The following is a 144,179-nucleotide window of genomic DNA, read 5'->3' as shown; positions in this document are numbered from 1 at the left end:
TTGGTCCTCAACACCACTTTGTCCTTGAAGAAGGAAAGGAATGGGGATTCTACAGTTAGAGCCTGAAGCTCACTAACCCTTCTGGCAGATGTTATTGCCACCGGGAAAACAGTTTTAAATACTAGGAACCATAAAGAACAAGAGTGTATGGGTTCAAACGGGGCCCCCATAAGAAAAGTTAAAACTAAGTTAAGGTCCCACTGAGGCATAACGAATGGCGTGGGCGGATACTTATTAGTGAGTCCCTTTAGAAACTTTAAAACAATTGGTGACCTAAAGAAGGATGGTTGATCAGGAAGGCACAGAAAAGCAGATAGCGCAGACAGATAACCCTTAACAGTGGCAACTGAAAAACCTTTCTGTGATAAATAGAGTGCAAATGACAAAATGTCAGATAAACCAGCTTTTAAAGGATCTAAACTATTCTCTCCACACCAGCTTGTAAACTTAGCCCAACGATTTGCATAGATTGACTTGGTGGAGTGTCGTCTGGCTGATAGAATAACTTCCACCACATCTGGATGGAGAGAAAAGGAACTCAGATTGCCCCGTTCAATCTTCAGGCATGAAGATGCAGGCTCTGGAGGTGGGGGTGTAGAATCTGCCCCTGCGACTGCGAGAGGAGGTCCACCCTGTAAGGGAGACGGAGCGGAGGGCACGGAGAGAGTTGGAGTAGGTCCGAATACCACACCCTTCTCGGCCAATCCGGAGCTATTAAGATGACTTGAGCTCGGTCTTGGAGGATTTTCCTGAGAACTCGAGGAATCAAGGGTATGGGGGGAAATGCGTAAAACAACTGACCCTTCCAGGACATCTGAAACGCGTCCCACAGAGCTCCTTGCACCGGATACTGGAGGCTGCAAAACAGCGGGCACTGCGCATTCTCTTGAGTTGCAAACAGATCTATTTGTGGATAACCCCACATCTGGAAGATATACAGAACCAGATCTGGATGAAGATGCCACTCGTGGTCGACCGAGCTGCCTCGACTGAGAATGTCTGCACGCACATTCATGACTCCAGCCAAATGATGTGCAATCAAGCAGATCTTGGTGTCCTGAAGCCAGGACCAGAGTCGAAGAGCTTCTCTGCAGAGAAGATACGACCCCACTCCTCCCTGTTTGTTTATATACCACATCGCGGTCGTGTTGTCCGTTAGAACCTGGACTGACTGACCGCGAATGGAAGGGAGGAAGGCCTTGAGTGCCAGTCGTACTGCCCGCAATTCTAACAGATTGATGTGTAATTTCTGTTCTACTGGAGATCAAAGGCGTTTGATCTCCAGGTCCCCCAGATGAGCTCCCCACCCTAGAGTGGAAGCATCCGTTACCACTGAGGCCACTGGTGGGGGTAGCGAGAACGGCCTTCCTTGAGACAGGTTGTCGACCGCTGCCCACCATTGAAGATCCACTGCAGTGTCTCTGGAGACCTTTATCGAGTTCTTGAGATCCCCTTTGTGCTGAAACCACTGCCTGCGGACGCACCACTGGAGAGCCCTCATGTGCCAGCGTGCATAAGTGACCAACAGTATGCAAGAAGCAAATAGACCGAGCAGACGAAGGACTTTGAGGATTGGAACCACCGCTCCATTTCGAAACATCGGAACCAAAGCCTGTATGTCCTTAACCCGCTGTGGCGGAGGAAAGGCCCGATTCAATGTTGTGTCCAATACTGCCCCTATGAACAGGAGGCGTTGAGAGGGCTCCAGGTGAGATTTGGGTACATTGACTGAAAACCCCAGGTCGTACAACAATTGAGTCGTCGACTGGAGGTGGCACCGCATGAGCCCTGGAGTATTGGCTTTGATCAACCAATCGTCCAGATAGGGAAACACAGCGATCCCCTTTCTTCTGAGCTCTGCCGCTACCACCGCCATCACCTTCGTGAAGACTCGAGGTGCTGAAGTAAGACCAAACGGGAGAACCGCAAACTGATAATGTTGTGATCCCACCACAAAACGGAGATACTTCCTGTGCGATTTGAGGATCGGAATATGAAAGTACGCGTCCTGCAAATCGACCGACACCATCCAGTCTCCTTCGTTCAACGCCAAAAGAACCTGTGAGAGGGTCAGCATTTTGAACTTTTCCTGTTTGAGGAACCAATTCAAAATCCTCAAGTCTAAAATCGGTCTCAGCCGACCATCCTTTTTGGGAATCAGAAAGTATCTTGAATAGCACCCCTGACCCCTCTCTTGCTCGGGAACCAACTCTATTGCACCTTTTTGTAATAGGGATAATACCTCCTGCTGTAACAGGAGAAGATGGTCTTCCGAAAAGAAGGATGGGCGGGGAGGGAGGGTGGGAGGAAATTCCCGAAAAGGAAGAGCGTACCCCTTCTTCACAATGTCGATGACCCAGGAGTCTGATGTTATGACCTCCCACATTGGAAGAAAAAGGGTAAGTCTCCCCCCTACTGGAGACGAATGGACAGGGAATGGTGGAGGACTATGGCTGCTTTCCTTGCTGCACCCCTCCCGAGGAAGAGGCAGAGTGCTGCAAGGTGGCTCCTCTCGTACGGACTCTGCCCCTGCCGCTGAAGGATCTGTAAGGCAGGGTAGAAGCAGTTTGCTGTGGTCCTTGCAGTCTTCCTCGAAAGGAACCACGACCAAATCCTTTAAATCTCCGAAAGCCTCTAAAGGCGGATGAGGCCGACGACTGGAGTCCCAAGGATCTACCTGCCGCTCTGCTCTCTTTAAAGCGTTCTAAGGCAGAGTCAGCCTTAGAACCGAAGAGCTTTTCCCCATCAAACGGGAGATCAAGGAGCGTAGCCTGCACGTCCGTCGAGAAGCCAGATGATCTAAGCCAAGACTGCCTTCTAGAGACTATGGTCGTGCCCATTGCCCTAGCCATCGAGTCCGAAGTGTCCAAACCAGACTGGATCACTTGCGTCGCAGCCGCTTGAGCATCCGAAAAGAGTTGCAGCATCTCCTGTGACACATTAGGATGGCCCTTTGCCTCTTCCATAAGGGCATGTATGTAACGTCCCAGTATACATGTGGCGTTAGAAGATTTCAGGGCCAAACTGCACGATGAAAATGTCTTTTTAGCAGTATGGTCCATCTTTTTTGACTCTCTATCAGTAGGAACCCCAGGAAACGAGCAAGGAGAGGATCTGGAGGAACATGAAGCTTGGACCACAAGGCTCTCCGGAGTTGGTTGCCTGGAGAGAAACACCGGATCCCCAGGCGCCGTCCTGTAACGCCGAGCCACCGCTCTGTTGACTGCAGCGGTTGATACAGGCTTCATCCAAATATCCTTTATAGGGTCCAGCAGAGCCTCATTAAATGGAAGAAGAGGCTCAGCAGAAGCAGATGTTGGATGGAGGACCTCAGTCAATAAATTTCTCCTAACCTCCGCGGTGGGAAGAGTAATATCCAAAAAGTCAGCAGCTTTACGAATGACCTTATGGAACATAGCTGCCTCCTCTGTGATCTCTCCAGGAGAAGCTAAATCCCACTCCGGGGTAGTGTCAAGGCCACTAGCTGAGTCTAGACCCTGGAAATCACCTGAGGGCTCAACAACTTCTCCTTCCTCCAGGTGTTGCCTCGCATACTCCTCTTCTTCCAAGAGACGGAGGGCCAGGCGCCTTGATCTAAGTCTGGACTCCAAGCCTGGAGTCGACAAGGTGTCAGCCGACGCCGAAGACCTCCGTCGGCGCCGAGGCTCGGATTCGTCCGAAGCCGGTGGCTCCGGCTTCACAGCTATCTTGGACGTCAATGGGATCCGAGGCGAATCCACCGGCGCCGTAACAGGTGCAGCCATCCTGGCCGACGTCGTAGGCATCGGCGCCGCTTCAGACGCAGTAGACAAAAACGGGGTGAACGGCGCCGACTTGAAGGACGCCGGAACACCCAAATCGTAGGCCAAAGGACCAGACGGACCTGCGTGACTTCCACCCGGCGCCATGGAAGCAAAGATGTTAAACATAGCGTTGAAAAACGCTGCAGGATCCGATCCCGGAGTCGGGAAAGCCGGGTACTGTTGTTGCTGCACCGGCGCCGGCAAAGCTGCCGAAGAGGGTCCGGGTATCTCCTGGCCAGGAGAACCTTCAGGCTCGACCTCAAAGACCGACCCAGGTGATGTCGGGGTCGTCGGAGGAGGAGGGGTGACGGTCGGGCTTATCTCCCACGTCGGACGACGCCGAGTCGACGGAGAAGCCGATCTAGACCTGGACCGTCCCTTGCTCGATCGGCGCCGAGATCCATGACGGCGCCGAGAGCCACTATGATGGTGGCGAGACCTCGAGGATCTCGACGAAGACTCCCTCCTATGACGCCTCTCTTTCTTCTTCTTGGACCGAGCCAAGAATAACTTTGCCTCTCTTTCTTTGAGCGCCTTAGGGTTCATGCGCTGGCACGAACCACACGCCTCGACCTCATGATCTGAACTAAGGCACCAGAGGCAGTTATCGTGGGGGTCGGTAACCGACATCCGACCCCCGCATTGGTTACAAGGTTTAAAGCCGGATTTTCTAGGCTGCCACATCGTAACCGTCAGTTGGTAACAGTAGCTCCCTGTGAGCCTCGAAGAAACAACCGTTATTCGGGCACGGAAAAAAGGGAACTGACGTCTGCACGTCGACGAGGGCTTCTTATTGCCTGGATGACGTCATGTGGCGTCGCGTGGAGTCGGACGATTGTGACGTCATCGTCGACGTGCAGAGCTAGAAGAAATTTCCGTTGAAGGCTGGCGTGAGGGGAGAATTCTTTAGGTGAGGAATCCACAGGTAGGTGTATCCATCAGAAATATCTCAGAGGATATACTCCCTTAGGAGGTAAGTAACATACACAAAATATACACAACAAACCAAATCAGGTGAGTAAAACAGACAGAAAGTAGTGCAAACACTGTAGAATACAATAGGATGCAAGAGGCCTAGCGGCAACACAAACCATTTACTAAGAAAGTGGAATGCGCACCACAAATGGGCTCCTAGGCTAGTGTAGTGTGTAGAGGGTCGCTAGGAGTATAAGAAAACACTAAGGGTGTCCGAGATACCCCACCCCAAGTGTAGGAAGGTAACCTCTTTCTAGCCTTGTTACCCCCACTTTTGGCCTGTTTGTGAGTATATGTCAGGGTGTTTTTACTGTCTCACTGGGATCCTGCTAGCCAGGGCCCAGTGCTCATAGTGAAAACCGTATGTTGTCAGTGTGTTTGATATGTGTCACTGGGATCCTGCTAGCCAGGACCCCAGTGCTCATAAGTTTGTGGGCTATTTGTGATCCCTGCTAACCAGAGCCTCAGTGTTTACACTCTCTCTGCTTTTAAAATTGTCACTGCAGGCTAGTGACTAATTTTACCAATTCTCATTGGCACACTGGTACACCCATATAATTCCCTTGTATATGGTACCTAGGTACCCAGGGTATAGGGGTTCCAGGAGATCCCTATGGGCTGCAGCATTTCTGTTGCGACCCATAGGGAGCTCAGACAATTCTTACACAGGCCTGCCACTGCAGCCTGAGTGAAATAACGTCCATGTTATTTCACAGCCATTTCTCACTGCACATAAGTAACTTATAAGTCACCTATATGTCTAACCCTCACTTGGTGAAGGTTAGGTGCAAAGTTACTTAGGCCCTCATTCCAACCGCGGCGGTCAATGACCGCCGGGTTGGTGGACCGCGGGAGCACCGCCGACAAGCCGGCGGTGCTCCAATGGGCATTCCGACCGCGGCGGTAAAGCCGCGGTCGGACCGGCAGCACTGGCGGGCTCCCGCCAGTGTACCGCCGCCCATTGGAATCCTCCAAGGCGGCGCAGCTAGCTGCGCCGCCGAGGGGATTCCGACCCCCCCTACCGCCATCCAGGTCCCGGCGGTTCTCCCGCCGGGAACCGGATGGCGGTAGGGGGGGTCGAGGGGCCCCCGTAAGAGGGCCCCTAAATGTATTTCACTGTCTGCTGCGCAGACAGTGAAATACGCGACGGGTGCAACTGCACCCGTCGCACAGCTTCCACTCCGCCGGCTCGATTCCGAGCCGGCTTCATCGTGGAAGCCTCTTTCCCACTGGGCTGGCGGGCGGCCTGAAGGCGGCCGCCCACCAGCCCAGCGGGAAAGTCAGAATCACCGCCGCGGTCTTTCGACCGCGGAACGGTATTCTGGCGGCCCCCGACAGGCCGGCGGCGACCGCCGCCGGCCAATGTCGGAATGAGGGCCTTAGTGTGTGGGCACCCTAACACTAGCCAAGGTGCCCCCACATTGTTCAGGGCAAATTCCCGGACTTTGAGAGTGCGGGGACACTGTTACACACGTGCGCTACATATAGGTCACTACCTATTTGTAGCGTCACAATGGTAACTCTGAACATGGCCGTGTAACATGTCTAAGATCATGGAATTGTCACCCCAATACTATTATTGGGGGGACAATTCTATGATCCCCCGGGTCTCTAGCACAGAACCCGGGTACTGCCAAATTGCCTTACCAGGGTTTCCACTGCAGCTGCTGCTGCTGCCAACCCCTCAGACAGGTTTCTGCCCCCCTGGGTTCTGGGCAGCCCAGTCCCAGGAAGGCAGAACCAAGGATTTCTTCTGAGAGAGGGTGTTACACCCTCTCCCTTTGGAAATAGGTGTGAAGGGCTGGGGTGGAGTAGCCTCCCCCAGCCTCTGGAAATGGGTTGATGGGCACAGATGGTGCCCATCTCTACATAAGCCAGTCTACACCGGTTCAGGGATCCCCCAGTCCTGCTCTGGTGCGAAACTGGACAAAGGAAAGGGGAGTGACCAGAGCTCCTCCAGTGTGTCCCAGACCTCTGTCATCTTGGATTCAGAGGTGTTGGTGCACAATGGACTGCTCTGAGTGACCAGTGCCAGCAGGTGACGTCAGAGACCTCTCCTGATAGGTGCTTACCTCTCTTGGTAGCCATACCTCCTTTCTTGGTAGCCAAACCTCCTTTTCTGGCTATTTAGGGTCTCTCCTCTGGGCTATTCCTCAGATAACAAATGCAAAAGCTCACCAGAGTTCCTCTGCACTTCCCTCTTTGACTTCTGCCAAGGATCGACTGCTGACTGCTCCAGGACGCCTGCAAAACCCCAACTAAGTAGCCAGACGACTACCAGCAACATTGTGGCGCCTGCACTGGAAGCCAAGAAGAAATCTCCTGTGGGTCGACGGAATCTTCCCCCGGCTAACGCAGGCACCAAAAGACTGCATCACCGGTCCTCTGGGTTCCCTCTCATTCTGACGAGCGTGTTCCCTGAAACACAGGAGCTGGGTCCAAGTGTCTCCCACAGTCCAGTGACCCTTCTGTCCAACTGTGGTGGAGGTAAGTCCTTGCCTCCCCACGCCAGACAGCAAACCTGTGTACTGCGTGATTTGCAGCTGCTCCGGCTTCTGTGCACTTTTCCAAGGATTCCTTTGGGCACAGCCTAGACTGGGTCCCCAGCACTCCGTCCTGCAGTGCTCAACCTGCTGAGTTGGACTCCGACATCGTGGGACCCTCCTTTTGTGACTCTGAGTTCACAGATCTTCTAAGTGCCTGCTCTGGTACTTCTGCGGGTGCTGCCTGCTTCTGTGGGGGCTCTCTGAGTTGCTGAGCGCCCCCTCTGTCTCCTCCTCCAAGGCGCGACATCCTGGTCCTTCCTGGTCCCCAGCAGCACCCAAAAACCTCTACCGCGACCCTTAAAGCTAGCAAGGCTTGTTTGCGGTATTTCTGCGTGGAAACACTTCTGCAACATTCAGCACGCCGTGGGACATCTTCCATCCAAAGGAGAAGTTCCTAACCATTTTCATTGTTGCATAATTTTCGGCTTCTTCCACCCGGAGGCAGCCCTTTTGCACCTTAATCCGGGGTTCCCTGGGCTCCTGCCCCCCCTGGACACTATTGCGACTCTTGGACTTGGTCCCCTTCCTTTTCAGGTCCTCAGGTCCAGGAATCCGTCTTCAGTGTTTTGCTGGTGCTTGTGGTTCTTGCAGAATCCCCCTATCACAACTATTGTGTCTTTCTGGGGTAGTAGGGTAACTTTATTCCTACTTTCTAGGGTCTTGGGGTGGGGTATTTTGGACACCCTTACTGTTTTCGCACAGTCCCAACGACCCTCTACAATCTCCCATAGGTCTGGGGTCCATTTGTGATTCACATTCCACTTTTGGAGTATATGGTTTGTGTTGCCCCTAGACCTATGTTTGCCTATTGCATCCTATTGTGATTCTACGTTGTTTGCACTACTTTTCTTACTGTCTGTAAGGAAATGCCTCCTTGGCATGGTTACCCCCTGACTTTTTGCCTTTGCTGATGCTAAGTTATGATTTGAAAGTGTGCTGGGACCCTGCTAACCAGGCCCCAGCACCAGTGATCTTTCCCTAAACTGTACCCTTGTCTCCACCATTGGCACAACCCTGGCACTCAGGTAAGTCCCTTGTAACTGGTACCCCTGGTACCGAGGGCCCTGATGCCAGGGAAGGTCTCTAAGGGCTGCAGCATGTCTTATGCCACCCTAGGGACCCCTCACTCAGCACATACATACTGCTTTCCAGCTTGTGTGTGCTGGTGGGGACAAAATGACTAAGTCGACATGGCACTCCCCTCAGAGTGCCATGCCAACCTCACACTGCCTGTGGCATAGGTAAGTCACCCCTCTAGCAGGCCTTACAGCCCTAAGGCAGGGTGCACTATACCATAGGTGAGGGCATAGCTGCATGACCACTATGCCCCTACATTGTCTAAGAAAAACCTTAGATATTGTAAGAGCAGGTTAGCCATAAGAGTATATGGTGTGGGAGTCTGTCAAACATGAACTCCACAGCACCATAATGGCTACACTGAAAACTGGGATGTTTGTTATCAAACTTCTCAGCACAATAAATGCACACTGATGCCAGTGTTGTCAACTTCAGGGCAGTACGCACTCTACGGGCGACTAGAATGCAAAAACCGAACAATTTCAAGCTAACATAATTTATGCATTGTGCTGATATGATGTTGCTTAACCTTTTGCACTGTAGAGTTTAATCTTGAAGACTTATGTTCAGCATGCATATTAATACTGTTCACATGTGATGTACTGCTGCAGGCTTTCAGACTGTGTCAGGGTGTGGTCCCCTTCCAGGGCCTTCTAGAAGCCTTCCCTGCAGCATGCCTGGGTGTGGTTTGTGGGCTGGGCCAAGACTCTATATAAGGAAGCCAGCCCAGCTCCACATGCTCACTATTCAGAGGTCCCGGTGCAGAGCAGCAGCAACTTCCTGAGCTCCTGTTCTGGTGGCCTACTTTGATCCTCCAGGCCTTGCCCTTTTCACTTAGTGGGTGATCCTTGATCAGGGCGGTAAAACGGAGGCCGGGCTGGGCCGCCGATCCCGTTATCGAAGACTTTCAAGTTCTTGTGCCTAATTTTTCATGATAAACAATTTTACTCTTGTGCGTGTGAACGTGCACTTGGTCGTTTCATGGCATTTACAAGCTGATACTCGAATCGGCAAAACGCACGATTCTTTGCTTGTATGTTAACTCTTGATATTCATTGTGCGCTACCATTCATTGGCAGTTACAAGGCAGCATTCGAATCAGCAAGACGCGTGATTCGTTTTCTCGTGCTGTAACCCTTGATATTCATTATGCGCTACCATTCCTTGGCAGTTACATGGTGGCATTCGAATCGGCAAGACGCGTGATTCTTTTCTCGTGCTTTAACCCTTGATGTTCATTGTGGGCTACCATTTCTTGGCAGTTACATGGTGGCATTCGAATCGGCAAGACGCACAATTAATTTTCTGTGTGTAATTTGCGTTATTCATTGTACGCTACCATTCCCCGACATTCATATGGTGACATTCGAATCGGCAAGCCACGCGATTCCCTTTCTCTGTTTAAAATCATGGTGTTCATTATGCGCTACCATTTAAAGGCATTTACTTACGAGTTGGCAAGACGCATGATTTTTTTCTCGAGTCTAATTTGTGTTATTCATGGTGCACAATCATTCTATGGTATTTACAACCTATGTAAAAATCTGCAATGTGGGCAATGCACGTTCCTGCAATTTGAGAGAACAAAGAAGCTAGAGTTCTAGATGTAATGTTATGTGTACATAATATGTTTCTCAAACAAGATTCATATGATGGTTTAGAAAGCATTCAGATTATTTCCTGATCCTCATGTAAAAGATAATACTTGAATTTGAAAGCTGCATTTAACCTTTCTTGATTCCCTCACAGGTATCCGGTCATCTTGAAGCCTAGTCATTTTAAGTCTATGCTTGGATTGTCCATGTTTTCAGAATGACAATGCTTAGAGTCATAGCCTAGTATTGATATTGTGTGTTTTAACCTTTTTGCTTCCTACAGGTCTCCTTCCCAGCTGCTCCCTTCCTATTCCCCTTTTCCCCACTTGGACTCTCTTAGACTCTGTGGCAATTCTAATCAGAGTATTGGAGCTGTCTTGTGGTGGAAGTGTTGGGAACGTGCACAGGCCCCGAGGATCAGGTGACTCTGACAGAATAGTGAGCCCACGCATAATTATCCTCCTGGTTTGTGTATGTTCTCAGCATGGCCACACTGGACGAGCTAGTCAAGGCTATCACTCAGCTCCAAGCAGAGGTGGAATCATCAAAAGATTTGGCAACTAGCCTAGCTGACAGAGTTCCGACTTCTTGGTGCCACAATCCTCCAGCTTTCAGGTATTTGACCACAGGCTTATCAAAGCCTACCACTACTGCTCTTTCTTACGTGTCCATTTCCTTACCAAGGCACACTACCGATAGGTCCACTCCTAAAAGTTCCAATTAACCTTCTGGAGCCCAGCTAACTGATCACGGGGCTCCCTCGTTACCTACCTTTGTCACGTACCATTCTGGCCGGATGGCCCAGCCTTGATGAAGTCACTTGTGTGACGAAACACGTGTTGGCTGTATCTCGTTGATGACACAATGGTCTCTAGCATCTAAAAATAAAGACAACATCTGCAAAACAAGACCTGGGACTCCAGTCTACTTTTCACTTCAACAATATACTATCAGGGATACTTATCCCTGTCACACTATTGGACTATATATTCTGTGTGCTGTGGCCATCTTGTTTAAATGAGTCAGTTACAGGATAAGGTAGAGAAGAAGGAACAAAGTCCCACAGGTGTGTCTTGGCCAGGTACTTCTTCTCAGACTTCTGGAGGTAATCCGACAAACATTTCCCTCAATGTTTGTAGGAAGTTGGATCTGTATGCACTATTTCAAAGTAAGAAATAGCATGCACAGAGTCCAAGGTTTCCCCTTAGAGGTAAGATAGTGGCAAAAATAAATAATTCTAATGCTCTATTTTGTGGTAGTGTGGTCGAGCAGTAGGCTTATCAGAGGGTAGTGTTAAGTATTTGTTGTACACACACAGGCAATAAATGGGGAACACACACTCAAAGAAAATTCCAGGCCAATAGGTTTTAATATATGTAGGAATTTGGCTCTGTATGTACTATTTCAATGTAAGGAATAGTATGCACAGAGTCTAAGGGTTCCCCTTAGACGTAAGATAGTGTCAAAAAGAGATAATCCTAATGCTCTATTTTGTGGTAGTGTGGTCGAGAAGTAGGCTTATCAGAGGAGTAGTGCTAAGCATTTGTTGTACACACACAGGCAATAAATGAGGAACACACACTCAGAGACAATTCCAGGCCAATAGGTTTTTGTACAGAAAAATATATTTTCTTAGTTTATTTTAAGAACCACAGGTTCAAGATTTACAAGTAATACTTCAAATGAAAGGTATTTCAGGTAGGTACTTTAGGAACTTTGATTTAGCAAAATAGCATATACAGTTTTCACATAAATGACATATAGCTATTTTAAAACTAGACACAGTGCAATTTTCAACAGTTCCTGGGGGAGGTAAGTGTTTGTTAGTTTTTGCAGGTAAGTAAACCACCTACGGGGTTCAAGTTTGGGTCCAAGGTAGCCCACCATTGGGGGTTCAGAGCAACCCCAAAATTACCACACCAGCAGCTCAGGGCCGGTCAGGTGCAGAGGTCAAAGTGGTGCCCAAAATGCATAGGCTTCAAAGGACAAGGGGGTGCCCCGGTTCCAGTCTTCCAGCAGCTAAGTACCCGCGTCTTTGGAGGGCAGACCAGGGGGGTTTAGTAGGGCACCGGGGGGGACACAAGTCCACACAGAAAGTACACCCTCAGCGGCACAGGGGCATCTGGGTGCAGTGTGCAAACAAGCGTCAGGTTTTCAATAGAAATCAATGGGAGACCAAGGGGTCTCTTCAGCGATGCAGGCAGGCAAGGGGGGGGGGACTCCTTGGGGTAGCCACTACCTGGGCAAGGGAGAGGGCCACCTGGGGGGCGCTCCTGCACTGGAGGTCGGATCCTTCAGGTCCTGGGGGCTGCGGGTGCAGAGTCTTTACCAGGCGTTGGGTCTTTGAAGCAGGCAGTCGCGGTCAGGGGGGAGCCTCAGGATTCCCTCTGCAGGCGTCGCTGCAGGGGCTCAGGGGGGTCAACTCTGCCAACTCACGGTCCCGTAGTCGCCAGGGAGTCCTGCCTGTGGTGTTTGTTCTCCGCAAGTCGAGCCGGGGGCATCGGGTGCAGAGTGCAAAGTCTCACGCTTCCGGCCGGAAACGTGTGTTGTTTCAAAGTTGCTTCTTTGTTGCAAAGGTGCAGCCTTTGGGGAACAGAGCTGCTGTTCTCGGGAGTTCTTGGTCCTTCTAGATGCAGGGTAGTCCTCTGAGGCTTCAGAGGTTGCTGGACCCTGGGAACGCGTCGCTGGAGCAGTGTCTTTAGCAGTCGGGATACCGGCCGGTAGAGGTGGGGCCAAAGCAGTTGGTGTCTCCGTCTTCTCTGCAGGTTTTTCAGTTCAGCAGTCCTCTTCTTCTTAGGTTGCAGGAATCTAGTTTCCTAGGTTCTGGGGAGCCCCTAAATAGTGAATTTAGGGGTGTGTTTAGGTCTGGGGGATAGTAGCCAATGGCTACTAGCCCTGAGGGTGGCTACACCCTCTTTGTGCCTCCTCCCTGAGGGGAGGGGGGCACATTCCTATCCCTATTGGGGGAATCCTCCATCTGCAAGATGGAGGATTTCTAAAAATCAGAGTCACCTCAGCTCAGGACAACTTGGGGGCTGTCCTGATTGGCCAGTGACTCCTCCTTGTTTTTCTCATTATCTCCTACGGCCTTGCCGCCAAACAAAAGTGGGGCCGTAGCCGGAGGGGGCGGGCAACTCCACTAGCTGGAGTGCCGTGGGGTGCTGTAATAAAGGGGGTGAGCCTTTGAGGCTCACCGCCAGGTGTTATAGTTCCTGCAGGGGGAGGTGAGAAGCACCTCCACCCAGTACAGGCTTTGTTACTAGCCACAGAGTGACAAAGGCACTCTCCCCATGTGGCCAGCAACATGTCTGGTGTGTGGCAGGCTGCTAAAACCAGTCAGCCTACACGGGTAGTCGGTTAAGGTTTCAGGGGGCACCTCTAAGGTGCCCTCTGGAGTGTATGTTACAATAGAATGTACACTGGCATCAGTGTGCATTTATTGTGCTGAGAAGTTTGATACCAAACTTCACAGTTTTCAGTGTAGCCATTATACTATATACTCTTATGGCTACCCTGCACTTACAATGTCTAAGGTTTTGCTTAGACACTATAGGGGCATAGTGATCATGCACTTATGCCCTCACCTATGGTATAGTGCACCCTGCCTTAGGGTTGTAAGGCCTGCTAGAGGGGTGACTTATCTATACCTGTAGGCAGTGAGAGGTTGGCATGGCACCCTGAGGGGAGTGCCATGTCAACTTAGTCTTTTTATCCCCACTAGCACACACAAGCTGGCAAGCAGTGTGTCTGTGCTGAGTGGGGTGTCCCCAGGGTGGCATAAGATATGCTGCAGCCCTTAGAGACCTTCCATGGCATCAGGGCCCTTGGTACCAGGGGTACCAGTTACAAGGGACTTACCTGGATGCCAGGGTGTGCCAATTGTGGAAACAAAGGTACAGGTTAGGGAAAGAACACTGGTGTTGGGGCCTGGTTAGCAGGCCTCAGCACACTTTCAAATCAAAACTTAGCATCAGCAAAGGCAAAAAGTCAGGGTGTAACCATGCCAAGGAGGCATTTCCTTACACAACCCCCCCCCCCAAAAACGAAAGAGGATGAGACTAACCTTTCCCAAGAGAGTCTTCATTCCCTAAGTGGAAGAACCTGGAAAGGCCATCTGCATTGGCATGGGCAGTCCCAGGTCCGTGTTCCACTATAAAGTCCATTCCCTGTAGGGAGATGGACCACCTCAACAATTTTGGATTGTCACCTTTCATTTGCATCAGCCATCTGAGAGGTCTGTGCTCAGTCTGAACTACAAAGTGAGTACCAAAGAGGTATAGTCTCAGCTTCTTCAGGGACCAAACCACAGCAAAGGCCTCCCTCTCAATGGCACTCCAACGCTGTTCCCTGGGAGTAACCTCCTGCTAATGAAAGCAACAGGCAGGTCTAGGCCATCATCATTTGTTTGGGACAAAGCTGCCCCTGTCCCATGTTCAGAGGCATCTGTCTGCACAATGAACTGCTTGGAGGAATCTGGAGCTTTTAGAACTTGTGCTGTGCACATAGCTTGTTTCAGGGTGTCAAAGCCTGTTGGCATTCTACAGTCCAGTTTACCTTCTTGGGCATTTTCTTGGAGGTAAGTTCTGTGAGGGCTGTCACTATGGATCCAGATCCTTTCACAAACCTCCTGTAATACCCAGTCAAGCCAAGGAATGCCCTGACTTGAATCTGGGTTTTTGGAGCTGCCCAGTCCAGAATAGTCTGGATCTTGGGCTGGAATGGCTGAACTTGGCCTCCACCTACAAGGTGACCCAAGTAAACCACAGTTCTCTGCCCTATATGGCATTTGGATGCCTTGATAGAGAGGCCTGCTGCTTGCAGAGCCTTCAAAACCTTCTTCAGGTGGACCGGGTGATCCTGCCAGCTGGAGCTAAAGACAGCAATATCGTCAAGATAAGCTGCACTAAAGGACTCCAAGCCAGCAAGGACTTGATTCACCAACCTTTGGAAGGTGGCAGGGGCATTATTTAAACCAAAGGGCATAACAGTAAACTGATAATGCCCATCAGGTGTGGAGAATGCTGTCTTTTCCTTTGCTCCTGGTGCCATTTTGATTTGCCAGTACCCTGCTGTCAAGTCAAAGGTACTTAAGTATTTGGCAGCACCTAGTTTGTCTATCAGTTCATCTGCCCTTGGAAAGGGATGGGCATCTGTCTTGGTGACAGAATTAAGTCCTCTGTAGTCCACACAAAACCTCATCTCTTTCTTTCCATCTTTGGTGTGAGGTTTGGGGACTAAGACCACTGGGCTAGCCCAGGGGCTGTCAGAGTGCTCAATGACTCCCAATTCCAGCATCTTGTGGACTTCCACTTTGATGCTTTCCTTAACTTGGTCAGACTTTCTGAATATTTTCTTTTTGACAGGCATGCTGTCTCCTGTGTCCACATCATGGGTACACAGGTGTGTCTGACCAGGGGCTAGGGAAAAGAGCTCAGCAAACTGTTGCAGGACCTTCCTACAGTCAGATTGCTGTTGGCCAGAGAGGGTGTCTAAATAGATCACTCCATCAACTGAACCATCTTTAGGGTCTGTGGAGAGGAGATCAGGGAGAGGTTCACTCTCAGCTTCCTGGTCCTCATCTGTTACCATCAACAGATTCACATCTGCCCTTTCATGGAAGAGCTTGAGGCGGTTCACATGGATCACCCTTTTGGGGGTCCTGCTAGTGCCTAGGTCTACCAGGTAGGTGACCTGACTCTTCTTTTCTAGCACTGGGTAAGGGCCACTCCATCTGTCCTGAAGTGCCCTGGGAGCCACAGGCTCCAGAACCCAGACTTTCTGCCTTGGTTGAAATTCAAACATAGCAGCCTTTTGGTCATACCAAAACTTCTTGAGCTGTTGGCTGGCCTCAAGGTTTTTACTTGCCTTTTACATTTACTCTGCCATCCTTGAACGTAGGCCTAGTACATAGTCCACTATATCTTGCTTAGGCTCATGAAGAGGTCTCTCCCAGCCGTCTTTCACAAGAGCTAGTGGTCCCCTTACAGGATGGCCAAACAGAAGTTCAAAGGGGGAAAACTCTACTCCCTTCTGAGGCACCTCTCTGTAGGCGAAAAGCAGACATGGCAAGAGGACATCCCATCTCCTTTTGAGTTTTTCAGGGAGCCCTATGATCATGCCTTTCAATGTCTTGTTAAATCTTTCAACAAGACCATTGGTTTGTGGATGGTATGGTGTGGTGAATTTGTAAGTCACCCTACACTCATTCCACATGTGCTTCAGGTATGCTGACATAAAGTTGGTACCTCTGTCAGACACCACCTCCTTAGGAAAACCCACTCTGGTAAAAATACCAATGAGTGCCTTGGCTACTGCAGGGGCAGTAGTCGACCTACGGGGAATTGCTTCAGGGTATCTAGTAGCATGATCCACTACTACTAGTATGTATTGGTTCCCTGAGGCTGTGGGAGGTTCAAGTGGACCCACTATGTCCACACCCACTCTTTCAAAGGGGACCCCCACCACTGGAAGTGGAATGAGAGGGGCCTTTGGGTGCCCACCTGTCTTACCACTTTCTTGACAGGTGGCGCAGGAGACATAAAACTCCTTGACTTTCGGGGACATGTTGGGTCAATAGAAGTGGTTGACTAGTCTCTCCCACGTCTTGGTCTGTCCCAAATGCCCAGCAAGAGGAATATCATGAGCTAAGGTTAGAATGAACTCCCTAAACTCCTGAGGCACTACCACTCTCCTAGTGGCACCAGGTTTGGGATTTCTTGCCTCAGTGTAAAGGAGTACATCTTCCCAATAGACTCTATGTGTTCCTGTTACTTTTCCATTGGACTCTTCAGCAGCTTGCTGCCTAAGGCCTTCAAGAGAGGGACTAGTTTCTTGCCCCTTACACAACTGCTCCCTTGAGGGTACCCCTGGGCCTAGGAGCTCAACCTGATAAGGTTCTAACTCCAGAGGCTCAGTTCCCTCAGAGGGCAGAACTTCTTCCTGAGAAGAGAGGTTCTCTTTTTCTTGTTGTGTTGAAGCTGGTTCCCCAGTCTTCTTTCCTTTTCTCTTGGAGGGTTGGGCCCTTTTTCCAGGCTCCAACACCACTTTTTCACCCTGAGCCTTGCACTGTGCCCTTGTCTTGACACACACCAGTTCAGGGATACCCAGCATGGCTGCATGGGTTTTTAGTTCTACCTCAGCCCATGCTGAGGACTCCAGGTCATTTCCAAGCAGTCTACAGGGATATTTGAGGAGACCACCACCTGTTTCAGGCCATTGACCCCTCCCCACTCTAAAGTTACCATAGCCATGGGATGCACTTTAGTCTGATTGTCAGCGTTGGTGACTGGATAAATTTGTCCAGCCAGGTATTGACCAGGGGGAACCATTTTCTCTGTCACCATGGTGACACTGGCACCTGTATCCCTCAGGCCTTCTACACTTTGCCCATTAATTAAGAGTTGCTGCCTGTACTTTTGCATATTAGGGGGCCAGGCAGCCAGTGTGGCTAAATCCACCCCACCCTCAGAGACTAGTGTAGCTTCAGTGTGAACCCTGATTTGCTCTGGGCACACTGTTGATCCCACTTGGAGACTGCCCATTCCAGTGTTAGCTGGAGTAGAGTTAGAAGTGGAACCTTTCTTGAGACAGGCCTTGTCTCCAGTTTGGTATCCTACGACACCAGGCCTTTTTGGGATCAAAGTTTTTACCCTTGTACCCAAAATTGGATTGTGAAGAGGCTCTGGGCCCACCCTCCTGAGCAGGTTTTTGGGGCCCTTTAGAAGACTCTTTACTATTTTTCCCTTTGGATGTCTCAACACTCTTCCCCGGGGGAGGCTTTGTGACCCCTTTTTTTTGGTCACCCCCTGTGGAAGTCTTAGTCACCCTAGTCTTGACCCAATGGTCCGCCTTCTTTCCCAATTCTTGGGGAGAAATTGGTCCTAGGTGTACCAGATGCTGATGCAGTTTATCATTAAAACAATTACTTAAAAGGTGTTCTTTCATAAATAAATTGTACAGCCCATCATAATCATTTACACCACTGCCTTGAATCCAACCATCCAGTGTTTTCACTGAGTAGTCAACAAAATCAACCCAGGTCTGGCTCGAGTATTTTTGAGCCCCCCTGAACCTAATTCTATACTCCTCAGTGGAGAATCCAAAGCCCTCAATCAGGGTAGCCTTCATGAGGTCATAGGATTCTGCATCTTTTCCAGAACGTGTGAGGAGTCTATCCCTACACTTTCCAGTGAACATTTCCCAAAGGAGAGCACCCCAGTGAGATCTGTTTACTTTTCTGGTTGCACAAGCCCTCTCAAAAGCTGTGAACCATTTGGTGATGTCATCACCATCTTCATATTTAGTTACAATCCATTTAGGGATTTTCAACATGTCGGGAGAATCTCTGACCCTATTTATGTTGCTGCCACCATGGATGGGACCAAAACCCATCTCTTGTCTTTCCCTTTCTATGGCTAGGAGCTGTCTCTCTAAAGCCAATCTTTTGACCATCCTGGCTAACAGTAGGTCATCTTCACTGAGGCTGTCCTCAGTGATTCTAGAGGTGCTGGACTCTCCTGTGAGAGGCAGCATCTCTGACTATCACATTTGGAATCAGGGTTTGAGGAGCCCTAATTTCCCTAACTAGGACTGGAGGTGGGACTTCCTCCACATTACTAGTTTCCTCCTCTGGGAGGTCATCCTCAGAGGGGTTGTTTTTGGCAAACTCTGCCAAAAGCTCCTGGAGCTGTAATTTGGTAGGGTTTGAACCAGTTTTAATATTTTTTAATTTGCAGAGAGACCTTAACTCTCTCATCCTAAGATGGAGGTAAGGGGTGATGTCGAGTTCCAACACATTCTCTTCTGCATTAGACATTATGGCCCTCATTCTGACCCTGGCGGTCAAAGACCGCCAGGGCGGAGGACCGCGGGAGCACCGCCGACAGGCCGGCGGTGCTCCAATGGGGATTCCGACCGCGGCGGTAAAGCCGCGGTCGGACCGGCACCACTGGCGGGCTCCCGCCAGTGTACCGCCGCCCCATTGAATCCTCCACGGCGGCGCAGCTTGCTGCACCGCCGCGGGGATTCCGACCCCCCCTACCGCCATCCAGATCCCGGCGGTCCGACCGCCGGGATCCGGATGGCGGTAGGGGGGGTCGCGGGGCCCCTGGGGGCCCCTGCAGTGCCCATGCCACTGGCATGGGCATTGCAGGGGCCCCCGTAAGAGGGCCCCTACATGTATTTCACTGTCTGCTGCGCAGACAGTGAAATACGCGACGGGTGCAACTGCACCCGTCGCACAGCTTCCACTCCGCCGGCTCGATTCCGAGCCGGCTTCATCGTGGAAGCCTCTTTCCCGCTGAGCTGGCGGGCGGTCTGAAGGCGACCGCCCGCCAGCCCAGCGGGAAAGTCAGAATTACCGCCGCGGTCTTTCGACCGCGGAACGGTAACCTGACGGCGGGACTTTGGCGGGCGGCCTCCGCCGCCCGCCAAGGTCAGAATGAGGGCCTATGTTTCTAAAAGTTGAAATACTTTATAAGAATCTAAAACTATCTTAGAACTTAATTCAAACTTTTACAAAAACTTTTAAACTCTAAAAGAAATGCTAACAGGGACTAACACAAGACCCTAGCAGGACTTTTAAAAATTTAGAAAAATAAGTCAAATTTCTAAAATCAGTTTCTAATGACAATTTTTGGAATTTAGTCGTGTGATCAGGTATTGGCTGAGTAGTCCAGCAAATGCCAAGTCTTGTACCCCGCCGCTGATCCACCAATGTAGGAAGTTGGCTCTGTATGCACTATTTCAAAGTAAGGAATAGTATGCACAGAGTCCAAGGGTTCCCCTTAGAGGTAAGTTAGTGACAAAAAGAGATAATTATAATGCTCTATTTTGTGGTAGTGTGGTCGAGCAGTAAGCTTATCAGAGGAGTAGTGTTCAGCATTTGTTGTACACACATAGGCAATAAATGAGGAACACACACTCAGAGACAATTCCAGGCCAATAGGTTTTTCTATAGAAAAATATATTTTCTTAGTTTATTTTAAGAACCACAGGTTCAAGATTTACAAGTAATACTTCAAATGAAAGGTATTTCAGGTAGGAACTTTGAATTAGCAAAACAGCATATACAGTTTTCACATAAATGACATTTGGCTTTTTTTAAACTAGACAGTGAATTTTTCAACAGTTCCTGGGGGAGGTAAGTGTTTGTTAGTTTTTGCAGGTAAGTAAACCACCTACGGGGTTCAAGTTTGGGTCCAAGGTAGCCCACCGTTGGGGGTTCAGAGCAACCCCAAAGTTACCACACCAGCAGCTCAGGGCGGGTCAGGTGCAGAGGTCAAAGTGGTGCGCAAAAACACATAGGCTTCAATGGAGAAGGGGGTGCCCCGGTTCCAGTCTGCCAGCAGGTAGGTACCTGCGTCTTCGGAGGGCAGACCAGGTGGGTTTTGTAAGGCACCGGGGTGGCCGGGTGCAGAGTGCATACAGGCGTCGGGTTTGCAATAGAGTTCAATGGGAGACCCAGGGGTCTCTTCAGCGAAGCAGGCAGGCAAGGGGGGGGCTCCTCGGGGTAGCCATCACCTGGGAAAGGGAGAGGGCCACCTGGGGGTCGCTTCTGCACTGGAGGTCGGATCCTTCAGGTCCTGGGGGCTGCGGGTGCAGTGTCTTTACCAGGCGTCGGGTTCTTAGAAGCAGGCAGTCGCGGTCGGGGGGAGCCTCTGAATTCCCTCTGTAGGCTTCGCTGGGGGGGGGGGTCAAGGGGGTCAACTCTGGCTACTCACAGGGTCGCAGTCGCCGGGGAGTCCTCCCTGTAGTGTTGGTTCTCCGCAGGTCGAGCCGGGGGCGTAGGGCGCAGAGTGGAAAGTCTCACACTTCCAGCGGGAAACGTGCAGTCCTTTGAAAGTTGTTTCTTTGTTGCAAAGTTGTTTCTTCTTTGGAGCAGAGACGCTGTCCTCTGGAGTTCTTTGTCCTTTTAGATGCAGGGTAGTCCTCTGAGGCTTCAGAGGTCGCTGGACCCTGAGGAATGCGTCGCTGTTGCAGTTTTTCTCGAAGTGGGGAGACAGGCCGGTAGGACTTGGGCCAAAGCAGTTGGTGTTTCCATCTTCTATGCAGGGCTTTCAGGTCAGCAGTCCTTCTTCGTCTTCAGGTTGCAGGAATCTATCTTGCTAGGTTCTGGCAGCCCCTAAATACTCAATTTAGGGGTGTGTTTAGGTCTGGGGAGTTAGTAGCCAATGGCTATTAGCCCTGAGGGTGGCTACACCCTCTTTGTGCCTCCTCCCTGAGGGGTGGGGGGCACATCCCTAATCCTATTGGGGGAATCCTCCATCTGCAAGATGGAGGATTTCTAAAAGTCAGAGTCACCTCAGCTCAGGACAACTTGGGGGCTGTCCTGATTGGCCAGTGACTCCTCCTTGTTTTTCTCATTATCTCCCAAAAGTGGGGCCGTGGCCGGAGGGGGCGAGCATCTCCACTAGCTGGAGTGCCCTGGGGTGCTGTAACAAAGGGGGTGAGCCTTTGAGGCTCACCACCAGGTGTTACAGTTCCTGCAGGGGGAGGTGAGAAGCACCTCCACCCAGTACAGGCTTTGTTACTAGCCACAAAGTGACAAAGGCACTCTCCCCACGTGGCCAGCAACATGTCTGCTATGTGGCAGGCTGGTAAAACTAGTCAGCCCACACTGGGAGTCGGGTATGTTTTCAGGGGGCATCTCTAAGATGCCCTCTGGGGTGTATTTCACAATACAATTTACACTGGCATCAGTGTGCATTTATTGTGCTGAGAAGTTTGATACCAAACTTCCCAGTTTTCAGTGTAGCCATTATGGTGCTGTGGAGTTCGTGTATGACCGACTCCCAGACCATATACTCTTATGGCTACCCTGCACTTACAATGTCTTAGGTTTTGCTTAGACACTGTAGGGGCATAGTGCTCATGCACCTATGCCCTCAACTATGGTATAGTGCACCCTGCCTTAGGGCTGTAAGGCCTTCTAGAGGGGTGACTTATCTATGCCATAGGCAGTGTGGGGTTGGCATGGCACCCTAAGCGGAGTGCCATGTCGACTTAGTCATTTTCTCCCCACCAGCACACAAGCTGGCAAACAGTGTGTCTGTGCTGAGTGAGGGGTCCCCAGGGTGGCATAAGACATGCTGCAGCCCTTAGAGACCTTCCCTGGCATCAGGGCCCTTGGTACCAGGGGTACCAGTTACAAGGGACAAACCTGGATGCCAGGGTGTGCCAATTGTGGAAACAAAGGTACAGTTTTAGGGAAAGAACACTGGTGCTGGGGCCTGGTTAGCAGGCCTCAGCACCCTTTCAAATCATAATTGGCATCAGCAAAGGCAAAAAGTCAGGGGGTAACCATGCCAAGGAGGCATTTCCTTACACTCCCCCAGAACGTTTCTCAGGCAACCCCTTGAAAGCACAATCTTTCCTGGTTCAAGTGGAATTATACTTCACCTGCAGACCACATACTTTCCCCGATGCCCAGTCAAAAGTACCTTTCTTGTTATCATATGTCTGGAGATGCAGCTACCTGGGCTATTCCTCTTGTGCGAAAGGATAAGTTACTTACCTGTAAATCCTAGTTCTCTTCCAGGGGTATCCTCATCAAAGTCATAAACATTGAATAGTCCCGCCCTTGTGCGGGGACCCCGGAGCATATATAAAATACACATATATACAGAATGAAATATGCACGAAAAATATATATAGCATTTTTAGTAGACAAATTTTCATACTAAACTCATATATACATGTGTAAAACAGCAATGCAGACTATAATCATAAACAGGCTAAAATGCTTTATTTCTATGGAGTTTTTTTTTTTTTTTAATTGTTCTCAAAATTACAATAAGAGAAAAAATATCTACTAAAACCACACCACTGAGGCCAGGGAAATCAGCAGTAGCAATCATCAGAGAAAAAGATAAAAAAAACTACATTGAAAAACACTAGAGCATTCTTAGCCAATAGGCTGCATGTAGGTTAACACAGGAGAACCATAAAAACTTTGGCACCGTGCCTTTAAGACCCTGAGCACCTCCAGTATCCCACCATGCCTCAGGGGTGAAGGAGAGGTGACAGTTGGTTCACAGTTAGGTCAGTACTTTTTTACGGTGACAAGCTGTGTAGCCGATTCGAAAGATAGTGTGTCCTGCACTTCTAGGAGACGTGCGTCCGGGGAGGAGGGTGGGTTGTTTATGACTTTGATGAGGATACCCCTGGAAGAGAACTAGGATTTACAGGTAAGTAACTTATCCTTCTCTTCCAGGGGATCCTCATCAATAGTCATAAACATTTAATAGATTAGCAAGCCCATCCCTTGACTCTGCGGACTGTCCAATAGAAGTGCAGGAATAGATATGTATCATGCAAACAAATTTCTCAGAGAGCCTTGCCCAACTTGGGCGTCTGCTCTTGCATCTGAGTCCAAATAGTAAGGTCTAGTAAATGTATGTACAGACTTCCTTGTAGCAACCTTACAAATTTCAGATATTGGAACATTATTAAGGAGGGCAGCAGTAGCCGCTTTTCCTCTTGTGGAATGCGCTTTAGGTCTAGCAAGTAGTTGTTTGTTAGCCAACTGGTATGCATTAACAATACAAGAAACTATCCATCTTGATATGGTTCGTTTAGATGCTGCCTCTCCTGTTCTCAAATGACTATAATTTATAAACAAATGGTTGGAATGTCTAATCAACATTGTTTTATCCAACTAAAATGTTAGCACTCTTTTCAGATCTAGGAAGTGCAACGCTTTCTCCGCCGGAGTCTCCGGATTGGGGAAGAAATTTGGTAGAGAAATAGTCTGATTGATGTGGAATTCTGACACCACCTTCAGTAGGAATGATGGGTGAGTTCGCAGAACTACTCTATTGTCGTGAAAGACTGTGTACGGTTCTTTGGAGGACAAAGCCTGAATTTCACTGATCCTCCTTGCGGAAGTAATGGCTACCAAAAAAGCTGTCTTCCAAATAAGGTGTTGCAAAGAGGCTTTGTGTATAGGTTCGAAAGGAGGGCCCATAAGTTTTGACAGTACTATGTACAGTTCCCATGGAGGGGAGGGTTTCCGAATGGGCGGAAAAACTTTTTTCAAACCTTCCAAGAAATCCTTGACTACTGGTTTCGTAAAGAAGGATTCCTGAGAAGGTGACTTACGATAGGCTGTAGTGGCAGATAAATGTACCTTAATACAGGATACCTGCAGACCGGACTTTGCCAGATGGAGTAAGACAGTATGACCTCCTCCTGAGCCCGTATGGGATTCTGACCTTGCTGACAGCACCATATGTAGAACCTCTTCCACTTAAACACGTAAGAACGCCGCGTGGAAGGTCGTCTGGACTCCTTCAAGATGTTCATGCACTCCTGCGAGAGCCCTAGGTGCCCATGCTGTAGGAATTCAGGAGCCATGCTGTCAAGCTCAGAGAGGGTAGGTTGGGGTGCAGTACCCTGCCCTCCATCCTGCTCAGAAGATCCGTCTGCACGGCAGCCTCCTGTGAGGTTGTTCCGATAGGTTGAGGAGATCTGTGTACCAGAACTGACAGGGCCATTGTGGAGCTATGAGAATCATTCTGGTGCTGGATCTGTAAAGTTTGCTGATCACTGCCGGTATGAGGGGGATCGGTGGAAAAGCGTAGAGAAATATCCCTGACCAGTCGATCAACAGGGCATTCCCTCGAGATCTCGGATGGTAGAACCTGGAAGCGAAGTCTGGGCATTTCTTGTTTACCTCGTCTGCGAAGAGATCCAATTGAGGCCGACCCCATTGAGCGAAGATTTCTTCGACGACTTTGCCGTGTAGGACCCAATCGTGGGCGTCCTCTAGGTGTCTGCTCAGGAAATCTGCTTCCACATTTTGTTGACCTGGTAGGTGAACCGCTGTAAGCAACATTCCTCTGGCCAGGAGCCAATGCCAGATTGTTTGGGACTCCCGAGATAGGGGTAGGGATCTCGTTCCCCCTTGTCTGTTCAAATAATACATTGTGGTTGTATTGTCCGTTTGTATTAGGAGAGATTTCCCCTGAATCGTTGGAGCAAAAGACTTGAGAGCCAGATGGACCGCTCTGAGCTCCAGCAGATTGATGTTGTACTTCTTTCGTTGTCAGACCACAGGCCCTGAGCTTGAAGGGGACCTAGATGAGCCCCCCATCCCTGAAGAGACGCATCCGTTACCAGAGTGTCGGATGGAATTACCTGGTGAAACGGAGCCCCTACTGACAGGTGAGGGCTGTGCATCCACCATTGCAATGACTGACGTGCTGCTATCGGCAGCCGCACTCTGTCCTCCCAGTGACCTGTCCTTTGGCTCCAGTTGTTTTCCAATGCCTCTTGGAGGGGCCTCATATGTAGCCTGGTATTCAGGACAATGAAAATGCATGATGCCATGGAGCCCAGCAGAGATGTCACCTGACGGGCCGTAGGTGCGTTGGATTTTAACAGGTCTTGACACTTTTTCTTTATTGATAATAGTTGTTCCTCCGAAGGATACACTCTTTGGAGCTCTGTGTTTAGTATTGCTCCCAGGTAGTGGAGGTTCTGCGTTGGAATCAAGGTGGACTTTTGGTAGTTGACTTGAAGACCTAGAGGCTCGAAAACCTTGAGCACAATGTCCCGATGGGTTCTCGCCTGCTCCGGAGAGGAGGCTTTCAGTAGCCAGTCGTCTAGGTATGGGTAAATGAAGATTTGTTGTTTTCGTAGATGTGCAGCTACCACTGCCACGCATTTCGAGAAAACACGGGGGCAGATTTCAGGCCGAATGGTAGCACTTTGAACTGATAGTGCTGGGAGGCTATCTGGAAGCGCAGGAATTTCCGATGCTTGGGAACTATCGGGATGTGAAAGTATGCATCCTGCAGGTCGATGGAGCACATCCAGTCTCCCTGATGTAGCTGAGGGAAAATCTGGTTAAGAGCCAGCATCCTGAACTTTTGCTTTCTTATGTACTTGTTCAGAAGCCGTAAGTCCAGAAATGGTCTGAAAACGCCCTCTCGGCCTTTTTTCGCCACCAGAAAATAACGGGAGTAAACCCCCTTCCCTCTGTGCGCGAGTGAAACTTTTTCTATTGCCTTCTTTCGTAAAAGGGCGAGAGCCTCTTTGCGCAATAGGCTGACGTGACACGGATTGCATTTGGCTGGTGGCAAGTGCGGTGGAGGTTGCCGGAAAAGAAGAGAGTAGCCATTCTCGACAATGTTGAGCACCCATTTGTCTTTTGTGCTGGAACGCCACTTGTGAATAAAGTCTGTGATACTTCCCCCCACTGGAGTGGTGCACAGTGTTAAGAGAAGCGAGTCCTCATTTGCTTGGCCGGCGCTTTGACCCTCGTTCCCTTGTGGCCTTACGAGACTGAAAAAGCGGGCGTCCCTGCCTTTGCTGTGGCCTCTGGGACCAGTGAGGGGTTTGAACCCTCTGCTGGAAAGGGCGCCTGTCATAAAACCTATACCTCCCCCTGAAGACCTTCTTCCTCTCCAAGCCTATTGCCCTCATGGTGTCCACTTCAGTTTTCATGCGCGCCAGTTCTTCGTCCGTATGGCTAGCAAACAGCGAGTTCCCGTTGAATGGAAGATTTAGGATGCGCTGTTGTGCTTCCTGTTTTAATCCAGTCAGTCTCAACCAGGAAGACCTTCTTGAACAGATCCCATGTGCGTACCCATGTGCAGCTAAGTCTGCCCCATCTGCCGCTGCGCTGATGACCTGGTTGGAGACCAGACATCCCTATTGAAGGATCTCTTGGAAGTCCTGCCTGTCGTCTCTAGATAATTGTTCTGTGAACCTGGTGACAGAGTCACAAAGTGAACGGTCATATCTGCCTAGGAGTGCAGATGCGCTGGAGACCTTCATCATAGATGCCGCCGTGCCGCACATTTTTATCCCCAGAGAGTCTAGATGTCTGCTCTCTTTGTCCGGTGGAACCGTGGAGGATGATGCCACTGAGTGAGTTTTTCGGGCTGCGGCCAATATGACTGAGTCCGGCGGCTCAGAGAAATAAAGGATCTTGTTCAGGCGCTTTATATTTTTTCAAAATCCTAGCAGGAGCAGATTTGAGGGTGGCTGGCGCTAAAAAGGTGTCCATGTCACGGTTTCGGGCGGGTCTGATCAGGACTCTGGTTGGGACACCCCTTGAGGTCACTGAATATCCTAAAGATGTAGTGTACTGAGGCAGAAGAGCAGCTAAAGGCATACACGGAAAGGACAGCTATGGACAGGCACAGGAAACAGGAAAGTAAAAGCAGAGCAAACCTTGTGTGAACAAACAGGAAACGGATTACCAGTGGACAAACACGCTGGGGTTGTACACAGAGTAAGGTGCAGAACCTCCCACAGTGACAGGGAATCTCAATGCCTCTGTGCAGTTTGCTCTTACAGATAGTCACCCTGCCAGCCCCATAGAAAGGAGGCAGCAGAAGTGATTCTGTCTCTGGACCCTAGAGCACAGACAAGGAAAGTACTTACATACACAAGACACGCTCTTGAGGGTCCAGCTGGAAACACAGTGGCGATTCCTGAGAAAACAGCAATAGCACACTGTCACTGTTAGGCACGAAATACAACGTATAACACTGGACAAGGATGGGGGCTGGAATTGCCTCCTGGAAACCAGGAGCCAACCCCAGTACACAGGAGGACATGTATACACTGGTGAAGACTGACAGAACACTTACCAGACACAAAGAACCAAGAAGAAACAGAAACAGAAGGGAACGAACAAAGAGGCAGAGGCAAGAACTAGGAACAGGCTCAGGCTGAAGCACAGGCGGGACTAGGACTTGAAAACAGGGCGCAAACTTCTGGCTGGGGCAAATAGAGACAGGACTGGGAAACTGAGAACAGGCTCTGGCTGGAACAGGCAAGGACAGGACTGGAATACAGGGAGTAAGAAATGAGCAGTAAACAGGACTGGGAAACAGAGAGAAGGTTCAGGCTGAAACAAGGCAGGGGCAGGGCAGAGAAACAGGGAGCAGGCTTTGGAAAAAACAAACAGATACAAGGCTAAGATATAGGGAGCAGACTCTGGCTGGAACAATCAGGAGCAGGGCAGAGAAACAGGAAACAGGATCAAGCTGGAACAGAACAGGAACAGGAACAAAACTGGAACACCATCCGACAAAGGGTCTGTAACACAAAGGAATCGAAGTCCGATACACGACAGGGAGCTTGAGGAAATGGCTGCTTATAAGCAGTTCCAAGCTGGGCTGCACAGGAGAGGTTTCAGGTGTGTGTAGTTTCGGACACTTGCAAGTCCTGGAGGAGAGGATCCAGTGAAAAGGAGCAACTGGACTTCTCCCATTGAAGACAATGGGAAACAGAATCCGGGTTTTCCTGACTACCAAGCTGTGCATTATGGGATTTGCAGTCCCAAGAAGCAAATGTAGTACTATACAAGTGTACCATAGAGAAAAAAGAAACAAACAGGGGTCAGCAAGGGACTCTAGATAGGTGTTCAAGGTGATTCCCAGGCTTCTGTCAGTCCCCTTACAGCTCCCCCTGGAAATGGGACGACCGAGTCGTAACAGTCCATGGTTGGCTGCAACAGACCAGGCACTAGCGGCAGTAGCTTTTTCGAAACCGCTCTATGCTGTAGAGTCTCAAAAATGACTGATGAGGAGGTTGATGGTTCTGGAACCTCTATGTTTAGCTTCTGTGCTCCCCTGACAAGCACCTCCTTAAAAGTAGTGATGTCGTCCACCGGTGAAACCCTAGCTGGTGGAGAATCTGTTAAGGTGGGGGAGTATCGTCTGACGGATGACCCTGACGATGACCAAGAGGGTGACCTTCTGTGTCTTGATCGTGACCTAGATCGTCGCTGGGAACGTGAACTGCTGCGAGACGCTGTAGCAGAGCGCCCAGGCCTCGTGGTCGGTTGGCGAGAAGCAGAACGAGCCCGTCCTGCCCGCGCTATCGGTGATGGTGTTCTCAGGAGAGAAGCAGTAGGAGAGTACATCCGTGAATACTGCGAATCCGGGGAGGCCGTTGGTCTGTTAAGGCTCTCCAACCATCTTGGTGACAAATTGATGGGTGAAACATGCCCGACGATGCCGCTCTCGACCGAGATGAACCACTTCTTATGGAGACCACTGGAGATGGAGTGGTGTTATCTGCTGGCGGAAGCCGATGTTCTGCTCCCTGCAAGACAGGTAAAACCTGTGTTGACATCGACAGCCATAATGACGTCGAAGGGAGCGCCGCCGGTTGTTCCTGTCTCGACGATGATTGTCTCGACGTTGAGTGTCTTGACGTCGAACGGCGATCTCTGGACCGCGACCTGCTCACCGTCGTGTGCCTCGACGTGGAGTGGTGGGCGGCCGACGGCGGATGTCCTCGCTCTCGCGGCTGGGGCGATTTCAACGTCGTCTCTCTTGACGTCGAGGGGTGCGAGGCCTTCGGCGGCAAATGGGCGCGCCGGTGATGGCTCGACGTCGATCGGTGGGTTGCCGTCGACTGAGATATGCCCCTGCGGTGGCCATGTTCTCTCGACGCCGTATCCTTGGACGTCGGCCGGGTCGCCGTCGACGGCGATCTATGGCGGTGAGATGGTGGCAGCGACGACGTCGACGGGGAACAAACAGGTATTTTCCTACCTGCTGACGTCGATCTAGCCTGTCTCTCCTGAGAGTGGCTTGTTGGCTGCCTGGGAAGCGAAGAGGATGATGTTTTCTGCCTCTCATGAAGCCCATGAAGCCTGATCTTTTCTCTGTCCTTCAGAGTCCTCTTTGACATGTTCTTGCAGTGTTTGCAAGTGTCAGGGCAGTGACTCTGAGGCAAGCACACAATACAGAGAGTGTGTGGATCTGACTGGGCCTTCTTCTTCCCACAGGAATGGCATTTCACAAAAAGTGAAGGCATTTTTCTGTCAGGAAAAAACTTCCAAACTCAGACAATGATGTTAGATGTCGAGTAAAGTAGGAAAAAACGCTGTTCTAAAGTATTTTTCTGAGAAAAACTCAGAAAAACTGAGAGCTCAATGCTCCAGGATGCTCTCAGAAGAAGCCGGAAAAAAGAACTGACCTAACCGTGAACCAACTGTCACCTCTCCTTCACCCCTGAGGCATGGTGGGATACTGGAGATGCTCAGGGTCTTAAAGGCACGGTGCCAAAGTTTTTATGGTTCTCCTGTGTTAACCTGCATGCAGCCTATTGGCTAAGAATGCTCTAGTGTTTTTCAATGTAGTTTCTTTATCTTTTTCTCTGATGATTGCTACTGCTGATTTCCCTGGGCTCAGTGGTGTGGTTTTAGTAGATATTTTTTCTCTTATTGTAATTTTGAGAACAATTTAAATAAAAATAAAAAAAATCCATAGAAATAAAGCATTTTAGCCTGTTTATGATTATAGTCTGCATTGCTGTTTTACACATGTATATATGAGTTTAGTATGAAAATTTGTCTACTAAAAATGATATATATATTTTTCGTGCATATTTCATACTGTATATATGTGTATTTTATATATGCTCCGGGGTCCCCGCACAAGGGCGGGAATATTCAATGTTTATGACTAATGATGAGGATCCCCTGGAAGAGAAAGATAGTTCCCAGCTGTACAACTGGAGAAATTTTGTTTGTGAGTTTGAGCGAGTTTTTAATCGTAGAACTGTAACACTGTCAGCAGATAGTGAATTATTAGACTTACAACAAGGGAATCAGGACTTTGGTGGTCATTTCAACCCTGGCGGTCGGTGTTAAAGCAGCGGTAAGACCGCCAACAGGCCGGCAGTAAAAAATTTGGAATCACGACCGTGGTGGAAACCGCCAACAAAGATAGCCACTTTAACACTCCGACCGCCACGGCGGTACAAACAAACAGCGTGGCGGTCACCGCCAACAGACAGGCGGGAGACAATATACTGCCCACACTATTATGACAGGCCAATACGCCACCTTTTCCGGGGGCGGATTCACTGCGGATAAAAACACGGCGGAAACAGGAATCCGAAGGAAAAAAGCTCACCTCTACACGTCATGGAACCAGAGCTTCACATTTTCCCAGCCTTCTTCTTCTTGCTCCTATACCAGGAGCACGAACGCCGGCGGTGAAGACCACAGTGAGTACTGCACCTACGACACAGGGGAGGGGGGAGGGAAAAAACAGGGACACACACACGCAACACCCCACCCACTACAACACACACACTAATGCGTATCAATACATCACAGTTACACCCCCCAAACCCCCTGGAAGAATGCAAAAACAATAGAAAATTAGTGTAACCATTGTAATATATTAAAAGCAAGTAGGCAGAAATAGATATATACACCAAGTACATAATATATACCAAGCATAGTAGTCCAGGTAGTGTTTTAAGAAAGTCTGTGGAACACTGGGACCACACGGTATGGGCGATGCCCACACAAGATTCGCGAGGCCCACACGAGATCCCCGACCATGACGGAGAGAACACTGCAGGGGCATCAGACAGCAACTAAACAGACACCTCAGGGGGAGGGAAAAGGGGGCACCTCAGCCGCTTGAGTGCACAACAACAAATCCACGAGGGGGCCACATGCCCACTGTTCAATCCTGGGGAGTGCAAAGCCACAGTCTCTCAAGTCTCTACACTGGGTGGGCTGCCCACTGTTTAATCCTGGGGAGTGCAAAGCCATAGTCTCTCAAGTCTCTATAGTGGGTGGGCTACCTACTGTTTAATCCTAGGGAGTGCAAAGCCACAGTCTCTCAAGTCTCTACAGTGGGTGGTTTGCCCATTGTTCAATCCTGGGGAGTGCAAAGCCACAGTCTCTCAAGTCTCTACAGTGGGCGGGTTGCCCACTGTTCAATCCTGGGGAGTGCAAAGCCACAGTCTCTGAAGTCTCTACAGTGGGTGGGCTGCCCACTGTTCAATCCTGGGGAGTGCAAAGCCACAGTCTCTCAAGTGGATGCCTTCTCCACTGGTTCTGGAGGGGGCATGGTGCCCAGAGTGCTTCATCCTGCTAAGGACAGAGGGAGTGGATGGATCTCCCCCCTGGTTCTGGAGGGGGCATGGTGCCCAGAGTGTGTCATCCTGCTAAGGACAGAGGGAGTGGATGTATCTCTCCACTGGTTCTGGAGGGGGCATGGTGCCCAGAGTCTATCATTCACCCCGTGACGGACTCAGTTGCATCAGTGCCCTTGCCGCTCATGGGCCAGCTGTGCTTGAGACAGCGGTGCCCTGTTCAGCAGTGCTTGAGACGGCGCTGCCCTGTGCAGTGGTGCTTGAGACGGAGGTGCCCTGTGCAGCGGTGCTTGAGACGGCGGTGCCCTGTTCAGCGGTGCTTGAGATGGCAGTGCCCTGTGCAGCGGTGCTTGAGACGGCGGTGCCCTGTTCAGCGGTGCTTGAGATGGCGGTCTCCATTGCAGGGTCTCAGCTGCTGGCGGTCATTCATGGCCCAACAGGGCTTTTTCTGGAGGTCCTTCATGGCCCAACGGGGCTTTTGCTTGTGGTCCTTCATGGCCCAACGGGGCTTTTGCTGGCGGTCCTTCATGGCCCAACTGGCCTTTTGCTGGCGGTCCTTCATGGCCCAACAGGGCTTTTGCTGGCGGTGGCCTCCTGGGCAGCAGGGCTGGTGCTGGTGGTGGCCTCCTGGGCAGCAGGGCTGGTGCTGGCGGTGGCCTCCTGGGCAGCAGGGCTGGTGCTGGCGGTGGCCTCCTGGGCAGCTGGGCTGGTGCTGGCAGTGGCCTCCTGGGCAGCTGGGCTGGTGCTGGCCTCCTGGACAGCAGGGCTTGTGCTGGCGGTGGCCTCCTGGGCAGCGGGGATGATGACGGTCTTCTCCGCCGTGCTGCTCTTCCCAGACTTGCCAGGTTTCTTGTGGCTCTTCCCCATCTTGAAAGGTGTCACAGCTGACTCCACACTCCCACCAGGACCCCTGGAAGCGACTTTGGTGGCTGGAGTCTTCCCCCTCTCCCGCCGGGCACTGGCCAACTTCTGATGCTTCACCGGTGGGGGACTGTCTGTGCTGTGGCTCCGTGCCACACTGGCTGCCCTGGTGGACGGTGCACTCCAGATTCCGGTGACTACAGGCACCACTGGTCCCGGAGATGTTGTGGCTGAGATGCTAGTTCTGAACCTATGAAATGGACGGGGTGGGGGAGGTGTGGGAAAGAGGTCAAGGGTGGACAGGAAAAGTTTTTGGGACACACTGGGACGGGTAGCTGGAGGGGGTTTGGGAGTGGAGGAAGAGGTGGTGGTTGTAGGAGGTGTACGTTTTGTGACTTTGGGTGAAGGTGCATGCGCTGGAGGCTGTCGTGAGGTGGATGGCTGTTGGGTGGGTGTGTGCCTGCGTTTGTGTATCTTGGGAGGGAGCGTCACAGACACACTGGGAGAGGACAAAGGGGACGTGTGAATGGTAGTGGGGGTGGTGACTGCACGTGAGCGGGGTGTGGTGATGGGTGTGCTGGAGAGGGAAGTAGTGGCTGTAGAGGTAGTGCATGCAGGTGTGAGTGTAGACGTCACTGGGAGGGAGGAGGGAGACGAGCAGGAGGGGGATACAGTGGAGGCAGTGGATGTTGGTGTGTCTGCATGTGTGTGATGCTTGCGTGAATGCCTGTGGGATGTGTGGTGCTTATGTTTGCCTGAACTACCCTTGGGTGTTGACGTGTGTGCATGTTGACCTGTAGGTGTGCTTGGGATGGGCTGAGGTAGAGGGGATTGGGTCTAGGTGGAAGAAGTTGGAGAGGCTAGAGACGGGGACAATAGCTGCCATCAGTGCTGAGGCCAGAGTCTGAAAAGCTTGGTGAAGGGCCGCCTGACCAGAATGAATGCCCTCCAGGAATGCATTAGTTTGTTGCAACTGCCTCTCTACACCCTGGATGGCATTCAAAATGGTATACTGCCCAACAGTGAGGGACCTGAGGAGGTCAATGGCCTCCTCACTGAGGGCCTGAGGTGCCTGGGGAGAAGGTGATGCCCACCCTCCTGGGTGAGCGGGCCCGGGGCAAAACCTGAGGGGCTGCTGGGAGGGCGGTGCTGGTAGGGGGGGTGGCGGTGGTACCTGTAGATGCGGGGGCACAGATGTTGCCGCCACCACAAGGGAGCTCCCATCAGAGGACGAGTCCGTGTCGCTGGTCCCAGCTCCTGTCCCCGCCGTGGAGCTCCCCTCGCCCTCCGTCCCACTGGTGAATTCAGACTCAGTAGTGTCGCTGTGATAGGCTACTTTAGGTACAGAGGATGCCACTACAATGATATGGTAAGTGGGTTTTATTTACGTTAGTTTTAGACCGTTGGATGTGAGGACATTCAAATAATAATGTTACATGGGATAAGTTCACAAAAGTGCGGGTTGTTGTCGTCTTCTCTGTCCTGTTGTCCGCTGTCTCTTCCTTCTTTTCTGTGGCTTTTGGTATGATGGTTGACCGTGTGTCTTGTTCACGAGTATACCGGAAAGGGAAAAGAAATGGTAGGACAGATAAGTCAACTGGGTTTCTCTGGGGTTGTTTGGTGTTAGTTACATGCAAGGGGAACAATATACCGGGTTATGGAGAAGTTAAGGTTGGGAGTGTACAGTGGTGCAGGGTTTGGGTCACAAGTTCAATCTCTTTCAGTGGTATTCTCATTTCTCTGGGTCATAGATCCGTGCTGATACCGTGCGCCCCGTGCCCTTCCCTTCGCTCCCCTCCCTGGCCTTCTCCCTGTCCCCTGTTTCCCCTCCTTGTTTCCCTTCTTTAGACTGAAATCTCGGTAGTCCTATCAAGGACCATACCTTGTAAAGCCACGACCCTCCAGGGTCGTGGCTGGGCTCCTCAGCGGTGGTTCGGGTGTCCTGTGTGTCCGCTCCAACTCTCTTCTCGCTCCAGTGTTCTGCTCGTCTTTTGGGTCGCGTGCTCCTCCTTCCGTGATCGGCGTCTCTCCCTTCTGTTTCTCCGCATCTTCTTGATCCTGGCATTCCGCGCCCCCTGGACAGTCCGTCGTTCCTTTTTTAGGTCGGACCCGGAAGTCCGGGTCCGATGCATCTTACAGCGTTCCCATGTCGCCACGGGACCGCGTTCGTCTTTTCGGGAGCAGGGGCAATGGCTGCCAGCTCCGGGCAGTGAGAGACACGGTCGAAGAAGAGACCCGTCTACAGTCGCCCTCCAGGGCCATGTGGGATGCAGCTCCCTCCTGCTCCGGTGCCACTGCTCCTCCGCCTGATGATGCTAATGCACACAAGAACAGGGAGACCACAAAAAGTGGGGGGGAGACAGAAGAGAGACATGTTGAGTGCATGCGTTACCGCTACCATTGGCGGACACGACAGACACAGAAGCCCCCTGCACTACGCCGCGCTCTTGGGCTCCACTGTTCAATTCCTGGGAAATGGCCTACAAGGCTATGGACGACATCTGCACACATAGATGACACAGGGGTATGACTAGGTGTACTTGGCACTCTACAGAAGTGGGCTGGGGTGCAACATGGCCTGCCTTACGGAGGGGCCTTGCCTACAGAACTCACCCTGGCCTAGGGAAACCCACAGCCAACCTTCCCCACCCAGACAACTCCACTGCACGCAAAGTCAGCAGAAGGATAAGTTACTTACCTGTAAATCCTAGTTCTCTTCCAGCGGTATCCTCATCAAAGTCATAAACATTGAATATTCCCACCCTCGTGCGGGGACCCCGGAGCATACATAAAATACACACATATAAAAGTATGAAATATGCACAGAAAATATATCCATTGCATTTTTAGTAGACAAATTTTCATACTAAACTCATATATACGTGTGTAAAACAGCAATGCAGACTATGGGGGTCATTCTGACTCCCGCCGGGCGCGGTCACCGCGCGCCCGGCGGGAGCCGCCAAAATACCGTACCGCGGTCGGAAGACCGCGGCGGGTATTTTGAGTTTTCCCCTGGGCTGGCGGGCGGCCTTCAAAAGGCCGCCCGCCAGCCCAGGGGAAAACGACCTTCCCACCATGAAGCCGGCTCGTAATCGAGCCGGCGGAGTGGGAAGGTGCGACGGGTGCTACTGCACCCGTCGCGTATTTCACTGTCTGCTATGCAGACAGTGAAATACAAGCGGGGCCCTCTTACGGGGGCCCCTGCAGTGCCCATGCCATGCCAGGGGCCCCGCGACACCCCCTACCGCCAGGAACAGGATGGCGGTAGGGGGTGTCAGAATCCCCAAGGCGGCGCAGCATGCTGCGCCGCCTTGGAGGATTCTGACGGGCAGCGGAAAACCGGCGGGAGACCGCCGGTTTTCCTGCACTGACCGCGGCCAAAGCGCCGCGGTCAGAATGCCCTGCGGGGCACCGCCGGTCTGTCGGCGGTGCTCCCGCCGACCCTGGCCCCGGCGGTCTGAGACCGCCGGGGTCAGAATGACCCCCTATATTCATAAACAGGCTAAAATGCTTTATTTCTATGGAGTTTTCTTTTTTTTTTTAACAGACCTTTTCAAAATTACAATAAGAGAAAAAACTTTCCAAAGCCCCATAGCTGGGCCCAGGGAAAGAAGCAGTAGCAACATCAGTGAAAAAAGAGAAAAACTACATTGAAAAACAATGGAGCATTATTAGCCAATAGGCTGCATGCAGGTTAACACAGGAGAACTATAAAAAATTCTGCCACCGTGCCTTTAAGACTCTGAGCACCTCCAGTATCCCACCATGCCTCAGGGGTGAAGGAGAGGTGACAGTTGGTTCACAGTTAGGTCAGTACTTTTTTACGGTGACAACTTGTAGAGCAGATTCGAAAGATAGTGTGTCCTGCACTTCTAGGAGACTTGCGTCCGGGGAGGAGGGTGGGTTGTTTATGACTTTGATGAGGATACCCCTGGAAGAGAACTAGGATTTATAGGTAAGTAACTTATCCTTCTCTTCCAGGGGATCCTCATCAATAGTCATAAACATTTAATAGATTAGTAAGCCCATCCCTTACCTCTGCGGACTGTCTAATAGAAGTGCAGGAAGAGATATGCATTATGCAAACAAATTTCTCAGAGATGCTTGCCCAACTTGGGCGTCTGCTCTGGCATCTGAGTCCAAACAGTAATGCCTAGTAAATGAATGTACAGACTTCCATGTAGCAGCCTTACAAATTTCAGAGATTGGAACATTATTAAGGACGGCAGCCGTAGCCGCCTTTCCTCTTGTCGAATGAGCCTTAGGCCTAGCAACTAGGTGTTTGTTAGCCAATTGATATGCAGTAACAATACATGAAACTATCCATCTAGATATGGTTTGTTTTGAGGCTGCCTCACCTCTTCTCAAATGACCGTAATTTACAAATAAATGGTGAGATTGTCTACTTAGTTTGGTTTTATCCAAGTAACATTTTAGCACTCTTTTCAAATCCAGGGAGTGCAAAGCTTTCTCCGCCGGAGTATCCGGATTGGGGAAAAGCATTGGTAGTGAAATAGTCTGATTGATGTGAAAATCTGACACCACCTTCGGTAAGAATGATGGATGAGTTTGTAGAACCACTCTATTCTTGTGGAAGACTGTGTATGGTTCTTTGGAGGACAAAGCCTGAATTTCACTGACCCTCCTCGCGGAAGTAATGACTACCAGAAAAGCCGTCTTCCACGTAAGGTGTTGCAAAGAGGCTTTGTGTATAGGTTCGAAAGGAGGGCCCATGAGTTTCGATAGTACTATGTTTAGCTCCCATGGAGGGGAGGGTTTTCGAATGGGTGGAAAAACTTTTTTCAATCCTTTTAAGAAATCCTTGACTACTGGCCTTGTAAAAAAGGATTCCTGAGAAGATGACTTACGATAGGCTGTAATGGCAGATAAATGTACCTTAAACGATGACACCTGCAGACCCGATTTTGCCAAATGGAGTAGGTAAGACAGTATGACCTCCTCCTGAGCCAGTACAGGATTCTGACCTTGCTGACAACACCATATGTAGAACCTCTTCCACTTAAGAATGCCGCGTGGAAGGTCGCCTGGACTCCTTTAAGATGTTCATGCACTCCTGCGAGAGCCCTAGGTGCCCATACTGCAGAAATTCAGGAGCCATGCCGTCAAGCTCAGAGAGGGAAGGTTGGGGTGAAGTATCCTGCCTCCCAGCCTGCAAAGGAGATCCGGTCTGCATGGCAGCCTCCTGTGAGGCTGTTCTGATGGGTTGAGGAGATCTGTGTACCAGAACTGACGAGGCCATTGCAGAGCTATGAGAATCATTCTGGTGCTGGATCTGTAGGGTTTGTTGATCACCGCAGGTATGAGGGGAATCAGTGGAAAAGCGTAGAGAAATATCCCTGACCAGTCGATCAACAGGGCATGCCCTCGAGATCCCGGACGGTAGAACCTGGACGCGAAGTCTGGGCATTTCCTGTTTTCCTCGTCTGCGAAGAGATCCAATTGAGGCCGACCCCATTGAGCAAAGATGTCTTCGACGACCTCGTTGTGCAGAACCCAATCGTGGGCGTCCTCAAGATTTCTGCTCAGGAAGTCCGCCTCCACATTTTGTTGCCTTGGTAGGTGAACTGCTGTAAGAGACATTCCCCTCGCTAAGAGCCAATGCCAGATGGCCTGAGACTCCCGAGATAGGGGCAGGGATCTCGTTCCTCCTTGACTGTTCAGATAATACATTGTCGTCGTATTGTCCGTTTGCACTAGAAGAGATTTCCCCTGAATCGATGGAGCAAAAGACTTGAGAGCCAGATGGACTGCTCTGAGCTCCAGCAGGTTGATGTTGTACCCTCTTTCGTTGTCGGACCACAGGCCCTGAGCTTGAAGGGAACCTAGATGAGCCCCCCATCCGTGAAGAGACGCGTCTGTTACCAGAGTGGTGGATGGGATTACCTGGTGAAACGGAGCTCCCACTGACAGGTGAGGTCTGTGCATCCACCACTGCAACGATTGTCACACTCTTATCGGAAGCCATACTCTGTCCTCCCAGCGGCCTGTGCTCTGGTTCCAGTTGTTTTCTAGCGCCTCTTGGAGAGGCCTCATATGTAGCCTGGCATTCGGGACAGTGAAAATGCACGAGGCCATGGAGCCCAGTAGAAACGTCACCTGACGGGCCGTAGGTTCATCGGACTTTAGCAGGTCTTGACACTTTCTCTTTATCGATAATAGTCGTTCCTCCGAAGGATACACTCTTTCGAGCTCTGTATCCAGTATTGCTCCCAGGTAATGTAGATTTTGCGACGGAGTCAAGGTGGACTTCTGGTAGTTGACTTGTAGACCTAGAGACCTTAAAACACTGAGCACAATGTCCTGATGGCTTCTCGCCTGCTCCGGAGAGGAGGCTTTCAGAAGCCAGTCGTCTAGGTATGGGTAAATGAAGATTTTTTGTTTCCTTAGATGTGCTGCTACCGTTGCTACGCATTTTGAGAAAACGCGAGGGGCAGATTTCAGGCCGAATGGCAGCACCTTGAACTGATAGTGCTGGGAGGCTATCCGGAAGCGTAGGAATTTCCGATGCTTGGGAATGATCGAGATATGAAAATATGCGCCTTGCAGGTCGATGGAGCACATCCAGTCTCCTCGATGTAGCTGAGGGAAAATCTGGTGGAGAGCCAGCATCCTGAACTTTTGCATTTTTATGTACTTGTTCAGTAGTCGTAAGTCCAGAATCGGTCTGAAAACTCCCTCTCGACCTTTTTTTGCTACCAGAAAATAACGGGAGTATACTCCCCTTCCCTCTGTGCACGACTGGAACTTTTTCTATTGCTTTTTTCCGCAAAAGCGCATGAGCCTCTTTGCGTAATAGGCTCATGTGAGATGGATTGCATTTGGTTGGTGGCAAGTGAGGAGGAGGTTGTCGGAAAAGAAGAGAGTACCCATTCTCGACAATGTTGAGCACCCAATTGTCTTTTGTTATACCACGCCACTCGTGAATGAACGCTGTGATACTTCCCCCCACCGGAGTGGTGCACGGTGCTAAGGGAAGCAAGTCCTCATTGTTTGTGGACTGCTGTGGTCTGCTTGACCCTCGGTCCCTCATGGCATTACGAGATTGGAAAAGTGTGCGTCCTTGTCTCTGCTGTGGCCTCTGGGACCAATAAGGGGTTTGAACCCTCTGCTGAAAAGGGCGACTGTCCTAATGCCTATACCTTCGCCTGAAGTCATTTTTCCTCTCCAGGCCTACTGCTCTCATGGTATCCACCTCCATCTTCATGCGCGCCATCTCCTCGTCTGTATGGGTACCAAAAAGCGAGTTCCCGTTGAACAGAAGATTTAGGATACGCTGCTGTGCTTCCTGCTTCAATCCTGTCAGTCTCAACTAGGAAGACCTTCTTGCACAAACCCCATGTGCGTAACCATGTGCAGCTAAGTCTGCCCCATCTGCTGCTGCGCTGATGACCTGATTGGAGACCAGACATCCCTCTTGAAGGATCTCCTGGAAATCCTGCCTGTTCTCCCTAGGCAATTTGTCTGCGAATCTGCTCAGTGAGTCCTAGAGTGAACGGTCATATCTGCCTAGGAGTGCGGAAGCGCTGGAGACCTTCATCATGGAATCTGCCATGCCACACATTTTCCTCCCCAGAGAGTCTAGGTGTCTACTCTCCTTGTTAGGTGGAACCGTGGAGAATGATGCCACAGAGTGCGTTTTTTTGGGCTGCGGCCAATATGACTGAGTCCGGCGGCGGATCCGTCCTGAGAAACAATGGATCTTGTTCAGGTGCTTTATATTTCTTCAAGATCCTAGCAGGAGCTGATCTGAGGGTGGCTGGTGCTAAAAAGGTGTCCATGGGTGGTTGTAACAGACCAGGCACTAGCGGCAGCAGCTTTTTTGAAACCGCCCTATGTTGCAGGGTTTCAAAGATGACGGATGAGGAGGTTGAAGGTTCCGGAACCTCTATATTTAGTTTTTGTGCTCCCCTGAGAAGCACCTCGTCAAAGGTTGTGATGTCGTCCACCTGGGAAACTCTAGGTGGTGGAGAATCCGTTAAGGTCGGGGAGTATTGTCTGACAGAGGACCGCGACGATGACCAAGAGGGAGACCTTCTGCGATGGCGTGACCATGACCTAGATCGTCTCTGGGAGCGTGACCTGCTCCGAGATGCTGTAGCAGAACGCCGAGGCCTCGTGGTCGACTGGTGAGAGGCAGAACGAGCCCGTCATGGCCGCGCTGTTGGCCATGGTGTTCTCGGGAGAGAGGCAGAAGGAGAGTAAATCCTTGTAAGAAGATGGCTCCCTGTTGCAAATACCCCCCACTTTTTGCCTGATACTGATGCTGACTTGACTGAGAAGTGTGCTGGGACCCTGCTAACCAGGCTGCAGCACCAGTGTTCTTTCACCTAAAATGTACCATTGTCTCCACAATTGGCACAACCCTGGCACCCAGGTAAGTTCCTTTTAAGTGGTACCCCTGGTACCAAGGGCCCTGATGCCAGGGGAGGTCTCTAAGGGCTGCAGCATGTCTTATGCCACCCTAGGGACCCCTCACTCAGCACAGACACACTGCTTGCCAGATTGTGTGTGCTGGTAAGGAGAAAATGACTAAGTCGACATGGCACTCCCCTCAGGGTGCCATGCCAACTCACACTGCTGGGGGCATAGGTAAGTCACCCCTCTAGCAGGCCTTCCAGCCCTAAGGCAGGGTACACTATACCACAAGTGAGGGCATAGGTGCATGAACACTATGCCCCCACAGTGTCTAAGCAAAACCTTAGACATTGTAAGTGCAGGGTAGCCATAAGAGTATATGGTCTGGGAGTCTGTCAAAAACGAACTCCACAGCTCCATAATGGCTACACTGAATACTGGGAAGTTTGGTATCAAACTTCTCAGAATAATAAACCCACACTGATGCCAGTGTTGGATTTATTAAAAAACGCACACAGAGGGCATCTTAGAGGTGCCCCCTGTATTTTACCCAATTGTTCAGTGCAGGACTGACTGGTCTGTGCCAGCCTTCTGCTGAGAGACGAGTTTCTGACCCCATGTGGTGAGGGCCTTTGTGCTCTCTGAGGACAGAAACAAAAGCCTGCTCTGGGTGGAGGTGCTTCACACCTCCCCCCTGCAGGAACTGTAACACCTAGCAGTGAGCCTCAAAGGCTCAGGCTTCATGTTACAATGCCCCAGAGCACTCCAGCTAGTGGAGATGCCCGCCCCCTGGACATGTACTATTTCAAAGTGAGAAATAGCATGCACAGAGTCCAAGGGTTCCCCTTAGAGGTAAGATAGTGGCAAAAAGAGATCATTCTAATGCTCTATTTTGTGGTAGTGTGGTCGAGCAGTAGGCTTATCAGAGGAGTAGTGTTAAGCATTTGTTGTACACACACAAGCAATAAATGAGGAACACACACTCAGAGACAATTCCAGGCCAATAGGTTTTTGTATAGAAAAATATATTTTCTTAGTTTATTTTAAGAACCAATGGTCCAAGATTTACAAGTAATACTTCAAATGAAAGGTATTTCAGGTAGGTACTTTAGGAACTTTGAATTAGCAAAATAGCATATACAGTTTTCACATAAATGACATATAGCTATTTTAAAACTAGACAGTGCAATTTTCAACACTTCCTGGGGGAGGTAAGTATTTGTTAGTTTTGCAGGTAAGTAAACCACACCTACAGAGTTCAAGTTTGGGTCCAAGGTAGCCCACCGTTGGGGGTTCAGAGCAACCCCAAAGTTACCACACCTGCAGATCAGGGCCTGTCAGGTGCAGAGGTCAAAGTGGTGCCCAAAACGCATAGGCTTCAATGGAGAAGGGGGTGCCCCGGTTCCAGTCTGCCAGCAGGTAAGTACCCGCGTCTTCGGAGGGAGACCAGGGGGGTTTTGTAGGGCACCGGGGGGACACAAGTCAGCACAAAAAGTACAAAAGTACACCCTCAGCAGCACAGGCGGCCGGGTGCAGTGTGCAAACAAGCGTCGGATTTCCAATAGAAATCAATGGGAGACCAAGGGGTCTCTTCAGCGATGGAGGCAGGCAAGGGGGGGGGCTCCTCGGGGTAGCCACCACCTGGGCAAGGGAGAGGGTCACCTGGGGGTCGCTCCTGCACTGGAGGTCGGATCCTTTAGGTCCTGGGGGCTGCGGGTGCAGAGTCTTTACCAGGCGTTGGGTCTTTGAAGCAGGCAGTCGCGGTCAGGGGGAGCCTCGGGATTCCCTCTGCAGGCGTCGCTGTGGGGGCTCAGGGGGGTCAACTCTGACTAATCGCGGTCTCTTAGTCGCTGGGGAGTCCTCCCTGTGGTGTTTGTTCTCCACAAGTTGAGCCGGGGCGTCGGGTGCAGAGTGCAAAGTCTCACGCTTCCGGCAGGAAACGTGTGTTTTTTCAAAGTTGCTTCTTTGTTGCAAATTTGCAGTCTTTGGGGAACAGAGCCTCTGTCTTCGAGAGTTCTTGGTCCTTCTAGATGCAGGGTAGTCCTCTGAGGCTTCAGAGGTTGCTGGAACCTGGGAACGCGTCGCTGGAGCAGTGTCTTTAGAAGAGGGGAGACAGGCCGGTAGAGCTGGGGCCTAAGCAGTTGGTTTCTCCGTCTTCTCTGCAGGTTTTACAGTTCAGCAGTCCTCTTCTTCTTAGGTTGCAGAAATCTGAGTTCCTACGTTCTGGGGAGCCCCTAAATACTTGATTTAGGGGTGTGTTTAGGTCTGGGGGGCTAGTAGCCAATGGCTACTAGCCCTGAGGGTGGCTACACACTCTTTGTGCCTCCTCCCTGAGGGGAGGGGAGCACATTCCTATCCCTATTGGGGGAATCCTCCATCTGCAAGATGGAGGATTTCTAAAAGTCAGAGTCACCTCAGCTCAGGAAACCTTAGGGGCTGTCCTGATTGCCAGAGAATCCTCCTTGTTTTTCTCATTATCTCCTCCGGCCTTGCCGCAAAAAGTGGGGCCGTGGCCGGAGGGGGCAGGCAACTCCACTAGCTGGAGTGCCCTCGGGTGCTGTAACAAAGGGGTTGAGCCTTTGAGGCTCACCGCCAGGTGTTACAGTTCATGCAGGGGGAGGTAATAAGCATCTCCACCCAGTACAGGCTTTGTTACTAGCCACAGAGTGACAAAGGCACTCTCCCCATGTGGCCAGCAACATGTCTGGTGTGTGGCTGGCTGCTAAAACTAGTCAGCCTACACAGATAGTCTGTTAAGGTTTCAGGGAACACCTCAAAGGTGCCCTCTGGGATGTATGTTACAATAAAATGTACACTGGCATCAGTGTGCGTTTATTGTGCTGAGAAGTTTGATACCAAACTTCACAGTTTTCAGTGTAGCCATTATGGTGATGTGGAGTTCGTGCATGATAGACTCCCAGACCATATACTCTTATGGCTACCCTGCACTTACAATGTCTAAGGTTTTGCTTAGACACTGTAGGGGCATAGTGCTCATGCACTTATGCCCTCACCTATGGTATAGTGCACCCTGCCTTAGGGCTGTAAGGCCTGCTAGAGGAGTGACTTATCTATACTTCATAGGCAGTGTGAGGTTGGCATGGCACCCTGAGGGGAGTGCCATGTCGACTTAGTTGTTTTATCCCCACTAGCACACACAAGCTGGCAAGCAATGTGTCTGTGCTGAGTGAGGGGTCCCCAGGGTGGCATAAGACATGCTGCAGCCCTTAGAGACGTTACCTGGCATCAGGGCCCTTGGTACCAGGGGTACCAGTTACAAGGGACTTACCTGGATGCCAGGATGAGCCAATTGTGGAAACAAAGGTACAGGTTTAGGGAAAGAACACTGGTGCTGTGGCCTGATTAGCAGGCCTCAGCACACTTTCAAATCAAAACTTAGCATCAGCAAAGGCAAAAATTCAGGGGGTAACCATGCCAAGGAGGCATTTCCTTACACAACCCCCCCCCCCAAACGAAAGAGGATGCGACTAACCTTTCCCAAGAGAGTCTTCATTTTCTAAGTGGAAGAACCTGGAAAGGCCATCTGCATTGGCATGAGCAGTCCCAGGTCTGTGTTCCACTATAAAGTCCATTCCCTGTAGGGAGATGGACCACCTTAACAGTTTTGGATTTTCACCTTTCATTTGCATCAGCCATCTGAGAGGTCTGTGGTCAGTCTGAACTACAAAGTGAGTACCAAAGAGGTATGGTCTCAGCTTCTTCAGGGAACAAACCACAGCAAAGGCCTCCCTCTCAATGGCACTCCAACGCTGCTCCCTTGGGAGTAACCTCCTGCTAATGAAAGCAACAGGCTGGTCAAGGCCATCATCATTTGTTTGGGACAAAACTGCCCCTATCCCATGTTCAGAGACATCAGTCTGCACAATGAACTGCTTGGAGTAATCTGGAGCTTTGAGAACTGGTGCTGTGCGCATTGCTTGTTTCAGGGTGTCAAAGGTCTGTTGGCATTCTACAGTCCAGTTTACCTTCTTGGGCATTTTCTTGGAGGTAAGTTCTGTGAGGGCTGTCACTAGGGATCCATGTCCCTTCACAAACCTCCCGTAGTACCCAGTCAAGCCAAGGAATGCCCTGACTTGAGTCTGGGTTTTTGGAGATGCCAAGTCCAGAATAGTCTGGATCTTAGGCTGGAGTGGCTGAACTTGGCCTCCATCTACAAGGTGACCCAAGTAAACCACAGTTCCCTGCCCTATCTGGCATTTGGATGCCTTGATAGAGAGGCCTGCTGCTTGCAGAGCCTTCAAAACCTTCTTCAGGTGGACCAGGTGATCCTGCCAGCTGGAGCTAAAGACAGCAATATCATCAAGATAAGCTGCACTAAAGGACTCCAAGCCAGCAAGGACTTGATTCACCAACCTCTGGAAGGTGGCAGGGGCATTCTTTAAACCAAAGGGCATAACAGTAAACTGATAATGCCCATCAGATGTGGAGAATGCTGTCTTTTCTTTTGCTCCTGGTGCCATTTTGATTTGCCAGTACCCTGCTGTCAAGTCAAAGGTACTTCAGTATTTGGCAGCACCTAGTTTGTCTATCAGTTTATCTGCCCTTGGAATGGGATGGGCATCTGTCTTGGTGACAGAATTAAGTCCTCTGTAGTCCACACAAAACCTCATCTCTCTCTTTCCATCTTTGGTGTGAGGTTTGGGGACTAAGACCACTGGGCTAGCCGAGGGGCTGTCAGAGTGCTCAATGACTCCCAATTCCAGCATCTTGTGGACTTCCACCTTGATGCTTTCCTTAACTTGGTCAGACTGTCTAAAAATGTTGTTTTTGACAGGCATACTGTCTCCTGTGTCCACATCATGGGTACACAGGTCTGTCTGACCAGGGGTTAGGGAAAAGAGCTCAGCAAACTGTTGCAGGACCTTCCTACAGTCAGATTGCTGTTGTCCAGAGAGGGTGTCTGAATAGATCACTCCATCTACTGAACCATCTTTAGGGTCTGTGGAGAGGAGATCAGGGAGAGGATCACTCTCAGCTTCCTGGTCCTCATCTGTTACCATCAACAGATTCACATCTGCCCTGTCATGGAAGAGCTTGAGGCGGTTCACATGGATCTCCCTTTTGAGGGTCCTGCTAGTGCCTAGGTCTACCAGGGAGGTGACCTGACTCTTCTTTTCTAACACTGGGTAAGGGCCACTCCATCTGTCCTGGAGTGCCCTAGGAGCCACAGGCTCCAGAACCCAGACTTTCTGCCCTGGCTGAAATTCAACCATAGCAGCCTTTTGGTCATACCAAAACTTCTGGAGCTGTTGGCTGGCCTCAAGGTTTTTGCCTGCCTTTTCCATATACTCTGCCATCCTTGAACATAGGCCTAGTACATAGTCCACTATATCTTGCTTAGGCTCATGAAGAGGTATCTCCCAGGCTTCTTTCACAAGAGCTAGTGGTCCCCTTACAGGATGGCCAAACAGAAGTTCAAAGGGGGAAAACCCTACTCCCTTCTGAGACACCTCTCTGTAGGCGAAAAGCAGACATGGCAAGAGGACATCCCATCTCCTTTTGAGTTTTTCAGGGAGCCACATGATCATGCCTTTCAATGTCTTGTTAAATCTTTCAACAAGACCATTGGTCTGTGGATGGTATGGTGTGGGAGTTTGTAACTCTCCCCCCACTCATTCAACATGTGCTTCAGGTATGCTGACATAAAGTTGGTACCTCTGTCAGACACCACCTCCTTTGGAAAACCCACTCTGGTAAAAATACCAATGAGTGCTTTGGCTACTGCAGGGCCAGTAGTTGACCTAAGGGGAATTGCTTCAGGGTATTTAGTAGCATGATCCACTACTACTAGTATGTATTGGTTCCCTGAGGCTGTGGGAGGTTCAAGTGGACCCACTATGTCCACACCCACTCTTTCAAAGGGGATCCCCACCACTGGAAGTGGAAATGAGGGGGGCCTTTGGGTGCCCACCTGTCTTACCACTAGCTTGACAGGTGGCACAAAAGACACAAAACTCCTTGACCTTCTGGGACATGTTTGGCCAATAGAAGTGGTTGACTAGTCTCTCCCACGTCTTGGTGTGTCCCAAATGCCCAGCAAGAGGAATATCATGGGCTAAGGTCAGAATGAACTCCCTAAACTCCTGAGGCACTACCACTCTCCTAGTGGCACCAGGTTTGGGATCTCTTGCCTCAGTGTAAAGGAGTCCATCTTCCCAATAGACCCTATGTGTTCCTGTTATTTTTCCATTGGACTCTTCAGCAGCTTGCTGCCTAAGGCCTTCAAGAGAGGGACAGGTTTCTTGCCCCTTACACAACTGCTCCCTTGAGGGTACCCCTGGCCCTAGGAGCTCAACCTGATAAGGTTCTAACTCCAGAGGCCCAGTTCCCTCAGAGGGCAGAACTTCTTCCTGGGAATAGAGGTTCTCTTTTTCTTGTTGTGTGGAAGCTGGTTCCCCAGTCTTCTTTCCTTTTCTCTTGGTGGGTTGGGCCCTTTTTCCAGGCTCCAACACCACTTTTTCACCCTGAGCCTTGCACTGTGCCCTTGTCTTGACACACACCAGTTCAGGGATACCCAGCATGGCTGCATGGGTTTTGAGTTCTACCTCAGCCCATGCTGAGGACTTTAGGTCATTTCCAAGCAAACAGTCTACAGGGATATTTGAGGAGACCATCACCTGTTTCAGGCCATTGACCCCTCCCCACTCTAAAGTTACCATAGCCATGGGATGTACCTTAGTCTGATTGTCAGCGTTGATGACTGGATAAGTTTGTCTAGCCAGGTATTGACCAGAGGAAACCAGTTTCTCTGTCACCATGGTAACACTGGCACCTGTATCCCTCAGGCCTTCTACACTTGTCCCATTAATTAAGAGCTGCTGACTATAGTTTTGCATGTAAGGGGGCCAGGCAGCCAGTGTGGCTAAATCCACCCCACCCTCAGAGACTAATGTAGCTTCAGTGTGACCCCTGATTTGCTCTCTGTTGATCCCACTTGGAGACTGGACATTCTAGTGTTAGCTGGAGTAGAGTTAGAAGTGGAACCTTTCTTGGGACAGGCCCTGTCTCCAGTTTGGTGTCCAGGCTGATTACAGCTACGACACTAGGCCTTTTTGGGATCAAAGTTTTTACCCTTGTACGCAAAATTGGATTGTGAAGAGGCTCTGGGCCCACCCTCCTGTGCAGGTTTTTGGGGCCCTGTAGAAGACTCTTTACTATTTTTCCCTTTAGATGTCTCAACACTCTTCCCCTGGGGAGTCTTTGTGACCCCTTTCTTTTGGTCACCCCCAGTGGAAGTCTTGGTCACCCTAGTCTTGAACCAATGGTCCGCCTTCTTTCCCAATTCTTGGGGAGAAATTGGTCCTAGGTCTACCAGATGCTGATGCAGTTTATCATTAAAACAATTACATAACAGGTGTTCTTTCACAAATAAACTGTACAGCCCATCGTAATCATTTACACCACTCCCTTGAATCTAACCATTCAGTGTTTTCACTGAGTAGTCAACAAAATCAACCCAGGTCTGGCTCGAGGATTTTTGAGCCCCCCTGAACCTAATTCTATACTCCTCAGTGGAGAATCCAAAGCCTTCAATCAGGGTAGACTTCATGAGGTCATAGGATTCTGCATCTTTTCCAGAGAGTGTGAGGAGTCTATCCCCACACTTTCCAGTGAACATTTTCCAAAGGAGAGCACCCCAGTGAGATCTGTTTACTTTTCTGGTTGCACAAGCCCTCTCAAAAGCTTTGAACCATTTGGTGATGTCATCACCATCTTCATATTTAGTTACAATCCCTTTAGTGATTTTCAACATGTCAGGAGAATCTCTGACCCTATTTATGTTGCTGCCACCCTGGATGGGACCAAAACCCATCTCTTGTCTTTCCTTTTCTATGGCTAGGAACTGTCTCTCTAAAGCCAATCTTTTGACCATCCTGGCTAACAATAGGTCATCTTCACTGATGCTATCCTCAGTGATTCCAGAGTTGCTGGACCCTCCTGTGAGAGAACCAGTATCTCTGACTATCACATTTGGAATCAGGGTTTGAGGAGCCCTGATTTCCCTAACTAGGACTGAAGGTGGGACTTCCTCCACATCACTAGTTTCCTCCTCTGGGAGGTCATCCTCAGAGGGGTTGTTTTTGGCAAACTCTGCCAAGAGCTCCTGGAGCTGTAATTTGGTAGGGTTTGAACCAGTTTTAATACTTTTTAATTTGCAGAGAGACCTTAACTCTCTCATCCTAAGATGGAGGTAAGGGGTGATGTCGAGTTCCACCACATTCTCTTCTGCATTAGACATTATGGGGGTCATTACAACATTGGCGGTAAAAGCCGATTACCGCCACAGCTATTATGACCCACATCTCAGAATCCGCTGAAATTCAGACACCCACACAAGTCCGCCACACCAAAGGTCAGTGTTAAACTGGCGAAAACAAACCCTCCACCGTCACGCCAACAGAAACACGCCCATGCTATCACGGCCCACGAATCCACGCAGCAGTCTTTCAACCGCGGTACTCCATTGGCGGTACACACCGCCGCGCTCAAAATACACACACATCTCCAAAACACCGCCACATTGGACAATTCCAAATACACACACCTGATACACATACAAACACCACTCCCACACACCCAATACAATATAAAACACATACCCACATCACCCACAAACCCCTACGACCAGAAGTTTTGAGGAAGCCGAGAGACAGAGAGTACAGCAATTGAGAACCCCACCACACAGAGGCACACAACACCATCACCCATACAACATTCCACGCACAAAACACCACACACCACTACACATCACCACACACATCAACACTTACACCACCCCACACATCACCCACACCACCCCATGTCACGCCAAAGACACCCCAGGTTTTCCGAGGAGCAGCTCAGGGTCATGGTGGAGGAAATCCTACGGGTAGAACCACAGCTATTTGGCTCACAGGTGCAGCACACCTCCATAGCCAGGAAGATGGAGCTATGACGCAGAATCGTGGACAGGGTCAACGCTGTGGGACAGCATCCAAGAAATCGGGAGGACATCAGGAAGAGGTGGAACGACCTATGGGGGAAGGTGCATTCTGTGGTCTCCAGGCACAACATCGCGGTACAGCGGACTGGCGGCGGACCTCCACCTCCTCCCCCACAACTAACAACATGGGAGGAGCAAGTCTTGACCATCATGCATCCTGAGGGCCTCGGAGGAGTCGGTGGAGGAATGGACACTGGTAAGTCAAATCTTAACTATCATATCCCCCACCCTACCTGCATGCTATCACACACCCCCACCCTCCCCCACTCCCCTATCACTACCACTCCTCACTAATGTACTAATAACACAAACCACTCATCTCAACACCAAGCCCTGCATGACACAACTAAGCATGCTCACCCCTCACCAAAGCATGCTCAATGTACATACCCATAACAACCCCCTAACCATCATCACACAAACCCACACACAGGAATGCTTGCACTGGGGTACACGCACACCCACCCATTGCACACCATTACACACACACATGCAATAATCATGCTCTTATATCCCTGCAGGACCACTACGGAACGTCACCACACAGGAGGGTCCAGACATCTCCACTCCACCCACAGAAGAGGCCCACGGTGACAACAGCAGCTCTGCCCTACTGGATCCTGATGACCAGCCCGGACCATCGTGGGCCTCGGGACAGTCGGTTCCCCTTGCACAGGCACAGCCCAACACTGACCTTCCACCCTCTGGTAACACCAGCACAGCACCCACCCAACGGACCCATACCTCCGTACCCAGGACATGTCAATCAGCGGTGTGTCCACCACTACAGGGAACCTAGGATAACCCACCACCCCAACAACAACAGGGACCTAGGGACAGTGGTAGTGGGCACACAGTCCAGGGGACGGAGGCACAGGAACACAGGGGAACTTGGAGGGCTGCTGTGCGACAGGGGGCGGACAGGCCAAGGGAACCCACTCTCCACGAGGCCCTCACCTCCATCATGGGAGCATACCACCACTCCCAGGAGACGATGGCTACGGTCCTGGCCAAGTTTCAGGAGACCCAGCGCCTGCAGGACGAACAGTATTTGGGGTTCAGGGAGGAGCTCAGAACCATCAGCTCCGCCCTGGGCACCATCGTAGGGGTGCTGAAGGACATACAAAAGACCATGAGGGACACCGTGGCATTCCAAGGGGCCCCTGACACTAGCATCGACGATGAACTGCCCACCACCTCCGCCGGCGCTAGTGGACAGGATGCCCCGCCACAGGACAACCACACCAGCACCCCACCCCCTGAAGATGGAGAACCACCCCGCAAGCTGTCCCTGAGATCCAGGAACAGGACAGAGCAAGATTGCAAGACCCCCGCAAGGAAATGAGACCACCCTGATTGTCTTCCCACTGTCCCACTTTGTTACCCTGTTCATACTGAAACTGCCCCAGCTCCACTTCCTATGCCCATATGGCCAGTGCACCTGTGTGACCAATAGACTGGACTCTGCCATGGACATTCCTCCACCGTCCGCCATCACCATTTTACAACCCCCCTCCATTTTTGAGCACTTAAATAAACACCCTTGAAGCACAAAACAATCTGGAGTCAGTCTGTGATTTGGTAAATTTGTATTATCAATGACAGTGTCAAATTGCGCTATCAATTGTAAAGCCAACATACCTATGTCACACATCACAAGTCCATGAAGGATGCAAGCAGATGACACACGTTGGTAACCACACCTGTGAAACCGTAATGGAACGGTACAACTCAGTTACCAAATACTGCAACTAAATGACAGACAGGATAGAGATAGAAGTGTGAAAGTGAATGTAATAGTAAAATAAAATGTTCTCACCTGTGTGTCACTGGAAATATTGCTGTATGACTGACTCCCTGTTGTCTATGTCTTCTTACTCAGCTTCCTCCTCATCACTGTCCACAGGCTCCACAGCTGCCACAGCACCGCCATCTGGACCGAAGGTGCATTCGATCACCCTCCTAGCCTGCCCATGGGCCTCATTGTAGCGTTCCTCTGCCCTGGTCCTGGGATTCCTCACTGGGGTCAATAGCCATGACAGGTTAGGGTAACCAGAGTCCCCTAATAGCCACACACGGTGACTCTGGAGTTGACCCATCACATACGGGATACTGCTATTCCGCAGGATGTAGGCATCGTGCACAGAGCCAGGGAACATAGCATTTACCTGGGAGATGTACTGGTCTGCCAAACATACCATCTGTACATTCATGGAATGATAACTCTTCCGGTTCCTGTACACCTGTTCACTCCTGTGGGGGGGACCAGAGGTACATGGGTGCCATCAATAGCACCTATGATGTTGGGGATATGTTCAAGGGCATAGAAGTCACCTTTAACTGTAGCCAAATCCTCCACCTGAGGGAAAACGATGTAGCTCCTTACGTGTTTCAGCAGGGCAGACAACACTCTGGACAACACGTTGGAAAACATAGGCTGGGACATCCCTGATGCCATGGCCACTGTTGTCTGAAAAGACCCACTTGCAAGGAAATGGAGCACTGACAGCACCTGCACGTCAGGGGGGATTCCAGTGGGATGGCGGATTGGTGACATCAGGTCTGGCTCCAACTGGGTACACAGTTCCTGGATAGTGGCACGGTGAAACCTGTAGGTGATGATTAAATGTCGCTCCTCCATTGTCAACAGGTCCACCAGCGGTCGGTACACCGGAGGATTCCGCCATCTTCTCAAATGTCCAAGCTGACGGTGCCTAGGAAGGACAAGAGTGACCACAGAGCCAACAAATTTCCAGATATGTACCCACAGATACACAGAACACGACACCAAACACAAAACTCTTCCTGTATGTGTGTCGAGTGTAGGCCTAGGTATGTGTGACGCAGTAGTAAATGAAGCCATGTGGGCCCCTGAAATGGCGGCTGCCTGACCTCTAACCTGGGACAATGGGATGTGAGGTATCTGCGCTGGCGTTGTACCCCGTCGCGGTAGGCGGTCGTAGACCGCGGCGCAATGCTGCATTGGTTAACATTGGACCGTATGGGTCCCAGGAGCCAATGATGAAGTGCGCCGCGGTGATAATACGCACCGCCGTGGACGTCACCGCCGCGGACGTGACCGCCATTTTCTATCTGTTCAATCACTCGATACCTGATCTTCGACAGGAGAGGACCTACACTGCAAGTGCTGCTGTGACCTCGGTCTGGAAGAGACAATGGCTGCTGCGTCTGGGGAAAGGGCCCCTGCCTTCACTGCTCAGGAGTTGGAGAAGCTCGTGGACGGGGTCCTCCCCCAGTAAACGCTGCTCTACGGTCCTCCAGATCAACAGGTAAGTACCAAGGGAGCATGTTGTATGGGCTATGCCTGGGTGGAGAGGGCTGGTTGTAAGAAGGAAGGGGCAGAGTTCAGGGAACATGAAGGACTGCGAATGCATGTGCCACATGGCAATGGTAGGGATGGGGGCCACTCACATCGACGGTGCAGTTGGTAATGACTTTTCTTCTTCCCCTGTGCATGTCATGTAGGTCAGCGTCCACCAGAAGAAGGACATTTGGCACGCCATCGCCAAGGACGTCCGGACACTGGGGGTCCACCAGAGACGGGGAACCCACTGCCGGAAAAGATGGCAGGACATTCGCTGCTGGAGCAAGAAGACGGCGGAGGCTCAGCTGGGGATAGCCTCCCAACGTGGGAGGGGTGCCCGTCGCACCATGACCCCCCTGATGTTCAGGATCCTGGCGGTGGCCTACCCGGAGTTGGATGGGCGCTTGAGGGCATCACAGCAGACACAAGGGGGTGAGTACACTCTCATTCTGGGGACTTTGCGCGCAGTGGAGGGGTCTGGGTGGGGGAGGAGGGATGTAGGTTTCCGTAGGCCAGGGCGACTTACGTATGCTAGGCCCCTCCGTAATGCAGGCCATGTGCCACTCCACCCCACCTCAGTAGAGGGCCAAGTACAGGTATACATGCCCCTGTGGCATCCATGTGTGCAGATGTCCACCATAGCCATGTAGGCCAGATCCCAGGAATTGCATCTGTAGTGGCCAAGAGCACGGCGTACTGCAGAGGGCTGCTGTGTCTGTATTGTCCGCCAACGGTAGCGGTAAGCCAATTCACTCAACCTGTCTCTCTTCTGTCATCCCCCCGCTTTTCTGCTCTCCCTGTTCCTTTGTGCATCAGCATCATCAGGAGGAGGTAGAGTGGCACCGGAGTACGAGGGAGCTGCATCCCACATGGCCATGGAGGGCCACACCACGGACTCCGAATACACCAGTGGGACGGAGGGCGAGGGGAGCTTCACGTCGGGCACCGGATCACCAACCAGCGACACGGACTCCTCCGCCGATGGGAGCTCCCTTGTGGTGGCGGCACCATCTGTGCCCCCCACTTCTACAGGTACAGCCACCACCTCCCCTAACAGCACCGCCCTCCCAGCAGCCCCTCAGCGTTCGCCCCGTGCCCGCTCACCCAGAAGGGTGGGCATCACCTTCGCCCCAGGCACCTCAGCCCCTGCCCCTGTCACCCCTGCTGCCCTCAGTGAGGAGCCCATTGACCTCCTCAGGTCACTCACTGTTGGGCAGTCTACCATTGTGAATGCCATCCAGGGTGTAGAAAGGGAGTTGCAACACACTAATGCATTCCTGGAGGGCATTCATTCTGGTCAGGCTGCCGATCATCAAACCCTGCAATCTCTGGCCTCAGCACTGATGGCAGCCGTTGTGCCTGTGTCTAGCCTCCCCCCTCCAACTTCCTCCACCCAGACCCAATCCCCTGTACCCCAGCCTATCCCAAGCACACCATCAGGCAAGGATAAGTTACTTACCTGTAAATCCTAGTTCTCTTCCAGGGGTATCCTCATCAAAGTCATAAACATTGAATATTCACGCCCTTGTGCGGGGACCCCGGAGCATATATAAAATACACACATATAAAGTATGAAAAATGCACGAAAAATATATATATAGCATTTTTAGTAGACACATTTTTTCATACTCAACTCATATATACATGTGTAAAACAGCAATGCAGGCTATAATCATAGGGGGTTATTACAACTTTGGAGGAGGTGTTAATCCGTCCCAAAAGTGACGGTAAAGTGACGGATATACCACCAGCCGTATTACGAGTCCATTATATCCTATGGAACTCGTAATACGGCTAGTGGTATATCCGTCACTTTACCGTCACTTTTGGGACGGATTAACACCTCCTCCAAAGTTATAATAACCCCCATAAACAGGCTAAAATGCTTTATTTCTATGGAGTATTTTTTTTTTTTTTTTAAATCTTTACAAAATTACAATAAGGGAATAAATATCTACAAAAGCCCCAAAACTGGGCTTAGGGAAATAAGCAGCAGTAATCATTAGAGAAAAAAGAGAAAAACCTACATTGAAAAACACTAGAGCATTCTTAGCCAATAGGCTGCATGCAGGTTAACACAGGAGAACCATAAAAACTTTGGCACTGTGCCTTTAAGACCCTCAGCACCTCCAGTATCCCACCATGCCTCAGGGGTGAAGGGGAGGTGACAGTTGGTTCACAGTTAGGTCAGTACTTTTTTACGATGACAATCTGTGTAGCCAATTCGAAAGATAGTCTGTCCAGCACTTCTAGGAGACGTGCGTCCGGGGAGGAGGGTGGGTTGTTTATGACTTTGATGAGGATACCCCTGGAAGAGAACTAGGATTTACAGGTAAGTAACTTATCCTTCTCTTCCAGGGGATCCTCATCAATAGTCATAAACATTGAATAGATTAGCAAGCCCATCCCTTGACTCTGCGGACTGTCCGATAGAAGTGCAGGAATAGATATGTATCATGCAAACAAATTTCTTAGAGAGGCTTGCCCAACATGGGCGTCTGCTCTTGCATCTGAGTCCAAACAGTATTGTCTAGTAAATGTATGTACAGACTTCCATGTAGCAGCCTTACAAATTTCAGATATTGGAACATTATTAAGGAGGGCAGCAGTAGCCGCTTTTCCTCTTGTGGAATACGCTTTAGGTCTAGCAAGTAGTTGTTTGTTAGCCAACTGGTATGCATTAACAATACAAGAAACTATCCATCTTGATATGGTTCGTTTGGATGCTGCCTCTCCTGTTCTCAAATGACCATAATTTATAAAGAAGTGGTTGGAATGTCTAATCAATTTTGTTTTATCCAAATAAAATTTGAGCACTCTTTTCAGATCTAGGGAGTGCAACGCTTTCTCCGCCAGAGTCTCCGGGTTGGGGAAGAAAGTTGGTAGAGAAATAGTCTGATTGATGTGAAATTCCGGCACCATCTTCGGTAGGAATGATGGGTGAGTTCGCAGAACTACTCTATTGTCATGAAAGATTGTGTACGGTTCTTTGGAGGACAAAGCCTGAATTTCACTGACCCTCCTTGCGGAAGTAATGGCTACCAAAAAAGCCGTCTTCCACGTAAGGTGTTGCAAAGAGGCTTTGTGTATAGGTTCGAAAGGAGGGCCCATAAGTTTCAACAGCACTATGTTCAGTTCCCATGGAGGGGAGGGTTGCCGAATGGGCGGAAAAACTTTTTTCAAACCTTCCAAGAAATCCTTGACTACTGGTTTCGTAAAGAAGGATTCCTGAGAAGGTGACTTACGATAGGCTGTAATGGCAGACAAATGTACCTTAATAGATGATACCTGCAGACCGGACTTTGCCAGATGGAGCAAGTAAGACAGTATTACGTCCTCCTGAGCCCGTATGGGATTCTGACCTTGCTGACAGCACCATATGTAGAATCTCTTCCACTTAAATGTGTAAGAACGCAGTGTGGAAGGTCGTCTTGACTCTTTCAAGATGTTCATGCACTCCTGCGAGAGCCCTAGGTGCCCATACTGCAGGAATTCAGGAGCCATGCTGTCAAGCTCAGAGAGGCTAGGTTGGGGTGCAGGACCCTGCCCTCCATCCTGCTCAGAAGATCCGGTCTGCACGGCAGCCTCCTGTGAGGTTGTTCCGATAGGTTGAGGAGATCTGTGTACCAGAATTGACGGGGCCATTGTGGAGCTATGAGAATCATTCTGGTGCTGGATCTGTAAAGTTTGTTGATCACTGCCGGTATGAGGGGAATCGGTGGAAAAGCGTAGAGAAATATCCCTGACCAGTCGATCAACAGGGCATTCCCTCGAGATCCCGGACGGTAGAACCTGGATGCGAAGTCTGGGCATTTCTTGTTTACCTCGTGTGCGAAGAGATCCAATTGAGGCCGACCCCATTGAGCGAAGATGTCTTTGACGACTTCGCCATGTAGGACCCAATCGTGGGTGTCCTCTAGGTGTCTGCTCAGAAAATCTGCTTCCACGTTTTGTTGACCTGGTAGGTGAATCGCTGTAAGCGACATTCCTCTGCCCAGGAGCCAATGTCAGATTGTTTGGGACTCCCGAGATAGGGGCAGGGATCTCGTTCCCTCTTGTCTGTTCAAGTAATACATTGTGGTTGTATTGTCCGTTTGTACTAGGAGATATTTCCCCTGAATCGATGGAGCAAAAGACTTGAGAGCCAGATGGACCGCTCTGAGCTCCAGCAGATTGATGTGGTACTTCCTTTCGTTGTCGGACCACAGGCCCTGAGCTTGAAGGGGACCTAGACGAGCCCCCCATCTTTGAAGAGACGCATCCGTTACCAGAGTGTTGGATGGAATTGCCTGGTGAAACGGAGCCCCTACTGATAGGTGAGGTTTGTGCATCCACCATTGCAATGACTGACGTGCTGCTATCGGTAACCGCACTCTGTCCTCCCAGCGACCTGTCCTTTGATTCCAGTTGTTTTCCAATGCCTCTTGGAGGGGCCTCATATTGAGCCTGGCATTCGGGACAATGAAAATGCATGATGCCATGGAGCCCAGCAGAGATGTCACCCGACGGGCCGTAGGTGCGTCGGATCTTAATAGGTCTTGACACTTTTTCTTTATTGAGAATTGTCGTTCCTCCGAAGGATACACTCTTTGGAGCTCTGTGTCTAGTATTGCTCCCAGGTAGTGGAGGTTCTGCGTTGGAATCAAGGTTGACTTTTGGTAGTTGACTTGAAGACCTAGAGACTCGAAAACCTTGAGCACAATGTCCTGATGGGTTCTCGCCTGCTCCAGAGAGGAGGCTTTCAGTAGCCATTCGTCTAGGTATGGGTAAATGAAGATTTTTTGTTTTCGAAGATGTGCCGCTACCACTGCCACGCATTTCGAGAAGACGCGGGGGCAGATTTCAGGCTGAATGGTAGCACTTTGAACTGATAGTGCTGCAAGGCTATCTGGAAGCGCAGGAATTTCCGATGCTTGGGAACTATCGGGATGTGAAAGTATGCATCCTGCAGGTCGATGGAGCACATCCAGTCTCCCTGATGTAGCTGAGGGAAAATCTGGTGAAGAGCCAGCATCCTGAACTTTTGCTTTCTTATGTACTTGTTCAGAAGCCGGAAGTCCAGAATCGGTCTGAAAACGCCCTCTCGGCCTTTTTTCACCACCAGAAAATAACGGGAGTAAACCTCCTTTCCTCTGTGCGCAAGTGGAACTTTTTCTATTGCCTTCTTTCGTAAAAGGGCGAGAGCCTCTTTGCGCAATAGACTGACGTGAGACGGACTGCATTTGGTTGGTGGCAAGTGTGGTGGAGGTTGCCAGAAAAGAAGAGAGTAGCCATTTTCGACAATGTTGAGAACCCATTTGTCTTTTGTGATAGAGCGCCACTCGTGAAGAAAATATGTGATACTTCCCCCCACCGGAGTGGTGCACAGTATTGAGGGAAGCAAGTTTTCATTGCTTGGCCGGCGCTTTGGATGTGGACTGTTGTGGTCTACTTGACCCTCGTTCCCTTGTGGCCTTACGAGCCTGAAAAAGAGGGCATCCCTGCCTTTGCTGTGGCCTCTGGGACCAGTGAGGGGTTTGAACCCTCTGCTGGAAAGGGCGCCTGCCATAAGGCCTATACCTACCGCCTAAAGTCTTTCTTTCTTTCCAGGCCTACTGCCCTCATGGTGTCCACTTCAGTTTTCATGCGTGCCATTTCTTCGTCCGTATGGGTACCAAACAGCGAGTTCCCGTTGAATGGAAGATTTAGGATGCGCTGTTGTGCTTCCTGTTTTAAACCAGTCAACCTCAACCAGGAAGACCTTCTTGCACAGATTCCATGTGCGTACCCATGTGCAGCTAAGTCTGCCCCATCTGCCGCTGCACTGATGACTTGGTTGGATACCAGAAATCCCTCTTGAAGGATCTCTTGGAAGTCCTGTCTGTCTTCTCTAGGTAATTTTTCTGTGAACCTGTTGAGAGAGTCCCACAGAGAACGGTCATATCTGCCTAGGAGTGCAGACGCGCTGGAGACCTTCATCATAGATGCCGCCGTGCCGCACATTTTTCTCCCCAGAGAGTCTAGATGTCTGCTCTCTTTGTCCAGCGGGACCGTGGAGGATGATTCCACTGAGTGAGTTTTTCGGGCTGCGGCCAATATGACTGAGTCCAGCGGCGGATCCGTTCTTAGGAATAAAGGATCTTGTTCAGGCGCTTTATATTTTTTCAAAATCCTAGCAGGAGCAGATTTGAGGGTGGCTGGCGCCAAAAAGGTGTCCATGGTTGGCTGCAACAGACCAGGCACTAGCGGCAGTAGCTTTTTCGAAACCGCTCTATGTTGTAGAGTCTCAAAAATGACTGAGGAGGAGGTGGATGGTTCTGGAACCTCTATATTTAACTTCTGCGCTCCCCTGAAAAGCACCTCATTAAAAGTAGTGATGTCATCCACCGGTGAAACTCTAGCTGGCGGAGAATCTGTTAAGGTGGGGGAGTATCGTCTGACGGATGACCCTGACGATGACCAAGAGGGCGATCTTCTGTGTCTTGATCGTGACCTAGATCGTTGCTGGGAACGTGACCTGCTGCGAGACGCTGTTACAGAGCACCCAGGCCTCGTGGTCGGTTGGCGAGAAGCAGAACGAGCCCGTCCTGCCCGCGCTGTCGGTGATGGTGTTCTCGGGAGAGAGGCAGTAGGAGAGTACATCCGTGAATACTGCGAGTCCGGGGAGGCCGTTGGTCTGTTAAGGCTCTCCAACCATCTTGGTGACAAATTGATGGGTGAGACATGCCCCGACGATGCCGCTCTCGAACGAGATGAACCACTTCTTATGGAGACCACAAGAGATGGAGCAGCCTTATTTGCTGGTGGAAGCCGATGTTCTGCTCCCTGCAAGACAGGTAAAACCTGCGTCGATGTCGACAGCCGTAATGACATCGAAGGGAGCGCCACAGGTTGTTCCTGCCTCGACGTTGAGCGCCTCGACTTTGAGTGTCTTGACGTCGAACGGCGATCTCTGGACCTCGACCTGCTCCCCGTCGTGTGCCTCGACGTGGAGCGGTGGGCGGCCGACAGCGGATGTCCTCGCTCTCGCCGCTGTGGCGATTTCGACGCCGTCTCTCTTGATGTCGAGGGGTGCGAGGCCTTCGGCGGCGAATGAGCGCCGGTGATGGCTCGACGTCGATCAGCGGGCTGCCGTCGACGGAGATATGCCCCTGGGATGGCCATGTTCTCTCAACGCCGTATCCTTCGACGTCGGTCGGGTCGCCGTCGACGGCGATCTATGGCGGTGAGATGGTGGCAGCGACGCATTCGACGGTGAACAAACAGGTACTTTCCTACCTGCTGACGTCGACCTAGCCATTCTCTCCTGAGAGTGGCTTTTTGGCTGCCTGGAAAGCGAAGAGGATGATGTCTTCTGCCTCTCGTGAAGCCCATGAAGCCTGATCTTTTCTCTGTCCTTCAGAGTCCTCTTTGACATGTTCTTGCAGTGTTTAAAAGTGTCAGGGCAGTGACTCTGAGGCAGGCACACAATACAAAGAGTGTGTGGATCTGACTGGGCCTTCTTCTTCCCACAGGAAAGGCATTTCACAAAAAGTTAAGGCATTTTTCTGTCAGGAAAAAACTTCCAAACTCAGACAATGATGTTAGATGTCGAGTAAAGCAGAAAAAAACGCTGTTTTTAAGTATTTTCCTGAGAAAAACTCAGAAAAATTGAGAGTTCAATGCTCCAGGATCCTCTCAGAAGAAGCCGGAAAAAAGAACTGACCTAACTGTGAACCAACTGTCACCTCTCCTTCACCCCTGAGGCATGGTGGGATACTGGAGGTGCTCAGGGTCTTAAAGGCACGGTGCCAGAATTTTTTATAGTTAACCTGCATGTAGCCTATTGGCCAATAATGCTCCATTGTTTTCAATGTAATTTTTCTCTTTTTTCACTGATGTTGCTACTGCTTCTTTCCCTGGGCCCAGCTATGGGGCTTTGGAAAGTTTTTTCTCTTATTGTAATTTTGAAAAGGACTGTTTAAAAGAAAAAAAAAAGCCTGTTTATGAATATAGTCTGCATTGCTGTTTTACACACGTATATATGAGTTTAGTATGAAAATTTGTCTCCTAAAAATGCTATGGATATATTTTTTGTGCATATTTCATACTTTTATATGTGTGTATTTTATGTATGCTCCCGGGTCCCCGCACGAGGGCGGGAATATTCAATGTTTATGACTATTGATGAGGATCCCCTGGAAGAGAATGAGAGTGTACTCACCCCCTTGTGTCTGCTGTGATGCCCTCAAGCACCCATCCAACTCCGTGTACGCCACCGCCAGGATCCGGAACATCAGGGGGGTCATGGTGCGACGGGCACCCCTCCCACGTTGGGAGGCCATCCCCAGCTGAGCCTCCGCCGTCTTCTTGCTCCAGCGGCGAATGTCCTCCCACCTTTTACGGCAGTGGGTGCTCCGTCTGTGATAGACCCCCAGGGTCCGTACGTCCTTGGCGATGGCACGCCAAATATATTTTTTCTGGTGGGAGCTGACCTACATGAAATGTACAGGGGAAAAAGAGTAGTTATTACCAACTGCACCGTCAAAGTGATTGGCCCCCATCCCTACCCTTGCCATGATACACATGCACTAACCGTCGTTTCATGCACGCCTCAATCTGCCCACCCATCTTTCATCCACCCCACTCCACACAGTTATAGCGCATACAGCATGCTCACAGTGTATTTATCTGTTTCTCTGGAGGACTGCAGAGTAGCGTGTACTGGGGGAGGACACCATCCACGAGCTTCTCCAACTCCTCCGATGTGAAGGCAGGGGCCCTTTCCCCAGACACTTGAGCCATTGTCTCTTCCAGACGGAGGTCACATCAGCACTTGCAGTGTAGGTCCTCTCCTGTCGAAGATCAGGTATCGAGTTATTGAACAGATAGAAAATGGCGGTCACGTCCGCGGCGGTGCGTACCGTCACTGCCAGCGCACATCGTCATTGGCTCCTGGGACCCATAGGGTCCAATGTTAACCAATGCAGCATTGTGCCGCGGTCCTCGACCGCCTACCGCGACGGTGTACAACGCCAGCGCAGTTACCTCACATCCCATTGTCCCACTTTAGAGGTCAGGCAGCCGCCATTTCAGGGGCCCAAATGGCTTCATTTCCAACTGCGTCACACATACCTAGGCCTAGACTCAACACACATACAGGCCACCTTTTGTGTATGATTGGTGTTCTGTGTAAACTATGGGTACGTACCTCTGAGCTGATGGACTCTGTGCTCGCTGTTGTCCTTCATAGGCACCGTCCGTTGGGACATGTAAGGAGATGGCGGCATCCTCCGGTGTACCGACTGTTGGTGGACCTGTCGACAATGGAGGAGCGACATGTCATAATCACATACAGGCTTGACCGTGCCACAATCCAGGAACTGTGTACCCAGTTGGAGCCAGACCTGAATCCTCCTTCAAGTGCAGGTGCTGTCAGTGCTCCATTTCCTAGCAAGTGGGTCATTTCAAACAACAGTGGCCATAGCATCAGGGATGTCCCAGTCTATGTTTTCCAACGTATTGTCCAGAGTGTTGTCTGCACTTCTGAAACACATGCGGAGCTACATCGTGTTCCCTCAGGTGGAGGATTTGCCTACAGTGAAAGGTGATTTTTATTCCCTGGGACATATCCCCAACATTATAGGTGCCATTGATGGGACACATGTGGCTTTGGTCCCACCCCACAGGAGTGAACAGGTGTCCAGAAACTGGAAGAGTTATCATTCTATGAATGTACAGATGGTATGTTTGGCAGACCAGTACATCTCCCATGTGAATGCCAAGTTCCCTGGCTCAGTGCATGACACCTACATCCTGCGCAATAGCAGCATCCCTTATGTGAGGGGTCAACTCCAGAGGCACAGTGTGTGGCTATTAGTTGAGCACCTGGAAGCAAGACAGTGGGAATGGTTGTCTGGGGTGACCATACAGGTTAGTGTGTGTCTAATACTTGTCCCTCACCATTTGCAGGTGACTCTGGTTACCCCAACCTGTCATGGCTACTGACCCCAGTGAGGAATCACAAGACAAGGGCAGATGAATGCTACAATGAGGCCCATGGGCGAACTAGGAGGGTGATCGAGCGGACCTTCGGCCTCCTGAAGGCCAGGTTCAGGTGCCTCCATATGACAGGTGGATCCCTATTCTACTCACCAAAGAAGGTGTGCCAGATCATCGTGGCCTGCTGTATACTTCATAGCTTGGCATTTCGATGACAGGTGCTTTTTCTGCAGGAGTATGGTCCAGATGGTGGTGTTGTTGCAGTTGTGGAGTCTGTGGATAGTGAAGACGAGGAAGCAGAGGAAGAAGACATGAACAACAGGGACTCAGTGATCCAGCAATATTTCCAGTGAGACACAGGTAAGAGTACAGACCTGCCTACTACATGTACTTAAGCACTACTACCTCTCTACTGTCTGTCATTTTCGCCCAGTGTATGGTCACTGAGTTGTCACATTTCCTTACGATTTCACAGATGTGGGTCCCACTGTGTGACATCTGCTTTGATTCCTCATGGACTTGAGCAGTGTGACATAGGTATGTTGACATTACAATTGAAAGAGCATTTTGTCACTGTAATTGCTATTAACTATTTTGAAATAACAGACTGCAGATTGTTTTGTGTTTTAAGTGTATTTATTTAAGTGCTCAATATTGGAGGGGGTAGTGAAATGGTGAGGGGTGATGGCAGAGGAATGTCCATGGCAGAGTCTAGTCTATTAGTCTCACAGGTGCATTGCCCAAATGGGCATAGGAAGTGGAGGTTGGGCAGTTTAAGTATGGACAGGTTGACAATGTAGGACAGTAGGATGACAATCAGGGTGGTCTTATTTCTTGGCGGGGGTCTTGGCATCATGCTCTGTCTTTGTGCTGGATCTCAGGGACCGTTTGCGGGGTGGTTCTCCCTCTGCAGGGAGTGGGGTGCTGGTGTGGTGGTCCTGTGGCGGGGCGTCCTGTCCACTAGCGCCGGCGGAAGTGGTGGGCAGTTCATCGTCCATGCTAGTGTCAGGGGCCCCTTGTAGTGCCACAGTCTCCCTCCTGGTGTTCAAGAGTTCCTTCAGCACCCCTACGATGGTGCCCTGGGTGGAGCTGATGGTTCTGAGTTCCTCCCTGAAGCCCATATACTGTCCCTCCTGCAGGCGCTGGGTCTCCTGAAACTTGGCCAGTACCGTTGCCATCATATTCTGGGAGTGGTGGTAGGCTCCCATGATGGAGGACAGGGCCTCGTGGAGAGCGGGTTCCCTTGGCCTGTCTGCCCCCTGTCGCACAGCAGCCCTCCCAGTTCCCCTGTGTTCCTGGGCCTCCGTCCCCTGGACTGTGTGCCCACTACCACTGCCCCCAGGTCCCTGTTGTTGTTGGGGTGGTGGGTTAGCCTGGGTTCCCTGTAGTGGTGGACAAACAGCTGATTGACGTATCCTGGGGACGGAGGTATGGGCCCGCTGGGTGGGTGCTGTGCTGGTGTTTCCAGAGGGGGGAAGGTCTGTGATGGCCTGTCCCAGTGTGAGAGGAACCGACTGTCCAGAGGTCCCCAACGGGCCGGGCTGGTCATCTAGATCCAGTTGGACAGAGGTGCTGTCATCACTGTGGGCCTCTTCTGTTGGTGATGTGGACATGTGTGGACCCTCTTGTCCGGTGACGTTGGGTAGGGGTCCTGCAGGGGTATAAAAAATAAGTTACTTACCTTCGGTAACGCTTTTTCTGGTGGATACAGTAACTACCTGTGGATTCCTCACCAAAAGAATTCTCCCCTCGCGCCAGCCTTCAACGGAAATTTCTTCTTGCTCTGCACGTCGACGATGACGTCACAATCGCCCGACTCCACGCGACGCCACATGACATCATCTAGGCAATAAGAAGCTGTCGTCGACGTGCAGACGTCAGTTATCACCATTTTTTACGTGCCATAGAGGCGAACAGGTTAAACCTAAAGAGCACACACTAATCCAGAATAGACGAAAATAAAACATTTAATATAAAACTCAATATATATCACAGTTATGAATGCTCAATTCGAGATAGAAATAAATAAATATATATATACAATTCCAGTCCAAAATGTCCTTTTCACTATCTCAGATTGCAAAGGAAAAGTATATACAACCATATGCATGTGAAAGCTATATACATATATATACAAGTCCAAGGATGCGCACCCAAAGAGATCCTGGTTTGACCAGTCAGGCAATGGGGAGGTGGGTGGGACCATGAGGAATCCACAGGTAGTTACTGTATCCACCAGAAAAAGCGTTACCGAAGGTAAGTAACTTATTCTTCTGATGGATACGCCTACCTGTGGATTCCTCACCAAAAGAATAGAGTCCCCAAGCAGTATAACCTCCGGTGGTGGGTGCCCGAATGGTCAAACCAAGAAATCTTGCAGCACAGAGCGAGCAAAATGGCCATCCCTCCTGACCTCAGAGTCCAAACAGTAATGCTTGGCAAAAGTATGGAGGGATGCCCAGGTCGCTGCCCTGCAGATGTCAGCCACAGGAACACCTCTAGCCAAAGCCGAAGAAGCTGCTTTGGCCCTGGTGGAATGGGCACGAAGCCCCACAGGTGGATCTCTCTTCGCCAAAGAATAGCAGATCTTAATACATAGAATGACCCACCTGGATAGCGTTCTCTTGTGGACCGCTCTACCTTTCCTCTTCCCCACGTATCCAACGAAGAGCTGTTCATCCTGCCTGAACTCTTTCGTCCTGGCGACGTAGAAGCTCAGTGCTCTTCGCGGATCCAGCCGGTGGAGCCTCTCTTCCTCCTTGGATGGGTGAGGTGGAGGGTAAAAGGAAGAGAGAGTAATGGACTGCCCCAGATGAAAGGGTGTAACAACCTTCGGTAGAAAAGCCGCCTTGGTCCTCAACACCACTTTGTCCTTGAAAAAGGAAAGGAATGGGGTTTCTACAGTTAGAGCCTGAAGCTCACAAACCCTTCTGGCAGATGTTATTGCCACCAGGAAAACAGTTTTAAATACTAGGAACCGTAAAGAACAAGAGTGCATGGGTTCAAACGGGGCCCCCATAAGAAAAGTTAAAACCAAGTTAAGGTCCCACTGAGGCATAACGAATGGCGTGGGCGGATACTTATTAGTGAGTCCCTTTAGAAACTTTAAAACAATTGTTGATTTAAAAAAGGATGGTTGATCAGGAAGGCACAGAAAAGCAGATAGTGCAGACAGATAACCCTTAACAGTGGCAACTGAAAAACCTTTGTGTGCCAAATAGAGCGCAAATGACAAAATGTCTAATAAACCAGCTCTTAAAGGATCTAAACTATTCTCTCTACACCAGCTTGCAAACTTAGCCCAACGATTTGCATAGATTGACTTGATAGAGTGTTGCCTGGCCGATAGAATAACTTCCACCACATCTGGATGGAGAGAAAAGGAACTCAGATTGCCCCGTTCAATCTCCAGGCATGAAGATGCAGGCTCTGGAGGTGGGGGTGCAGAATCTGCCCCTGCGACTGCAAGAGGAGGTCCACCCTGCAAGGGAGATGGAGCGGAGGGCACTGAGAGAGTTGGAGTAGGTCCGAATACCACACCCTTCTCGGCCAATCCGGAGCTATTAAGATGACTTGAGCTCGGTCTTGGCGGATTTTCCTGAGAACTCGAGGAATCAAGGGTATGGGGGGAAACGCGTAAAGCAACTGATCCTTCCAGGACATCTGAAACGCGTCCCCCAGAGCTCCTTGCACCGGATACTGGAGGCTGCAAAACAGTGGGCACTGCGCATTTTTTTGAGTTGCAAACAGATCTATTTGTGGATATCCCCACATCTGGAAGATATACAGAACTAGATCCGGATGAAGACGCCACTCGTGGTCGACCGAGCTGCGTCGACTGAGAATGTCTGCACGCACATTCAGGACTCCGGCCAAATGATGTGCAATCAAGCAGATCTTGTGGTCCTGAAGCCAGGACCAGAGTCGAAGAGCTTCTCTGCAGAGAAGATATGACCCCACTCCTCCCTGTTTGTTTATATACCACATCGCGGTTGTGTTGTCCGTTAGAACCTGGACTGACTGACCGTGAATGGAAAGGAGGAAGGCCTTGAGTGCCAGCCGTACTGCCCGCAATTCTAACAGATTGATGTGTAATTTCTGTTCTACTGGAGACAAAAGGCCTTTGATCTCCAGGTCCCCCAGATGAGCTCCCCACCCTAGAGTGGAAGCATCCGTTACCACTGAGGCCACTGGTGGGGGTAGCGAGCACGGCCTTCCTTGAGACAGGTTGTCGACCGCTGCCCACCATTGAAGATCCACTGCAGTGTCTCTTGAGATCTTTATTGAGTCCTCGAGATCTCCTTTGTGCTGAAACCACTGCCTGCGGACGCACCACTGGAGAGCCCTCATGTGCCAGCGCGCATGAGTGACCAACAGAATGCAAGAAGCAAACAGACCGAGCAGACGAAGGACTTTGAGGATTGGAACTACCACTCCATTTCGAAACATTGGAATCAAAGCCTGAATGTCCTGAACCCGCTGTGGCGGAGGAAAGGCCAGATTCAATGTCGTGTCCAATACTGCCCCTATGAACAGGAGGCGTTGAGAGGGCTCCAGGTGAGACTTGGGTACATTGACTGAAAACCCCAGGTCGTACAACAATTGAGTCGTCGACTGGAGATGGCACCACACGAGCTCTGGAGTACTGGCTTTGATCAACCAATCGTCCAGATAGGGAAACACAGCGATCCCTTTTCTTCTGAGCTCTGCCGCTACCACCGCCATCACCTTCGCAAAGACTCGAAGTGCTGAAGTAAGACCAAACGGGAGGACCGCAAACTGATAATGTTGTGATCCCACCACAAAACGGAGATACTTCCTGTGCGATCTGAGGATCGGAATATGAAAATACGCATCCTGCAAATCGACCGACACCATCCAGTCTCCTTCGTTCAACGCCAAAAGAACCTGTGATAGGGTCAGCATTTTGAACTTTTCCTGTTTGAGGAACCAATTCAAAATCCTCAAGTCCAAAATCAGTCTCAGCCGACCATCCTTTTTGGGAATCAGAAAGTATCTTGAATAGCACCCCTGACCACTCTCTTGCTCGGGAACCAACTCTATTGCACCTTTTTGAAATAGGGATAATACCTCCTGCTGTAACAGGAGAAAATGGTCTTCCGAACAGAAGGATGGGCGGGGAGGGAGGATGGGAGGAAATTCCCAAAAGGGAACAGTGTACTCCCTCTTCACAATGTCGATGACCCAGGAGTCTGATGTTATGACCTCCCACATTGGAAGAAAAAGGGTAAGTCTCCCCCCTACTGGAGACGAATGGACAGGGAATGGTGGAGGACTACGGCTGCTTTCCTTGCTGCACCCCTCCCGAGGAAGAGGAAGAGGCAGAGTGCTGCAAGGTGGCTCCTCTCGTACGGACTCTGCCCCTGCCCCTGAAGGATCTGTAAGGCAGGGTAGAAGCAGTTTGTTGTGGTCCTTGCAGTCTTCCTCGAAAGGAACCACGACCAAATCCTTTAAATCTCCGAAAGCCTCTAAAGGTGGATGAGGCCGACGACTGGAGTCCCAAGGATCTAGCTGTCGCTCTGCTCTCTTTAAAACATTCTAAGGCTAAGCCAGCCAAAGAACCGAAGAGCTTTTCCCCATCAAATGGAAGATCAAGGAGTGTAGCCTGCACGTCCGTCGAGAAGCCCGATGATCTAAGCCAAGACTGCCTCCTAGAGACTATGGTCATGCCCATAGCCCTAGCCACCGAGTCCGAAGTGTCCAAACCAGACTGGATCACTTGCGTCGCAGCCGCTTGAGCATCCGAAAAGAGTTGCAGCATCTCCTGTGACACATTAGGATGGCCCTTTGCCTCTTCCATAAGGGCATGTATGTAACGTCCCAGTATGCATGTGGCATTGGAAGATTTCAGGGCCATACTGCACGATGAAAATGTCTTTTTAGCAGTATGGTCCATCTTTTTCGACTCTCTATCAGCAGGAACCCCAGGAAACGAGCCAGGAGAGTATCTGGAGGAACATGAAGCTTGGACCACAAGGCTTTCCGGAGTTGGTTGCCTGGAAAGAAACACTGGATCCCCAGGCGCCGTCCTGTAACGCCGAGCCACCCCTCTGTTGACCGCAGCGGTGGATACAGGTTTCATCCAAATATCCTTAATAGGGTTCAGCAGAGCCTCATTGAATGGAAGAAGAGGCTCAGCAGAAGCAGATGTCGGATGGAGGACCTCTGTCAATAAATTTCTCTTAACCTCCGTGGTAGGAAGAGTAATATCCAAAAAGTCTGCAGCCTTACGAATGGCCTTATGGAAAGAAGCTGCTTCCTCTGTGATCTATCCAGGAGAAGCTAGATCCCATTCCGGGGTAGTGTCAAGGCCACTAGCTGAGTCCAGACCCTGGAAGTCACCTGAGGGTTCTACAACTTCTCCTTCCTCCAGGTGTTGCCTCGCGTACTCCTCCTCTTCCAAGAGACGAAGGGCCAGGCGCCTTGATCTAAGTCTGGCCTCCAAGCCTGGAGTCAACAAGGCGTCAGCCGACGCCGAAGATCTCCGTCGGCGCCGAACCTCGGATTCGTCCGAAGCCGGAGGCTCCGGCTCCACAGCGTTCTTGGACGTCGATGGGATCCGAGGCGAATCCGACGGCGCCGTAACAGGTGTAGCCATCCTGATCGACGTCGTAGACATCGGCGCCGCTTCAGACGCAGCAAACATAAACGGGGTGAACGGCGCCGACTTGAAAGACGCCAGAACACCCAAGTCGTAGGCCAAAGGACCAGATGGACCTGCATGACTTCCACCTGGCGCCATGGAAGCAAAGATGTTAAACATAGCGTTCAAAAACGCTGCAGGATCTGATCCTGGAGTCGGGAAAGCCGGGTACTGTTGCTGCTGCACCGGCACCGGCAAAGCTGCCGAAGAGGGTCCAGGTAACTCCTGGCCAAGAGAACCTGCAGGCCTCTGGGGAGGCTCGACCTCAAAGACCGACCCAGGTGACGTTGGGGTCACCGGAGGTGGAGGGGTGACGGTCAGGCTTATCTCCCACGTCGGCCGACGCCGAGTCGACGGAGAAGCCGATCTAGACCTGAACCATCCTTTGCTCGATCGGCGCCGAGAGCCACTATGGTGACGACGAGACCTAGAGGATGTCGACGAAGACTCCCTCCTATGACGCCTCTCTTTCTTCTTCTTGGACCGGGCCAAGAATAACTTCGCCTCTCTTTCCTTGAGTGCCTTAGGGTCCATGCGCTGGCACGAACCGCATGCCTCGACCTCATGATCGGAACTAAGGCACCAGAGGCAGTTTTCGTGGGGGTTGGTAACCGACATCCGACCCCTGTATTGGTTACAAGGTTTAAAGCCGGATTTTCTAGGTTGCGACATCGTAACCGTCCGTTGGTATCAGTAGCTCCCTGTGAACCTCGAAGAAACAACCGGGATTCGGGCACGGAAAAAAGGGAACTGACGTCTGCACGCCACCGACGGCTTCTTACTGCCTAGATGACGTCATGTGGCGTCGCATGGAGTCGGGCGATTGTGACGTCATCGTCGACGTGCAGAGCTAGAAGAAATTTCCGTCGAAGGCTGGCGCGAGGGGAGAATTCTTTTGGTGAGGAATCCACAGGTAGGTGTATCCATCAGAAAGGATGGTTATTACATCGGTATGTGTCATGGTGTGCAATGGGTGGGTGAGCGTGTACCCCAGTGCTTGCATTCCTGTGTGGGAGCTTGTGTGATGGTGGTTTAGGAGGTTGTATGGGTGTGTGCAGTGTGCATGCTTTAGTAATGGGTGTCCATGCTCTGTTGTTACAAGCAGGGCTTGGTGTTGGGATGGGTGTTTTGTGATGTTGGGACATATGTGAGGAGTTGGGGTGTTGGTGGTGAGGGTGGGGGTATGTGATAGCATGCAGGTAGGGTGGGGGATGTAATAGTTAAGATTTGGCTTACCAGAGTCGATTCCTCCGCCTACTCCTGCGAGGCCCTCAGGATGCAGAATCGTCAAGACGTGCTCCTCCCATGTTGTAAGTTGTGGGTGAGGAGGTGGGGGTCTGCCGCCAGTCCGCTAAGCCGCCTGGTGGTGTCTTGAGACCACGGAACGCACCTTCCCCCGTAGGTCGTTTCACCGCTTCCTGATGTCCTCCCGATTTCTTGGGTGCTGTCCCACTGCGTTGACCCTGTCCACTATTCTGCGCCATAGCTCCATCTTCCTTACAATGGAGGTGTGCTGCACCTGTGATCCGAATAGCTGTGGCTCTACCCGGATGATTTCCTCCACCATGACACTGAGCTCCTCCTCCGAGAACCTGGGGTGTCTTTGCCATGCCATGGGGTGGTGTAGGTGATGTGTGGGGTGGATTGTGTGGTGATTTGTGTGCTGATATGTAGTGGTGTGTTGTGTGAGGTGTGTGGAAGTTCTGTGGGTGATGGTACTGTGTGCCTGTGGATGCTGTTGTTCTTGCTGGTGTTGTCTCTCTCTGGCCTTCTTTCAAGATTTTTTGTCGTATGGGTTTGTGGGTGATGTGGGTGTGTGTTTTATATTGTAATGGGTGTGTGGGAGTGGTGTGTGTATGTGTATCAGGTGTGTGTATTTGTAATTGTCCAATGTGGTTGAGTTTTGTAAAGGTGTGTGTATTTTGAGTGCGGCGGTGTGTACTGCCAATGGAATACCGCAGTTGAAAGACCGCCACGTGGATTAGTGTGTTGTGATACTGTGGGCGTATTTCTGTTGGCGTGACGGTGTCGGTTTTGTTTTCGCCAGTTTATCACTGACCTTTGGTGTGGCAGACTTGTGTGGGTGTCTGTATTTTGGCGGATTCCGAAATGTGGGTCATAATAGCTGTGGCAGTTTTCCACGGCCGCGGCGATGTGTTGGCGGTCTTCTGCACGGCGGTAAGCAGCTTTTACCGCCAATGTTGTAATGAGGGCCTTAGTGTCATATTTAGCCAACTTTAATCGGCTGGTCGCTGAGACATCCTGGCCTGAAGAAAAACAAGCAGCCTTGTTCTACAAGGGACTCAAAGAGGAGCTAAAAGATATCCTAGCTCAAATAGACCCGCAACCTACAGACTGTCATGTATTGATAAACCTTGTCTTGAGTCTTGATCATCGTTTAACAGAACGAAAAGGAACACGCAAAAAGACTGAAAAATATTCCTGGCGTGTTCACGATAATAGAGACTCAAGAACTCCGAAAGAAAGAATGCCGGAACCGATGGAAATTTGAACCATCAGGAGACCCTTGACCAATGATGAAAAGGACCTACATAGAAAGAATGGACAATGTCTCGATTGTGGGCGCAAGGGTAATTTTGCCAAAGAATGTCCAATCAAACCAAAGAGCAAACGAGGTCCAGTTCAGAAGGTTGCAGCCAATGCACAAGTCGAGTCGGAAAACTAAAGCACCCAAGATGCAGAGAAGGGTTGCTCTTGGGTGTCACCGTGGACCCTTCACAATCTAGACATCTCAAACTGGGAATAAGAGTTCAGGTAAAGAAAAAGACCTATTTCAAGAAGGCTCTAGTCGATTCTGGGGATACTGGGAACTTTGTTGACACCCAATTGGTTCGTGCATGGGGGATCCCATGTATTGAAAAAAAGACCCCAGAAATCAGCCAGGCAGGTCCTCCCCCCATCTGCCACGTAGCCCCCTGTGGGTTGAACCTCCGTTGCCGCTTTTGCCACATGACTACTCGCTCCTTTTTTTTCTGTACCCCTGCGCTTGGCTTCTGTGCCACTTTGTTTTTTCATTCTGTGCCCCTGTGTTTTGCTTTCTGTACCCCTGTGCTCTGTTGTCCCTCTCCTGCCGTCTTTTCCCGCCATTTTTCCCCCGGGTTTTTCCCTTGCTGCTGAGCCCCTGCTGCCCTGCCCCCTTCACTCCCATTGGCCTCCCTGCTCCCACCTCCCAGCTGCTCCTCCCTCCCTCTGCCCTCATATGGAGGCCGCGAAGCAGGCGCACCGCTGGCACACCGAAGGCGCGCCTAAGGCAAGCCCGTCTGCGCCCGTCCGCGCCTGGACCGCACCCAGCACCAGAACCCCTGGAACCCGCACCCCCGCAACGCCAGACTGCACTACGACGCAAGCACCCCCCACGCACTCAACACCAGACGAGACCACCCCTGCTACCGGGCCACCCCAAAACGCACCCAGGGGCCTTTCACCTGCCGGAACTGCAGATTCACCAGCATCCAACACACCACCAGCCAGAGAACCCAACCACCTCCGCTGCATCCTACTCAACACCTGCTCCGCTCGCAAGAACGCCATCGAACTTTGGGACCTCCTAGACTCCACCGCCCCCGACGTCATGTGGTTCTAAAAATTCTGGACCCATGTAATTTACTTTGCCACAGCAGTACGATTTTAGTATCAAAAGACCGATAATGACTAGTACACTAAGCATGAGCATTTTCGCTCAATTCCAGCAGCGTTTTCACCTCGAAATCGCCATTTTCGTCCTGCACTCGTGGCTCCCATTTTATACACGGCAGCCATTTTTAAAAGTTGCCCTCACATAGGCTTATAATACAGTCAGATTTGATTCCAAGGACACGTACACCTTGATTGACTTTTCTCTGACCTGGGCAAGCTGGAACCATTGCCTCAGGCCAAACCTGTTTGGTCAGTCCCTCTCCCAGTGGCCGAATCAGATAGCATCAAGGCACACCAGGCCATAAAACCCTTATTATCGCTCACACACCCTGCCTAACTTGCTCACACCTGCACCTGCTCTTTTCTTCTTCTTACTTTACGAGGGGGAGGTGCCCGTTTTTATTGGGGGTCCACACTTATCTGATGTGAAATTCTAGGCCTTGCCGGGTAATTTATTATGGGCTGGATGACATGAAATATGAGGTTTCATCATGACACTGGTTTTTCCTTTGTAGTGAAAACATGTGAATGACCAACCAAAATGTCAAGAATGTTTGCCTGAAGCTTAAAAAACTGTATATAAGGAAACCTGATTTTGCATTGACACACAGGCCCTCATTCTGACCTTGGCGGGCGGCGGAGGCCGCCCGCCAAAGTCCCGCCGTCAGATTACCGTTCCGCGGTCGAAAGACCGCGGCGGTAATTCTGACTTTCCCGCTGGGCTGGCGGGCGGTCGCCTTCAGACCGCCCGCCAGCCCAGCGGGAAAGAGGCTTCCACGATGAAGCCGGCTCGGAATCGAGCCGGCGGAGTGGAAGCTGTGCGACGGGTGCAGTTGCACCCGTCGCGTATTTCACTGTCTGCGCAGCAGACAGTGAAATACATGTAGGGGCCCTCTTACGGGGGCCCCTGCAATGCCCATGCCAGTGGCATGGGCACTGCAGGGGCCCCCAGGGGCCCCGCGACCCCCCCTACCGCCATCCGGATCCCGGCGGTCCGACCGCCGGGATCTGGATGGCGGTAGGGGGGGTCGGAATCCCCGCGGCGGTGCAGCAAGCTGCGCCGCCGTGGAGGATTCAATGGGGCGGTGGTACACTGGCGGGACCCCGCCAGTGGTGCCGGTCCGACCGCGGCTTTACCGCCGCGGTCGGAATTCCCCTTGGAGCACCGCCGGCCTGTCGGCGGTGCTCCCGCGGTCCTCCGCCCTGGCGGTCAAAGACCGCCAGGGTCAGAATGACCACCACAGTCTCCTGAGAACATACAAATCGTGCTGTTGTACTTCTAGGACACTTGTCAATTGGTTGCAGCCAATAAATTTGATCTTTGACTTCACCTAGAAGACTCTGAGTTTCTGTAGTCTGAATCAGGAAAGTACCCGAGGTCTTTGGGTGTACCCTGGCACCGCTGGGTTACCGGATCAGTACCGGTTCTGAAAAACCCAGTACCTCAGTTGGCGCCCAAACGTGGGGCGATACCAGCGGTACCGGTCCAAGCCTGAGGTCCGTGGGGAGCTTTGTGTGAAAATTCTGGAGGAAGGCCGCCACTTCATCGACCCCTGCATGTCGTCGTGGTCCGAAAGTCTTTGTTGCGAGGTTCCCCGCTTCCCGACGGCTATGAAGGACTGCTGCCCTGGCTATCGCCCTGATTTGGACCCTTGATTTTTGGTAGAGCGAAACGATAAGACGAGTCTTCTGGTGACGTCATTGATATTTTCAGTTAAGTATAAGTGGAGCGTCTCCCAGTCCTTAGTTGGACACTTGGGGCCTGATTCTAACTTTGGAGGACGGTGTTAAACCGTCCCAAAAGTGGCGGATATACCACCTACCGTATTACGAGTTCCATAGGATATAATGGACTCGTAATACGGTAGGTGGTATATCCACCACTTTTGGGACGGTTTAACACCGTCCTCCAAAGTTAGAATCAGGCCCTTGGTTTGGTCCTTAGTTGGACACTTGGGGCCTCATTATGACCCTGGCGGGCGGCGGAGGCCGCCCGCCAGGATCCCGCCCTCCAAATTACCGCGCCGCGGTCAAAAGACCGCGGCGGGTATTACGAGTTTTCCCCTGGGCTGGCGGGCGGTTCCAGTAAAACCGCCCGCCAGCCCAGGGGAAAACGACCTTCCCACGAGGATGCCGGCTCGTAATCGAGCCGGCGGAGTGGGAAGGTGCGACGGGTGCAGTGGCACCCGTCGCGTATTTCAGTGTCTGCAAGGCAGACACTGAAATACTTTTCGGGGCCCTCTTACGGGGGCCCCTGCCGTGCCCATGCCATTGGCATGGGCACGGCAGGGGCCCCGTGACCCCCCCTACCGCCATCCTGTTCATGGCGGCTTTCCCGCCATGAACTGGATGGCGGTAGGGGGGGTCAGAATCCCCATGGCTGCGGAGCGCGCTCCGCAGCCATGGAGGATTCCAAAGAGCAGCGGAAAGTCAGCGGGAGACCGCTGACTTTCCGCTTCTGACCGCGGCTGAACCGCCGCGGTCAGAATGCTCATTGGAGCACCGCCAGCCTGTTGGCGGTGCTCCCGTGGTCGGTGGCCCTGGCGGCCACCGGCCGCCAGGGTCAGAATGACCCTCTTGGTTTGGTCCTTAGTTGGACATTTGGTTTGGTATCCCTTTGGGATCACTTTGATTTGGAACTTGCAAGTACCAAAGCCGAAGGACTCGTGTATTCACGAGACTATCGTAAACGATAATCCTTTGAAGTTTGAAGCTAGACTAGTGAGCGAAGATGCCTGGTCTTAGCAGACTTGGAAATTTGTTTTGTCTTGGTTGTAAAAGGGACTCCCGGTTGGAGGACTCATGTCCGGTTCCTCCGATTGGAACTCCAACCTATGAACTATATGTGAAGCACGGAGTGGGCCCCATCACGTTTAATAAAGTATGGGTCCGCTATTCTTGGAAATAATTGAGAAAAGTTTTCTTTTTTTTTCTTGTAAATATGACTTACAACTAGGATCTGCAAACGGTTCTGTAAGTAAATTGCGACGGCGCTATTTATGAAAAATGGCTAAAGCGCGCAGTATTATGTGTACTGAATGTTTTCTGTTTATATCTGAAATGAGCTCAATGTGTGTTTGTGGGTCTTCTTGATGTTTACAGTTTGTTAAGTAAAATGTTGGTTAATTAATATTAAGTAGAAACTTAGAAAAAATCCAGAAATGAACCATGTGATGTGCTAACATAGCTATATGTTGCTCTTTAATTTATAGAATGAGCAATTGTGCACATATACAAAACTGCCGTTAAATGCTTAATAAATTAGAAAACACATTCAATAGATATAAATAGGGCCCCCCCACAAAAAAAAACGAAATTATCTATTTTCAATTCAGCCAGCACTTTCCCAGTTAAACATGGGTGGAATTTTGCATAACCTTCCTTTTAAATGAAAGTGGCGCAAAAATGTGACGCATTTCAAGTTAGGCTTATGCGCTTAGGCTTGTGAGTTAATGTATCCCAAATAATAGGCAAGGGATGCAGCTTGCTTTTATATGTGGAATTATCACAACAACAAAAAAATAATTGGGTTTTAATTTTTTTTTAAAGAAAATTATTAATTATGGAAAAATTATTTAAAAAAATAAGTGCCTTTCAAAATCGTTTTTTAATATTTATAAAGCTTAATACCTATACTATGACCTCCTAACATTAAAATTTAATTCAAGTTATGTTGCACCACTAAAATGACATTTGTATGTGCAATTTTCCCTTGGCGCAGGAGCAAACAAGCTCATTTCTATAAAGTATAAGTTAATATTTTCAATGGCTGACTCATGGATTGTGTAATAGACATTCTGGTAATGCATATTATGCAAGAAAATTGTAGGATATTGATTTTTTAATGCCTAAAATATCAAAGTCGATTTTGGGCAAAAGCACTGTTTAAACTGCATTTTCTTTCATTCAGAGTACTTTTTAAAGTGTCTCAGGCTTCAGTAAATGCATACATTTAGGTTTGATATATATTTGCAGGTTGTGCCTTCTTATGATTCAATGAGTCAATGTGCCAGTACAAAGGCTTGTTTTAATATCAAGGTTGAAGGTTCTAACTTCAGCTGGGCCTACTGAGACGTTCATTCATTCGAGGTTGATGAAATATGTACGATTGCATGGGATTGCAACAAGCATTTATTCTAACAACTGGTATGTGTGTTATTAAGGTGTGTGAATTATTCACAGTAAATGTAGTTTAATAATCTGGAAATAGAGATGATTTTTTTTTACAGTGGAAATTGTAGGTGCCAAATTAATATGGAGTGTCAGTGTAACAATTTTTACTTTTAGAAAGGTAAAACTAAGGTGGCTTGATGTTGCGAAGTAACTGACAAGAGGGTAACAGTTAAGTAATGGAAATTTATTTTCATGTATTTGGTCCTATCATGAATTGTTCTTGCTGGTCCTGTATGTTAGACGAGAAACAGTAAAGTTATATTTGACAGCAGATTTCCATTGCCTGGTGATCTACTGTCAAAAGGAGGGTAAGGATTTTAAACCTGACAAATTAAACAGGCCCAAATATTGGGTTTTGGGCTGCAGGTTTACAGTGCATAAAGTACATGACATGGTGTTGTGTGCCACCGCTTATTCACACATGCTATTGTTTTGTCTATGCTTTTTGTGCTTGATACACAGCAAGTATATCTGATGGCTTGACGTTTTGTGCGTTTTTATTATTTTTTATTTGTTTTTTGCATGTTTGTTGCTGCTTTTGATACTATTACAAGCTCCCCTGTGTTGTGAGGGGATGGTCATGACGATGCCCATCGCTACGCAACAGTTGGTTGAACTTGTTCTGGTTACTAAATTCCACAGATAATGATATTTCATGCTGTGAACATAAAAGACAACACTTCACCAGTGAATGTCTATTTGGCTATAATGGTATTGAAGGAAAATAAAAAGAGATATACAGGATCAAAGTGTGTCACCTGCAGGTAGTCACGTTACTGCCCCTTCCCTAAAGGAACAGGCAGCCCTACATTTATGTATCCTTGATTGGACCTAAGGATGAAATTATAGATCTGTGACTCAAGGTGGCCTAATTTCTATATTACATTAGTTAACAATGTTGTGTTTCCTAAGTAGCATATGGCTTTCGTTCCTTAAAAGAAAACCAGGTTTTCATTTTTTCCTGAAGAAGGAACTGAAACATTAGCTAGGAGTACCGTATATGTTGTAGTCGCCAACGGTAGAGTTAAAATTTGTGTAACTTTGGCCTTTGTGTATCACCCGTACTCTCGGTGTTGTGTCACATGCCTGACTATCACCCAAATAATTTTTTTTTGTTCTTCCTATAGATTTTTTCTTTTGTTACTTCCCCTGACCAATGTCGCATCATGCTTAGTTATTGAGATTTTAGCTATGTCCTAGTCCCATTTCTCTTTTTCGAATTCCTTTCACCAGTCAGCCCTTTTATTATTATTGATGTATTGTTCAGGTTCACATTTCCAGACTGCAGTGATATACCAGGGACCCCCATGTTATGTATAATTCCCTTTGGTATGACCAGACTGGTTTTCAAGAATTTGCCTTAGGCCTGCTTCAATGTTTTCCAGCCTGACTGTCAGGGTAGCGATAGACTGGTTAACTGACTCAATATTATAGTAAGACAAGTTTTCCATCTCAATAGGAGATATCTTATGTTTACCTTTTTGAACATGACGAATTTTCAATGTCTATTTTAATTTGGTTTTCGGTTCCCTTCTGTTCCTGCTACTTTAATTTTTGGTGGGATCAGATGTGTCCTAATCATGCAAATATCAGGACCCTCTAGTTCTTGTCTTTTTGTTTGCACATTTGACTATTAGCCTGTGTATTGCATAGTGCACCTGATGCACAGTTTTTAAAGGAAGGTTTCTACATGTCCCTGATAATCGGTATCATGTGATTTCTCTATTGAGATGTTCTAAGGTAAGGAGGAACACCTAGACTTAATCATTGAGGCAAATATGTGTTTACCCCATTAGACAATGCCACTGTGTGAGGAAATCCATTCAGATAGAATTCTCATGTAGCTATAGATGGCAGAGAATAATGGAGAGAACCCAATTAAAGATGCTAGAGACCCTGTTTTGCCCTTCTGCCTTTGTCTTTGTATTTTATGCCCATGGTGTATGGCTACTCCTTTGAAGATTGCAGACCACCTGCTTGCAGTCCCCTTGTTAAAAACCATGAACTGTTTTTGTACTAAATTGAAGGAAACTAACAGCTGTGGCACACTTCCTACGTCACTAGATTCTGCAGGTATCAAGTCATAATAACCTGCAGGACATTGATTTAAGCCTAATTCCCATCAGTGACAGCTACAGATGAAAGACGGACGTCTTGGCCCTACAGTCTCAGCACCCAGAAAGTAGCAAAGCTGGACAGCGATCGCCAGCGCATGGTATCGTACTTGCTCCCTCAGACGGCGTTGGACATCACAAAACCAAAGTTTCAGTGTAAAAGAGCTAAAGAGAAGGATTCCTGTTGTTGATGGCAGAGCTGTTTTGAGGTTTCATTTCTCTACCTGTCATGTGCTGGTAACCTCTGACAGTGTGCAATCCCTTGAGCCCCTTGGCCTGAGTTTTGGCCACACACCCCCTTTTCTTTGCTCCAACGGAAGAAGGGCAGTGCACCGTAGATTTCAAGTTTGGAAAAAGGCACTATATTTTGGTGCCCATGAAAGAGCAGCTTGAGCGTCCTCTGACACTAAATAATGAGTGTTGGAGTCTGAAAGTGCTGCTGAGCTTGAGCTATTTCCCAATTAATGGTGCTTGGGTCTGCACGAGATGATTTGTGCCCTTGATCAATGAAGAGCACATTGTTTGTAGTATCTGCCACAGAGGAGAGACACTGGTGCATTGCTTTAAGACATTGAGACTTTCGAGTGAGCTGTGGGTGTTTGCCAGGAGGGCACTCCAACTAAGCAGTACTTTTCTCACGAAGAGGCCTGAATTGAGAGGCCCATGCGAAAGAAAACAACAAAAGAGAATTTGATGGACAATAGAAGCCTGCCAGAGAGGCTTTTTGAACGGACTCTGGGCATAGTTGGTTTCACAAGAGGTTTCCGTGTGATTGTATAGGTGTTAGGAGACTGATTGTTTTGCTGGCATTGTTTTAAAGTACTATTCTGTTTAGTAAAAGCAGAATAAAGTCCATTTTCTGTGGAAAGAGTACCCCCTTTTCACCTTAGAGCATTGATGAGAGTCACCACTGTTCCACCTGAACATACAAAAATTACTGAAATGCAGAGGAGCCCTAAAAATGTTACTAGATAATTTTAGGATTTGCTTTTTGGTTAGGGTTGTGAAAAATTATTATTTCATAGTGGTCACTACTTTCTCCCGTTGTCTATATGTTCTTAATAACGTGTTTTCTAGTGTCTTTTAAACATGACGTTGTCATTTATGGGTAGGATTGTTTTTCTCTACTCAATTGACTTCTGCACCCACTTCCCAACCTATGTCTTTTCCTACTATTGTTTCTTTGCACTCTTTTCACCCTTTTCCTGAACATGAGCAGGTTAGAAGATCAGAATTCGTAAGCAATTCTTTTGTACAGCTTCTGCATCAACACTAGTTAGTAGTGAACATCACTAATTGTTGGGTGTGTGATCTTATGCCACCTACTGCAGATAGCGGTATTCCTTATTTTGTCCTGCCATATGTGGCCTTTTGTGCTACTTCATGTTCAAGGAGACCTGTCCAGAGAGAGTTACCAAGTACTAGAATTTTGCTCCAGCAACATCTCCATGGCCTTATAAACATAGACCTGGACTCAGATTAGCATGAGAATAGGTTTATTGCCTATGTAAGGGCAAAAGGAGGGTTTGTGGTTCTAAAAATTCTGGACCCATGTAATTTACTTTGCCACAGCAGTACGATTTTAGTATCAAAAGACCGATAATGACTAGTACACTAAGCATGAGCATTTTCGCTCAATTCCAGCAGCGTTTTCACCTCGAAATCGCCATTTTCGTCCTGCACTCGTGGCTCCCATTTTATACACGGCAGCCATTTTTAAAAGTTGCCCTCACATAGGCTTATAATACAGTTAGATTTGATTCCAAGGACACGTACACCTTGATTGACTTTTCTCTGACCTGGGCAAGCTGGAACCATTGCCTCAGGCCAAACCTGTTTGGTCAGTCCCTCTCCCAGTGGCCGAATCAGATAGCATCAAGGCACACCAGGCCATAAAACCCTTATTATCGCTCACACACCCTGCCTAACTTGCTCACACCTTCACCTGCTCTTTTCTTCTTCTTACTTTACGAGGGGGAGGTGCCCGTTTTTATTGGGGGTCCACACTTATCTGATGTGAAATTCTAGGCCTTGCCGGGTAATTTATTATGGGCTGGATGACATGAAATATGAGGTTTCATCATGACACTGGTTTTTCCTTTGTAGTGAAAACATGTGAATGACCAACCAAAATGTCAAGAATGTTTGCCTGAAGCTTAAAAAACTGTATATAAGGAAACCTGATTTTGCATTGACACACAGTCTCCTGAGAACATACAAATTGTGCTGTTGTACTTCTAGGACACTTGTCAATTGGTTGCAGCCAATAAATTCGATCTTTGACTTCACCTAGAAGACTCTGAGTTTCTGTAGTCTGAATCAGGAAAGTACCCGAGGTCTTTGGGTGTACCCTGGCACCGCTGGGTTACCGGATCAGTACCGGTTCTGAAAAACCCAGTACCTCAGTCACCTTCCTGACAGAGACCTGGCTGAACGCCACCTCAGCACCAGACATCGCCATAGCCATCCCACAGGGCTACAAGATCTCCCGCAGAGACCGCACCAACGGAGTGGGAGGAGGAATCGCCATCATCCACAAAGACTCCATCAAAATCTCAACGAACACCGATGACACCCTCTCCACCGCCGAGCACATGCACTTCCAGATCCACACCGACCCCAACACCACCCTCAGACTCAAACAGCTCGTAACGACACCCACTCACGCTGCTGGACACATGCTCGACCCCATCTTCTCCGCAAGCCCCCACATCTCATTCAACCACACCACCGAACCACACTGGACCGACCACAGATGCGTCCACTTCACCTTCAGAAAACCCACCACACACCACCGGACCCAACAGCTACCACGCCGCTGCTGGGGCAAGGTCACCGAGGACCAAATGACTACCGCCCTCGCCCTGAGACCACCCACCGACCCAGACACCGCTGCGACCAACCTCACACAGTGGATCAACGACTACGCCAACACCCTCGCCCCTCTCAAGACCTTTACAACCAACCACACCAACAAGAAAGCCGCCTGGTTCACAGAGGACCTCCGGATCTCCAAGCACACCTGTCGGAAGCTGGAGAAGAAATGGCTCCATGACCGAACACCAGACAACCACACAGCCCTCAAGAGCGCCACCCGCAGACATCACCAACTCATCAGGACCGCCAAGAAGACCGCCTTCAAGGACCGCCTAGACAACAACGCACACAACAACAAAGAGCTCTTCAGCATCGTGAAAGACCTCTCCATCCCCAGCTCCATCACCAACGACATCCCGCCATCTCAAGACCTGTGCTACTCCCTGGCCACCTTCTTCCACCGCAAGATCACCGTCATCCACAACAGCTTCAAGCCCGACCCCCCCGCACCCACCACCGAGTCCACCACCCCTGCGACTACCACTCGCACCAGTCGCCTGACCGTCTGGTCCAGCGTCAGCGACGAAGACACCATCAAAACCATGAACTCCATCCACTCCGGATCCCCATCGGACCCCTGCCCTCACCACGTCTTCAACAAAGCCAGCGCCGCCATCGCGCCCCACCTCCGGAAAACAATCAACTGTTCCTTCGAGACAGCAACCTTCCCAGAAAGCTGGAAGCATGCCGAGATCAACGCCCTTCTGAAGAAGCCCAAGGCAGACCCCAAGGACCTCAAGAACTTCCGGCCCATCTCCCTGCTCTCTTTCCCAGCAAAAGTGACCGAGAAGATTGTCAACAAACAGCTGACCCGCTACCTCAAAGTCAACAACATCCTGGACCCTTCACAATCGGGTTTTTGCAGTAACCACAGCACCGAGACCGCCCTCATCGCCGCCACTGACGACATCCGGACCCTGATGGACAAAGGAGAAACAGCCGCCCTCATCCTCCTGGACCAATCAGTAGCTTTGAAACGGTCTGCCACCGCACCCTATCAGCACGCCTCCATGACGCCGGTATCCAAGAGAAGGCCCTGGCCTGGACCACATCCTTCCTCTCCGGCAGAACCCAGAGCGTCCGCCTCCCACCCTTCCGCTCCAAAACCACCGAGATCATCTGCGGCGTCCCACAGGGATCCTCCCTCAGCCCGACACTGTTCAATATCTACATGGCCCCCCTCGCCCACGTCGCACGACAACACAACCTCAACATCATCTCCTACACCGACGACACCCAGCTGATCATATCCCTCACCGAAGATACCCACACCGCCAAAGCTAACCTCCATCGAGGAATGAAGGCCGTAGCCGACTGGATGAAGCACAGCAGACTGAAGCTGAACTCAGACAAGACGGAGGTCCTCATTCTTGGAACCACCCCATCGGCCTGGGACGACTCTTGGTGGCCCACGTCACTAGGCACAGCCCCGGAACCCACGGACCACGCACGCAACCTGGGGGTCATCCTCGACTCCACTCTCTCCATGACCAGGCAAGTCAATGCCGTCTCCGCGTCCTGCTTCAACACCCTCCGTATGCTCCGCAGGATCTTCAAACGGATCCCCCAAGACACGAGAAAAACCGTTACCCAGGCCCTCATCACCAACAGACTCGACTACGGGAACGCCCTCTACTCAGGAATTACAAACAAGCTACTGAAACAACTCCTACGCATCCAGAACGCCTCGGCCCGACTCATCCTCGATGCCCCCCGCTGCAGCCACACCACACTCCACCTGAGAGGCCTGCACTGGCTCCCCGTCAACAAAAGGATCACCTTCAAGCTCCTGATCCACGCACACAAAGCACTGCACAACACCGGACCCACCTACCTCAACAACCGACCCAGCTTCTACACCCCCAGCCGAAGCCTCCGCTCAGCCAACCTCGCCCTCGCCACAGTCCCCTACATCCGAAAAACCACAGCCGGCGGCAGATCCTTCTCCTACCTAGCCGCCAAGACCTGGAACACTCTCCCCACCATCCTACGACAGACCCAGGACCTGCTGGCCTTCAGAAGACTCCTCAAGATCTGGCTCTTCGACCAGTAGCACCCCCCTCCTCCCCAGCGCCTTGAGACCCTCGCGGGTATGTAGCGCGCTTTACAAATGCAGTGATTGATTGATTGATGGAAAACTGTTGACTGGAGGTCCGGTAACTCTTCAGACTGTTCGCTTGTGAGTGATTTGTGAAGATATGAATCAAAGAAAGAAACATAAAGAGAAACTCATCCTTGACGTGATCCATGCTCCCAGTACGGAATTATTCTTGGCTTACGATAGTTGACTCATCACAATCCAGAAATTAATTGGGCAGAAAGAAAGGTTGTGTTCTCATCTGCGCTATGTAAAGAACAATGCCTCCAAAAGATTCAAGTATCAAAAGTTTGCAACTCTTACATAGCTACTGCCGCGGAGAAAGAAGTTAAATTGCCCAAACAGTATTCATCTTACGAAGATGTATTTGATGAGAAAGAAGCTGAGAATTTACCTCCTCATAGATCTTATAACTGTCAAATTGATCTAGTTTACTTCCCAACTGTCATGTTTATGCCCTGTCAGAACATGAAAATCAACATTTACGAAAATATCTAGATCAGTTCTTGGAGAATGGTTTCATTAGCCCTTCTAAGTCTCCTGAAGCTTCTCCTTTGTTTTTTGTTCCGAAGGCGAATGGAGAACTTCGAACTTGTATTGACTACAGGGGATTGAACAAAGTCACCATCAAGAATAAATATCCTTTGCCCCTAATTCCGGTCTTGCTGGAGCAAGTAAAGAAAGCAAAAATCTACACGAAGCTTGATCTTCGAGGTGCTTATCATTTGGTCAGAATGAGAGAGGGTGACGAATGGAAAACAGCGTTCAAGACAAGATATGGCCTTTTTTAATACATCGTCATGCCTTTTGGTCTATGTAATGCTCCAGCAGCATTTCAATTTTTCTTGAATGACGTTCTTAGAGAGTACCTCGACATATTTGCCACAGTCTACATCGATGACATTTTGATCTACTCAGACAATGAAAATGAACACGTCCAACATGTAAAGAAAATTCTTGCAGCCCTTCGAAAGCACCATTTATATTGCAAACTAACCAAGTGTGAGTTTCATTTTACCACAGATGAGTTTTTGGGGGTTATCCTTACCCCTAAAGGTATGGTGATGGCAGAATAGAAAGTAAAGCCCGTATCTGATTGGCCCACCCCAAAGACTGTTCGTGATGTACAATGTTTCCTGGGGTTTGCAAATTTTTACCAGAGGTTCATAATCATTTCTCCCAGACAGTGGCTCCAATCACTAAGTTATTAAGAAAGAAGGAGAAATTTGTATGGTCCCCAGAAGCTGACCAAGCCTTTTCAAATTTGAGGGAAGTTTTCTCCACTGCCCCAGTCTTGACTCATCCTGACGCGGATCGACCCTTCATAGTGGAAGCTGATGCTTCAGATGTGGCAATAGGAGCAGTCTTATCACAACGAAACAAGGACACTGGTCAACTTCATCCTGTAGCTTACATGTCTCGGAAGTTGAACGAAGCCGAACAGAACTATGTCATTGCTGAGAAAGAGCTTCTGGCGATTTGTGACGCCTTTAAAGAATGGAGACATCATTTGTTGGGTGCCAAATACACTGTCACGGTATATACTGATCATCGCAACCTTCAGTTCATGAGTTCAGCCAGACTTTTGACTCCTAGGCAATTACGCTGGATGCTGTTTTTTGCCGAATTTGATTTTGTGGTAACCTTTCGGCCTGGTAAAGACAATCGCAAAGCTGACGCCTTGTCCCGCCAAGAGTCTACGACGTTGCCTGCAGTTCAAACCTCCAGAGCTATCATTGCTCCAGACAAAGTCCTATGTATCATAAAAACTGAAGATTTCTTAGAAGACATCCGCAATTCTTTCACTGTTGAGAAATGGCAGACATGGGCCCAAGCAGATCCCAAAAGATCAATCAAGCAAGGATTACCTTTTGATGACGCTTGTTTGTTCGTGCTCACTACCAAACTTCACAAAATAGTGTTTCATTGGTCGCATGTTATACCTACGGCAGGTCATCCAGGTACTCCTAAAACTCTTGAATTAATCCAACACTATTTTTGGTGGCCTACCCTAACAAAAGATGTAAAAGCAATGGTAAACAACTGTGAAGTCTGTGCTCACATTAAAACAAGTCATTCAAAACCGAAAGGGTTGTTGCATCCACTCCCAACTCCAAGTCGTGGTTGGGAGCAAATTTCTTTAGACTTTATTACCGGTCTACCAGTGGTTCAACAACATTCAGTAATTCTGGTGGTAGTAGATAGTCTCACGAAATATGGACATTACGTTGCCTGTAAGAAATTGCCCACCTCCAGTGAACTGGCAACTATTTTACTGAATAGAGTGGTTCGTTATCATGGACTGCCAAAAATGATCCTCTCCGATCGGGGGTCGCAATTTGCCTCCAATTTCTGGAAGACATGGTGTAAAACACTCCAAGTGACATCTACACTATCTACTAGCCACCATCCTCAAACAGATGGTCAAACGGAGAGACTAAATCAGACTTTGAAGCATTACCTACGTGCTTACGCTGAAAAAGCACTTCATTCTTGGACATCAATGCTCTGGTTAGCTGAGTTAGCCTACAATAACTCATTCCACCCTTCTACTGGCGTTACACCTTTTTTTGGCTTGTTTGGCTATCATCCTGACAACTTGCCCATCACAATCCCTCAAGAAAGTTCTCTTACTCCAGCTGTGTCAGAAACCATTCAACATTTGCATCAAACCCAGAAATTGATTCAACAGCATTTAGAAAAGGCCAAACAAAAATACAAGAAGCATTATGATATGAGGGACTGCAGCATCAATCAGGTGATAAAGTGTGGCTTTCCACAAAACATATAGGGGGTCATTGTGACCCTGGCGGTAAAATGACGGAAGCACTGCCAACAGGCTGCCGGTGCTTCCTGCCCTATTACGACCGCGGTGGAAGCGCCGCAGTCGCACCGCCGGGGCCGGCGGTTTCCCGCCGTTTCAGCCCCGGTGGTTTCCCGCCGTTTTAGCCCCGACGGTGATAATCCTCCAGGGCATCGCTGCAAGCAGCGCTGCCCTAGGGATTATGACACCCCTACTGCCAGCCTGTTTCTGGCGGTTTGCACCGCCAGGAAGAGGCTGGAGGTAAGGGGTGTCCTGGGGCCACTGGCCATGCCACTGGCATGGGCAGTGCAGGGGCCCCCTAACAGGGCCCCGGCCAGCTTTTCACTGTCTGCATAGCAGACAGTGAAAAGCGCGACGGGTGCAACTGCACCCGTCGCACAGCCGCAACACCGCCGGCTCCATTAGGAGCCGGCTCTTATGTTGCAGCCTCATCCCCGCCGGCCCAGCGGGAATGTCATAATGGGGGCCTTGTGAGTGTGGCCGCATTGGCGGCCGCACGCGGTTACCGCCTGGCGGGCGGCGGTAGCCGCCCACCAAAGTCGTAATGACCCCCATAGACTTCAAGAAGAAGTACATGTTCAACCCCAAATTAATAGGTCCTTACACTGTCCTTCAGCAAATCAATCCGGTGACCCATAAACTGCAATTGCCAAGATCATTACGGATTCATCCAGTGTTCCACACTTCTCTCTGAAAAAGGCAGTCCAGAAGTTCCGCCCTAATCCAGCTCCAGTTCTAGTACAGGGGGAAGAAGAATACGAAGTCAAGAAAGTGTTGGATTCTAAACTGAGAGGGCGTAACCTATGGTACTTAATCTCATGGAAAGGTTATGGCCCTGAAAGTAACTCATGGGTTTCTGCATCTGATATCCATGCTCCAGTACTTCTGAGGCATTTTCACCGTCTCAATCCAGACAAACCAGGCACTAGAGAGCGTCTGCGAGAGGGGAGTACTGTCAACATCAGGGCAGTACGTGCTCTACGGGCGACTAGAATGAAAAAACCTAACAATTTCAAGCTAACATAATTTATGCATTGTGCTGATATGATGTTGCTTAACCTTTTGCATTGCAGAGTTTAATCTTGAAGACTTATGTTCAGCATGCATATAAATACTGTTCACATGTGATGTACTGCTGCAGGCTTTCAGACTGTGTCAGGGTGTGGTCCCCTTCCAGGGCCTTCTAGAAGCCTTCCCTGCAGCATGCCTGGGTGTGGTTTGTGGGCTGGGCCAAGACTCTATATAAGGGAGCCAGCCCAGCTCCATGTGCTCACTATTCAGAGGTCCCGGTGCAGAGCAGCAGCACCTTCCTGAGCTCCTGTTCCGGTGGACTACTTTGATCCTCCAGGCCTTGCCCTTTTCACTTAGAGGGTGATCCTTGATCAGGGCGGTAAGACGGAGGTCGGGCTGGGCCCCCAATCCCGTTATCGAAGACTTTCGAGTTCTTGGGCCTAATTTTGCATGATAAACAATTTTACTCTTGTGCGTGTGAATGTGCGCTTGGTCGATTCATGGCATTTACATGCTGATACTCGAATCAGCAAGACACACGATTTTTTTCTTGTGTGTTAACACTTGATATTCATTGTGCGCTACCATTCCTTGGCAATTACAAGGTAGCATTCGAATCGGCAAGACGCGTGATTCGTTTTCTCGTGCTGTAACCATTGATATTCATTGTGCGCTACCATTTCTTGGCAGTTACATTGTGTAGGAGGCTGGCCTGGCTTGTAGTGGGTACCAGAGGTACTTACACCTTGTGCCAGGTCCAGTTATCCCTTATTAGTGTAGAAGAGGTGTTTCTAGCAGCTTAGACTGATAGAAGGTAGCTATGGCAAAGCAGCTTAGGCTGAACTAGGAGACATGTAAAGCTCCTACTATACCACTAATGTCATATGCACAATATCATAAGAAAACACAATACACAGAGTTACTAAAAATAAAGGTACTTTATTTTTATGACAATATGCCAAAAGTAATTCAGTGAGTACCCTCAGTAAGAAGGTAAGTTCTATACATAAGTTATATGTACACAAACCAAAATTAGGTAATTAATAGCAAACAAAGTAATACAAACAGTGTAGAATTACAATAGGTTGCAATAGGAGCACATAGGTATAGGGGCAACACAAACCATATACTCCAAAAGTGGAATGCAAACCACGAATGGACCCCAGACCTATGTGAGCTTGTAGAGGGTTGCTGGGACTGTAAGAAAACAGTGAGGGTTAGAAAAATACCCCACCCCTAGACCCTGAAAAGTAGGAGTAAAGTGCACCTACTACCCCCAGAGAGCACAGAAGTTGTGATAGGGGGATTGTGCAGGAAGAACACACACCAGCAGTGCACTGACAACGGATTTCCGGACCTGAGTACCTGTAAGACAAGGGGACCAAGTCCAACAGTCGCAACAGTGTCCGGGGAGGCAGGAGCCCAGGAAACCCCACCTGAAGGTGCAAGGAAGCTGCTACCGGTTGGAAGAAGCTTGGAGTTCTGCAAGAAAGAAGAGGACTAGGAACTTCTCCTTTGGAAGACTGATGTCCCACGTCGCGATGAAGCTTGCAGAGCTGTTCCCACACAGAAAGACCGCAAACAAGCCTTCCTAGCTGCAAGGGTCGCGGTAGAGGTTTTTGGGTGCTGCTGAGGACCAGGAAGGACCAGGATGTCGCCTTTTGGAGGAGGAGACAGAGGGGGCGCTCAGAAACTCAGAGAACCCTCACAGAAGCAGGCAGCACCCGCAGAAATACCCTAACAGGCACTTAGAAGTAAAGTGAACCGGAGTCCACGCGAAGTCACAAAAGGGAGTCCCACGACGCCGGAGGTCAACTCAGAAGGTTGTGCACTGCAGGACAGAGTGCTGAGGACCAAGGCTAGGCTGTGCACGAAGGAAATCCTGGAAGAATGCACAGAAGCCAGAGCTGCTGCAAATCATGCGGTACACAGGATTGCAGTCTAGCGTGGGGAGGCAAGGACTTACCTCCACCAAACTTTGACTGAAGAGTCACTGGACTGTGGGAATCACTTGGACAGAGTTGCTGTGTTCCCGGGACCACGCTCGTCAAGATGAGAGGGGACCTAGAGGACTAGTGTTGCAGTCTTTTGGTGCCTGCGTTAGCAGGGGGTAGATTCCGTCGACTCACGGGAGATTTCTTCGGAACTCCTGTGCAGGGTGAAGAAAGGCTACCCCTAGAGCATGCATCACCTGGAAACAGTCGAGAAAGCCGGCAATTAGGCGCTACAATGTTGCTGGTAGTCGTCTTGCTACTTTGTTGCGGTTTTGCAGGTGTCCTGGAGCAGTCAGCGGTCGATCCTTTGGTAGAAGGTGAAGAGGGAGATGCAGAGGAACTCTGGTGAGCTTTTCCATTCGTTATCTAAAGAATTCCCCAAAGCAGAGACCCTAAATAGCCAGAAAAGGAGGTTTGGCTACCAAGTTAGGAGGATTGGCTACCAAGAAAGGTAACAGCCTATCAGAACGAGTCTCTGACGTCTCCTGCTGGCACTTGCCACTCAGAGCAGTCCAGTGTGCCCCCAAAACCTATGTTTCCAAGATGCCAGAGGTCTGGGACACACTGGAGGAGCTGTGGGCACCTCCCCTGGGAGGTACTGGCCAGGGCAGTGGTCACTCCCCTTTCCTTTGTCCAGTTTCGCGCCAGAGCTGGGCTATCTCTGAACCGGTGTACACTGGCTTATGCCAGAGATGGGCACCATTTGTGCCCATCAAAGCATTTCCAGAGGCTGGGGGAGGCTACTCCTCCTCAGCCCTTCACACCTATTTCCAAAGGGAGAGGGTGTAACACCCTCTCTCAGAAGAAATCCTTTGTTCTGCCTTCCTGGGCCACGGCTGCGTGGACCCCAGGAGGGCAGAAACCTGTCTGAGGGGTTGGCAGCAGCTGCAGTGGAGACCACGGAAAGGCAGTTTGGCAGTACCCAGGTTTGTGCTAGAGACCCGGGGGACCATGGAATTGTCACCCCAATACCAGAATGGTATTGGGGTGACAATTCCATGATCTTAGACATGTTACAGGGCCATGTTCGGAGTTACCATTGTGAAGCTATACATAGGTAGTGACTTATTTATAGTGCACGCGTATAATGGTGTCCCCGCACTCATAAAGTCCGGGGAATTTGCCCTGAACGATGTGGGGGCACCTTGGCTAGTGCCAGGGTGCCCACACACTAAGTAACTTTGCACCCAACCTTCACCAGATGAAGGTTAGACATATAGGTGACTTATAAGTTACTTATGTGCAGTGGTAAATGGCTGTGAAATAACGTGGATGTTATTTCACTCAGGCTGCAGTGGCAGGCCTGTGTAAGAATTGTCAGAGCTCCCTATGGGTGGCAAAAGAAATGCTGCAGCCCATAGGGATCTCCTGGAACCCCAATACCCTGGGTACCTCAGTACCATATGCAAGGGAATTATATTGGTGTACCAGTATGCCAATGTGAATTGGTAAATTTAGTCACTAGCCTTTTAGTGACAAATTTGGAAAGCAGAGAGAGCACAACCACTGAGGTTCTGGTTAGCAGAGCCTCAGTGAGACAGTTAGGCATCACACAGGGAACACATACAGGCCACAAACTTATGAGCACTGGGGTCCTGGCTAGCAGGATCCCAGTGACACATAACAAACAAACTGACAACATAGGGTTTTCACTATGAGCACTGGGCCCTGGCTAGCAGGATCCCAGTGAGACAGTGAAAACACCCTGACATATACTCACAAACAGGCCAAAAGTGGGGGTAACAAGGCTAGAAACAGGCTACTTTCTTACACATGGTGGCATTCGAATCGGCAAGATGCGCGATTCATTTACTGTGTGTAATTCATGTTATTCATTGTACACTACCATTCCCTGACATTCATATGGTTACATTCGAATCGGCAAGCTGCGCAATTCCTTCTCTGTGTTTAAAATCACGGTGTTCATTATGCGCTACCATTTAACGTGGCATTTACTTGGTGGCTTTCGAGTTGGCAAGATGCATGATTTATTTCTCGAGTCTAATTTGTGTTATTTATGGTGCACAATCATTCTATGGTATTTACAACCTATGTAAAAATCTGCAATGTGCGCAATTCATGTTCCGGCACTTTGAGAGAACAAAAAAGATAGAGTTCTAGATGTAATGTTATGTGTTCATAATATGTTTCTCAAACCTGATTCATATGATGGTTTAGAAGGATAAGTTACTTACCTGTAAATCCTAGTTCTCTTCCAGGGGTATCCTCATCAAAGTCATAAACATTGAATATTCCCACCCTCGTGCGGGGACCCGGGAGCATACATAAAATACACACATATAAAAGTATGAAATATGCACGAAAAATATATCCATAGCATTTTTAGTAGACAAATTTTCATACTAAACTCATATATACGTGTGTAAAACAGCAATGCAGACTATATTCATAAACAGGCTAAAATGCTTTATTTCCATTGGGTTTTTTCTTTTCTTTTTTTTTTTTTTAAACAGTCCGTTTCAAAATTACAATAAGAGAAAAAACTTTCCAAACCCCCATAGCTGGGCCCAGGGAAAGAAGCAGTAGCAAAATCTGTGAAAAAAGAGAAAAACTAAATTGAAAACAATGGAGCATTATTAGCCAATAGGCTGCATGCAGGTTAACACAGGAGAACTATAAAAGATTCTGGCACCGTGCCTTTAAGACCCTGAGCACCTCCAGTATCCCACCATGCCTCAGGGGTGAAGGAGAGGTGACAGTTGGTTCACAGTTAGGTCAGTACTTTTTTACGGTGACAACTTGTGGAGCATGTAAGGAAATGCCTCCTTGGCATGGTTACCCCCTGACTTTTTGCCTTTGCTGATGCCAAGTTATGATTTGAAAGTGTGCTGAGGCCTGCTAACCAGGCCCCAGCACCAGTGTTCTTTCCCGAACCTGTACCTTTGTTTCCACAATTGGCACACCCTGGCATCCAGGTAAGTCCCTTCTAACTGGTACCCTTGGTACCAAGGGCTCTGATGCCAGGGAAGGTCTCTAAGGGCTGCAGCATGTCTTATGCCACCCTGGGGACCCCTCACTCAGCACAGACACACTGCTTGCCAGTTTGTGTGTGCTAGTGGGGATAAAACGACTAAGTCGACATGGCACTCCCCTCAGGGTGCCATGCCAACCTCACACTGCCTATAGGTATAGATAAGTCACCCCTCTAGCAGGCCTTACAGCCCTAAGGCAGGGTGCACTATACCATAGGTGAGAACATAAGTGCATGAGCACTTTGCCCTTACAGTGTCTAAGCAAAACCTTAGAGATTGTAAGGGCAGGGTAGCCATAAGAGTATATGGTCTGGGAGTTTGTCATGCACGAACTCGACAGCACCATAATGGCTACACTGAAAACTGTGAAGTTTGGTATCAAACTTCTCAACACAATAAACGCACACTGATGCCAGTGTAAATTTTATTGTAACATACACCCCAGAGGGCACCTTAGAGGTGCCCCCTGAAACCTTAACCGACTATCCGTGTAGGCTGACTAGTTTTAGCAGCCTGCCACACACCAGACATGTTGCTGGCCACATGGGGAGAGTGCCTTTGTCACTCTGTGGCTAGTAACAAAGCCTGTATTGGGTGGAGATGCTTATCACCTCCCCCTGCAGGAACTGTAACACCTGGCGGTGAGCCTCAATGGCTCGCCCCCTTTGTTACAGCACCCCAGGGCACTCCAGCTAGTGGAGTTGCCCGCCCTCTCCGGTCACGGCCCCACTTTTGGCGGCAAGGCCAGAGGAGATAATGAGAAAAACAAGGAGGAGTCACTGGCCAGTCAGGACAGCCCCTAAGGTGTCCTGAGCTGGGGTGACTCTGACTTTTAGGAATCCTCCATCTTGCAGATGGAGGATTCCCCCAGTAGGGATAGGAATGTGCCCCCCTCCCCTCAGGGAGGAGGCACAAAGAGGGTGTAGCCACCCTCGGGGCTTGTAGCCATTGGCTAATAACCCCCCAGACCTAAACACACCCCTAAATTCAGTATTTAGGGACTCCCCAGAACCTAGGAACTCAGATTCCTGCAACCTAAGAAGAAGAGGACTGCTGAACTGAAAAACCTGCAGAGAAGACGGAGACACCAACTGCTTTGGCCTCAGCTCTACCGGCCTGTCTCCCCACTTCCAAAGACACTGCTCCAGCGCCGTGTTCCACAGGGTCCAGCGACCTCTGAAGCCTCAGAGGACTACCCTGCATCTAGAAGGACCAAGAACTCCCGAGGACAGCGGCTCTGTTCCACAAAGACTGCAACTTTGCAACAAAGAAACAACTTTGAAACAACACACGTTTCCCGCCGGAAGCGTGAGACTTTGCACTCTGCACCCGACGCCCCCGGCTCGACTTGTGGAAAAACAACCACCACAGGGAGGACTCCCCGGCGACTACGAGACCGTGAGTAGCCAGAGTTGACCCCCCTGAGCCCCCACAGTGACGCCTGCAGAGGGAATCCCGAGGCTCCCCCTGACCGCGACTGCCTGCTTCAAAGACCCGATTCCTGGTAAAGACACTGTACCCGCAGCCCCCAGGACCTGAAGGATCCGACCTCCAGTGCAGGAGCGACCCCCAGGTGGCCCTCTCCCTTGCCCAGGTGGTGGCTACCCCAAGGAGCCCCCCCCTTGCCTGCCTGCATCGCTGAAGAGACCACTTGGTCTCCCATTGAAACCTATTGCGAACCTGACGCCTGTTTGCACACTGCACCCGGCCGCCCCCGTGCCGCTGAGGGTGTACTTTTTGTGTTGACTTGTGTCCCCCCTGGTGCCCTACAAAAACCCCCTCGTCTGCCCTCCGAAGACGCGGGTACTTACCTGCTGGCAGACTGGAACCGGGGCACCCCCTTCTCCATTAAAGCCTATGCGTTTTGGGCACCACTTTGACCTCTGCACCTGACCGGCCCTGAGCTGCTGGTATGGTAACTTTGGGGTTGCCCTGAACCCCCAACAGTGGGCTACCTTGGACCCAACTTTGAACCCTGTAGGTGGTTTACTTACTTGCAAATCTAACAAACACTTCCCTCCCCCAGGAACTGTTGAAAATTGCAGTGTGTCTAGTTTTAAAATAGCTATATGACATTTGTATGAAAACTGTATATGCTATTTTGCTAATTCAAAGTTCCTAAAGTTCCTAAGTGAAATCCCTTTCATTTAAAGTTTTGTTTGTAAATCTTGAACCTGTGGTTCTTAAAATAAACTAAGAAAATATATTTTTCTTTACAAAAACCTATTGGCCTGGAATTGTCTTAGAGTGTGTGTTCCTCATTTATTGCTTATGTGTGTACAACAAATGCTTAACACTACCCTCTGATAAGCCTACTGCTCGACCACACTACCACAAAATAGAGCATTAGAATTATATCTTTTTGCCACTATTTTACCTCATAAGGGGAACCCTCGGTCTCTGTACATGCTATTTCTTACTTTGATATAGTACATACAGAGCCAACTTACTACATTGGTGGATCAGCGGTGGGGTACAAGGCTTTGCATTTGCTGGACTACTCAGCCAATACCTGATCACACAACTAAATTCCAAAAATTGGCATTAGAAACGGATTTTTGAAATTTGAGCTATTTTTCTAAATTTTTAAAAGTCCTGGTAGGGCCTTGTGTTAGTCCCTGTTAGCATTTCTTTTAGAGTTTAAAAGTTTTGTAAAAGTTTGAATTAAGTTCTAGAGATAGTTTTAGATTCTTAAAAAGTATTCCAACTTTTAGAAACATAGGCCCTCATTCCAACCCTGGCGGTTTGAAGCCGCCAGGGCGGAGGGCAGCGGAAGCACCGCCAACAGGCTGGCGGTGCTTCCTGGGCTATTCTGACCGCGGCAGTAAAGCCGCGGTCAGAAAAGGGGAACCGGAGGCCTGTTCAGCGGTGCTTGACTTGAAGGGCCCTGTTCAGCGGTTCTTGACTTGAAGGGCCCTGTTCAGCGGTGCTTGACTTGAAGGACCCTGTTCAGCAGTTCTTGACTTGAAGGGCCCTGTTCATCGGTTCTTGAGACGGTGGTGCCCTGTTCAGCGGTTCTTGACTTGAAGGGCCCTGTTCAGCAGTTCTTGACTTGAAGGGCCCTGTTCAGCGGTTCTTGACTTGAAGGGCCCGGTTCAGCGGTGCTTGACTTGAAGGGCCCTGTTCAGCGGTGCTTGACTTGAAGGGCCCTGTTCAGCGGTGCTGGAGATGAGTGTACAGGTCAGCAGATCCGGCCATGGCATGGATATCACTCGCCACCTGACATGTGGCTGGCGGGGCCTTCCTGCCCATCTGTCTTTTCGCGTGCGGGGCCCTCCTGTGCTGCAGTACCGGGCCTGTGGGTGTCCTCCTGCACACCTGGAATGGGGCTGGTGGGGCCCTCCTGGGCAGCTGGCCTGCTGCCGGACTTGTCGGGCGTGCTGCCCTTGCCACCCTTCCCTGCTCGTCTGTGGCCCTTTCCTCCCTTTAGCGGTGTGCCAGGTGGCACCCCACTTCCTGACGGAGCCAGGGTAGGGATTTTGGAGCCTGCTGTCTTTGGCCTCTCACGCCGGGCACTGGCAATCTTTGCTTGCTTTTCCAGGGGTGGGCTGGCCGTGTCTTGCCTCCTAGCCGAACTAGCTGGCCTTGAGGGTGGGGGACTCCAAAGTCCTTGGACAATTGTCTTTGTAGGTCCCGGTTTTGTGGTGACTGAGGTGCTGATTGGAGTCTTATGAGATGAACGGGGTGAGGGAGTTGTTGGAAAGAGGTCAAGTTTGGAAAGGAAAAGCAATTTAGAAAGAGAGGGACGGGTGGGTGTAGTGGGTATGGGAGTGGAGGAAGAGGATGTGGTTGTAGGAGAGTGATGTCTGGTGTCTTTGGGTGCAGGTGCTGGAGGCTGTCGTGAGGTGGATGGCTGTTGGGTGGGTGGCTGCCTACGTTTGTGTGGTTTGGAAGAGGGGGTGACAGACACACTGGGAGAAGACACAGTGGACGTGTAAATGGTAGTGGGGGTGGTGACTGCACGTGTGCGGAGTGTTCTGGTGGGTGTGCTGGTGATGGATGTAGTGGCTGAAGATGTTGTGCATGCAAGTGTGATTGGAGACGTCACAGGGAGGGAGGAGGGAGACGAGGAGGAGGGAGACACAGAGGAGGCAGTGGCTGTTGGTATGTCTGCATGTGGATGTTGCTTGTGTGAATGCTTGTGTGATGTGTGGTGCTTATGTCTGGATGAGCTTCCCTTGGGTGTTGAGGTGTGTGCAGGCTGGTCTGATGGTGTGTCTGGGATAGGCAGAGGTACAGGGCTTTGGGTCTGGGTGGAGGAAGTTGGAGGGGGAGGCTAGAGACAGGGACAATGGCTGCCGTCAGTGCTGAGGACAGAGCGTTGAACGATCGCTGATGGGCAGCCTGACCAGAATGAATGCCCTCCAGGTATGCATTACTCCGGTGCACCTCTCTTTCTACACCCTGGATGGCATTCAAAAGGGTAGACTGCCCAACAATGATGGTCCTCAGGAGGTCAATGACCTCCTCACTGAGGGCAGCAGGGGTGACAGGGGCAGGGCCTGAGGTGCCTGGGGCGAAGGAGATGCCCATCTTCCTGGGTGAGCGGGCACGGGGCGAACGTGGAGGGGCTGCTGGGAGGGCGGTGCTGGTGCGTTGGGTGGCAGCTGTACCTGTTGTTGCGGGGGGCACGGGTGTTGCCGCCACCACAAGGGAGCTCCCTTCAGAGGACGAGTCCATGTCGCTGGTGTCAGCACGTGTCCCCGCTGTGGAGCTCCCCTCGCCCTCTGTCCCACTGGTGTACTCAGAGTCCGTTGCATGGCCCTCCAGGGCCATGTGGGATGCAGCTCCCTCGTGCTCCGATGCCACTTCTCCTCCGCCTGATGATGCTAATGCACACATGAACAGGAAGACCACAAAAAAGGGTGGGGGGGAGAAATAAAGACATGTTGAGTGCATGCATGGCCGACACTGTTGGCGGAGAGGACAGAAACAGAAGCCCCCTGCACTACGCCTCGCACTTGGGGTACACTACTCAATCAGTGGGACATGGCCTACAAGCCTATGGACGACAACTGCACACATAGATGACACAGGGCCATGAATAGCTGTACTAGGCACCCTACAGAGGTGGGGGGCCGGGGCACAGGGCCATGCCTTACGGAGGGGCCTAGCCTACTGAAATCGCCCTGGCCTAGGGATACCCACAGCCCTCCTCCCCCACCCAGACACCTCCACTGCGCGCAAAGATAGCAGAATGTGCTTGTACTCACCCCCTTGTGTCTGCTGTGATGTCCTCACGCGCCCCTCCAAATCGGGGAAGGCCACCGCCAGGATCAGGGACAACAGGGGGGTCAAAGTACGACTGGCACCCCTCCTACGTTGGGAGGCCATCCCTAGCTGAGCCTCCGCCGTCTTCCTGCTCCAGCGTCGGATGTCCTCCCACCTCTTGCGGCAGTGGGTGCCCCGTCTGTTGTGGACCCCCAGGGTCCGGACGTCCTTGGCGATGGCACGCCAAATAGCGACTTTCTGGTGGGCGCTGACCTATGTGACATGTACAGGGGGAGAAGAAAAATCATCACCTTCTGCATGCTCGATGTGAGTGGCCCCCCATCCCCACCCTTGCCATGTGGCACATGCTCTCATCTGTCGTTTGATGCATGCCTCAATCGCTCCCCTCCCCACCATCTTTCATTCACCCCACTCAACACAAGCATTGGCCACAAAGCATGCTCCCAGTGTACTTACCTGTTGGTCTGGAGGATCGTAGAGTAGCGCATACTGGGGGAGGACCCCATCCACGAGCTTCTCCAATTCTTCAGAAGTGAAGGCAGGGGCCCTTTCCCCAGTCGCAGCAGCCATTGTCCCTTCCAGACCGAGGTCACAGCAGCACTTGCAGTATAGGTCCTCTCCTGTGGAAGATCAGGTATCGAGTGATTAAGCAGATAGAAAATGGCGGTCACGCCCGCGGTGGTGCGTACCGCGGCGGTGCGTACCGCCGGCGCACATCGTCATTGGCTTGTAAAACCCATAGGGTTCAATGTTAACCAATGCGGCTTTGCACCGCAGTCTTCGACCGCCTACCGCCACAGTGTGCCACGCCAGCGCATTGACCTCACATCCCACTGTCGCACTTCACAGGTCAGGCAGCCGCCATTTCAAGGGCCCACATGGCTTAATTTCTACTGCGTCACACATACCTAGGCCTTGCATCAACACTCATACAAGCCATTCAATGCATTGAGAATCGTGTTCTGTGCAAGCTGTGGGAATGTACCTGTGGGTTGATTGACTCTGTGCTCCATGTTGTCCTTCATAGGCACCGTCCGCTGGGACATGCGAGGAGATGGAGGAATCTTCCCGTGTACAGACTGCTGGTGGACCTGTCGACAATGGAGGAACGACATGTCATGCTGACATACAGGCTTGACTGAGCCACTATACAGGATCTGTGGGCCGAGCTGGAGCCAGACCTGATGTCACCCATCTGCCAACCCACAGGGATCCCCCCTCTAGTGCAGGTGCTGTCAGTGCTCCATTTCCTAGCAAGTGGGTCATTTCAAACAACAGTGGCCATATCATCAGGGATGTCCCAGCCCATGTTTTCAAAGGTGTTATCCAGAGTGTTGTCTGCCCTGCTCAAACACATGCGGAGCTACATCGTTTTCCCTGAGGTGGGGGATTTGCCTACAGTGAAGGGTGATTTCTATGCCCTTGGACATATTCCCAACATCATCGGTGCTATTGATGGGACACATGTTGCTTTGGTCCCCCCAGCAGGAGTGAACAGGTGTACAGGAACAGGAAGAGTTATTATTCCATGAACATCCAGGTGGTCTGTTTGGCACACCAGTACATCTCCTATGTTAATGCCAAGTTCCCTGGGTCAGTGCATGACGCCTACATCCTGTATGTGATGGGTCAACTCCAGAGGCACCGGGTGTGGCTATTGGGGGACTCTGGTTACCCCAACCTTTCCTGGCTATTGACCCCAGTGAGGAATCCCAGGACAAGGGCAGAGGAACGGTACAATGAGGCCCATGGGAGAACTAAGAGGGTGATCGAGCGAACCTTTGGCCTCCTGAAGGCCAGGTTTAGGTGCCTCCATATGACAGGTGGATCCCTAATGTACTCACCACAGAAGGTGTGCCAGATCATCGTGGCCTGCTGTATGCTTCACAACCTGGCTTTGCGACACCAGGTGCCTTTTCTGCAGGAGGATGGTCCAGATGGTGGTGTTGTAGCAGCTGTGGAGCCTGTGGAGAGTGAAGAGGAGGAAGGCGAAGAGGACGACATAGAGAACAGGAACACAGTAATACAGCAGTATTTTCAATGACACACAGGTAAGAGTACACACCAGCATATTACATTTACTTAAAGACTACTACCTCTCTACTGTCTGACTTTTTCCCCCAGTGTATGGTAACTGTGTTGTGACTTTCCCTTCCGTTTTCAGATATGTGGGCCCCACTGCGTGACATCTGCTTTGTTTCCCCATGGACTACAGCTGTGTGACAGCGGTTTGTTGGCATCACAATGTGAATGAACATTTTGGCACGGTCATGTCTAATACCTTTGTTCAAAATCACAGCCAGACTCCAGATTGTTTTGTGCAATAAGTGTGTTTATTCAAGTGCTCTAATTTGGATGGGTGGTTGCAAATCGGTGAGGGGTGATGGTGGAGGATTGTCCATGGCAGAGTCCAGACTATCAGTATCACAGGTGCATTGTCCAAATGCCTGTGGGAAGTGGAGCAGGGGCAGTTTAAAGTTGGACAGGGTGACAATGTGGGACAGTGGGATGACAATCAGGGCGGTATCCTTTACTGGCGGGGGTCTTGACACCTTACTCTGTCTTCTTCCTGGATCTCAGGGCCCGCATGCGGGGTGGTTCTCCTTCTGCAGGGGGTGGGGTTCTAGTGGCCTATTGGTCTTGTGTCGGGGCCTCCTGTCCACTAGCGCCGGCGGAGGTGGTAGGCAGTTCTTGGTCCATGCTAGTGTCAGGGGCCCTTTGTGGTGCCACAGTGTCCCGCAATGTGGTGACTACCTGATTCAGGGCCACTACGATGGTACCCATGGCGGAACTGATGTTTCTTAGTTCCTCCCTGAACCCCATATACTGTTGCTCCTGCAGAAGCTGGATCTCCTGAAACCTGGCCAGGACCGTCGCCATCGTCTCCTGGGAGTGGTGGTATGCTTCCATGATGGAGGAGAGGGCCTCGTGGAGAGTGGGTTCCCTGGGCCTGTCCCCCCCGTCGCACAGCAGCCCTCCCAGTTCCCCTGTTTCCCTGGGCCTCTGTCCCCTGAACCGTGTGCCCACTACCACTGCCCCCAGGTCCCTGTTGTTGTTGGGGTGGTGGGTTAGCCTGGGTTCCCTGTAGTGGTGGACACACCGCTGATTGACGTGTCCTGGGGACAGAAGTATGGGCCCGCTGGGTGGGTGCTGTGCTGGTGTTCCCAGAGGGGGGAAGGTCTGCTGTGGCCTGTGGCTGTCTGAGGGGAACCGATTGTCCCGAGGTCCCCGATGGACCGGGCTGGTCATCTAGATCCAGGGAGACAGAGCTGCTGTCCTCAATGTGGGCCTCTTCTGGGGGTGGAGTGGACATTTGTGGACCCTCCTGCGCGGTGACCTGGCGTTCGGGTCCTGCAGGGGTACAAAAGTATGGTTATTGCTTCTGTGTGTGCCATGGCGTGCAATGGGTGGGTGCCCGTGTACCCCAGGGCTGGCATTCCTTTGTGGGGGCTGTTGTGACGGTGGTTTGGGGGGGGATGGGTATGTGCAGTGGGCATGCTTTGGTGATGGGTGTCCATGCTTTGTGTTCGCATGCAGGGCCAGGTTTTGGGATGGGTGGGTTGTGATGGTGAGACATTTGCAAGGAGTAGGTGTGATGGGGGTGGGGGTGAGGGTGGGGGTATGAGTTGGCATACTGGTGGGGTAGGGGAGATGAAGTAGTGAAGATTTGACTTACCAGAGTCCATTCCCCCGCCTACTCCTGCGAGGCCCTCAGGATGCAGGATGTTCAAGACCTGCTCCTCCCATGCTGTAAATTCTGGGGGAGTAGGTGGGGGTCCGCCGCCAGTCCGCTGCACCGCGATGTTGTGCCTGGATACCATGGAACGCACCTTCCCCCGTAGGTCGTTCCACCGCTTCCTGATGTCGTCCCTATTTCTTGGGTGCTGTCCCACAGCGTTGACCCTGTCGACTATTCTGCTCCATAGCTCCATCTTCCTGGCAATGGTGGTGTGCTGCACCTGTGTCCCAAACAGCTGTGGCTCTACTCATACAATTTCCTCCACCATGACCCTGAGTTCATCATCTGAGAACCTGTGGTGTCTTTGAGGTGCCATGGGGTGGTGTGGGTGATGCGTGGGGTGGTGTGTGGGGTGATAAGTGTGGTGATATGTAGTGGTGTGTGGTGTTTTGTGCGTGGAAGTTGTGTGGGTGATGGTATTGTGTGCCTGTGGCTGCTAGTTTGTTGATGGTGGTGTCTCTCTCTCTGGCCTTCTCCCTGTATTTTTGGTCGTAGGGGTTTGTGGGTGATGTGGGTGTGTGTTTTATATTGTATTGGGTATGTGGGAGTGGTGTGTGTATGTGTATCAGGTGTGTGTATTTTGAATTGTCCAATGTGGCTGTGTTTTGTAAATGTGTGTGTATTTTGAGCGCAGCGGTGTGTACCGCCAATGAAATACCGCGGCTGAAAGACCGCCGCGTGGATTCGTGTGTCGTGATAGTGTGGGCGTAGTTCTGTTGCCGTGACGGTGGAGGTTTGGTCATCGCCAGTTTATCGCTGCCCTTTGGTGTGGCGGACTTTTGTGGATGTCGGGATTTTGGCGGTTTGCCTGTTGTGGGTCAGATTGACCGTGGCGGTTTACCGCGAGCGCGGCGGTGTTATGGCAGTCTTCTGTCTGGCGGATAGCGCCTTTTACCGCTGAGGTTGGAATGACCCCCTCAGTCACCTACAAACGAAAGTACTGTCATCCTGAGACCAGCAGTCTTGCTCAGAGCAAGAGTCCAAACTACGACATGGCGCCACCAACGATGGTGTTTAGAGACTATCACTGTCTCACAGACAACAGGTACCCTCAGTACCATTATACGGAGACGTCCGTGGTCTTTGGGAGAATCCTCCTCAGCCAAACAGGTAACACCTAATTAGGCTGTAGGTTGTTCGAGCTCGAACTCACAAAAGGAAAAAACTTCCCCTATTTTGGTGTTCCGTTTCTCTAACCAACTATGGCTAATACCATAGACATTCCTGCAAATGCTAGACATGCACTTACACAACATTTGTTAGCGCATGGCCTTACAGAAGAGGGTGGGGATGTTACTCTGATTATAGAAGCGACTGAAGCTTACCAAACAGAAACGTTTTATTGTTGGGTTACCTTTTCTGAGGCTGACCAACGAACGCACACATTTCACACATATGACATCGCAAACGTACCCGTAAGATACGAAGCATACCAGTATCATGAAATATCGCTCACATATCAAGAACATCAGAACTGGTTTGAAGGCGCCCTACTAGGCGTACTACGACGGGTGTGGCTAGGTCCTTTAAGTAATGAAGGGCCTACATGGCCCATGTCTGCCACATATACACCTCACCCAGGCATACAGACTATGCCGATCGCAGATTTACGAATATTATATAATGAATTAGTGGAATTATATAGACGATTGGTTCAGTTCGTAATGCGAACATTGAACACTACACCAGCGCGTCCAGCACCACCAGTAGCTGGTGGATATCAATTGGCTACTGGGATTAATCCACAAACTGTTCATACTATTATGGGTAAAGTGCCCACGTAACGGGAAAAAATACCGTTCTGGATTGCCCAGAAAACAAATCATCTGGAAGCCGTGTTCCCCCATACGGGGCCACAGGAGAAACATAGATTGCTCACTATGTGCTTGCCGTTTGGGATGGTTCCCTCGGTGGATGAATGTGCCACTTGGGGTACAGTCTTCGCTGCCGTTTATACTACCACACATGGTACCCCTACACTTGCCAATTTACCGGAAGTGTTAAAACAAATACAAAATGAGCATGGGGCTGCACCGGCCCTGGATCTGGGGATGAAATTGATGCGTAACTTTGACGCCGTCTCCTTGATAATACTGAGTAATATTAAAGGGTAAGTGGTGGCACTGGCAATACGCCAGCGTCTCCGGGAAACTCCAAATATGGAACAAGAGAGACAGCTACCAAAAATAATATCCAATACCTATACTAGTATAGGACAGGATGGTTTGGGAGCCAAACCTAAAAAATTGGACATACCGAGTACCGCCCATAAGGAAGGTACAAAGCAAGCACAAGAGGGCTCTAAAAAGCGCTGGGACAAACAAAAAGATTTCAAAGACAGGAGAAATTAAAGAGCTGATTCTCCACATCCGGAGTACTCCGAAAGGAGGTATAATATCAGGAATAGGGATAACATTAGAACCCCAGACAGATATACTGATTCACGTCCTTCTCGTTCCTTTCAGGACGCACCGGATAGACGTAGCGAGAGAGGGAGCCGTCAAGATCGACGTCCGGAATACGTGAAAGAAAAGAAAGACTCGCCACAGTCTACCATTTAAAAAGAAGAAAAGACTCCTCAGCAAAAGCCACAATTTAAAAAGAAGAAAGTGGCAGCACTGACCGTTAAAAATGCCAGTAGTATTGATAACACTGTTGAGGAACAAGAGGTGGGCAGTGACTCTGTTGGACAGCGCGGCAGAGGTCACGATATGTCGCCAGAGTCTGAAAGATCATCTGGATGCGACAGCAACTAGCGATTACATCGAGGTTGAGACAGCGGATGGCCGCGCTCTCCCACCCGATCGGGTTTATGATTGAACAATTCAGATAGAGGGCGACGTGGAACGCATTATTAGTGTAATATTTTGGGATGAACTTACTAGTGATATCCTGCTGGCCGAGAGAGACTGGCCACCTGAACACGTCCGCAAGCTCCCACATTGGGAAGATGTCATTTTGCCTTCTTTCTCCGATCTTGTTCCGGAGGCAGACAAAAAAGCCTATGCTGCTGAATAGGTTTTAGCGCAGGCACCTGCATTATACCGTAATCATGTAGGTTGGGACAAGGACTCTCCTTGTCATGTTATTCCCGTTAGGTCTACACCGCACCCGCAGCCACAATACCCTGTTAAACATGAAGCGAAAGCCCCAGTGACAGAGATACTGTCACAACTTGAATACCAGGGAGTAATTGAGCCCTGTACATCGGCAATGAATAATCTGTTATTTCCCGTTGCAAAACCTGATCATTCATATAGAATAGTGGTTGATTATAGACACTTAAATAGTCATACACGCACATATGCTATATAAAATTCACACAGCACAGCGCTGATCAATAATATAGTGCGTAAAAAATATAAAACTACATTGGATATATCTAATGGGTTTTTCTGCCAGAATTTAGCACATGAAAGTAGGGACCTAAGTGCATTTTCCTTTGGCTCTCAGAAACGCTTTTGTCGTTTACCCCAAGGCTATAAAAACAGCCCAGGACTGTTTTCGGCCCATGTAACATCAATGTTGCACGAGCTTGATTCCGATGCATTATCCTATGTGGATGATATCTATCTCACTGACGACACCCTCGACATTCATCTTGCAAGGGTCGATCGGATAATTTTGGGATTTGCAGCCTTCGGCTATAAATTGAATTTTAAGAAAAGCAAGATAGCCTTTCTTAGTGTATTGTTCCTGGGATATGAGCTATCAAACGAGGGGAAGAGCCTGGCCCCGCACTTCCTAGAAAAGTGTGCTCAGCTACAGCCTACAAACACGCTTAAGAAATTACAGTCATTACTGGGTTTCTTTAATTTTGGCAGAACATACATTCCAGATTATGCTGAACGCATCAAGCCTCTTTATGACTTAATTCAGCCCAATTTTTCTAGCAGGCGATGGACGATTGAACACACACACATCCTTAGAGACATACAACGGGACATGCTGGAAGCTAGACACTTATACACACGAGACAATAAAACTAATTTGGTCATCAGAATAATAGCTGGTGCCCTTGGATTTACCTATGTCACCTTTAATGAGGGTGACACAGTGCCGATAGCATACAAATCACATTTGTACTCCAATGCTGAGAAACGCTTTGCTCCTACTGAAAAAATTCTGACAGCAGTTCAGATGGCCGTCATAAAGGAGAGGCCACTTGCCCAGGGGAAGCGCATTATTGTTGTCTCCCCGGTGCCGGCCTTAGAGGCTGTCACTAAAGCGAGCGTTCCGAACGCTAAGGCATTACATCCACGCTGGATTCAATGGGCAACGTCTCTGACCGCCACTGATGTTGATTATGTGTTTGACCCAAGACTTCAGACACAAGAATTTCTCCAGTATGAACAGGAGTACCCCGCTCCTCTACATATTTTGCCAATAGACAGTTATGATACCGTCATTTATACTGACGGATCGGCACAACCAGCTGTGGGTACTAAGCATCAATACTCGGCAGCTTGCGCAGCCTTGTGCGGAGTGATGGAAAAAGGAGTTTTCCGTCCTCACAATACATAAACTCAGACCTTAGGGGACTGCACAGCCCAGTTGGCCGAGCTTAAAGCTCTTCTTCTAGCGCTCGAACATTCTAAACCAGGAACACAGACTTTGATCGTCTGTGATTCATATTACTGCGTCCAGTCATACAATGAATATCTCAATCATTGGAAACTGAACAGGTTTAGAGATTCTAAAGGGAACACCCTTAAACACAAAATGTTGTGGGGAAGGGTGGCTGATCTTAAGGATAAGCTGCCATGTGTCCATGTAGTTCATACATTAGGGCACCAACGTGTAGGAATACACGTTGCCGGTAATACATTGGCTGATGAAGCAGCCAAAGCATCAGTAGTTACGGCTTCTGTGGCTGCAGTGACTCGTTCTCGGACGAGGTTGGATAATGAAATACTGATTGCCGTTAAAGCTTCGGCTGCAGGCAAGACCCTTCCGAAAGGACACCCTACAAACTATACTTATCATATCAGTGCACAAAATGTTGCTTTTGCAACGATTCCTGAGGTAGGTGATCGAGTGATCCCCAATGAAGACCAAAGATTAGAGCTGATTACAGCTGCACATGAGGGTGTCGCTTCTGCACATGCTGGTGTACAGGCCACTATCACCATTCTACAACAACGGTACTGGTGGCCTGGTCTATGCAGACGGACTAAACAGTATGTCCTTTGCTGTGACATTTGTCAGCAGATTAAGGGCTCAAATATCAAACGCCCTCCGCAGACATCTCTCTTAGTGTCAGACAAGCCACTCCATTATGTGTACCTGGACCATTGTGGTCCCTTGCAGCCTGATGGTGCATATAAATATATTTTAGTGGCTGTAGATTCCTGTTCTAGATTCCTGTGGGTATGGCCACAGCGGTCGGCTGATGCCCGGACTGTTATAAAAGATTTGCTGATCTTTATCGGTACATATGCGGTTGCAGCATTCCATTCGGACCAGGGCCCTGCATTTGCCTCTAAAGCTTTCAGGGACACCATGAGAATGATGGGTGTTGAACTCCATTACTCCTCACCATACCATCCCGAGGGAAATTCGGTCGTGGAGAGGTGGAATCGTGATCTAAAGCAGTCCTTAACAACTCGAGTATTAGGTTCTGGCCGCAGTTGGTTACATCACCTATATGGGGTCCAGAGAGCACTGAATAATCTGCCAAGACGGTCCTTGGGGGGAAAGTCTCCATATGAGGTTCTCTTTGGGACAACTATGTATGTCCCCGATCTTGATGCCCCTGGTATGGTGGCAGCAGAAACACCATTTGACATAAAAGAACGTCTCGCTGTTTTACAGGAGCTTCAACAATTCCGTGATGATAAATCATCTGCAAGTGCTGCCACCTTGGGAATAAGGGAATTGGCGAAAACTTCGACTGGCTGGATTCCTAACGTTGGGGATCTGGTTCGTGAGAAGATCGCTGTGAAAAAAGAGTTTGGTCCATCATACAGAGCACCTGTACCGGTCTTCGGGATAAAAGGCACCAGGACTGTCATCCTTCCACCGTTGTCTGGTTCCCAATCAAACAGATTCATCTCCATTGATGACATCAAGTTACACCATGTGGCCGATTCTTCACAGTAGACCAGGAGGTCCCTTGGGTAGTTCCCGATCCCCTCTCACTGCCCAACAGGACATCCATCTACATAGTAGGATGAATATCACTACTACTGACTATGCAACTATGTCAACTGCTGTTCCAGACACTTCCTCGACCAGGGGGAGGGCGGAAAATGAACTTTTGTTGGTTCCAGTAACAACTTCGGAGACCACCCCGCTTCAGGATTTGGCTGTGTTTTACACGAACACTTCCACGGCTAATAACGTTGTCTATCAAGAACTTCCACGAGCGGTGGATGAGAGTTCACCGGGTCCTGTGTTTGCAGAGACTTCCTCTGGCTATTTTGTAGACATTGATGATTTTTCTTCAGATTCATCCTCAACTGAGACTGACAAACTTTCGAGTAGTAGCAAATTCTATCGATGGCTTAAGAAGAACTATTTGATATATCCATGGAACTATCTATGGTTCTGTTTGACATTTATTGCATTATTTTTATGGATTGGTTTTGTGACTGTTTTCTTTTTACTAATTAATGGTCACTATATCGCTGATCGCTCCTCTGTGGAGCCTGTTGATGTAATTTTAACACCACATCATTCATCACATAAGGTCCGACGTGATTTGTCCCCTGTCAATATTACAGCTATTCCAATTCCTGATGGGACTGTATGGGACAAAGTTCCGTTCAATATATACGGGCCTACAGAGATAATTCAAATACCATACGTGTTCAAAATTTCAATGTCTGATGTTATTACACTTAATGTTGTCTCTGATGATTGGGATGTCCAAACAGTTGATTCAATGCTAACTGAAATGAAGGACTACTCCACTTTTGGAAGTGATGATGTATATGATTATACAATGAATTATGGGGAAATGTTCTGCTATAACAATTGGGGACATCACTACCTGCACCGTGCAACTAGATATAGGCCTCTCTTTAACTACACACAATGGGAACACTGTTCAACACCACGGGTGGGGAGTCCAAAGTATTACAGTGACAAATTCACATACTTTTCTGGGCATGATACAAAGAAAGCTGAAACACTTTAACAGCGGTTAAACAACACCTGAACACTCTTTCTGACAGTATAGACTTACAAGATTTCCTATTAGGTCCTAGGAAACAACGCTCAAAACGGTTTTTATATGCTGTGTATAATGAAATTTGGAAGCTTTCTCAAATTGAGGCTGCTGCACGTTTAAGGCAACTTGATAAGGAGAATTTGGAAAAAACATTGGCTGTTGTAGACAATGGCATGAACACGCTATCGAAGAGACAATGGCTAAAAGGGAGGCTCATTTCACCTTGCTTCAAGTAGAGAAATTAGATAAGTTGCCCTTCACGGTAGCAGAGAGTCCTTCAACTATCTGGCTCTTACACGGCATTATTAATTTACCGTTATCGACCTTTCGTTTCTCGAGCTGCCTGAAACATCTTGCAGTGGGACGATATGAACGGCTAGGAGATAGCTTTATTAAGGAAGAGTGGGAGTTGCCCTTTGAGTATCGATGTCTGAACGGTGAACAGGAGGTCTTTCTTAGCGGAAGTGAATGTGAGACTACTGTTCGTCATTCCATGATATGCAAACAAGTGTCTCTTCATAGTCTTTGCAATGCGGGGGTCGCGAATTTGGCCTGTTTTCTGAAGGGTATTCCCGTCCCCTTGATTCGTTCAGTGTTTCATGTACTTTCTAATGGGAGTTATGTTCTACTGAGCGATGACAGCTGTTGCGGCTTGCGACCTGGAATTGCCTACGCAATCTCAGTCACGAAGGTTGTTACGTGTTGTGGCCATGTTTTGTTTCCCCCCACACAAGAGATACAAGTATCTGAAATGTGGCCCCACATTGATACTATTAATGTGAACTATGACAAGTTGAGTAGACTAAAGGCGCTATTGTTTCAAAAACAGGTCGCCTTGACATCCGCAAAAGAGACGTATGCTCTCCAGATTGCGAGATCATCAGCCGAGATACAATCCCTTTTAAATACCAATTTCCCCAAACACTTTGGAGAGTTGGTATCCAGAATATTCAATGCTTCAAGCACAACTGGGATTGTTCATTTCTTTAAGGCTGTTGGGTCTGGTTTCATGTCCATCTTCCAGACTGTCTTCGGAGTCATCCCATCAGCCATCCATTCTCTCTTTTCCAGTGTGTTTGGTGGCTTTCCAATTATTTTGTCTTTAATTGGCGGACTGCTACTGCTATTTTTTCTGATTCGCGGTAGTTGTTTTTTTCCAGCGACACAGAGCAATGGAGCCGCTCCCGTCAACCCTGCTGTGCCGTGAACGCAGGGTTCGGATCTTCGGTACACCTTTGCTGGTGGAACTGGAGTTTGACTGGTCATTGTCATTCCGACTTCTACTATGGTGTGTACAACCGGTGTTCCGCTGCATATGGTGTCTCTTTGAACATCTGCCTATGGTCTGTCTTGCTGTGGCACCGACATCTCCTGTGGACCACGAACTGCTGATGTCCCCGATGAGGGGTCATACACGGTCATGCCCCTTGAGACTGAGGTTGCTCCGCGAGGCCACCTATGAGCCTTCTGTTATAAGATCTAACATGGATGAGAACGCTGCAGCGAGTGTTGATACACCGATGAATGTGGCTCACTTCTGCTCTGTGGATCCGTTTGTCCGTCCAGCTCTCGATTTCACTTCAGACGATGTTGACTGGTTTTTAAGATCCTTGAATGGTGACTTCGATGAAATTCTTCAAGATCCTGCATATAGCCCATGATTTGATGAATTTGCTTACCAGTTCCCGGTTCTAAAACAAGCGATTATACTAAAAGTTTGCTATACTTGTCATGGTTGATATTAACATCTCTGTATGTTTTTTAAACTAATTCTTACACACAGCAATTATTTTGTCATTAAGTACATTTTTTAGCTTGAGTTTTTGTTTTTGTTTTTTTGGCTTTTAGTTCATTAGCAGCTTTTTTAGCGTTTGGATTGCTTTACCTTCATCATACTTGTTACGGCAATGGGGAGGGTGTAGTGAATCCTAGTTTGTTTTAACGGGATAACAGGAGTTAGCTGAGCCGTAGGCTTGTAAACTCGTGCCCCCGTCACCCAGTGACTTTTAACCTACTTAGCTTGCTCTGTCTTAGTCCATTTAATTATTTATTTCCATTAAGATGGCGGCCTTGTTTATAGTTAGGCCACTTGTTATGGGTTCTATTATCAGTGTCACTGCGCCAAGGCGTCAAGATCAAGCACGAAAGACAAACATACAGTAGGTATTCACACTTAGGGATTTTCCCTCTCTATGCTTTCGAGGGATTGTTGATATTAATTGCCGTCCCAAGCATGCCTGTTATCTATTGTTATGAATAACACTTATGTCAGGGGACCTTGTAGATCTGTATAAATACAACACACTTTAGACAGGTAATCAGAGGGATTCCGACCAGAGGGCATCGCCACCATCGCTGATACCGATGCTGCAGTCATCTTGACGCTGACCCAGTCTTCGTGTCCCTGCGGAATCTGAGATAGAGACCTCATTCCAAGGTAACGAGGGTTGGGGGCTCCTCTCATGGACACAGCTTTGGCAGATTAGGTTTAACGAACCCAGCTCTCCTTTAGGTAGGAGGTTAGACCTATTCTCCTAAGGGTATTAGGGCATATTCCATCTTATACATATACATATATTTATTTTATATATTGCACAATGGTGGGGGTCTTTATAACAATGACTCTCTTCTTCACAATACTGTTGCTTGGTATATTCATTATTCTAATCATTGCAGTTCATGCAACTTATCACAAATTGCAGTTATGTTGAATACAAACTATTATAACTTCACTGCATCTGTGTTATTGCCTTTGTTTGTATGAGACATAATACTTGTGTGAGAAAAGGGTAATTTTCGTTTAACCACGACAACCCTGAAAGATCTTACTTTGAGTCCATGTGTAAGCGACTGCTACAAATCACCTTTTACTATTGTGTTTCTGGTGAGGTACTGCTAGTAAGCCGGTAAGGTTTGGACAACAGTTACAACTAGTTGTAGGAAGAGACTTAGGCCCTCATTCTGACCCTGGCGGTCGGTGATAAAGCGGCGGCCAACCCGCCAACAGGCCGGCGGTCCAAAATATGCAATTCTGACCCTGGCGGGAGACAATGTACCGCCCACCCTATCACGACCCACCAATCCGCCACCTTTTCCGGGGCGGGAGCACCGCCGATAAAAACACGGCGGAAACAGACTACGAACGGGAAAACGCTCACCTCCACATACACCACGCGAGATTCCGGCAGTATGGAACCCGAGTTGCAGGTCATCCCCGCACTCCTATACCTGCTCCTGTACCAGGAGCACGCCCGGCGGCGCGGAAGACATCGGTGAGTACTGCACCTACGACACAGGGGAGGGAAAAGATTACCGGAACACACCCACCCACCCACACCCACTACAACACACACATCAATGCATTCCCACAGATCACTGTCACAACCCACAAACCCCCCCCTCCGAAATAATGCAAAGACCAAAAGAAGAGATCATAAACGGGCAGATATATTGAAAAATGGACAGCAGTAATCCAAATAAATAAATAAACTATGTACAAAATATATACAGCTACTAAATGTAGTCCAACCACTGTCCGTGGACCACAGGGGTCCTGAGTAAAGGGGCAAGGCCCAGTCCCACGACAAGAACTCCACGGAGAGAACACTGCAGGGGCATCAGAAAGAAAAAAGGACAGGCACCTCAGGGGGAAGGGAAGGGGGGGCACCTCAGCCACTTGAGTACACGACGCCAGATCCACGAGGGGACTCCATGACCACTGGCCCATCCTGGGGAGAGCAAAGCCAGAGTCCATACAGTGGGTGGCCTGCCCACTGGGCCATCCTGGGGAGAGCAAAGCCACAGTCCAAACAGTCCATACAGTGGGTGGCCTGCCCACTGGGCCATCCTGGGGAGAGCAAAGCCACAGTCCATACAGTCCATACAGTGGGTGGCCTGCCCACTGGGCCATCCTGGGGAGAGCAAAGCCACAGTCCAAACAGTCCATACAGTGGTTGGCCTGCCCACTGGGCCATCCTGGGGAGAGCAAAGCCACAGTCCATACAGTCCATACAGTGGGTGGCCTGCCCACTGGGCCATCCTGGGGAGAGCAAAGCCACAGTCCAAACAGTCCATACAGTGGGTGGCCTGCCCACTGGGCCATCCTGGGGAGAGCAAAGCCACAGTCCAAACAGTCCATACAGTGGGTGGCCTGCCCACTGGGCCATCCTGGGGAGAGCAAAGCCACAGTCCAAACAGTCCATAACAGACTCCACTGCCACTGGAGGAGGCATGTTGGCCAGAGGACATCCTGCAGCCCTGCCCGAGACAGATCCTGCCCTGCCACGTCTGCCAAAGGGCCAGCGGTTCCTGCCTGGAAGGGCCCAGTTCAGCGGTTCTTGCCTTGAAGGGCCCAGTTCAGCGGTTCTTGAGACGGCGGTCCCCAGCGGAGCGGTGCTGGAGACGGCGGGCCCAGTTCAGCGGTTCTTGCCTTGAAGGGCCCAGTTCAGCGGTTCTTGCCTTGAAGGGCCCAGTTCAGCGGTTCTTGCCTTGAAGGGCCCAGTTCAGCGGTTCTTGAGACGGCGGTCCCCAGCGGAGCGGTGCTGGAGACGGCGGGGCCCAGTTCAGCGGTTCTTGCCTTGAAGGGCCCAGTTCAGCGATTCTTGAGACGGCGGTCCCCAGCGGAGCGGTGCTGGAGACGGCGGCCATTCTATGGCCAACTGCTCATTGCCTGGTGGTGCCCTCCTGGGCAGCGGGGATGGTGCTCCTTCAATGCCCACCTGGGCTGTGGGTGGTGGGGCCCTCCTGGCCAGCTGGGCTGGGTCCTCCCTGGGCAGCGGCTATGGGGGTGGTGGGCTCTCCCGGGGCAGCTGTGCCGGTTCCTCCCGGGGCAGCGGCTATGGGGGTTGCGGGCTCCTCCTGGGCAGCTGTGACGGGTCCTCCATGGGCAGCAGGCCTGCTGCCTGACTTCTCCGCCTTGCTGCCCTTGCCCTCCTTAGTCGGGAGTCTGTGGCCCTTTCCTCCCTTTGGAGCTGTGGCTGTTGACGGTGGCTGGCTAGTGTCCTGGGGGGATATCGAATCCGGGCTCCGGCGGCGGCCCTTCCGCCTTCTGCTCCTCTTCCCAGGGGGTGGGCTGGCTGTCCCCTTGCTGCTGGGCGAAGATCCAGACCTGCGGGCTGGTGGGCTCCAATACCCCTGCACCCTTGTCAAGGGGGCTGCAGGGCTGGTGGTGGCTGAGGTGCTCTTTTTACCCCGACGAGAAGGAGGGGGGGGCTCAGGGTCAGGAAAGAAGGTAGCAGTAGAGAGATAGATTTTCTTGGGACAATGGAGAGTGGTAGGTACAGTGGGTATGGGAGTGGAGGGAGAGGATGTGGTTGTAGGCGAGACAAGTTTGCTGTCTTTGGGTGCAGGTGCAGGAGCGGGAGGCTGTCGTGAGGTGGATGGCTGTTGGGTGGGTGGGTGGCTGCGTTTGTGTGGTGTGGAAGAGGGGGTGACAGACACAGTGGGAGAGGACACAGGGGATGTGTAAATGGCAGTGGGGGTGGTGACTGCACGTGTGCGGACTGGAGTGGAGGGTATGCTGGTGATGGAAACACTGGCTGATGGTGAGGTGAATGAAGGTGTGAGTGTAGACGTCACAGGGAGGGAGGAGGGAGACGAGGAGGTGGGGGTCACAGAGGTGGTAGTGACTGTTGGCATGTCTGCATCGGAATGTTGCTTGTGTGAATGTCTGCGTGATCTGTGGTGCTTATGTTTGGATGAGCTGCTCTTGGGTGTTGAGGTGTGTGCAGGCTGGTCTGATGGGTGGGACAGGCAGAGGAACAGGAGACTGGGAGGAGGGAGTTAGTAGAGGGAGGCAGGAGACAGGGACAATGGCTGCCGTCAGTGCTGAGGCCAGAGCCTGGAACGATCGCTGATGGGCAGCCTGACCCGAATGAATGCCCTCCAGGTACGCATTGCTGCGATGAACCTCCCTCTCCACCCCCTGGATGGCATTCAAAAGGGTAGTCTGCCCAACAAGGAGCGTTCGTCGGAGGTCAATGACCTCCTCACTGAGGGCAGCGGGGGTAACAGGGGCAGGGCCTGAGGTGCCTGGGGCGAAGGAGATGCCCGGCTTCCTGGCAGAGCGGGCACGGGGCGAACGCTGAGGGGCTGCTGGGAGGGCGGAGATGGTGCGCTGGGTGGCGGCTGTACCTGTAATGGCGGGGGGCACGGATGGTGCCACCCCCGCAAGGGAGCTCCCTTCCGAGGACGTGTCCGTGTCGCTGCAGGGTCCAGTTGTCCCCGTTGTGGAGCTCCCCTCGCCCTCCGTCTCACTGGTCCAGTCAGACTCTGTGGCATGGCCCTCCTGGGCCATGTGAGATGCAGCTCCCTCCTGCCCCGATGCCACTTCTCCTCCGCCTGATGATGCTGATGCACACAAGCACAGAAAGACAAACAAAAAGGGGGGGGGGGAGAGAGAAATAAAGAGATCTTGAGTACATGGATCACCAGTACAGTTAGCGGACATGACAGACACAGATGCCCCCTGCACTAAGTTGCGCACTTGGGGTCCGCTACGCATTCAATGGAACATGCCCTACACGCCTAGGGTTGACAACTGCACCCATGGATGACACGGCCCAGGGATGGCTGTACTGACACACTACTGAGGGTGGTGGCTGGGGACACAGGGGCTTACGGGGGTGCCCAGCCTACAGATATCGCCCTTGTCTAGGGAGACCCACAGCCCTCCTCCCCCACCCAGACACCTCCACTGCGCGACAACAGAGTAGATAATGCTTGTACTCACCCCCTTGTGTCTGCTGTGCTGCCCTCACGCGCCCATCCAAATCAGGGTAGGCCACCGCCAGGATCCGGAACATCAGGGGGGTCAGTTGACGGCAGGCACCCCGCCTACGTTGGGAGGCCATCCCCAGCAGAGACTCGGCGGTCTTCTTGGTCCCGCGGCGGATGTCCTCCCACCTCTTGCGGCAGTGGGTGCCCCATCGATGGTGGACCCCCAGGGTCCGGACTTCCTTGACGATGGCACGCCAAATCCCGATCTTCTCATGGGGAGAGCAAAGCCACAGTCCAAACAGTCCATAACAGACTCCACTGCCACTGGAGGAGGCATGTTGGCCAGAGGACATCCTGCAGCCCTGCCCGAGACAGATCCTGCCCTGCCACGTCTGCCAAAGGGCCAGCGGTTCCTGCCTGGAAGGGCCCAGTTCAGCGGTTCTTGCCTTGAAGGGCCCAGTTCAGCGGTTCTTGAGACGGCGGTCCCCAGCGGAGCGGTGCTGGAGACGGCGGGGCCCAGTTCAGCGGTTCTTGCCTTGAAGGGCCCAGTTCAGCGGTTCTTGCCTTGAAGGGCCCAGTTCAGCGGTTCTTGCCTTGAAGGGCCCAGTTCAGCGGTTCTTGAGACAGCGGTCCCCAGCGGAGCGGTGCTGGAGACGGCGGGGCCCAGTTCAGCGGTTCTTGCCTTGAAGGGCCCAGTTCAGCGGTTCTTGAGACGGCGGTCCCCAGCGGAGCGGTGCTGGAGACGGCGGCCATTCTATGGCCAACTGCTCATTGCCTGGTGGTGCCCTCCTGGGCAGCGGGGATGGTGCTCCTTCAATGCCCACCTGGGCTGTGGGTGGTGGGGCCCTCCTGGCCAGCTGGGCTGGGTCCTCCCTGGGCAGCGGCTATGGGGGTGGTGGGCTCTCCCGGGGCAGCTGTGCCGGTTCCTCCCGGGGCAGCGGCTATGGGGGTTGCGGGCTCCTCCTGGGCAGCTGTGACGGGTCCTCCATGGGCAGCAGGCCTGCTGCCTGACTTCTCCGCCTTGCTGCCCTTGCCCTCCTTAGTCGGGAGTCTGTGGCCCTTTCCTCCCTTTGGAGCTGTGGCTGTTGACGGTGGCTGGCTAGTGTCCTGGGGGGATATCGAATCCGGGCTCCGGCGGCGGCCCTTCCGCCTTCTGCTCCTCTTCCCAGGGGGTGGGCTGGCTGTCCCCTTGCTGCTGGGCGAAGATCCAGACCTGCGGGCTGGTGGGCTCCAATACCCCTGCACCCTTGTCAAGGGGGCTGCAGGGCTGGTGGTGGCTGAGGTGCTCTTTTTACCCCGACGAGAAGGAGGGGGGGCTCAGGGTCAGGAAAGAAGGTAGCAGTAGAGAGATAGATTTTCTTGGGACAATGGAGAGTGGTAGGTACAGTGGGTATGGGAGTGGAGGGAGAGGATGTGGTTGTAGGCGAGACAAGTTTGCTGTCTTTGGGTGCAGGTGCAGGAGCGGGAGGCTGTCGTGAGGTGGATGGCTGTTGGGTGGGTGGGTGGCTGCGTTTGTGTGGTGTGGAAGAGGGGGTGACAGACACAGTGGGAGAGGACACAGGGGATGTGTAAATGGCAGTGGGGGTGGTGACTGCACGTGTGCGGACTGGAGTGGAGGGTATGCTGGTGATGGAAACACTGGCTGATGGTGAGGTGAATGAAGGTGTGAGTGTAGACGTCACAGGGAGGGAGGAGGGAGACGAGGAGGTGGGGGTCACAGAGGTGGTAGTGACTGTTGGCATGTCTGCATCGGAATGTTGCTTGTGTGAATGTCTGCGTGATCTGTGGTGCTTATGTTTGGATGAGCTGCTCTTGGGTGTTGAGGTGTGTGCAGGCTGGTCTGATGGGTGGGACAGGCAGAGGAACAGGAGACTGGGAGGAGGGAGTTAGTAGAGGGAGGCAGGAGACAGGGACAATGGCTGCCGTCAGTGCTGAGGCCAGAGCCTGGAACGATCGCTGATGGGCAGCCTGACCCGAATGAATGCCCTCCAGGTACGCATTGCTGCGATGAACCTCCCTCTCCACCCCCTGGATGGCATTCAAAAGGGTAGTCTGCCCAACAAGGAGCGTTCGGAGGAGGTCAATGACCTCCTCACTGAGGGCAGCGGGGGTAACAGGGGCAGGGCCTGAGGTGCCTGGGGCGAAGGAGATGCCCGGCTTCCTGGCAGAGCGGGCACGGGGCGAACGCTGAGGGGCTGCTGGGAGGGCGGAGATGGTGCGCTGGGTGGCGGCTGTACCTGTAATGGCGGGTGGCACGGATGGTGCCACCCCCGCAAGGGAGCTCCCTTCCGAGGACGTGTCCGTGTCGCTGCAGGGTCCAGTTGTCCCCGTTGTGGAGCTCCCCTCGCCCTCCGTCTCACTGGTCCAGTCAGACTCTGTGGCATGGCCCTCCTGGGCCATGTGAGATGCAGCTCCCTCCTGCCCCGATGCCACTTCTCCTCCGCCTGATGATGCTGATGCACACAAGCACAGAAAGACAAACAAAAAGGGGGGGGGAAGAGAGAAATAAAGAGATCTTGAGTACATGGATCACCAGTACAGTTAGCGGACATGACAGACACAGATGCCCCCTGCACTAAGTTGCGCACTTGGGGTCCGCTACGCATTCCATGGAACATGCCCTACACGCCTAGGGTTGACAACTGCACCCATGGATGACACGGCCCAGGGATGGCTGTACTGACACACTACTGAGGGTGGTGGCTGGGGACACAGGGGCTTACGGGGGTGCCCAGCCTACAGATATCGCCCTTGCCTAGGGGGACCCACAGCCCTCCTCCCCCACCCAGACACCTCCACTGCGCGACAACAGAGTAGATAATGCTTGTACTCACCCCCTTGTGTCTGCTGTGCTGCCCTCACGCGCCCATCCAAATCAGGGTAGGCCACCGCCAGGATCCGGAACATCAGGGGAGTCAGTTGACGGCAGGCACCCCGCCTACGTTGGGAGGCCATCCCCAGCAGAGACTCGGCGGTCTTCTTGGTCCCGCGGCGGATGTCCTCCCACCTCTTGCGGCAGTGGGTGCCCCATCGATGGTGGACCCCCAGGGTCCGGACTTCCTTGACGATGGCACGCCAAATCCCGATCTTCTCATGGGCGCGGACCTATGTGACACGTACAGGGAGGGAGAAATACCACGTTCAAGTTTGTCTGCATTTTCGTTGCCAGTGGCCCAACGCCCCCCATCTCCGCCAGGCCCCCCGCCAGGCCCAACATGCCCCCCAGGCCCCCCGCCAGGCCCAACATGCCCCCCATCCCCGCCAGGCCCCCCGCCAGACCCCCCGCCAGGCCCAACATGCCCCCCATCCCCGCCAGGCCCCCCGCCAGGCCCAACATGCCCCCCATCCCCGCCAGGCCCCCCGCCAGGCCCAACATGCCCCCCATCCCCGCCAGGCCCCCCGCCAGGCCCCCCGCCAGGCCCAACATGCCCCCCATCCCCGCCAGGCCCCCCGCCAGGCCCAACATGCCCCCCATCCCCGCCAGGCCCCCCGCCAGGCCCCCCGCCAGGCCCAACATGCCCCCCATCCCCGCCAGGCCCCCCGCCAGGCCCAACATGCCCCCCATCCCCGCCAGGCCCCCCGCCAGGACCAACATGCCCCCCATCCCCGCCAGGCCCCCCGCCAGGTCCCCCGCCAGCCCCAACATGCCCCCCATCCCCGCCAGGCCCCCCGCCAGGCCCCCAAGCCAGCCAGTGGCCCCAAATCCATATTGAATTAAACTCACTTGTTGGTCTGGAGGACCGTAGAGTAGCGCATACTGGGGGAGGACCCCATCCACAAGTTTCTCCAACTCCTCTCCAGAGAAGGCAGGGGCCCTTTCCCCAGTCGCAGCAGCCATTGTCCCTTCCAGACCGAGGTCACAGCAACACTTGCAGTATAGGTCCTCTCCTGTGAAAGTTCAAGTCGCAAGTGGATAAGTAGATAGGAAATGGCGGTCACGTCCGCGGCGGTGCGTACTGCGGCGGTGCGTACCGCCACCGCCGGCGCCCTTCGCCATTGGCTCCTGAAACCCATAGGCTTCAATGTTAACCAATGCGGCTTCGCGCCGCGGTCTTCGACCGCCGACCGCCGCGGTGTGCCACGCCAGCGCATTGACCTCACATCCCATTGTCACACTTCACAGGTCAGGCAGCCGCCATTTCGAGGGTCCACATGGCTCAATTTCAACTGCGTCACACAGGCCTAGGCCTTGCATAGCCACTCAGACACGCCATTCACTGCATAGAGAATCGTTTACTGTGCAAGCTGTGAGTACGTACCTGTGGGTTGCTTGACTCTGTGCTCCATGTTGTCCTTCCTAGGCACCGTCCGCTGGGTTTGGCGAGGAGACGGATGAATCCTCGCGTGTACCGACCGCTGGTGGACCTGTCGACAATGGAAGAACGCCACATTATCCTGACCTACCGGCTTGACCGTGCCACTATACATGAACTGTGTGCCCAGCTGGAGCCCGACCTGATGTCCCCCATCCGCCAACCCACAGGGATTCCCCCTCTGGTGCAGGTCCTGTCAGTACTCCATTTCCTGGCAAGTGGGTCATTTCAGACAACAGTGGGAATTGCTTCTTGCGTCTCAGCCCATGTTTTCGAAGGTGTTATCCAGAGTGTTGTCTGCCCTGATGAAATACGTGAGGAGCTACATCATTTTCCCTGAGGTGGGCGAATTGGCTACAGTGAAGGGTGATTTCTACGCCCTTGGACATATTCCCAACGTCATTGGTGCCATTGATGGGACCCAATTGGCTTTGGTTCCCCCAAGAGACAGGGAGCAGGTGTACAGGAACAGAAAAAGTTACCATTCCATGAACATCCAGGTGGTGTGTTTGGCTGACCAGTACATCTCGCATGTAAATGCCAAATTCCCAGGGTCAGTGCATGACGCCTACATCCTGAGGAATAGCAGCATCCCTTACGTGATGGAACAGCTAGAGAGACACCGTGTATGGCTATTGGGGGACTCTGGGTACCCCAACCTGTCGTGGCTACTGACCCCAGTAAGGAATCCCCGGACCAGGGCAGAGGAACGGTACAATGAGGCCCATGGGCGTACTAGGAGGGTGATCGAACGCACCTTTGGCCTCCTAAAGGCCAGGTTTCGGTGCCTGCATATGACAGGTGGATCCCTAATGTACTCACCTAAGAAGGTGTGTCACATCATCGTGGCCTGCTGCATGCTTCACAACCTGGCTTTGCGCCGCCAGGTGCCTTTCCTGCAGGAGGATGGTCGAGACGGTGGTGTTGTGGCAGCTGTGGAACCTGTGGAGAGTGACGAGGAGGAAGACGACGGGGCTGAAACAGACAACAGGGACAGAATCATTGAACAGTACTTCCAATAGGACACAGGTAACAATTCAAACATAATTTAGTAAATGTGAACTACTCTCCTGCATCTCTGCTGCCTGTCTATTTGCCCCAGTGTATGATGACTGAGTTGTGGCTTTTCCCTCCCTATTTCAGATCTGGGGTCCCCACTACGAGTCCTGTGCTTCGTTTCCCCATGGACTACAGCTTTGTGGCAGCTGTTTGTTGACTTCACTATGTACAAGGACATATTTGCACTGTCATGTCAATTACAATATTTTGAAATCACAGCCAGACTCCAGATAGTTTTGTGCAAAATAGGTGTTTATTTCAGTGCTCAAAATGGGATGGGTGGTTTCAAGTGGGTGGGGGCTATGGTGAAGGAATGTCCATGGCAGAGTCCAGAGTAACAGTCACACAGGTGCATTGTCCAGAGGCCTGTGGAGAGATGGAGCATGGGCAGTTCAAGGATGGACAGGGTGACAATGTGGGACAGTGGGATGACATCAGGTGGTATCCTTTGCTGGCGGGGGTCTTGACATCCTACTCTGTCTTCTTGCGAGATCTCAGGGCCCTCTTGCGGGTTGGTTCTTCTCCTGCAGGAGGTGGGGGTCTGGTGGGCTGCTGTTGTGCGGGGGCCTCCTGTCCACTAGCGCCGGCGGAGGTGGTTGGCTGTTCTTGGTCCAGGCTAGTGGCAGGGGCCCTTTGTTGTTGTTGAGTGTCCGTCCTGGTGTTGATGAGGTCCTGCAGCAGCCCTACCATGGTAACCAGGGTGGAGGTGAGGGCTCTGATGTCCTCCCTGTACCCCCGATAGTGTTCCTCCTGCAGTACCTGGATCTCCTGGAACCGGGCCAGTACCGTCGCCATCGTCTCCTGGGAGCGGTTGTATGCTCCCATGATGGTGGTGAGGGCCTCGTGGAGAGTGGGTTCCCTGGGCCCGTCCCCCCCCTGTCGCACAGCTGCCCTCCGAGTTGCCCTGTTTCCCTGGGCCTCTGCCCCCTGGCCGGTGTGCCCACTACCACTGCCCCCAGGTCCCTGTTGTTGTTGGGGTGGTGGGTTATCCTGGGTGCCCTGTAGTGGTAGACACACCGCAGATTGACGCGCCCTGGAGACAGAGGCATGGGCCCGCTGGGTGGGAGCTGTGCTGGTGTTCCCAGAGGGGTTTGGGTCTGTAGTGGCCTGTGCCTGTGTGAGGGGAACCGACTGTCCAGAGGTCCCCGATGGTCCGGGCTGGTCATCAGTGTCCAGGTCGACAGAGCTGCTGTCATCGCTGACGGCCTCTTGGGTGGGGGGTGTGGAGAATTCTGGGCCCTCCGTGGCGGTGTGTTGACGGTCGGGTCCTGCAGGGGTATAGAGGTATGGTTATAGTTTCAATGTGTGGCATATGGGTGTATCTGTGGGTTCCCGTGTCCCCAAGTGCTGGCATTCGTGTGTGGGGGCTTTGGTGAGGGTGGCTTGTGGGGGGGATGTGTATATGCATTGGGCATGCTTTGGTAATGGGTGTCCATGCTTAGTGGACGCATGCAGGCCTAGGTTTTGGGATGTGTGGGTTGTGATGGTGAGACATTGGCAGGGAATAGGTGTGCTGGGGGTGGGGGTGAGGATGGTGGTGGGGGTGAGGATGGTGGTGGGGGTGAGGGTGAGGGTGGGGGTGAGGATGGGGGTGGGGGTGAGGGTGGGGTTCGAGGATGGGGGTGAGGGTTGGGGTATGATTTGGCATGCAGGTGGGGGGGAAGCAGTAGTGAAGCTTCAACTTACCAGTGTCCATTCCTCCGCCGACTCCTGCGAGGCCGTCAGGATGCAGGATGTTCAAGACTTCCTCCTCCCATGTTGTAAATTGTGGGGGTTGAGGTGGGGGTCCTCCGCCAGTCTTCTGCACGGCGATGTTGTGCCTGGATACCATGGAACGCACCTTCCCCCGTAGGTCGTTCCATCGCTTCCTGATGTCTTCCCGATTTCTGGGGTGCTGTCCCACAGCGTTGACCCTGTCGACAATCCTCTGCCATAGCTCCGTCCTCCGGGCAATGCTGGTGTATTGGACCTGTGTGCCGAAGAGCTGGGGCTCTACCCGAACGATTTCCTCCACCATGACCCTGAGTTCTTCGTCTGAGAAGCGGGGGTGTCTTTGGGGTGCCATGGAGTGGTGTGTATGATGTGTGGGGTGGAGTATGTGTAGTTAAGTGTGTTGAGTGTGGTGGTGTGTGTTGTTTTGTGTGTGGATATTGTGTGGGTGATGGTGTAGTGTGCCTCTGTGTGATGGTATTCTGTGATCGCTGATGTGTCTCTCAGTGCTTCTTTCTGAATTTTTTGTCGTAGGGGTTTGTGGGTGATGTGGGTGTGTGTTTTATATTGTATTGTGTGTGTGGGAGTGGTGTGTGTATGTGTATCAGGTGTGTGGAATTCAAATCGTCCAATGTGGCTGAGTTTTGTTCGTTTGTGTGTATTCTGACCGCGGCGGTGTGTACCGCCAATGGAAAACCGCGTTTAAAAGACCGCCGCGTGGATTCGTGGGTCGTAATGGCATGGGCGTATTTCTGTTGGCGTGACGGTGGAGGTTTGGTCACCTCCACTTTTCCGCCGACCGCTGGTCTGGCGGTCTGTTGTGGCTGTCGGATTTTCGGAGGTTTGGCTGCTGCGGGTCAGAATGACCGTGGCGGGTTACCGCGACTGCGGCGGAATTATGGAGGATTTCTGACCGGCGGTAGGCGCCTTTTACCGCCGAGGTCAGAATGACCACCTTAGTCACCTACAAACGAAAGTACTGTCATCGTGAGACCAGCAGTCTTGCTCAGAGCAAGAGTCCAAACTACGACATGCTGAGGTAGAACTCAAAACCCATGCTGGGTATCCCTGAACTGGTGTGTGTCAAGACAAGGCCATAGCGCAAGGCTCGGGGTGAAAAAGTGGTGTTGGAGCCTGGAAAAAGGGCCCAGCCCTCCAAGAGAAAAGGAAAGAAAACTGGGGAACCAGTTTCAACACAACAAGAAAAAAAGAACCTCTCTTCCCAGGAAGAAGTTCTGCCCTCTGAGGGAACTGAGCCCCTGGAGTTAGAACCTTATCAGGTTGAGCTGCTAGGCCCAGGGGGTCCCTCAACGGAGAAGTTGTCGAAGGGGCAAGAAACCTTTCCCTCTCTTGAAGGCCTTAGGCAGCAAGCTGCTGAAGAGTCCAATGGCAAAATAACAGGAACACATAGAGTCTATTGGGAAGATGGACTCCTTTACACTGAGGCAAGAAATCCCAAACCTGGTGCCACTAGGAGAGTGGTAGTGCCTCTGGAGTTTAGGGAGTTCATTCTGACCTTAGCTCATGATATTCCTCTTGCTGGGCATTTGGGACAGACCAAGACGTGGGAGAGATTAGTCAACCACTTCTATTGGCCCAACATGTCCCAGAAGGTCAAGGTGTTCTGTGTCTCCTGTGCCACCTGTCAAGCCAGTGGTAAGACATGTGGACACCCAAAGGCCCCCCTTATTCCACTTCCAGTGGTGGGGGTCCCCTTTGAAAGAGTGGGTGTGGACATAGTGGGTCCACTTGAACCTCCCACAGCCTCAGGGAACCAATACATACTAGTAGTAGTGGATCATGCTACTAGATACCCTGGAGCAATTCCCCTTAGGTCAAATACTGCCCCTGCAGTAGCCAAAGCACTCATTGGTATTTTTACCAGTGTGGGATTTCCTAAGGAGGTGGTGTCTGACAGGTACCAACTTTATGTCAGCATACCTGAAACATATGTGGAATGAGTGTGGGATGACTTACAAATTCACCACACCATACCATCCACAAACCAATGGACTTGTAGAAAGATTTAACAAGACATTGAAAGGCATGATCATGGGGCTCCCTGAAAAGCTCAAAAGGAGATGGGATGTCCTCTTGCCATGTCTGCCTTTCGCCTACAGAGAGGTGCCTCAGAAGGGAGTAGGGTTTTCCCCCTTTAAACTTCTGTTTGGCCATCCTGTAAGGGGACCACTAGCTCTTGTAAAAGAAGGCTGGGAGAGACCTCTTCATGAGCCTAAACAAGATATAGTGGACTATGTACTAGGCCTACATTCAAGGATGGCAGAGTATATGGAAAAGGCAAGTAAAAACCTTGAGGCCAGCCAACAAATCCAGAAGTTTTGGTATGACCAAAAGGCTTCTATGGTTGAGTTTCAGTCAGGACAGAAAGTCTGGGTTCTGGAGCCTATGGCTCCCGGGGCACTTCAGGACAGATCGAGTGGCCCTTACCCTGTGCTAGAGATGAAGAGTCAGGTCACCTACCTTTTAGACCTAGGCACTAGCAGGACCCCAAAAGGGTGATCCATGTGAACCGCCTCAAACTCTTTCATGATAGGGCAGATGTGAATCTGTTGATGGTGACAGATGAGGACCAGGAAGGTGAGAGTGAACCTCTCCCCGATCCCCTCTCCACAGACCCTAAAGATGGCTCAGTAGATGGAGTGATCTATTCAGACACCCTCTCTGGCCAAAATCAATCTGACTGTAGGAAAGTCTTACAACAGTTTGCAGAGCTCTTTTCCCTAACCCCTGGTCAGACACACCTGTGTACCCATGATGTGGACACAGGAGACAGCATGCCTGTCAAAAATAAAATATTCAGACAGTTTGACCAAGTTAAGGAAAGCATCAAGGTGGAAGTCCACAAGATGCTGGAATTGGGAGTCATTGAGCACTCTGACAGCCCCTGGGCTAGCACAGTGGTCTTAGTTCCCAAACCTCACACCAAAGATGGAAAGAGAGAGATGAGGTTTTGTGTGGACTACAGAGGACTTAATTATGTCACCAAGACAGATGCCCATCCCATTCCAAGGGCAGATGAAGAGATAGACAAACTAGGTGCTGCCAAATACTTAAGTACCTTTGACTTGCCAGCAGGGTACTGGCAAATCAAAATGGCACCAGGAGCAAAAGAAAAGACAGCATTCTCCACACCTGATGGGCATTATCAGCTTACTGTTATGCCCTTTGGTTTACAGAATTCCCCTGCCACCTTCCAAAGGTTGGTGAATCAGGTCCTTGCTGGCTTGGAGTCCTTTAGTGCAGATTATCTTGACGATATTGCTGTCTTTAGCTCCAGCTGGCAGGATCACCTGGTCTACCTGAAGAAGGTTTTGAAGGCTCTGCAAGCAGCAGGCCTCTCTATCAAGGCATCCAAATGCCAGATAGGGCAGGGAACTGTGGTTTACTTGGGACACCTTGTAGGTGGAGGCCAAGTTCAGCCACTCCAGCCTAAGATCCAGACTATTCTGGACTGGGCAGCTCCAAAAACCCAGACTCAAGTCAGGGCATTCCTTGGCTTGACTGGGTACTACAGGAGGTGTGTGAAGGGATATGGATCTATAGTGACACCCCTCACAGAACTTACCTCCAAGAAAATGCCCAAGAAGGTAAACTGGACTGTAGAATTCCAACAGGCCTTTGACACCCTGAAACAAGCAATGTGCACAGCACCAGTTCTCAAAGCTCCAGATTACTCCAAGCAGTTCATTGTGCAGACTGATGCCTCTGAACATGGGATAGGGGCAGTTTTGTCCCAAACAAATGATGATGGCCTTGGCCAACCTGTTGCTTTCATTAGCAGGAGGTTAACCCCCAGGGAGCAGTGTTGCAGTGCCATTGAGAGGGAGGCCTTTGCTGTGGTTTGGTCCCTGAAGAAGCTGATACCATACCTCTTTGGTACTCACTTTGTAGTTCAGACTGACGACAGACCTCTCAGATGGCTAATGCAAATGAAAGGTGAAAATCCAAAACTGTTGAGGTGGTCCATCTCCCTACAGGGAATGGACTTTATAGTGGAACACAGACCTGGGACTGCCCATGCAAATGCAGATGGCCTTTCAAGGTTCTTCCACTTAGAAAATGAAGACTCTCTTGGCAAAGGTTAGTCTCATCCTCTTTCGTTTGGGGGGGGAGGTTGTGTAAGGAAATGCCTCCTTGGCATGGTTACCCCCTGACTTTTTGCTTTTTCTGATGCCAAGTTATGATTTGAAAGTGTGCTGAGGCCTGCTAACCAGGCCCTAGCACCAGTGTTCTTTCCCTAACCTGTACCTTTGTTTCCACAATTAGCACTCTTTTCAAATCCAGGGAGTGCAAAGCTTTCTCCGCCAGAGTATCCGGATTGGGGAAAAAAGTTGGTAGTGAAAAAGTCTGATTGATGTGAAAATCTGACACCACCTTTAGTAAGAATGATGGATGAGTTCGTAGAACCACTCTATTCTCGTGGAAGACTGTGTATGGTTCTTTGAAAGACAAAGCCTGAATGTCTCTGACCCTCCTCGCGGAAGTAATGGCTACCAGAAAAGCCGTCTTCCACGTAAGGTGTTGCAAAGAGGCTTTGTGTATAGTTTCGAAAGGAGGGCCCATGAGTTTCGATAGTACTATGTTTAGCTCCCATGGAGGGGAGGGTTTTCAAATGGGTGGAAAAACTTTTTTCAAACCTTGTAAGAAATCCTTGACTACTGGCCTTGTAAAAAAGGATTCCTGAGAAGGTGACTTACCATAGGCTGTAATGGAAGATAAATATACCTTAATCGATGACACTTGCAGACCCGATTTTGCCAAATGGAGTAGGTAAGACAGTATGACCTCCTCCTGAGCCAGTATAGGATTCTGACCTTGCTGACGACACCATATGTAGACCCTCTTCCACTTGAACGCGTAAGAACGCCACATGGAAGGTCGTCTGGACTCCTTTAAGATGTTCATGCACTCCTGCGAGAGCCCTAGGTGCCCATACTGCAGGAATTCAGGAGCCATGCCGTCAAGCTCAGAGAGGGAAGGTTGGGGTGAAGTATCCTGCCTCCCAGCCTGCAAAGGAGATCCGGTCTGCACAGCAGCCTCCTGTGAGGCTGTTCTGATAGGTTGAGGAGATCTGTGTACCAGAACTGACGAGGCCATTGCGGAGCTATGAGAATAATTTTGGTGCTGGATCTGTAGAGTTTGTTGATCACCGCTGGTATGAGGGGAATCGGTGGAAAAGCGCAGAGAAATATCCCTGACCAGTCGATCCACAGGGCATTCCCTCGAGACCCCGGACGGTAAACCTGGACGCGAAGTCTGGGCATTTCTTGTTTTCTTAGTCTGCGAAGAGATCTAATTGAGGCCGACCCCAATGAGCGAAGATGTCTTCGACGACCTCGTCGTGCAGAACCCAATCGTGGGCGTCCTCGAGATTTCTGCTCAGGAAGTCCGCCTCCACATTTTGTTTCCCTGGTAGGTGAACTGCTGTAAGAGACATTCCCCTCGCTAAGAGCCAATGCCAGATGGCCTGAGACTCCCGAGATAGGGGCAGGGATCTCGTTCCTCCTTGTCTGTTCAGATAATCAATTGTCGTCGTATTGTCCGTTTGCACTAGAAGAGATTTCCCTTGAATCGATGGAGCAAAAGAGTTGAGAGCCAGATGAACTGCTCTGAGCTCCAGCAGGTTGATGTGGTACTCTCTTTCGTTGTCGGACCACAGGCCCTGAGCTTGAAGGTTACCCAGATGAGCTCCCCATCCCTGAAGCGACGCACCTGTTACCAGAGTGTCAGACAGGATTAGCTGGTGAAACGGAACTCCTACTGACAGGTGAGGTCTGTGCATCCACCATCGTAACGATTGTCGTGCTCCTATCGGAAGACGCATTCTGTCCTCCCAGCGGCCTGTGCTCTGGTTTCAGTTGTTTTCCAGCGCCTCTTGAAGAGGCCTCATATGTAGCCTGGCATTCGGGACAATGAAAATGCACGAGGCCGTGGAACCCAGTAGAGATGTCACCTGACGGGCCGTAGGTGCGTCGGACTTCAGAAGGTCTTGACACTTTCTCTTTTTATTGATAATAGTCGTTCCTCTGAAGGATACACTCTTTTGACCTCTGTATTCAGTATTGCTCCCAGGTAGTGGAGATTTTGCGTTGGAATGAGGGTGGACTTTTGCTAGTTGACCTGTAGACCTAGAGACCTGAAAACACTGAGCACAATGTCCCGATGGCTTCTCGTCTGCTCCGGAGAGGAGGCTTTCAGTGGCCAGTCGTCTAGGTATGGGTAAATGAAGATTTTCTGCTTCCTTAGATGTGCTGCTACCGTTGCTACGCATTTTGAGAAAACGCAAGGGGCAGATTTTAGGCCGAACGGAAGCACCTTGAACTGATAGTGCTGGGAGGCTATCCGGAAGCGTAGGAATTTCCGATGCTTGGGAATGATTGGGATATGGAAGTACGCGTCTTGCTGGCCTATGGAGCACATCCAGTATCCTCGATGTAGCTGAGGGAAAATCTGGTGGAGAGCCAGCATCCTGAACTTTTGCTTTTTTATGGACTTGTTCAGTAGTCGTAAGTCCAGAATCGGTCTGAAAACTCCTTCTCGACCTTTTTTTGCTACCAGAAAATAGCAGGAGTATACTCCTTTCCCTCTGTGCGCGACTGGGACTTTTTCTATTGCTTTTTTCCGTAAAAGGGCGTGAGCCTCTTTGCGTAATAGGCTCATGTGAGCCGGATTGCATTTGGTTGGTGGCAAGTGAGGAGGAGGTTGTCGGAAAAGAAGAGAGTACCCATTCTCTACAATGTTCAGCACCCATTTGTCTTTTGTTATGCCATGCCACTCGTGAATGAACGCTGTGATACTTCCCCCCACCGGAGTGGTGCACGGTGTTAAGGGAAGCGAGTCCTCATTGCTTTGCAGGAGCTTTGGGTGTGGACTGCTGCCGTCTGCTTGACTCTCGGTCTCTCGTGGCCTTACGAGATTGGAAGAGTGGACGCCCTTGCCTCTGTTGTGGCCTCTGGGACCAATGAGGGGCTTGAACCCTCTGCTGAAAAGGGCGCCTGTCGTAAGGTCTATACCTTCGCCTGAAGTCCTTCTTTCTCTCCAGGCCCACTGCTCTCATGGTGTCCACTTCCGTCTTCATACGCCCCATCTCCTCATCTGTGTGGGTTCCAAAAAGCGAGTTTCCTTTGAACGGAAGGTTTAGGATACGCTGCTGCGCTTCCTGCTTCAATCCTGTCAGTCTCAGCCAGGAAGACCTTCTCACACAAACCCCATGCGCGTAACCATGTGCTTGTAAGTCTGCCCTATCTGCTGCTGCACTGATGACCTGATTGGAGACCAGACTCCCCTCCAGAAGGATCTCCTGAAAATCATGCCTGTCCTCCCTAGGCAGTTTCTCTGTGAATCTGCTCAGCGAGTCCCAGAGTGATCGGTCGTATCTGCCTAGGAGTGCGGAAGCGCTGGAAACCTTCATCATGGAAGCTGCCGTGCCACACATCTTCCTCTCCAGAGAGTCCAGGTGCCTACTCTCCTTGTCCGGTGGAACCGTAGAGGATGATGCCACTGAGTGCGTCTTCCGGGCTGTGGCCAATATGACTGAGTCCGGCGGTGGATCAGTCCTGAGAAACAAAGGATCTTGCTCAGGTGCCTTATATTTCTTCAAGATCCTAGCAGGAGCTGATCTGAGGGTGGCTGGTGCTAAAAAGGTGTCTGTGGTTGGTTGTAAAAGACCAGGCACCAGCAGTAGCAATTTCTTTGAAACCGCACTATGTTGCAGGGTTTCAAAGATCACGGATGAGGAGGTTGAAGGTTCCGGGACCTCTATATTCAGCTTTTGTGCTCCCCTGAGAAGCACCTTGTTAAAGGTTGTGATATTGTCCACCGGGGAAACTCTAGCTGGTGGAGAATCCGTTAGTGTAGGGGAGTACTCTCTTACTGAGGACCCCGACGATGACCAAGAAGGAGACCTTCTGCGACGGTGTGACCGTGATCTAGATCTTCTCTGGGAGCGTGACCTGCTCCGAGATGTTGTAGCGGCGCGTCAAGGCCTAGTGGTTAACTGGCGAGACGCAGAACAAGTCCGTCCTGCCCGCGCTGTTGGTGATGGTGTTCTCAGGAGAGAAGCCGAAGGTGAGTACATCCTCGAGAGTATTGCAAGTCTGGGGAGGCAGTCGTTCTATTAAGGCTCTCCAACCACCTTGGCGACAAGTTGATGGGCGAGACATGCCCAGACGATGCAGCTCTCGCAGATGAACCACTCCTTATGGAGACCACCGGAGATGTTGGGGTGGTCTTATTCGCCGGCGGTAGCCGATGCTCTTCCCCTTGTAAGACAGGCAAAACCTGTGTCGACGTCGACAGTTGCAACGATGTCGAAGGAAGTGACGTGGGTTGCTCTGGTCTCAACGTTGAGCGCCTTGACGGTGACCGGCGATCCCTTGACTGCTACCTGCTCGACGCCGTGTGCCTCGCCGTCAAGAGATGGGCCGTCGACAGCGGATGTCTTTGCTCTCACAGTTGAGGCGATTTCGTTGTCGTCTTTCGTTCCGTCGAGGGGTGTGAGGCCTTTGACGGCGAATAGGCACGCCGGTGCTGGCTCGACGTCGATCGGTGGGTTGCCGTCGACGGAGATCTGCCCCTGTGGTGGCCATGTGCCTTCGACGTCATTTCCTTCAACGTCAGTCGGGTCGCCGTCGACGGCAATCTATGGCGCGGTGATGGCGATCTATGGCGATGTGACGGTGGCAGCGATTACGTCGACGGGGAACAAACAGGCCTACCTGCTGACGTCGATCTAGCCTGTCTCTCCTGAGAATGGCTTGTTGACTGCCTGAGAAGTGAAGAGGACGATGTCTTCTGCCTCTCATGAAGACCATGAAGTCTGATCTTCTCCCTGTCCTTCAGAGTCCTTTTTGACATGTTCTTGCAGTGTCTGCAAGTGTCAGGTCAGTGACTCTGAGGCAAACACACAATGCAGAGAGTGTGTGGGTCTGACTGGGCCTTCTTTTTCCCACAGGAAAGCACTTCACAAAAAGAGAAGGCATTTTTCAGTCAGAAAAAAAGTCTCTTTACTCAGACAAAGGTGTAAAATGTCGAGTGAAAGCAGAAAAAAACGCTGTTTTTAAGTATTTTCCTGAGAAAAACTCAGAAAAACTGAGAGCTCAATGATCCAGGATCCTCTTAGAAGAAGCCGGAAAAAAGAACTGACCTAACTGTGAACCAACTGTCACCTCTCCTTCACCCCTGAGGCATAGTGGGATACTGGAGGTGCTCAGGGTCTTACAGGCACGGTGCCAGAATTTTTTAATAGTTCTCCTGTGTTAACCTGCATGCAGCCTATTGGCTAATAATGCTCCATTGTTTTCAATGTAGTTTTTCTCTTTTTTCACTGATGTTGCTACTGCTTCTTTCCCTGGGCCCAGCTATGAGGCTTTGGAAAGTTTTTCTCTTATTGTAATTTTGAAAAGGACTGTTTAAAAAAAAAAAAATCCATAGAAATAAAGCATTTTAGCCTGTTTATGAATATAGTCTGCATTGCTGTTTTACACACGTATATATGAGTTTAGTATGAAAAAGTTTTTTTTCTCTGTGCTTTCTAAAGTTCTAAAACTTTTTCTCTCACTGTCCTTAAACCTTTTCTATCATGTCTTCAGTAGAGCCCACTCCCAAAACTGTTATGCAACATATGAGAGTTTAAACTATAAAGGTTTTTGGGGTCTCTGTCTGTATAGAGGTTTAAGTATAGGTAAGAATCCAACAAAAAAGTTTCTCTTTAACCTGCTCATAGAAGATGACCAGAACCAGTCTGGCCCATCTCAGCAGAGGGTAGAAAAAGGGGAGGCTTCCCAGTCAGACTCAGGGGAGCTCCCTGAAGATGCTGGGGAGGGTTCTTACAAAGTCCTGCCCCCTTGCAGGCCACCTAGTGACACTGGTAGTGTTGGAGGGTCACACATTAGTAGGGCATCTTTCACTCCTAGAGGCCAGGTTACTAGGGTCCAGACAGTTAGGGACAGGTCTCTCTCTGCAAATTCCCAAATCTCCTCTGTGTCCAAACATTCCCAAGCCTCCCACCCCCACCCTGGGGATAACTTAATGGAAAGGGAACTCAGAAGGCTGAGGTTGGAAGAGACCAGACTGAAGCTTAAACAGCAGCAGCTGGCCTTAGACAGGGAATCCCTAGACATAGAGAGGGAAATACATTAGGGTTAGTTCCCCATGGTGGCAGCAGTAGTGTCTCAGATAGTAATCCTGTTAAAGATCAAGATTCCAGAAACCTGCCAAAGATAGTCCCCCCTTACAAGGAGGGGGATGACATTAACAAGTGGTTTGCTGCACTTGAGATGGCCTGTATGGTACAGTTGGTCCCTCAAAGGCAGTGGGCTGATATCTTGTGGCTATCTTTCACTGGAAAGGGTAGGGATAGGCTTCCTTACTGTCAGAGAAAGTGATGACAAGAATTACAAAGTTCTGAAGGATGCACTATTGGATGGATTTGGCTTAACCACTGAACAATACAGGATTAAGTTCAGAGACACCAGAAAAGAGTCCTCTCAAGACTGGACAAATTTAGTTGACTGTTCAGTGAAGGCCTTGGAGGGATGGTTACATGGCAGTAAGGTGACTGACTATGAAAGCCTGTATAATCTGATCCTGAGAGAGCATATTCTTAACAATTGTGTGTCTGATTTGTTGCACCAGTACTTGGTAGACTCAGATCTGACCTCTCCCCAAGAAATGGGAAAGAAGGCAGACAAATGAGTCAGAACAAGAGTGAACAGAAAAGTTCATACAGGAGGTGATAAGGATGGCAAGAGGAAAGATGGTGATAAATCTCAGGATAAGCATGGGGATAAAGGTAAAACTAAGGATCCTTCTCCAAATCCTAAACACTCTTCAGGGGGTGGGGATAAGGAATGGTTTCTTACCTGTAACTCCAGTTCTCTCGTAGGGGTATTTCCATGATAGTCATAAGCACTGAATAGTTCCGCGCGCCTGCGGGGACCCCGGAGCACTGTTGTGTAGTATATTCTTAAGTGCAATCATCAGCTCCTTGACAAAAAAGGTCTGTGAAAAACACTTAAGAATAACAATGTGCAGCCTATGTGAACAGCTACACAGGCCAAATTGTTAGAAGAAAAAACAGTTGTAGTGTAAATTCACGTTTAAACCTCTATTTATTCTATAAATACATAAATAAATACATTCTCATATTTTATTTACACCTCTCATGAGAATAAAACAATGTAGGGCAGTGTAGCCCATAGGCTGCCATTATACAGAATGAAAATAGAGCTGTGCCTTTAAGAAAGTAAAGTCTTCCTGTTTCCCATCATGCACAGCAAAAGGCAGTTGCCTCAGTTCTTTTTTGGAGGCTATTAACCTGACATGAAGAAAACAAAACATTTGTTGGAGTACCAACCTCAATAATATTCATGTTCTATGTCAACTCCACCGGGGAGGAGGGAGGGTTGCTTATGACTATCATGGAAATACCCCTACGAGAGAACTGGAGTTACAGGTAAGAAACCATTCCTTCTCTCGTACTGGATTTCCATGTATAGTCATAAGCACTGAATAGAGTAGCAAGCCCATCCCCATAACCGCGGTGGAGTAGATATAAGAATACTGAGAAAACATGAATCATGCAAACAAATTCTTGAGCAAAGCCTGTCCAACCTGAGCATCTGCCCTAGCGTCTGTATCAAGGCAGTAATGCTTAGTAAAGGTATGGACCGACCTCCAAGTGGCAGCCTTGCATATTTCTGCCAAAGGGACATTTCTCATCAAGGCTACAGTAGCTGCTTTCCCTCTGGTAGAGTGGGCTTTTGGCCTACCACCAAGGGATTTGTTTGCTAACTGATAACATAACATTATACATGAAACAATCCACCTGGATAAAGATTGTTTAGATGTGCCCAAACCTGTTCTGATTGGGCCATAGTTAATAAAAAGCTGTTGTGATTTTCGTAAGCTTTTTGTCCTGTCGAAGTAAAATTTCAAGACTCTCTTTACATCCAGAGAGTGCAGAGTTCTCTCAGCAGGAGTAGCTGGATTCTGAAAGAAAGTCGGTAATGAAATTGTTTGGTTCACATGGAAGTCGGAGACTACCTTAGGTAAAAATTTTGGATGAGTTCTCATTACCACTTTTGCAGAATGAAAAACCGTGTAGGGTTCCTGAGCGCAAAGGGCCTGGATTTCGCTGACCCTACGCGCTGAAGTGATTGCCACCAGAAAAGCAGCTTTCCATGTGAGATGTTGCAGCGATGCCTTATGTATCGGCTCGAATGGCGGCAGCATCAGACGTGATAAGACAACGTTCAGTTCCCATGGAGGAGAAGGCTTTCTAATGGGAGGAAAAACCTTCTTTAAACCTTCTAGGAAATCCTTAATAATCGGAATCCGAAAAAAGGAAGTTTGTGAAGGACTCTTTCTGTATGCCGTGACAGCCGCCAAGTGAACTTTTATTGACAACAGTTGTAAGCCCGATTTTGCCAAACTTAACAAGTATGGCAGGATAGATTGTTCTCCACAGGAAACCGGGTCAATGTTGTTGTGTAAACACCAAATGCAGAATCTCTTCCACTTGCTTGCATAGGCTGATCGTGTGGAAGGGCGCTTTGCTTCCTTCAGAATTTCCATACAGTCCTGAGGTAGGTTCAAGTGTCCATATTGCACTAGCTCAGGAGCCATGCTGCCAAACTCAACGATGAGGGGTTGGGATGAGATATCTGCCCTCTGAACTTCGTGAGCAGGTCCGGACGATATGGTAGCCTGATGTGTGGTTTGAGTGACCGGTGAAGAAGGTCTGGGAACCACCACTGGCGTGGCCACTCCGGAGCAATTAGGATCATTTTGGTCTGAGCATTGGACAGCTTCTGGAGGACCGCCGGAATCAGGGGAAGCGGTGGAAAGGCGTAAAGAAATGCTCCTGACCAGCTTATCCATAGGGCATTCCCCAATGTCCCTGGATGGTAATATCTGGAGGCGAAGTTTTGGCATTTTTTGTTGTCTGGGGTTGCGAAAAGGTCTGTAGAGGGGGTACCCCAGAGTGCGAAAATGGAATGAACGACGTCGTCGTGTAGTACCCATTCGTGGTTCTCGTCCATTACCCGACTGATGGCATCCGCTTGAACATTCTGGATGCCGGGCAGGTGAGTTGCCACTAGCGACAGGTTCCTGGCTAGAAGCCAATGCCAGATTGTCTGAGCCTCTCTGGATAAAATTCTGGACCTGGTGCCTCCTTGTTTGTTCACGTAGTACATAGTGGCCACGTTGTCTGTCTGGAGAAGGAGAGTTTCCGTTCTCAGAGAGGGAAGGAAGGCTTTGAGCGCAAGGTGGACTGCGCGAAGTTCCAGCAGGTTGATGTGATAGAGACTCTCTCTCTGTGACCACTCTCCTTGGACTCGAAGATGTTCCATGTGCGCCCCCCATCCGAGCAGTGACGCATCTGTTACGATGGTTTGAGATGGAGGCCGTTGTTGGAACGGAATCCCCACCAAGAGATTGCTGGGTAAACACCACCACTTGAGGGATTGTAGGGTGTGAGGAGAAAGAAGGACTTTGTTCTCCCAATCGTCCCTCAGTTGACACCACTGATCCTCCAGATTTTCCTGCAATGGTCTCATATGGAGGCGAGCATTGGGAACCAGATGGATACAAGACGCCATCGAGCCCAGTAGAGAAGCTATTATTCTTGCAGTGGCTTGAGGTCTTTCCTGCAGTTGTTTGCACTTTTGGAGAATCGATAACCGTCGTTCCTCCGAAGGAAACACCTTTCCTAGCCTGGTATCTACAATGGCCCCTAAGTAATGCAACCTCTGAACAGGTGTTGCTGTAGATTTCAGGAGATTGACTTGAAGACCAAGTTTTTGCAGCAGTTGTAGAGTCCATTCGAAATGCTGTTGTGCCTCGAGACAACTGGAGGCCTTTATGAGCCAATCGTCTAGATAGGGGTAGACGAATATTCGCTGTTTCCTCAAGTGGGATGCTACTACCGCCATGCATTTGGAAAAAGTTCTCGGCGCTGATTTTAGGCCGAAAGGTAGAACTGCAATTTGGTAATGGCGTTTTCCGACGGTGAACCTTAGGAATTTTCGATGTTTCTTGGTTATTGGGATATGAAAGTAAGCGTCGCAAAGATCTATTGCACAGAGCCAGTCGCCCTGACGTAGATGTGGGTAAATTTGGTGTAAGGCTAACATCCTGAATTTTTCTTTGCGAATCCATTTGTTTGCTGTCCTCAGATCTAAAATGGGACGAAACTCTTGTTTGTCTTTTTTCGGTACAAGGAAATATCTCGAATAAATCCCCTTCCCTTGCTGGCTGATGGGAACGGGTTCTATGGCTCTTTTTTGCAATAGAATATTGACCTCTAACTGAAGAGCTTCGAGATGGCGGTTGGCTGTTTTGGGTGGAACAGATGGTGGAGAACTGGTGAATCTGAGAGCGTAACCATGTCTCACAATATTCAATACCCAGGCGTCTGTTGTGATGCGTAGCCACTCGTCCAGATGATTTGAGATACTTCCCCCTACCGGAGTGGATAACGGAGGAGGGGGAAGCAAAGATTCAGGGCTTAGACGTGGGAGCATGTCGAGTTGCCTGAGTTTGAGGTGTTGAACGACCCCTTGTCGACCTTCGCTGAGTGGAGAAACCCCTTTGATGCTGCTGTTGTTGCTGCTGCTGGGGGCGCGAAGACATCCAGTGTGGCGACTGATACCGGTGTGTGAAAAGTCGTCGTTGATATGGTCGGAAAACCTTTCTTTGTTCTTTCGGTCTTTCCATGCCTACCGCTTTCAGGGTATCTAGTTCAGCCTTCATTCTAGCCATCTCGTCATCGGCATGAGAACCGAACAAGGTGGAGCCCGAGAAAGGCAAGTTTTGTATTCGCTGCTGCGCTTCAGGTTTGAGTGATGTAAGTCTCAACCATGCATGCCTTCTGAGCGCTATCCCGTGTGCATAATTGTGTGCGGATAGCACCGAAGAGTCAGCTGCAGCACTTATAATTTGGTTAGAAACCATGGCTCCCTCACCCACGACCTCCAGGAAATCTTCCCTTTTATCCTTAGGAAGATGTTCCACAAACTGCATTAAAGAGTCCCAGAGGGCACGGTCGTATCGCCCTAATAACGCAGTAGCGCTGGCTGCCTTCATCGTGACGGCTGCAGTAGAACATACTTTTCGTGCTGCAGCATCTATCTTTCTGCTCTCTTTATCTGGAGGCGAAGAAGAAGACGGTGAGGTTGAATGCAGTTTCTTTGCCGCTACTATGACCACCGAATCAGGTACTGGGTCCGACCTCAAGAATAGAGGATCTTGTTCTGGTGGACGATATTTTTTAATAAGTCTGGAAGGAGCAGACTTTGTTGCGGCCGGTGCAAGGAAAATATCCATTGCTGGTTCGAGGAGACCTGGAACCAGTGGAAGCAAAGGTCTGGAAGATGTCCTGTGATGCAAGGTCTCGAAGATCACTGACGTCGATGGGGCAGGTACCGCCAGCGGGATGTTCAGCTTGGTCGCCCCTCGTACTAAGACCTCCTGGAACGTATTCACATCATCTATGGGGGACACTCTTGGGGACGGTGAGTCCGATAGGGTTGGAGAGTAGTCCCGTGTAGACGAAGAAGAACGCCTGTGATGTGAATGCTGAGATCTCTGTGATTCATGACGGTGCCGAGAGGAAGAAGAGCGTCTAGAGGAATGTCCAGAACGTCTTACAGACCGCGTTGGAGTCCTCAAAACAGACTCTGAAGGAGGAGCCGGAAGAGGCGCCGTAGGTGTTACCGGCGTCTGTGGCAATGGTGATTGTCGAGGAGAGAGTTGTGGAGACGCTGGAAGGAGGATGAGTGAGGCCGAGGATTCTGAGGTTGTATAAACCCTTCTAGGTCTTTTTGATTGTCTCGACGTCGACACACTCCTCGACGTCGAAGTACGGTGACGGCGAGTGCCCTTCGACGTCGATTCTTCTCGCCGTTGAAAATCTCTCGACGACGACCCTCGACGTCGCCGTGATGACGGTGAACGCCTATGACGTCGAGCACCCCTCGACGTTGATCGCTCTCGCCGTGTCGACGGCGAGCCGGATTCAGATCTCCTCGACGTGGAACGTCCTCGCCGTGTCGACGGCGACCCAGATCTCGACGGCGAAAGTCCACGCCGTCTCGACGGCGAAATCGTCGTCGACGGCGAGCGATGTCTCTTTCTCGCCGGCGAACCACTCCTCGACGGCGAGCATGTTGGCGCCGTTCCTTGCCTCGACGTCGACGCCCTCGACGTCGTCGGAGACCTGTGCCATTTTTGAGCCGATCTGGTCGGAGTTATAGAGGAAACAGTGTGAGCCCTGGTAGAAGACTGACCTTCTCCTCGCTCTGTGGTAGAATGACCACTTTTCCTCCTGTCCTCTTTCGCCTGGAGTCGGATCTTCTCCCTGTCACGAAGGGTCCTTCTGGAGAAGGTTTTGCAGATGTCACACGACTCCGGTTTGTGGCTGGAAGGAAGGCAAATTATGCAGACCCGATGTGGATCTGTTTTGGCCTTTTTTCTGCCACAAGAAGGGCATTTGTCAAACAGTGAAGGCATTTCTGAAGTAGAAAAACCTCAAAATTCTGTCAGAATCTAACAGAAAAAAATGGAAAATGATCACTCAATGTTAAAAACGTCGAGTGAAATTGAAATTCAAAAGATTTTAAATGAATTTCTGTCACAAAAGGATTTTGGGCCAGATGTAGCAACCCTTTTGCGAGTCGCAAACGGCAAAAATCGCCGTTTGCGACTCGCAAACGTGGGTTTGCAATTCAAAATGCATATTGCGAGTCGTTACCGACTCGCAATATGCATTTGCGACTCGCAAATAGGAAGGGGTGTTCCCTTCCTATTTGCGAGTCGGAGTGGTATGCAACTCCATTTGCGACAATGGAGTCGCAGTTACCATCCACTTGAAGTGGATGGTAACCCACTCGCAAACAGGAAGGGGTCCCCATGGGACCCCTTCCCCTTTGTGACTGGACCCCATATTATTTTTTCTCCCTGCCCTGAAAAATCCGAAAGAACGAGTTACTTACCTTCGGTAACGACTTTTCTGGTGGATACATTAGCTACCTGTGGATTCCTCACCTGATGAATACTCCCATGGCGCCAGCATTTGACGGAAATCTTCTTACTAGTCTCTGCACGTCGACGAGGACGTCACTCTAGCCCACGCGACGCCGTCTGACGTCATACAGGCAATAAGAAGTCCTCGCCGACGTGCCGATGACAGTACCAACATTTTTTTACGTGCATGAGAATAATAATAATAACCCAATGCAATGAAAGAGCAAATCAACATCTCTTAATATTGTAAATCACACAACATTGCAATAAAATAGCTGTAGATTTAATATAACTTTTTTTTTTTTTTTTTTTAAACAAATAAATATATTTATACATACGAATCATGTATATACCCAATATATATATAGATTTATATATAAATATACACATATATACAAATATCATACATGCAAAATGTATTGCAACTTTGAAGACCAAAAGGAGCACACTCAAGGATTGCTTGGAGAGACCAAAAAGGCAACGGGGAGGCGGGTGGGACCGTGAGGAATCCACAGGTAGCTAATGTATCCACCAGAAAAGTCGTTACCGAAGGTAAGTAACTCGTTCTTCTGATGGATACAACTACCTGTGGATTCCTCACCTGATGAATAGAGTCCCAAAGCAGTACCACGCCCGGCGGTGGGTGCCTAAATGGTCAAACCAAGAAATCCTGCAGCACTGACCGTGCAAAATGACCGTCCCTTCTGACCTCAGAGTCCAAACAGTAATGTTTCACAAAAGTGTGAAGGGACGACCAAGTTGCGGCCTTGCAGATGTCAACCACAGGAACACCCCTGGCCAAGGCCGAAGAGGCCGACTTAGCTCTGGTGGAGTGAGCTCTAATGCCCTCAGGCGGATCCTTCTTTGCCAAAGAGTAACAGATTTTAATGCAAAGAACAACCCACCTGGAGAGTGTTCTCTTGTGGACTGCCTTTCCTCTCCTCTTGCCCACGTATCCGACAAACAGCTGATCCTCCAGCCTGATATCCTTCATTCTGTCGATATAGAAGCTCAACGCCCTTTTTGGGTCCAGGCGATGTAGTCTTTCTTCCTCCTTTGAAGGATGAGGCGGAGGATAAAACGTGGACAAAGTGATTGTCTGAGCCAAATGGAAGGGTGAAACAACCTTCGGAAGGAAAGCAGCCTTGGTCCTCAACACCACCTTATCCCCATAAAACGTTATATAAGGGGGTTTAACCGATAAGGCCTGCAACTCACTCACTCTCCTTGCAGATGTTATAGCTACCAGGAATACTGTTTTAATAACCAAATATCTTAAGGGGCAAGAATGCATAGGCTCAAAAGGGGACCCCATAAGGAAAGTCAGGACCAAGGACAAATCCCATTGAGGCATAACGAATGGTTTTGGAGGATATTGATTCAGAAGACCTTTCAAGAATCTGAGAACAATAGGGGATTTAAATAACGATGGTTGGTCTGGAAGACAAATGAAGGCTGACAAGGCCGACAAATAACCCTTAATGGTAGCTACTGCACAACCTTTCTGCGCTAGAGACAGTGCAAAAGACAAAACATGTGACAGATGAGCATGTAAGGGATCAATCTGTCTCTCTCCACACCACATAACAAATTTAGACCACCTATTAGCGTAGATAGATTTAGTGGAGTGTCGCCTGGCCGCTAAGATAACATCCACTACATCAGGCGGGAGAGAGAAGGAACTCAGGTTGCCCCGTTCAATCTCCAAGCATGTAGGTGCAGACTCTGGAGGTTGGGGTGTAAAACCTGCCCCTGCGACTGCGAGAGGAGGTCTGCCCTGAGAGGGAGACGGAGCGGAGGGCACAGTGAGAGTTGGAGAAGGTCGGAGTACCATACCCTCCTTGGCCAATCCGGAGCTATTAAGATGACTTGGGCCCGGTCTTGGCGAATTTTCCTCAACACTCGAGGAATCAAGGGTATGGGGGGAAACGCGTAAAGCAACTGGTCGCACCAGGTTATCTGAAACGCGTCCCCCAACGCTCCCTGCATCGGATACTGGAGGCTGCAGAATAACGGGCAATGCGCGTTCTCCCGAGTGGCAAACAGATCTATCCGAGGAAACCCCCACATCTGGAAGATTAAACAGACTTGATCTGGATGGAGACGCCACTCGTGGTCTGCCGAGAATTGGCGACTGAGACTGTCCGCACGTACATTCAAGACCCCGGCCAGATGATTTGCCACCAAGCAAATCTGATGGTCCTTTGCCCAGGACCATAGCCGAAGAGCTTCTCTGCAGAGAAGGTACGACCCTACTCCTCCCTGTTTGTTTATGTACCACATCGTGGTAGTATTGTCCGTCAGGACCTGTACCGACTGACCACGAAGGGATGGGAGGAAGGCCTTGAGAGCCAAACGTACAGCCCGTAACTCCAACAGATTGATATGAAACACCTGTTCCTCTGGAGACCAAAGCCCTTTGATCTCCAGATCCCCCAGATGAGCTCCCCATCCTAGGGTGGAGGCATCCGTTATTACCGTGGCCACTGGTGGCGACTGCGCGAACGGCTTCCCCTGTGAAAGATTGTTGCCCGCAATCCACCACTTCAATTCCACAGCAGCATCTCTGGAGATCTTGACAGTACCTTCTAAATCTCCCTTGTGTTGAGACCACTGCCTTCGGAGGCACCACTGAAGAGCCCTCATGTGCCAGCGAGCATGCGTGACCAACAGAATGCAGGAGGCGAACAGACCGAGCAGACGAAGGACCTTGAGGACTGGAACTACCGCTCCATTTCGAAACATTGGAACCAATTCCTGAATATCTTGAATCCGCTGAGGCGGAGGAAAGGCTCGACTCAATGTTGTATCCAGTACTGCCCCTATGAACAGGAGGCGCTGAGAGGGCTCCAGGTGAGATTTGGGCACGTTCACCGAAAAGCCCAGGTCGAACAACAACTGGGTTGTTGACTGCAGATGATGCGACACAAGCTCCGGGGACTTGGCTTTGATCAACCAGTCGTCCAAGTAAGGGAATACTGCTATCCCCTTCCTTCTGAGCTCCGCCGCAACCACTGACATCACCTTTGTGAAGACTCGAGGTGCTGAAGTAAGACCAAACGGGAGGACCGCAAACTGATAGTGCTGCGACCCTACCACAAACCGGAGATACTTCCTGTGCGACTTGAGTATCGGGACATGAAAGTAAGCATCCTGCAAGTCGACAGACACCATCCAATCTTCCTTGTTCAACGCCAAAAGCACCTGTGCTAGGGTCAGCATCTTGAACTTTTCCTGTTTGAGGAACCAATTCAAGATCCTCAGATCCAGGATTGGTCTCAACTGACCATCCTTTTTGGGAATCAGGAAGTATCTTGAGTAACAACCTCGACCCTTTTCCTGCTCTGGGACCAACTCTACCGCGCCCTTTGAAAGGAGGACTTGAACCT

The sequence above is a fragment of the Pleurodeles waltl genome, chromosome 7 (genome assembly GCF_031143425.1).
Source record: "Pleurodeles waltl isolate 20211129_DDA chromosome 7, aPleWal1.hap1.20221129, whole genome shotgun sequence".
NCBI classification, from domain to species: Eukaryota; Metazoa; Chordata; class Amphibia; order Caudata; family Salamandridae; genus Pleurodeles; species Pleurodeles waltl.
The sequence above is the reverse complement of the archived record's forward strand: the minus strand, read 5'-3'. Positions refer to the sequence as shown.